Source organism: Lotus japonicus, chromosome 4 (genome assembly GCF_012489685.1).
Source record: "Lotus japonicus ecotype B-129 chromosome 4, LjGifu_v1.2".
Classification (NCBI taxonomy): Eukaryota; Viridiplantae; Streptophyta; class Magnoliopsida; order Fabales; family Fabaceae; genus Lotus; species Lotus japonicus.
In genome coordinates, this window is record NC_080044.1 from 33956523 (window position 1) to 34085185 (window position 128663).

The 128663-nt window shown below is 39.8% G+C and overlaps 3 protein-coding genes, 1 long non-coding RNA gene, 1 other non-coding gene and 2 pseudogenes across 10 annotated transcripts; 3 read left to right on the forward strand and 4 right to left on the reverse strand.

Annotated features, from left to right (window-relative positions):
* The first annotated feature begins 18397 nt into the window (after window positions 1–18397).
* On the forward strand, window positions 18398–19942 carry LOC130714685 (uncharacterized protein At5g65660-like). Its single transcript, XM_057564608.1, has 2 exons — window positions 18398–18762; window positions 19334–19942. Exons 1-2 carry the CDS (start codon window positions 18541–18543, stop codon window positions 19508–19510), a joined length of 399 nt encoding a protein of 132 aa, XP_057420591.1. The 5' UTR covers window positions 18398–18540; the 3' UTR covers window positions 19511–19942.
* A 3822-nt stretch (window positions 19943–23764) lies between these two features.
* LOC130716443 (small nucleolar RNA R71) lies at window positions 23765–23871 on the reverse strand. The gene has a single exon (XR_009012055.1). It is a non-coding gene; the product is annotated as a small nucleolar RNA R71 (small nucleolar RNA).
* A 28329-nt stretch (window positions 23872–52200) lies between these two features.
* On the forward strand, window positions 52201–58907 carry LOC130714118 (uncharacterized). 3 transcript variants are annotated; one of them, XR_009011162.1, is made up of 5 exons: window positions 52206–52598; window positions 52934–52980; window positions 53117–53238; window positions 53349–53432; window positions 58419–58907. XR_009011162.1 is itself a non-coding variant. In XM_057564005.1 (3 exons), exons 1-3 carry the CDS (start codon window positions 53221–53223, stop codon window positions 58692–58694), a joined length of 378 nt encoding a protein of 125 aa, XP_057419988.1. In that variant the 5' UTR covers window positions 53072–53220; the 3' UTR covers window positions 58695–58907. The 3 variants fall into 3 exon arrangements, 1 of the variants encoding a protein (XP_057419988.1); XR_009011163.1 differs by lacking the exon at window positions 52934–52980 and having other exon boundaries at window positions 52201–52598; XM_057564005.1 differs by lacking the exons at window positions 52206–52598; window positions 52934–52980 and having other exon boundaries at window positions 53072–53238.
* Window positions 58908–78461: 19554 nt separating this feature from the next.
* LOC130712655 (polygalacturonase non-catalytic subunit AroGP2-like) lies at window positions 78462–84890 on the reverse strand (annotated as a pseudogene).
* Window positions 84891–87773: 2883 nt separating this feature from the next.
* LOC130712656 (uncharacterized) lies at window positions 87774–92305 on the reverse strand (annotated as a pseudogene).
* Window positions 92306–93583: 1278 nt separating this feature from the next.
* On the reverse strand, window positions 93584–99073 carry LOC130712657 (uncharacterized). The gene is made up of 2 exons (XM_057562476.1): window positions 97998–99073; window positions 93584–97682 (listed from the first exon to the last, which is right to left on the reverse strand). Exons 1-2 carry the CDS (start codon window positions 99071–99073, stop codon window positions 93584–93586), a joined length of 5175 nt encoding a protein of 1724 aa, XP_057418459.1.
* Window positions 99074–103932: 4859 nt separating this feature from the next.
* On the forward strand, window positions 103933–108970 carry LOC130716070 (uncharacterized). Of its 4 annotated transcripts, XR_009011855.1 has the most exons (7): window positions 103933–104480; window positions 104547–104601; window positions 105091–105212; window positions 107078–107186; window positions 107270–107459; window positions 107574–108666; window positions 108860–108970. It is a non-coding gene; the product is annotated as an uncharacterized LOC130716070 (long non-coding RNA). The 4 variants fall into 4 exon arrangements; XR_009011856.1 differs by lacking the exon at window positions 108860–108970 and having other exon boundaries at window positions 103966–104480; window positions 105091–105202; window positions 107574–107820; XR_009011853.1 differs by lacking the exon at window positions 108860–108970 and having other exon boundaries at window positions 103973–104480; window positions 107571–107820.
* The last annotated feature ends 19693 nt before the right edge of the window (window positions 108971–128663 follow it).

Below are 128663 nucleotides of genomic sequence, written 5' to 3' on the forward strand. Positions count from 1 at the left end.
CGAATCGTCGTTTCTGTCCATTTCTCCTACGACTTTCTGAGTTCAAAATTTTGAGGTTTTTGAAAAACTATTCAAATACGCTGATTTCAGTGTCTAAACTTCTTCCCTGCATGCTCCTGAGCGTGTTCTGTGGATTAGATTTTGACGAATGTCGACGAAATGCCGCCGGGATCAATTTCTACCTTAAATACCCATTTTTCGGCAAAGTCGCAACCTTTACGCTCTAATCTATCGACTTGGCTTAGTGCTAGTAGGATTTGTCGTCATAAACGTCGTTGTGGACGTCCCCATCCAATTTGTTTTTCAAAAATCCAATTTTGAAATTTTGAGCTAAAAATAATGACCAAACTACCCCTATATCAGTTTTCGATCCGAAAATTTTTCCGAGCCTAGAACCGTCTTTGTTACGGCTTATGTTAACCTAGGAACCAAGTTTGATCGAAGAAAAATCGACCCTCCCAATTAAAGGAAGTGGCCGAGAGCTATATCAAGGGGGGGGAGAATCCGATTTTTCGAAAACTTGTCTTAACGCGTTAGATTGTCGTACCACGGAGGTAGTAGTGTACCGTGTAACCCTAGGACTCTTTGATTGCTGAGTTTCTGACTCTTGGTGTTGATTTCTGTGATTTTTGCTTAAGGTTCGTTTGAGGAGATTCCCAGAGATCAAGGAGAAGAGCTTGAAGAACATTTTGAGGAAGAAGCTGGAAGACCCACCGGTGAGGGCTACTCTCTGAATTACTAGATAATGCTTTAGGTGTCGACAAGTTCGACTTGATTTATGTGTTATGCACTTAATTGCTAAATGTCTGAATTGTTCTCTGAGGCTTCGGCCGACCTTGTTGAGTAATTGATGCCATGATATTGTGTGCTAAATGATTCACATGCTATGTGCTACATGGTTAACTTAGGATGTGTTGGAATATGCTGTTTATGCTTTTGACTGAGCTTTTTTATTTATGCTATTCCACTTGTACCTGAGATTCTGAAGAGTGAGGTTTACGGGCAGGCCATGCCAAATTTTTATGAGATTTTGAGAGAGTTTTAAAAGGACGAACGGAGTTCGGACCTTGTCATGCTCCAATGGATCGAGACCTTCTCAGGGAATTACTTGGGATTATGGGAACTTTGAAACTCATAGGGAATACGATAAGACTAAAAAGGAGCTATTTTTACAAAGAAAATTCATAAGATATTAAACAACCTCTAAACCTTTAAATAAAGATAACAATCTCGGATGCAAGCTTTGGATTGAAGTTTAGTTTTGGAGAACGAGAAGTGTCGTCGGATCCAAGTGTTGAGAAGATTGCGAGTTCTGGGTATGTTGATACTCATTCGCTCTGGGAGCAGTTTGTTTAGCCATCCAAGGGATGAGCCGAGAAGCTTCACGGAGGTGTGAGACCTTGTGAATGCGTGATACTCCACTGAGGCGTGAGACCTTGTGGAAAGCATGGATCTTCACTGAGGCGTGAGACCTCGTGAACAGCATGAAACTTCATTGAAGCGTGAGACTTCGTGCAAGTGTGTAAATTCACTGAGGCGTGAGACCTTGTGAAAGCATAAAACTTCACTGAAGCGTGAGACTTTGTGAATGTGTGAGACTCCACAGAAGCGTGAGACTTCGTGAGAGCATTGATGACTCGAAGAGTTGTCGTGAGTGGTTGCACTCTTTTGTTTATGATTAATTGTATTTTGTCGCAGAATCGACATTTACCTTAGGGTATTCTTTTAGAGACTTTAAGTTATCTAGAACACGTGGCGACGTGTCGGGTGAGGTCGGAGACGTTGTTTGGCTAATCACTTGCATTCATGCACTCATTTTGAGGTTAATACACGGCGTGATACCGGACCTCGGTGGATTCCAAAATGGTCATAAGACCCGGATTTCCATATTTAGGACACTACGGTGGTCCTCAGTAGCAGACGGAATGGCAGACCTACGGGTTCACTGCTGATCTGACTACTTTTGTGTGGTGTAAGAGACGCCCGAGCGGAATGGTCCCACTTTGGCCGGTGTTAGGGCTGACTCGATGGTGTCCATCCTTCTTCCGGAATGCATTTTGTTACCCAGCATTGCATTTCATGCAACATACATGCTGACTTAGTTGCTGAGTGTGATTGGTAACTGTTTATCCTATTTTTGAGGCATGCTACTTGTTTTTATGGTTCTCTATATGCATTGTGATACATGCAACCCTAGGAAGCTATTCCAAAACTTATAAGCCTGAGAGGCAAGTATTTATTATCCTATAATTATATCTGGTTTTATTAATTATATAATTCTTTGGAGTTGACCCTCGCGTCTGCTGTGTGTGTTTGGGCGGACTACGCCATTTGTCAGATGAGTATGGGGGATTGGTTTACCATGGTCAGCCCCTCGGGGGGGGACCAGGTACGAGATGCTTGATCAAGACGACCCAGGTGCATGGGTGGTCGATCCCGAGGGCCACCGTGCGACCTACACCGGTCGGGTCATGGAGGACCGTGTCGACCGATTCGGACGCTTGACGGAGGGGGTGATGAGGAGGCACATAGTGAGCTTCAACCTGCCTCCAGGTGTACACTGTGGACCCGGCTTGGGAGGACCTCCACCGCCACCATCCCCTTCGGATGATGAGGACCCCTCTGAGGAGGTGCCAGTAGGTGGGGCTTCGACGGAGTCTAGTCCGTCTACTGCTGCTACTGTCGTCGCGGATCTCGTTCCGGGCCCCGAGCCCGAGAGGCCAGTGCAGGAGCGCATTAGGGTGGACAGAGAGGGCAGTGTTGAGTATGTCGACTTAGTCGTCCTGGATGCAGATTCGGATGACGACCGCGCTAGCATGTAGGATCGAGTGCTAGTGTGGGCTCCTCGGGTAGGGATTAGTGTAGGAGTAGTGTCGATGCTCTGACCGTCATGCTTCAGTTTTGGGGACAGGGTAGTTTCCTACCGGTAGCTTTTTGTGTGGTTTCCTATGGAGATCACAGAGAGCTGGTTGGATTTAGGGTGTCTTTTCTTAGGCCGCTGGGCCAACTTGTTCTCAGATTTTGAGGTTTAGTGTTGCGGACACAGTATTTTTACCTTGGACTGTACATATTGCCTTCGGGCGTTACTCTCTTTCTGTCACCCGTCACTGGAGGTTACTCGTGACGTGGTTGTTTTTAGCGAGGCATGTATATATAGTTGTATAGTAGTTTCTTTTATCTTTGTTGGGAAGTTTATTGCTTTCTGTCTTTAGTTATATTGTCGAAAAAAAAAATAATTCACGTTTTTCCGCTTAAGTATTTCTTTTGGTTACTAAAGTGACGCCACCGAAATCGGGGTGTTACAGAAACAGCCCCCGAAACACCATAAGAGACCAGGAGTAGCCTGGATGCAGCAAACCAGTATTGAAAGAGTTCAATCACATCTCAGAAACCTTAACCACATCTCCTTTGATGAGACTACATGATTCTTTGAAGAGATTGAGATTGAATTCTTTAAAAAAGTGGTCAATAATACAAACAGTACTCAATAAGATGAGAAAATATCCCCCAATACACCATAGGAAACCCTAAAAACCCAATTTTTTAAGTGCATCTAAGATAAAACTATGAAATTGCAGCACTTAAGAACTACCTCCCCTTCACAGATTGCAGGACAAACCCTAGATTACATCAACAAGGGCTCAAACCCGGATCAAGCAATGAAAGACCAACATGGGGCATCTGCCGAGGACTGAAACCCAAATAAAAGCATAGCCCAACATAAGCATTGGGGGATGCTTTTCAGCGTCAAAAATCAACCACAAAGGGAAAGCAAAACAACCTGCCCAAAATATTGGACGCGAGAAGACCTCCCGCGCGCTCTGATTCGGCTGGACCAATGTACCGAACAACGAGCACAGCGAAGCCTAAGCCACCCAATCCCAAAAACACAGATCCGCCAGAGAAAACCCCAAACTGCACACCACTAGCTTGTATCTGCTATCATTGACCCGAACAACAATCCATAAGCACCGGCAACACCGCACCTTTAGTCAGAGCTCCACCAGCAACACCTCGCACAGAGCCGGAACAAGACAGATCTGCCGCCAACAACAAAGTTGCAAGAGGGTGGAGGAGAATAATCATAGAAATCACCCTGAAGACGCCAAAACCAAATCTGAACAGAGCAGATCAAGAGCCCCTGCTACTCCAAACTGAAACCGCCAAGAGTCCTACAGCAGAGCACGACTAGCACATAAATAAGCCAAGCCAAAACCTTTGGAGGCTTGAAAGGTACAATAGAAGCAGCCACAAGCTTCCAATCCTTCGAAATCAAGTCCTCATAAGGAAAACGATCCGAGCGTACCTCTTCGATTGTTGGGTTGCAGGTCCTGTCAAAACCCAAGGTTGAGACCAATGTAATTCTGGTTCTCGCACAGGACAAATGTTCTACGCGATGTTGGCACAACCGGTTCGACAACTGACTAACAGTAACAAAACCAGCAAAATAATAAAGAAGAACACAGAGGATTGGTAACCCAGTTCGGTGAAACTTCACCTACGTCTGGAGGGTTTGCACCCAAAGAAAGGAAATCCACTATCTCAAGATTCAGGAATTACAGACACTCATGAACACCACAATTCATAGTTCACTTCCTAATCTACCCAGAGTATTTCTACTTAGTATCTCAACCTAAGTATGAGAGCCACTCTCACTTTTTCTCAATCACTGCCACAGTGATTGGTAACAAACAATCAACAATCAGAGTTTTTAGAATCAAAGAACACAGAACAAAACTTTGCTTTATAGAATCAGGGAGCAAAGTTTGTTCACAAGTAACAAGGACAAAGAACAATGAACAACCCTAAAACACTTGGTCTCTCTCTCTCTATTAGCTTCAGTGGTCTTCATGTTTTAGGTCTTCATCCTTTTATATACTTCAGCAGCAGCAGCATAGACACTAGGGTTAGCATGGGCTGAAGTAACAGATTGCAACAACCATCAAATCAAAACTGAATCTCCAAAGATCTTGTTGCGTTTTTCCCAAGTAAAGATAGAAACAAATCTTTTATCAAAGATTGTTTCAACAAATAACAACCCACAATTAAAACCCTTCTGGTACAGCTACTTGAACCTCAAGTAACTTATAAAAACATATCTTCATAAGATCTTCAAGGGCCCACAATCACGTTCCAAGCAAAGGACTGATGTCCTAGCTTCACGAAATCAGATGTCAAGGCATCTGCTTCGACATCAAGTTGTTTTTGACAGAATTCAAAACAACAATGTAACAACAACCAATAATCGATCTCAACGCCAGAAAAACTCATCTTAACTCAACATTACAGTAAAAAAGACCTAAACTACGAGTTAAGTAGAATATTGTTCGACCATGAAAGCCTTAACTTAACACCACGTTAAAGCAAAGAGACCTAAACTATGAGTTGCGAAGAAGACTTATCGGCCAATAAATTTAAGCCTTAACTCTGAGTTAAGCAAACCCAAAATCTTAATTTGGTTAGTCGATCACACTAACAAGCACAAAAATAAATCATAGAAGTAAGATAATCGACTAAGACTACACTAATCGTCGAAGAAGGAACTAAAATGAGTCGATCATGCAAGTTCTAAGACTCGACGGAAAAAAATCTCAAATCTTGGGACTGTGTTACTATCCTTGACTTTCACCATGTTAGTCGATTGTTCCGCAATAAATAGCCATTGAAAAACTCTCCTAAAATTGTGTCGGGTTTGTTTTCGCCATTAAAACCCGCTCCAAATAAAGAACAACTACTTAACATCTTGACTAAGCTGGTTGAACAACTACTTCACCATGACCGAAGAAGTAGGGGTGAGACATAGCAAATCCTATGTCTTTTTCCTACCTAAAAAGATGTAAAACTCAAAGAATGACACACTAATGTTTTGTTTGGTAGGATAGAGAGAAATAGAGAAGAGAGAGTAGAGAAGAGAGAAGTTGAGTAGTGAGAAATAGAGTAGATTTATTGGCTTGTTTGGTAGGGTAGAGATAAAGAAGAGAGAGGTCAAACTAACCAACCTAGTTTTAGATATTTTATGTGAACAAGTGAAACCGGCTTGCAAGCCGCCGCTGATTCACTTTTAATGTTTCAAAACTTTGGCTTGCAATCGCAGCACAACAATTTCAGCCGCATCCCCTGAATTTACTTGCCGTTCTTTAATCTTAACCTCAACTTGCGTCACATAGAATCTTATCCCATTGACAATCATCAGCAACTTGCGATGCAATAGGCTTATCATTGATTGACCACGGCAACCAGCAACACTACTGACGAATGACGCTCTATCAGCAACAATGCGCAGCAGCTCAACAAACCCAAACTTTTTCTTTCAATTTCTGCACTTTTTATGCCATTTTCTTTTTAAAGTCAGGTAATCTAACTAACCCTTAATTTTTTTTATATTTAAATAACAAATTTAGTTACAATTAAGAACTTGTATTTTTAATAACATTGTATTTAAAGATGGGTCAATGGTCGAGTCCCGCATTAATACCAATTCTGACAGCATGCACTAAGATATTAACTTAGCAACATGGCGGGCATGTGACAGAAAATTTGGGAAAGGACAGACATATTGAAGGATAAAAGGTGGCCCAAACCACGTAGCTTTTCATGCCTTCCAATAGCCGTATTTGTTTACATTTTCATTTTCCCTTCACCGTTCCTGTTCCCACTTTTGTATCTTGCCTGCCACTCTGCTTAATTCATCATTTTTTCTTTTTCTTCTTATTTTCCATTTTCATACTCCATCCCCTAATAAATACGCTTGTTTCTTTATGAACTTATGTACTCATCCATCCGACTCCACATTCTAAATCCTGCACATTATGTCTCGTTGGAGCAAGGATGACTACCACTTTGTTTGGTTGATGAGTGAAAGAAAAAGAGAGAAAAAAGAAAAGGAAGAAGTTAAATAGAGAAAATAGATGTGAAATAGAGTAAATTTTATAATTTGATTGGAAATATGATAAAAAGAGAAGAAATAAAAATGAAAATTTTCATTCGTTTGGTTGAATACAAAATTGAAATAAAAAAATTAAATATCATAGGATGCTATTTTTTTGATAAAATAAAAGGATTGAGAAGAAGGATATTTTTTTTTTAATACATCGGAAAGATAAATTGCACCCGCCATGAATCGATCCCTGGACCTCCCCCTACCCAACCCATAACAACCAATTTTTTTAAAATGGTAAAACACGGAAAAAATCATTACTTTTTGAAAAAGAAACCATCTACTCGTAGATTCAATCTGCTCTTAATTAGCTTCCAACTCGTTTCGAAATTGAGTTAATAAAGAATGTTAAGTTAAAATAAGTTGAAAATCCAACCCAACCCTACCCAGTTTAGGCCGGTTGACTTGACAAGTCAAACTTATTTTACCACCTTTATTATTTCAAATAATTGATTTTTTATTTTATATATTATCATAAATATATAAATATTTATAAATAAATATGTTCCGGTATAGAACTAAAGAAGCAGGGCTAAGCAAATCAGAAAGCCAAGAGAGAAAGAGAGAAAGTCAGAAATTGTGTAAAGAGTTGGATCCCCCACCGCTTGGGTGGTGTCTCATATTTATAACATGATTTTGACCCGCTTGGGATCATGGGTCGCCCGGCCCAATAACTGTACAAATAATGAGAAGCCCAATACATCATAAAGCTGATACGCCCGTATCAGTACACAAGCCCACAAGACACCAAGTCTTAAAAGCTTTAAGACGAAGTGTGTCTTCTTTTCGAGCCCACAAGCAATCAACTCACCCAACATTAGACAAAGACTAACAAGTAATTGACACGCCAAAAATGTGCAAAGGAAATAATGGGCACACAGGCTCCAAAACCAAAATTTAAAAGACATAAAAGCTAAGTAGTCATTCCTTTGTCATTTCAACTTTTGCTGTTACTTCTTGATCTTTGTGTAGCGTGTGCAAGTTGACCCAAATCGCCTCTTCACATCAATCACAGCCTCACTTTATCATTATCATGATTAATTTTCTCTTCCCCTAAACCATGATCATAACCTGCTCTCATAATACCACAAGTAATAATGCACAATACTTTGAAACTTGAACAAAATAAAAGTTGAAGACTTAAATGTAAATCAATAACATGGAACACACGATATTGTTTAATATCGCCCAAAGGACGATATTGTTTAATATCGCCCAACTAAAGAGTTCAAATATGACTATCATAAACCAATTAACACACTATTTCACGAAATCATCAAAATTGAAAAATATAGCCTCAGATATCAAAGCTCAAAAATATAACTTAATGAAATTTTCATTTACTAACCTTTCTTCAGAACCATTTCATCTTTCTTTACTGTATATAGTAAAATAACTGTGAAGCAAATCTCATAGATTTTGTAGAGTTTTATCTCAATCAACTACTTTGGAATCATAAGGTCTTTGTGTATATAACTTAGTCAAAATTTCTCATTTCTTGACTTAGTTATTCATGGAAATCAAAGTCACAATATTTGATTTCATTATATGCTCGCGTGGAGACTTGTGCTTAGTTACCTCTTTAAATATTTATTCTCCGAAAAGTCATGACGCTCTCCCTTTAAGAGTTCTATCATATGTGAAGTCTTTAACATTATATCCTCCGGAACAAAGTAAGGCATGACTTTATTTTTTTTATCCCGTACCTAAATTCAAGGCACAGCGCCTACCCTGCAGATGAAAGACTTTATCCTTAGAGGCGGCTTCTTATTGAGTTAAAGAATTCCTACTGTCTTACTCAAAAATAAATTGCGTATAGCAAGAAGAATAATTCTATCAGACTAGTCTCTATCATAAAGCGTGAAAAGCCAGCGCCCAAAGGTGCTATTACGAAAGCCGGTCAACGTCTAGCAGAGTAGATGTAACACCCCGATTTCGGTGGCGTCACTTTAGTAACCAAAAGAAACTTAAAGCGGAAAAACATGAATTATTTGTTTTTCGTCGATAATACCATCGAAGCCTTAAAGCTCTACAACAAAAGCTAACAGAACTAATGTACATAATATAAACACAGCCCCCGCTGTAAGTAGTAAACCACGTCACGAGTAAACCTCCAGTGACGGGAAGTAAGAAAAGGTAACGCCCGTAGGCAAAAGTACAAACCAAAAGAAAGGTCAAGTGTCCGCAACACTATCCCTCAAAAATGAGAATAAGGCAGCCCAGATGGCCTAAAACAAGACCTCCTAGCCCAACCAACTCTCTGTAATTCCAGTAGAGGAACCACACAAAAAGCTATAGGCGGGAAACTACCCTGTTCCCAAAAGAAAACATAACGGTCAGAGCTAAGACTCTACTCCTACACTAATCCTATCTCGAGGAGCTCACACTAACACTCAATCCTACATGCTAGCGTGATCGTCGTCCGAATCTGAATCCAGAACGACCAAGTCTATGTACACCATCCGTCCTCCTCTCGCAACCACGATACGCTCCTGTTCCAGCATCTCAAACCTGGTTTCCCCCGAAGGGTGAACCGTCGTGAACCAGCCCGCCAAAGACATCTGACAAAGGGCGTAGTCCGCCAAAGCACACACAGAAGACGCGAGGGTTAACTCCAAAGAATTATGTAAATAATAGCACCGATAGATATAGATAAGAGAATAGCCACTTAGGCTTATAGCTAGGGATAACATCCTAGGGTTGTACAATTCACAATGAATATAAAAGATGATAATAGCAAATAGCATGCATCAAATAGATTTAACAAGTATCAAACACACTCAACAACTAAGTCAATATGAATGTTGCATGAAATGCAAATGACAGTTAACCCAGTTAACCAATGCATTCCGGAAACGGATGGACATCAACGGATCAATCCTAGCACCAGCAACGGTGGGACCATTTCCGCCCGCGTGCCTCTTACACCACACAAAGGTAGCCAGATCTGCTACTAAGAGTCGTCTACAAACGCTCTATCGCGGAAATCCGGGTCTTATGACCATTTTGGAATCCACCGAGGTCCGGTATCACGCCGTGTATTAACCTCCTATGTGTGCATGAATGCAATGTGATTAGCCAAACAACGTCTCCGACCTCACTCGACACGTCGCCACGTGTTCTAGCTAACTTAATGTCTCTATAAAGAATACCCTAAGGTAAAAGTCGATTCTGCGACAAAATACAATAATCATAAAATGAGTGCAAACACTCACGATAACTCTTCGAGTCATCAATGCTCACACGAAGTCTCACGCTTCAGTGGAGTCTCACACATTCACAAAGTCTCACGCTTCAGTGAAGTTTTATGCTTTCACGGGGTTTCACGCCCCAGTGAATTTACACACTTGCACGAAGTCTCACGCTTCAGTGAAGTTCCATGCTATTCACGAGGTCTCACGCCTCAGTGAAGATCCATGCTTTCCACAAGGTCTCACGCCTCAGTGAAGCTTCATGCTATTCACGAGGTCTCACGCCTCAGTGAAGATCCATGCTTTCCACAAGGTCTCACGCCTCAGTGGAGTATCCCGCATTCACAAGGTCTCACGCCTCAGTGAAGCTTCTCGGCTCATCCCTCGGATAGCCCAACGACACAACTGCTTCCACAGCACAAGAGTATCAACATACTCAAAACTTCTTAATATACTCAACACTTGGATCCGACGACACTTCTCGCTTTCCACAACTAAGATTCAATCCTCAACTTGCATTCGAGATTGTTATCATTATTTAAAGGTTTAGAGGTTGTTTAATGTCTTATGAATTTTCCTTTTAAAATAATATCCTTTTAGTCTTATCGCAAATCTTATGAGTCTTCAACATCCACCAAATATCCCAATTAATTCCCCGAGAATGTCTCGATCCATCATAACCATAATAAGGCCCGAACTCCGTTCGTCCCGTCAAACTTTCTCAAACTCTCAAAATAAAATCGGCATGACTTGCCCGTTATTCTCACTCCTCAGAACCACAGATATATGTGAAATAATATAGTTAAATAAGCGCAATCCAATAAGCATAAACAGCATATTCCAACACATCCTAAATTAACCATTTAGCACATAACATGTGAATCATTTAGCACACAATATCAAGGCATCATGAAATCAACAAGCTCGGCCGAAGCCTCAGAAATCATTTCAGACATTTAGCAATTAAGTGCATAACACATAAATCAAGTCGAATTCGTCGACACCTAAAACATTATCTAGTAATTCAGAGAGTAGCCCTCACCTGTAGATTCTCCAGCTTGCTCCTCAATCTTTCCTTCACAATCTCCCTCCTCGAATCCACAAAGTTCCTTGTTCTTCGGGAAATTCCTCAACGAACCTTTAGAGTAAAACCACATAATTCTATCAAAATCTATCGAAAACTAAGCTATCAATACTCACTAAGGTTACATGAAGTAGTATGTACTCCGAGGTACGATAATCTAGCGCGAAAGGACAAGTTTTTGAAAAAGGAATTTTCCTCCTCCCCCTTTAGGGTGCTCGGCCACTTTAGGTAATTAGGTGGTTCGATTTTTCTTCGATCAAACTTGGTTCCTAGGTTATTATTAGTCGTAACTAAGGGTATTCTAAACTCGGAAAAATTATCGGATCGAAAACTGTCGCAGGGGTATTTTGGTCAATATTTTTAGCTCAGAATTTCAAAACTGAAATCTCAAAATGCAAATTGGATGGGGACGTCACCAACGACGTTTAAGACAAATAATCCTACTAGCACTAAGTTAAGGCGATAGTTTTCAGCCCAAAGGTTGAGACTTTGCTTAAAAATGGGTATTTTAAGCAGAAATTGATTCCGGCGGAAATCCGGCGACATAACGGAAAAACTAATCCGACAGAAGTGCTCTTGGGCACGTAAGGAAGATGTTTAGAATCAAAAATGAAGTATTCAGGATAGTTTTGCAAAAACCTCAAAACTATGAGCACAGAAAGACATAGAGAAAAGCTATGGAAAAAGCGATCAGAGGTAAGGATTAGCGACTATACCTCGAAACCTTGAAGTAGCAACTGTTGGATCAACGATCAAGCAAGAAATGAACAAAATCTCTTCTCCTCCTCCTCCTAGCAAACTCGCGGCTTCAAGAGAGAAAATGGGTGAGTTTTTGTGTTTGTGAGGTTTTTGTTTCAAGCTTCACATATTTATAGGGAATGAAATGGAAGATATTTATCAAGGATCGGATAAGTATGAATAGATATTTATCAAAGATTGGATAAGTATGAACAGATATTTATCAAAGATTGGATATGGATGAATAGATATTTTGTAAACCGGTACAGATTTGTTTAGATATCGGAGGATTTAGCGCATAGAGTTACGATAAAAATATGAGAGTGATTTCCGATTCTTCCTACTGATTCCAATGTATTCTAGACACGATATTCTCCCCGCTGAATCTTCTAATTCTTCAAAGAAATATCGGTATGATTTTTGGTTTTCGAGGCTTGTTTTTAATGCTATATATAGAGGTTGGAAAAACGCGGGAAAATGAAAGTTTCGCGAATCTGATTTTTCCGGCTTCATTCTCCGTGAATTCTAAGATAGGTTTTGGCGACATAAATCCAAAACTCAACAGAGGTTTCCTTGTATTTTAAGTGACTAATGCAAAGTCGGTGTAAAACTATTTTACCCGTAAGTTACTTTTTGCATCGATTGTCGGAATAGAAAACTTCCTTCTGAAGAAAGATTGAAATCATCAAGAGAAATGGGTGTATGCGTGTAGAATCTTCATCTGAAGCTCTGAATAGAAAAATTCTTCATCGTCGGTTGATTTTAGGGTTTTGAAATACCAGGGTTTCGGTTTCGGCAAACTTCCGAGGATTGGAATCGGACGTTCGTAGATTCTAGAGTTTCGCCTTGAAACGATTGTTATATATGGAAAAAGAGAAGTTCTAACATTTCTCTGAAGATTTTTGGAATTAATTTCCATTGTGACTTTAAGTGAAAACTAGCTATATACTAGGGTTTCTGACCTAGGTTTAAGCGTATAACGATCGTGCTATACCTTTTATCGATTTTGGTACAATCCTTAGACTTTTCCTGAACTTTCTCCTTCATAAATTTATTTCATTTGGTAAACTCTAGTTCAGGTTTCCCTTCACGATACATCAACCTAATCGCGAATAAGAATTTTATTCACTTGGCATAAGCTTAAAAACTTGGGTCTTACAGACAAGCTTAAATCCAATTTAAGGTTGTGCTTATGAATTCGTGGTCAAATGCTCTTGTTTTAAGAGACTTACTCTTTCTCAATTGTCTGACGTCGCCCAATTGATAGACCTTAGTTGATATGTTTCCGCCATGGGAACAAATAAAATGTTACGCCCTTGAACATTTTTTAAAAGGTTATGCCTCATTAAAAACTCTCCCGCCTGGGGTAGAGAAAAGAGTGCATACCTGTTGCTCCTTTCTTTTTCTGTACATAATGTTTTATACTTTGACTGTTTTTAGTCAACTCATCACCTTGTTAGCATAAGATATGATATTATATAACACATTGACAATATCAAAGCTAGTTGTTCCCATTCATGACAACTTTCAATTTAATTGATGATTCTTTCTTACAACTGGCCAAATTGTAAAAAGAAAGAACAATTAAATTGAAGGGTAACTTTGCACATTACGTTAGCAAGTTTGCAAGCATTAATCTGCCATCTCTCTTATTCACTGAAGTTTCTCACTTCCCACTACTTGAGTAGTAATACGGTTTGAAGAACAAAATAATCACCTCTATTTAAAACTGTAGCTTATCAGTAATCCATCTTCACATATAAATAACACACAGTGGGTGGACTAAATTAATTTCATAAAATAGTTACTCTAATCACTTTAAAATGGATATAGAAAATTAGTAATGCACCTTACCAATAAACTGACTGTATACCCTAAATGTTTTAAATGCCACGCCCACTTTGAAAAATTTAACCACTGCTCCACCCAATGTTTTAATTTTCACGCCCAAGTAAGAAAAACTAACCTCCATCTCCTTTTATTGAAATTAAAAATTTCAATAACAAAACATAATCCTAACACTTGCACTCACTTGAAAAGTATACACTTGCACTATTTCAAAGAAGAATTTCGACACAGGAGCAGTTCAAGCATATATATACAGACATCATGTATGTCACAAACTCATCATATAAATGTATCTCGAGAAAGAAAACATGTTTTAAGCGCAGATCTTTCAAAAACAGTATTGGAATAAAGATTCTTCAATCAACCAAGAATTAACATTAAAAGAAATGGAGTCAAAGAACCTGATTTACGGACAGCAATGAAGCAAATCAACTCTGCCATGAAGGGGCTGATAGGCGAATCAAACTATGGTTTACAGCGACCAAATCGCGCAACCATGAAATTCTCTCCGTGAATGACACTTTTGAAATTCACCGACACAGATGTCATATCTTTGCGCCTTTGAGACTTTGGAAGGGCGGTCCAATTTGCGTCTAACTTCACTTTCCGCAGGTGCTATTGTAAGGTTCATAATCAAATGTAGCTCGCCCTTGACATTATGAACATTAATAGAGAAGTACTTAGCACAATTAAGTAAAAGAATTAACTAATGACTAATTATCAAAGCATTAAGTTCAAAATGTAACCAGTGTCCTTAAGACATTCACTTTTCCTGCATCAAAGACCATTTTTACAGCCTAATCTGCCACTTTTTTTCATTTGGCCAAACTCATGGCAAATCATGCTTCAAAGTATAAATAGCAGAAACGAGCAAATCATGCTTTGAAACACAAAGCCATGTGCACATGCCTTTCCTGAACTTTAAACTTTATACAACAGAAGGTGTAAAAGGCATTTTGATGAAATGAGAAAATATATATATATACCAAGAATGAGCATGTATATCAAAATGTGCATCCCTAAAGTTGAGTCTCACACGAGACCGCCTACTGTAGCTTTACACATGTTCAGCTAAGGAATTGCATGTGCATTACAAATTCAAGTAATTATGCAGAGATTTGAATATGATCATGAAGACAGTTAACTGACCAAGGTATCCAAGTATACATAATTGAACTGATGAAAGTGGTGAGAATTAAGAGCAGATTGCAAGGCTTAGTCAGAATAAACTAGAGACTTATGATAACATGAAAGAAGACTCAAACCAGAATTATTACGTAAAAAGGATAAACAGAAGGTATCCATGTCCCTACCCTTGGTTTGAATACTAAATATCAGTTTTATAAAATGATTTACAAAGCACAGTGGGGCAACACACATTTACTCTTTTAAAAGAACAGTTTCGTGTCATTATTTGTAATGCAGGTGTGTCCCCTTTGTTCTAACATACGGATTTATACAAACAAGTAGTTCATCACCAAATCAACATATTCTTTGGGGGAAATGAACATAAAAACGATGCAGGCAAGATGAGCTAAATAAATTAATTAGTTGCAGTAAACTAACTTCCAGAGTTGTATGACACATTTCAAATCTCAACACCTTATCCTTCATAATAACCAAATCACATGAGAAAAAGAATAGTTATACAATCAAACACCTTTAATTAGGAAGTTAACTGCCGAGTTTCATGTTCAGATGCAAATAAGTGCAGGTTCAAATTTAAACTAATCAAATGGGGAGGGATAAACCAGATTGCGGGAAAGACAAGGAGTTACGAACGTTAAACAATCACCATAAAACTCAAGAGTGTTTAAATTCCCATGTAGTCAAAGGATTTAAACAAGTTAAAATCGAGAAAATCATATCCCAGATCAGAACTCTCAGGTGATGTATTGAAGGTAAAATGAATGTCAGTTAAGCACTTCATCAACCAGAATGCAGGCATGCTTATGAACAAAGAACCACATGATAAGAAAGTACGAGGCAAAATTAAAAAATCAACTAGTAGAATGGAAATTGTACTGCCCTCTCACTCCAGCCCTTAAGACTTGCTCCTATGCACCAAATTGCATAGTTCATCCTCACCAATGAAACAACATCTCATTGTGGCATTTGATCAAACACTTTGTGTGCAATGTTGAAATCTGCAATTTGCACAAAACAAATGACAATAGAAGGTGAAAATTTGATAGCCATAAGAGAGCATCGACTCAATGGAAATGTACAAAGAAACTTTTAAAAGGAGAAAGAGTCAGAGATAGGGATCAGAGAAATCGAATGGCTTGAAGAGTCATCGTTCAGGATCGATTTCGGTAGGGCGAGCATGGACGATTTCGATTCAGAGATGGCGGTTGAGACAGCAAAAGCGGTTGCAACTCTGAAGTAGCAGTTAAGACAAAATGGCCGTTTAAATTCCGGTCGTGGCGGTTGAAATTGAGTGGGCGGTTTCAACCCGTGGCTTCATCTCTATAAGTGGCGGTTGTGCAGTTCCAAAATCGAATGAATTGGGATCTGTTGACGGTTTGAATCAGGTCCGGCCCCAAAACGCATCGCCCCGGGCACCAAGGAGTTCCTCCGCCTTCGTTCACGTCCTCTCCGTCGTCGATGCGGACATGTTATCCTCTGTCGCCGTTTTCTCTTCTCTGCTCTCCTTCACGTTTCCTCGATATGTTCATTTCTCTGGTTTTGTGATTTATGGGTGGTTTGGTGGCAGATCGCTGATGGTGGCTCAGAGGATGGTGAAGAGGAAAATGGTGGTCGGCGATTGCAAATTCAGAGAAGAGGATTAATATTTGTTGTACGCTGCTGTGAAACTTAGATGCTTACTTGTGACAAATGATGAAATGCAAGATCACCTATTTGAACTCCTAGGAAGCAACTTTTTTAATCAGTGGAAAGAAAGACATCAAGTTCACTATCCTTTTTTTAAGAGGAAGAACTTGAAACTTAAGAACCAGATGTTGATTGGCGGTTGAAAAGGATGAAATGGTGGTTGTAGAAAAGATTATGATGATCCGGTGACGGATGGGATTTGTGGAAGTGGGGAAGTTTTACCTTGTCCCACGGTGGGCGTCAATGTTCCGGTATAGAACCAAAGAAGCAGGGCTAAGCAAATCAGAAAGCCAAGAGAGAAAGAGAGAAAGTCAGAAATTGTGTAAAGAGTTGGATCCCCCACCGCTTGGGTGGTGTCTCATATTTATAACATGATTTTGACCCGCTTGGGATCATGGGTCGCCCGGCCCAATAACTGTACAAATAATGAGAAGCCCAATACATCATAAAGCTGATACGCCCGTATCAGTACAAAATATGATAATGATGAAAAGAGAAATGAGAAAATTATTAAATTTGATACACTCTAATTTTATTTTCAATTCAAAAAACCCCTAAAATGGTCACAGTCCCACAATATCTCTCTCAAAATTAATAGCATATATGAAAGATAATATTGGTTTAAATAAAAACAAAAAAACTACAAGGGACATAATAATGTTGGCTCAATAGAAAAGATGATTTGCCCAATTAAAAAAGATGATTTAAACTACGAGATCACCAATTTAGGCTAAAAAGTAATCAGTAAGTGAGTTAAACATATCTTTTACCAAAAATCTTAAGACCAAATGGATAAGTTCTATCACTTATAAAGGTTTAAAATTCTAATTATCTTCTAAAATAAATTCACTCACACTTAGGGTATGTTTGGTTGTTGAAGGAAAAGTAAGAGGAAAGAAAGTGAAAGGAAGGAAGAGAAAGGAAAGAAAGAGAGTAGAAAGAGAGATGATTTTTTAAGTTGTTTGGTTTGAGAGATTGAGGAAGAAAAAGTGGAAGGAAAGAAAAGTGTATGTTTGTAAAATTACATAAATATCCCCAATTAAAAATAAATGATAGAACTCATGTTACTTTGATATTTGTATAATTGCATTATTATTATTATTATTATTATTATTATTATTATTATTTTAAATATCTGTAAGGTACTTTTATAAATTGGATCCGGATTTAATTATTTTATTGCTATGGAAATATAATAAATAATTACTATAACACATACCAACGTAATGGGAGAGTGGGTTATAAAATTAGAAAGTTGTAATAATAAAGAGAAGGAGATATTTGCCATTTTAAATTAAACTATCACCATTGTCAGTTTTCCGTCCAGATTTGGAGAGAAAGATTTCTCGCGTGGGTCCCACCGATTTTGATCTTTCCATCCACAGTAACATTATAACCAAACAGGAAAGGCACACTTTTTAATAATCTTTTCCCTCTCACCACATTCTTTCCTCTGTCTTTCTTGCGTTCAAAACACACCGTTAATATCAGAATGCAGTGATGGGTGGCGGCAATGCATCACTTCAACACCTAATTTTTATTTTGTCAACACTCCCAAGTTCTAACTCCACCAACATCACCGAAACCAAAATGAAAAGCCAACACAAAGTGGACCCTACTCTCCTTCCGTACTATGGGCAGGACTTCACATGACATAAGTTAACAGCTGAAAACTTGCATTCTTTCTTTCTTTACACGTATCCACCCACTCACATTTCTATCTACAATATTCCACACTCTAGCTCTATATAAGCACCTTAGCATATACACAATTATCACATCACATTCTTAATTTCAAATTCCCCTTTTCTTGTCTTTCACCTTCAAATTCCCCTCTTCCTCTGTTCCTCACACATACATGAGTGTAGGGGAGACAATTGCAACAACAACAACAACATCAAGACACGATGGAGAGCCAAGATCTTTCGCCACCCCACCACGTGGATGCATCTCGGCCGTCCCTTGGCTTCCCCTTGGGCACTGCACTCCTCTTGATCATCATCTTCAGCTTGAGTGGCATCCTCTCTTGCTGCTACCACTGGGATAAGCTCCGATCCCTCCGTCAATCATACCCAAACGCCGACCCTGAAATCCCTTCATCACCCACCAAATCTAAACTTCACACCACGGTAAAAATTCTAACTTAATTTCAAAAACCCTCTTTTAATTAACTTTCAATGTTTGAAAGCTCGATTAAAAATCACTGTAAAATTAAAATCATGTTAGTCAGAAGTAAAGATTTAAAAAAGTTACTTCTAACCACCGTGATTTTTTCATCCGGGTAGTTTTCATAGTTTTGAAATACATAGTGACACAATTATCTCCACAGCTAGAGAAGAGATGTCTAAAATGAACCAAAAAATTCTAGGTGAATAAATGTAACTTTTTTATTTATTTATCTTAAATATTATTAATACATTTAGCCTGAATAATGTTGTTTTTACACCCTCTTTTAGGTGGAAAGAGTTGAAAAGATTAGAGATAAGAAAAGAAAAAAAGTAAAAGAAAAAAAAGTATGATATCTGCAAGTTGTAGATGATCAGAGGAGAAAGAAATAAATATAAATGAGTAAAAATGAATTGTATAAAAATGAGTCAAACTTAATCATTTAAACAACCCACAAAATTTTGTTAAAAAAATGGAGACACACTGGCTGGTGCTAAAATCCTGATTTGTGTATGTTTTGTGTTTGTGAATCAGGAATTGAGTAAAAACAGGGGACAAAGCGTGCCGGTGATGATGCCAGGAGATGAGGTGCCGAAGTTCATAGCGATGCCGTGTCCGTGTGAGCCTTCGCGACCAGAAAGCATTGTTGTGACGGTGGAGAAGCCACCGCCCAAGCCACGACGGCAACTACCAATCCCTTTATATTTGTGAACATCGCAGATGCTATCGCCGTCACAGTTGAGTCGCAATCTTAAGAATTTAAAAAATTAGAGTCAGATACAGTGGATGCAGCTATGGAGATTTATAAAATCTTAATTTTGCGGCTGCTATTATGGGCATGTTTTGTAAATAGCAAGTTGTGCAGAAACTATCGTCACATGTTGTCACCATAGTGTTGAATGACTGTACATTGATTATTCTCCCAATGTGCAAGAAAATGCAAATGGTAGCAACTTGTGATGAATAGGAAAAAGTGTGAGAGAAAATTGGTAAAAAGAAGGGATAGGTGAGGCAGCAGGTTGGTTCTAAGATTTTGATGATTATTCAATTTGATTCGTGTTCTGTTCTACTGTAACTATTTAGAGTCTAAGTGGTTTGTCTATTGATTGAATGCACTCAATGCAGACATCCAATTTCGCTTTCTTTCCCTTTTTTTATTTGGCCTAAAAAACAGAATAGATTATGAAGCCATTTTTTGTCCTATCTTTTCATGCTCTGATATTTTTCTTCTGATTAATATTATAGTTTGCTTATAAGATAACCACATATCAACTAACAACCATTGTTTAATCAGTATTTTATATTCTAGAGCGTTTGGATGAAACCACGTTGTCCATTCACTTTGCTATGCACATTCACTTTGTTATTGCAAAACAAGATTTTATACCAGGGCATTTTATTTTTCTTCCTTCTGTCAAAACTTTGAGCCATTTTGATATGGATGAAAAAATACTTACTAGAACTTCTTTATTAAAAAATTGTACTAGATAAGGGCTCTTTCATCCACACCCAAACACGCTCTATATATATATATAATCTCATATTTATCTTGTGAAATTGTGTTTGTACGATTTCTATTAACAGAAAGAAAAAAGAGAAAGAAGCCAGAAGGAGAAAAAAAAGTTGTGATGAAGATAAATTAACTAAAAACAAAGGCCCCGTTTGGCATGGTTTTAATTTTATGATTCATTTTAAAAAAAAATGAAAACTAGTTTTAAGTCTATAAATTCAATTTTAGTACTTCTGATTTTTGGTTTTAAAAGGTTGTTGTAAATTTTTATTAAATTCACGGTTGTCACAACTGTTGTTAAACATCATCTACTAACATTACATTTGTTTGGTTAGTATGTGTGCAGTGGTGGATCGTATATAGTGGTCATGGTAGAGTGTGTCAATGGCCGTGTTCGAGGAGGGTGTTGAGTGATTGTGGTATAGGATTTTGAGTAGCATTGGTGATTGTAGTGGATATTACCTGTTGGGAGTGGTGGCTCTGGTTGTGGCCGGGGGTAGGGTGGATGTTAAGGTGATATTCACAAAATATCACCTTTTTTTCGGATTTGGTTCGGGCCGATTCACCATGGGACAACCCTATCAAGCATAACTTGATCGTGTGTACGTAAGCCAACATTTTGAGGACAAGGAATTTCCGAAGGAGCGACATTGATTTAGGTAGTCATTTATCATGCTATATAGTCCCTAGGATTAGCTAGCTATTTTCAATTCCAGCGCTATAAATAGATTAATGTAACTCTGGAATAGGGATCAAAATTGAAATAATAACACAATAGATGCCTACACGTCGATCATACAGACAAGAAGCAACACAAGTTAATTTATAAGAGTGCCTTCCACCTTTTATTCCTTTCATTTTATGCATTTTAATTCAATTTTCTTTGCTTCAATGAGCTATGGCTTTCCTTTTATTTTATCTCTTTTACAACTTTATTTACATGTTTTCCATAACTTTTCTCGCATCTTTTGCTTTTATTTATTTGTTTTAATTAGCACTTTAACTTGCTCTGCAACGCACCCTTTTTTAATTTGAAATCTTGGTTATTCGGAACCTCGATTGAACAAGTAATCACTGGATAACTTTCATGTTTTTAATAGTCACTACTTCAAAACAAGAGTCTGAGTTCACCGGAACTCTAATTCACCAAATTTTCTGATGACCATGGATATTAAGGCCTTTTTTGTTTGTTTTATTTTCCTTTATTTTATTTCTTTTAATTTTTTTTGAGTCTTATTTAGTGTTTTTAGTCTTAGTTGTGTCTTTTTATGTTTTAGCATCATCATTCGCATTTTAGTCCTCTATATTGTCTTCATTGCACTTTTAGTCCTTAGGTTTGTGTCTTTTTATTTTTTAGTCCTCGGTCCAACATGTTAGAGGAATTAGGGGCAAGATTGGAATTGTGGTAATGAATATGTGTTGAATATCATCTGAACTTTCACGGCTTGAATTGCATTATGTGATGTTTGTTGTTACACGAATAAGCTGGATTGTTCATTTAGTGTGCAGCCTGATGACCCTAGTTTAGTAGTATTTTCAGGGTCATTTCTTAGTTTGTTTTAAGTCTTTTTGTTGAGTCTCATGTAGTGTTTCATGCATTCTCATTGCATTTTTATCTTTCTTTGAGTCATTACTTTGTTTTGGTGATTTTGTAGTTTTATAGGGACTTTTCTTGCATTTTAAGTAAGTTTAGGACTTGCATGATTTTCTTATGTTATTTGAGGGTTCTCTTTGCTAATAAGCTCTTTGAGCTTCTGGATATTTCCTTGGCTTGTTGGTTAAGTTTTCAAGTCTGAAACTGAAGGAGAAGGAAGGCCAAGAAGCATGGAATTGAAGGAGAGCTTAAAGAGGCTTGAAGAGGAGTTATGAAGAAGCTAAAAAGTCTTTCCAGCGAGCTTTGAGTGCCTAGGCGCCAGTTACATTTTCTGAGCTTTCTGGAATTGGCGCCCAGGCACTGGGAATTGGCGCCTAGGCGCCAATTACCTTTCAGAGAGCTTGTTTTGAGCTGGAATTGGCGCTCTGAATTGGCGCCTGAGCGCCCAGACTCGCCTGTTTTGCATATAAATTGGTTTTTAGACATTTCTGTTCGAACCTTTGGTCATTTTATCATATTTTCATAAGTTAGAAGAGAGGGTTTTTGAGTTCTGGAGCTTGAGGAGCTTTCTCTAAGCCTTATGTTCCAGGTTTCATCTTTACTTTCTTGTATGGATTTCATAGCCATGATTGGCTAAACCCCTTTGCTTTGGGTTCTTTGTAAGACTTATGATGTTTTAATCTTAATTCCTATTTCTATTCATGAATCCTCTGAGTAAACCCTTTAATCCCACATCCATGCTTTATGTTTTAAGCTTGATCGCGAACTAGCTTTATGCTTTTCTATAATAGAACGGAAGTTTGTTATAGATTAGGGACTTGTTGTGGGATTACTCCTTCTATGCTTGCTACTAGGAATAGAGGAAGGGTTGGGGTTTGTTGGCCTTAATTGCATGCTTAATGCCTTTAGCAAATGTTTAGGTTATCAAGGAATTGTGCTTATCTTTTGGCTTGAGAGGATTGTCTATGCGAGGCATCGATAGATGATTGTTTAGGCTAGATCATCAAGGAGAGACTCAGAGTTTTGTGGATAGAATATGTTGACTAAAACTGAATTAGTTAAGCAAGAACCCAAGGCATGTTCACCATTGTTCTTCACAATCAATCCTTAAAACTGAATTTTATTTGCTTTCCTACCATGAAGTCGAGGCTTAAACTGAATTGCCACACCAATTCCCTGTGGTTCGATAAATTTAAAACGGGATGAATTCCGTACACTTGCGGATTGACCAACAAGTTTTTGGCGCCGTTGCCGGGGAATTGTTTATGGTTTTTGGTTTAAGTTTTTAGTTTGTACTTTTATTTTTGTTTTGATCTTTGTCTAGAATTGGTGCTACTAATCTTTCTCTGTTTTAGTGTCACACTTTCAGGTTAGTCTCACAAGAGACATCACCATGGGTGGCCGAATGACGGAGGAGGAGATGCAAGCCCATATTGAGGCCAGAATCCAGGAGGGGATCACCCTCCGATTATGTGAACAAGAAGTTGAGAATGCCAACCGGTCTCTTCGGGAACTCACTTCGGCTACCATGAGTTATGACTATTCCGGGAGGATTGTCTTTCCCGAGGGAGTGGGAAACTTTAAGTTGAGACCGGCATTCATCAACTTGGTGAGCCAAAACCAATATAGTGGAGGTACTTTGGAAGATCCACATGCTCACATGGAGAGGTTCATCCGGAATTGCAACACTTACCGGGTGAACAATGTTCCGGCGGATGCAATTCGGTTGAGCTTGTTTCCATTTTCTTTGAAGGACACCGCTGAGGAAAGGCTGAATTCTCAACCTCAAGGGAGCTTCACTACTTGGGAAGACTTAGCGGAAAAGTTCACAACAAGGTTCTTCCCAAGAGCCCTTTTGAGGAAATTGAAAAAAGACATCATGAATTTTGTGCAACCCACTGATGAAAATCTCTATGAAGCTTGGGAGCGCTTCAAGAAGCTCTTGAGGAAATGTCCTCAACACAATCTCACCCAAGCTGAATTGGTTGCAACATTTTATGATGGTCTACAATACTCTTGGAGGTTTGGCCTAGATGCGGCTTCAAATGGCGAGTTCGATGCTCTTCCCCCACAAGCGGGGTATGACTTAATAGAAAAGATGGCAGCGAGAGCCATGAACTCTGAAAATGATCGCCAAACCCGAAGGAGCAAGCTTGAAGTGGAAGCTTACGACAAGCTCTTGGCCTCCAACAAGCAACTCTCCGAACGAATTGCAGAGATTCAAAATCACATAAAGGCGACCAATTTGGTCGGTGCTACAGCAGCCAAAGTGGAGTGTGTGGCTATTGGAGGGCCCAATGTTAGTGAATTTTTGCACCATTACTAGTCAGGGTTTCCGAGGTCAAAGCTCTGGACTTTCTCAACAAGTCCAAGAGCAAGTTGGTGAAAATGATGGTGGCAAGAAGAGCTTAGAGGAGCTATTGGAGAGTTGCATCAACCGCATGAACAACAACCACAAGAACCAAGAGGCGGCTATCAAGAACTTGGAGAACCAACTTGGCCAGCTAGCCAAGCAAATTGCCAAAAGGACTCAAGGTAAATTTCCTTCCGATACTATCCCCAATCCCGAAAAAAAAAATTCTGCTGTTGTTACCACTAGGAGTGGGAGAGTGTTACATGAGTTAAAATAGAAAATTGAGGGAAAAAGTGAGAAGATAGTTGAGAAGGAAATGAGTGTTCCTATTAAAACTAGATTGATGAATGATCCTATTCCTGAGCTTAGCAAAGTTCCATTTCCTAAAGCATTGGCTAAAAAGAATTTGGATAAAAAGTTTTCAAAATTTATGGATGTTTTTAAGAAACTCCATATTAATATCCCTTTTTCTGATGCTTTGGAACAAATGCCTATCTATGCTAAGTTCATGAAGGACATTTTAAATAAGAGAAGGAAGTTGAGTGAGGTTGATGAAACTATCATGATGACCGAGGAGTGTAGTGCCATTTTGCAAAGAAAAATGCCTAAGAAGAGAAGGGATCCTGGGAGTTTTACTATCCGAGTGGAGATTGAGGGGTTGACTGTTGTTGAAGTCTTGTGTGATTTGGGAGCGAGCATCAACTTGATGCCGCTTAGCATGTTTAGAAGGCTGAACTTAGGAGAGGTCACCCCGACCATGCTCTCCTTACAAATGGCGGACCGATCCCTAGAAACACCTTATGGGATCATTGAAGATGTGATGGTTAAGGTTGATAAGTATGTGTTCCCAGTTGATTTTGTGGTGCTGGACATGGAGGAGGATGCAAAGATTCCTCTCATTCTAGGTCGACCCTTCTTAGCCACTGGTAGGGCTAAGTTTGATGTTGATAAGGGTCAGCTCATTCTCCGGGTTGGTAAGGACAAGGTAAGATTTTCGGTTTTCAATTCTAATTTGCAAACTAACCTTAATGGTGATTTTGTTTGTGATATGATCAAAGGCTTGTCCAGGTCTTCAAGAGAGACCCCCAAGGTAAGTGAAAAAGATGTTGAGCTTAGCCAAGCTCTCATCAAGCTTGTTAGTGAAAACAAGTATGGGGGGTCTAAAGATGAGAATTTCCAAGACCACATGGCCCGATTCATTCAAGCTAGTCACCTTGTAAAGATGGAAGGAGTGACTATTAATGAGCTCAAGATTAAGCTCTTCCCTCACTCCTTGAAGGGCGGAGCAAGGATTTGGTACGATGGTTTAGATGATACCCCCTATTGGGAGGAGTTTTTCCAAAATTTTTGTGCAAGGTTCCTACCTTGCTCATGTGGTAAGAAGTGTGATGGTAAGGAATTTCCTTCCTAACATCAAAGGAAGGAGAGTCCACCTAGGACTATAACTTAGGGCTTCTTGGGAGACAACCCAAGTCTTGTTTATTTTGCTTGTTTGTTTGTTGCATTTTGCAGGGAATGAGAGCCTGAATTCTGGAGAATGAGGTGTATCTAAGGCCCCATGGTAATTGGTAAAGGAGGTCGACTCTTTCCCTTAGTTTAGCTCATGTATTTTTGCATATTTTTTTTTTGTAGCTTTTATTTTTCTTTTAATCATGCATTATTTTGTTAGAGTCATTTTTGGGTCGTTACTTCCCTATACTCACATGTTTTTGCCCATAGTTATGCTCTCTAACATGTTGCTAGTTTTGAAAATGTTTTTGTGAATACTTGTGTTTTCTTTTGGGGATGAGTGATTGCGTGTTTTGGGGAAGAAAGGAGGAGACTTCGGTCCTCCGAGTGTTTCTTAAGGATAGAGTTGGTGTGAGTCCATAAGGGTCCATCTTTGACCCTTCACCATAAAATTTCCCTGAAGGATCCTGACTCACTCGTACTTCTTGGTTCTGTATTGATTTCACTCTTTGCATGCTTAGTGATACTTGCACAATTCTTGAGACCTGTAGGTTTTTGAGCTTCAGAGTTTGTTGGGTTGAACATTTGTCCCTAGTTGTCCCTTTTGAGCCTATTGAAGATTTCTTTGTTAGCTATATGATTGGGATGGATGATAGGTTAGATGTTGGGGAGTTTTGGTCCTTGCATTGTGTTGGAGCTAGTAATTAAAGTTGGGAATGTCTCTTGCCCCAAATGTAAAAAAAGAAGAAAAAGAAAAAGAAAAAAAAAGACTCCTAATCAAGTTGGAGTTGAAAAAAGGAAAAAATAGAAGAAAAGAAAGTTGAAAAAGGGGTCAAGAGACTTGTGCTTAAAAAGTTTGTTGTTAAAGCTCCGGGGTTACTAATAGGACCACACTCAAGATGCTTGAAGCTCTAGCCTTCCTTAGGGACCAACCACCTTGTACTTCACCAAGCCAACATTTCAACCCTTTGAAGTCTCATTGAATTTGTGCATGTTTGATCTTGGTTGCTCTTGAGTGAATGATATCCAGAACCTATGAACTGCTTGTGTGCTGAGTGCACTAAATATTTCTCTGATCCTAGGATTTTAGATCTATATGCTTCTCATGATGGACTCTACACTCTCCTTTGTCTAAAAGTTGCATGAAGTGGATTGTTGTGTCTTTCTTTTGGAACCAGTTGTAGTTGCTAAATCCCCTACTTTTGTGTGAAGTATTCCTTGTTGGGCACTTGTTTTGGGAGCATTTCTTGCGCTTGAGGGCAAGCGAGTGTTGTTTACGCTCGAGGGCGAGCTGTCGTTGAGTATAGTGGTGTGATGACCCTAGTTTAGTAGTGTTTTCAGGGTCATTTCTTAGTTTATTTTAAGTCTTTTTATTGAGTCTCATGTAGTGTTTCATGCATTCTCATTGCATTTTTATCTTTCTTTGAGTCTTTACTTTGTTTTGGTGATTTTGTAGTTTTATAGGGACTTTTCTTGCATTTTAAGTAAGTTTAGGACTTGCATGATTTTCTTATGTTATTTGAGGGTCCTCTTTGCTAATAAGCTCTTTGAGCTTCTGGATATTTCCTTGGCTTGTTGGTTAAGTTTTCAGGTCTGAAACTGAAGGAGAAGGAAGGCCAAGAAGCATGGAATTGAAGGAGGGCTTAAAGAGGCTTGAAGAGGAGTTATGAAGAAGCTAAAAAGTCTTTCCAGCAAGCTTTGAGTGCCTAGGCGCCAGTTACATTTTCTGAGCTTTCTGGAATTGGCGCCCAGGAACTGGAAATTGGCGCCTAGGCGCCAGTTACATTTTCTGAGCTTTCTGGAATTGGCACCCAGGCCCTGGGAATTCGCGCCAATTACCTTTCAGAGAGCTTGTTTTGAGCTTGAATTGGCGCTCAGGCGCTCTGAATTGGCGCCTGAGCGCCCAGACTCGCCTGTTTTGCCTTTAAATTGGTTTTTAGACATTTCTCTTCGAACCTTTGGTCATTTTATCATATTTTCATAAGTTAGAAGAGAGGGTTTTTGAGTTTTGGAGCTTGAGGAGCTTTCTCTAAGCCTTATGTTCCAGGTTTCATCTTTACTTTCTTGTATGGATTTCATAGCCATGATTGGCTAAACCCCTTTGCTTTGGGTTCTTTGTAAGACTTATGATGTTTTAATCTTAATTCCTATTTCTATTCATGAATCCTCTGAGTAAACCCTTTAATCCCACATCCATGCTTTATGTTTTAAGCTTGATCGCGAGCTAGCTTTATGCTTTTCTATAATAGAACGAAAGTTTGTTATTGTAAGGCCCAAGTTTTAACGCTTTGGATAAGTGAATAAAATAAAAGAGTTTATTTGATTAAGATAAATTTGTGAAGGATAAAGGTTCAGGAAAAGTCCAAGAATTATCGAAAAACCAATAAGAGTTATAGCACGACTAACATACGCTTAATCCTAGGTCAAAGGTATTAGTGAATAGTTAATTTACGCTTTAGGACACGATGGAAACTAATTACAAAAATCCTCAGAGAAATGTTAGAACTTCTCTTTTCCGTCCTTAAACAATTATTTCGATGCGAAATCCTGGAAAGTACGAACGTCAAATTCCAATTCTCGGAAGTTTGCCGAAACGGAATCCCTGATAGTTCGAGAAACCTAAGATCGACAGACGATGAAGACTTTTTCTATTCGGAGCTGCAAAAGAAGATTCCACCCGCGTACTCCTATTTCTCTCGTCATTCCTAATCTTTCTTCAGAAGGAAGTTTTCTCATCCGACGATCACTGCAAAAAGTAGTTTTTCGGGATAAACCGACTTACACCGACTTATGCCGATTTTGGATCTTTTGGTTTAATTCCAAGAATCCTGTTTTGAGTTCTGGAATTCTGTCGCCAGAACCTATCTTAGAATGCGCAGAGGAACGCGCAGGAAAAATCGGAATCGCAAAAAAATCATTTTTCCGTTTTTTCCAAAACTATAAATAGCTTGAAAATTTGATTTTTTGCAAAAAAATACCCATTTCCCCTCCCCAAACCCGCGAGCATCAAGAGAGAGAGAGAGATCCGGATCTTCGTCGTTTCTTGCCCGTTTGCTTCACCGATCGTCGCTAATCGAAGACCTCGAGGTAGGTAAACTATACTCTCCTTCGAATCGTCGTTTCCGTCCACTTCTCCTACGTCTTTCTGAGTTCAAAATTTTGAGGTTTTTGAAAAACTGTTCAAATACGCTGATTTCAGTGTCTAAACTTCTTCCCTGCATGCTCCTGAGCGTGTTCTGCGGACTAGATTTTGTCAAATGTCGACGAAATGCCGCCGGGATCAATTTCTACCTTAAATACCCATTTTTCGGCAAAGTCGCAACCTTTGGGCTGAAATCTATCGACCTGGCTTAGTGCTAGTAGGATTTGTCGTCATAAACGTCGTTGTGGACGTCCTCATCCAATTTGTTTTTCGAAAATCCAATTTTGAAATTTTGAGCTAAAAATAATGACCAAACTACCCCTATATCAGTTTTCGATCCGAAAATTTTTCCGAGCTTAGAACCGTCTTAGTTACGGCTTATGTTAACCTAGGAACCAAGTTTGATCGAAGAAAAATCGACCCTCCCAATTAAAGGAAGTGGCCGAGAGCTATATCAAGGGGGGGGGGGGGGGAAGAATCCGATTTTTCGAAAACTTGTCTTAACGCGTTAGATTGTCGTACCACGGAGGTTGTAGTGAACCGTGTGACCCTAGGACTCTTTGATTGCTGAGTTTCTGACTCTTGGTGTTGATTTCTGTGATTTTTGCTTAAGGTTCTTTTGAGGAGATTCCTGGAGAACAAGGAGAAGAGCGTGAAGGACACTTGGAGGAGGAAGCTGGAAGACCCACCGGTGAGGGCTACTCTCTGAATTACTAGATAATGCTTTAGGGGTCGACAAATTCGACTTGATTTATGTGTTATGCACTAAATTGCTAAATGTCTGAATTGTTCTCTGAGGCTTCGGCCGACCTTGCTGAGTATTTGATGCCATGATATTGTGTGCTAAATGATTCACATGCTACGTGCTACATGGTTAACTTAGGATGTGTTGGAATATGCTGTTTATGCTTTTGACTGAGCTGTTTTATTTATGCTATTCCACTTGTACCTGAGATTCTGAGGAGTGAGGATTACGGGCAGGTCATGCCAAATTTTTATGAGATTTTGAGAGAGTTTTAAAGGACGAACGGAGTTCGGACCTTGTTATGTTTTAATGGATCGAGACCTTCTCAGGGAATTATTTGAGATTATGGGATCTCTGAAAACTCTTAGGAAGTATTATAAGATTAAAATGATAACTATTTTATCACGGAAAACTCATAGGACATTAATCAATTTCTAAATCCTTTGAACAATAATAATACCCTTAGATAAGAGCTTAGAGCCTGAATATTAGTTTGGGAAATATGAGGAGTGTCGTCGAGTCCACGTTTTGAGGAAATATACAAGTCTTCGAGTATGTTGAAAACTCTTTTGCTCGATGAGCAGTTTAATGTTTGGCTATCTAAAGTTTAGCCAGAGACTATAAGTTTCCAAGTACTTCGGTACCTTTTCGCTCGATGAGCAGTTTATTGATTGGCTATCTAAAGTTTAGCCGGGAACCATGAGTTCCAAAGTATCTTCTTCTTCTTTTGATTAATTCATTTTGTCGCAGAATCGACATTTGCCTTAGGGTATTTTTTTTAGAGACCTTAAGTTATTTAGAACACGTGGCGACGTGTCGGGTGAGGTCGGAGACGTTGTTTGGCTAATCACTTGCATTCATGCACTCATTTTGAGGTTAATACACGGCGTGATACCGGACCTCGGTGGATTCCAAAATGGTCATAAGACCCGGATTTCCATATTTAGGACACTACGGTGGTCCTCAGTAGCAGACGGAATGGCAGACCTACGGGTTCACTGCTGATCTGACTACTTTTGTGTGGTGTAATAGACACGCGAGCAGGAAGGTACCCACCGTGGCTGGTGTTAGGGCCGCCTCGTTGATGTCCATCCTTCTTCCGGAATGCATTTTGTTACCCAGCATTGCATTTCATGCAACATACATGCTGACTTAGTTGCTGAGTGTGATTGGTACCTGTTTATCATATTTGAGGCATGCTATTTGTTTTATGATTTCTTATATTCATTATGATACTTGCAACCCTAGGAAGTCATCCCTAAAATTATAAGCCTGAGAGGCAAATATTTATTATCCTATATTATATCTGGTTTTATTATTTATATAATTCTTTGGAGTTGACCCTCGCGTCTGCTGTGTGTGTTTGGGCGGACTACGCCATTTGTCAGATGAGTATGGCGGATTGGTTTACGATGGTCAGCCCCTCGGGGGGGACCAGGTACGAGATGCTTGATCAGGACGACCCAGGTGCATGGGTGGTCGACTCCATAGGCCACCGTGCGACCTACACCGGTCGGGTTATGGAGGACCGTGTTGACCGATTCGGACGCTTGACGGAGGGGGTGATGTGGAGACACATAGTGAGCTTCAACTTGCCGCCTGGTGTGCATTGTGGACCCGGCTTGGGAGGACCACCACCACCACCATCTTCGGATGAGGAGGACCCCTCTGAGGAGGTGCCAGTGGGTGAGGTTTCGACGGAGTCTAGTCCGTCTACTGTTGCTGCTGTCATCGCGGATCTCGTTCCGGGCCCCGAGCCCGAGAGGCCAGTGCAGGAGCGCATCAGGGTGGACAGAGAGGGCAGCGTTGTGTATGTCGACCTAGTCGTCCTGGATGTAGATTCGGACGACGACCGCGCTAGCATGTAGGATCGAGTGCTAGGGTGGGCTCCTCGAGTAGGGATTAGTGTAGGAGTTGTGTCGATGCTCTGACCGTCATGTTTTCAGTTTTGGGACAGGGTAGTTTCCTGCCGGTAGCTTTTTGTGTGGTTTTCTTATGAAGATCACAGAGAGCTGGTTGGACTAGGGAGGTCTTTTCTTTAGGCCACTGGGCCAATTTGTTCTCAGTTTTTGAGGTAGGGTGTTGCGGACACAGGTTTTACCTTGGGTTGTACATATTGCCTTCGGGCGTTACCTTTTTCTGTCACCCGTCGCTTGAGATTACTCGCGATGTGGCTGGTACTAGTGTGGGCATGTATATATTTATGTAGATGTATATTAGTTTTCTTTTACCTTTTGTCGAGAAGTTTATTTTCTTTCAGTCTTTCATTTTATTATCAAAAAAAATAATTCACGTTTTTCCGCTTAAGTTATTTCTTTGGTTACTAAAGTGACGCCACCGAAATCGGGGTGTTACAGTTATAGATTAGGGCCTTGTTGTAGGATTACTCCTTCTATGCTTGCTACTAGGAATAGAGGAAGGGTTGGAGTTTGTTGGCCTGAATTGCATGCTTAATGCCTTTAGCAAATGTTTAGGTTATCAAGGAATTGTGCTTATCTTTTGGCTTGAGAGGATTGTCTATGCGAGGCATCGATAGATGATTGTTTAGGCTAGATCATCAAGGAGAGACTCAGAGTTTTGTGGATAGAATTGGTTGACTAAAACTGAATTAGTTAAGCAAGAACCCAAGGCATGCTCACCATTGTTCTTCACACACTTATCTTTGTTAGCTTTATAATTAATCAACTCAACAATCAATCCTTAAAACTGAATTTTATTTGCTTTCCAACCTTGAACTTGATTCTTAAACCGGATTCGCATTCCAATTCCCTGTGGTTCGATAAATTAAAACCAGGTAGATTCTGTACACTTGCAGATTGACCAACACAACCCCACATTTTTGCTCATGAAAAGTTGTCCAGGAATTTTTTGAAAAAGGAATGGAAAAGGTTGGTGAAGGCAAAGGATGAGGGGAGGTTTCAAAAGCTAGCATTGAAGGGAATGAAGGTCTATGAAGGCCATTGAATGCATTGAAGGCTAGGAGTTGAGCTGAAGAAGTTGAAGAAGTGCATAATCTGATGTTGGCACCCATGAACGTGCAATATGCCATGCTCATGCTTGGCTTGTTCTTAGGGGACGAGTGCTAGAGTGCACACATGGGCGCTCAATATGCCACGCTCATGCCTAGAAAGCCTTAGTGGCGGGGCAACTTTGGAGCTCAGAAACGCATGAGCGTGAGGTTATTATTTTTTTTTTGATAAGCAATGGGCATGAGGGTGAAGTACAAGCTCATGCTTGGCCTGCCAGACAAATTTGACTATAAATACCAGACTTGGATTACTTCATTTGTATCTTGTTTTACACTACTTTTCTTAGGTTTAAAGTATTTATACTCTGAGTTTAGTTTTGGAGCATTTCCTTCAAGCTTTCTCTGGCCTTGTTTCAGGTTTGATTATGACTTTCTTAGCCATCCTTGGCTAATTTCTTTATAGTACTTTGCATGTGAATCATTTTCTTGGTTATCTTTGAGTTATGAGTTTATGTATGAACATAGTTTTTAGTCTATGAATCTTTTCTCTGTTATTATTTAGCTTGAGTCGACGCAAGTTCTCTGTCATTCAGCCCCTTGTTCTGATCCAAAGCCACCTCTCTCTGACGCTGATGTTGCTCACGTGTATCCTCAGCAGCACGCCTCTGGACGCTATCATTCGCTTGTGCATTCACTGCTTGGGCCATAGTGGCCATCATCTCAGCCAGTTGATTAATGTTCACCATTCTCTGTTTTGTCAAGCAAACAGTTAGGACCAATCATAAGATAGCATTAGACATAACTATACAATATGATTAGGCATTAACGCAACAATTAAAGCGAAAATCACTTTGCAGACAATCAAGGTTTTACTCTTTGCAGAGTCACACAACTTAGCATAGAATACATATTTCCCAAAGACTCACGAAAGACTCGACAAGCTATAATACCACAATGTAACATCCCGACTTTCGGGTGTCACTTAGTAAACTAAAAAGAATAAAACAGAAAAAAGCATATTTTTTTTTCGTTTTCTTTCAAAGACAAAAGACTCGACACATGCTGCTCACACAATAAACTAATGTACAATATATATACATCCCCGCAGTAACCATAAGTAGCAAAAGTGACAGAAGTTTGCCCTGAAGGGGATATGCACAAGTCAGGTGATCAAGTAGTAAAGTCATAAATACAAACCATCAACAGTGGGAGAGTCAGCCCAAAATGGCCTCCCCCAAACCTCCAACGTTTGACTACTCCCTGTGATTCCCATGACAGAGAACCACACAAAAACTAATATATCGGGGACCTACCCTGCCCCAAAATACAAGCATGACTCATTAGAGTTACAACTAACGACATCTACCAAGTCACATCAGAAAGCGGGTCTCCCAACCCTCTTCCTCCTCCTTTCTAGTGAGATCACCCTCAACATCGGAATCCTCCACCGTGATCATTTCCGTGTCCAAGTCCACTACCTCACGCCTCACAGTCCTGAGCTGAACCCCAGTCTCGCCCGACTCGACATGAACCACCACTGACCGTACATCCTCCTCCATCACGCGTACCAAGGTATCCACACGGTAACCGCGTGAAGAAGAAGACGCATCGAAGCGGGTGGAAGGTGAAGTGACTGGCTTTCTCTTTGGCTCTACGAGCCTAGAGGTAGACGCAATGTCCGTAGGGTCAACCACAGCAGGCAGGATCGGTCTGTGGGGTGCTCCCATAGCAGTGTCGAACTCTGGCGGATCCTCCTCCTCATATGAAAGGGGTGGCGTAGGTCCCCGCTGTAACACCCCGATTTCCAGGTGTCACTTTAGTAACCAAAAATAGACTTTACGCTGAAAACAGGTAATTTTTTTTCGTTTGATACCTTTTAAATCAAGCAATAGAAAATAAAGACCAAACCCAACCACTAAACTAACCAACACACAAATATATACACATGTACAGCCTCAGCTGCACTCCCATGTCACGCGCACTCGCAGTGACTCCAAAGTAGTGTGCCCGTAGGCAAATAGTTACAGATCCAGAAGTGTGAGTGCAAAGGTTATAATTACAATCCACTGGGAGAAAGTCGGCCTCAAAATGGCCTAAGCAAAGACCCCTATAGTCCGACTGACTCACTGTGATCCCTCAATAAGAGAACCACACAAAAGCCATGCGTCGGGAACCTACCCCGTCCCAAAAGCAAAACGAATCAGAGCTCTACACAAATATGACGCCTGCCTAACTCTACCAACCCATAACTGCTCACACATCCGAGTCCTCGGCGAACTGAAGACGGCAAGTTGAAGCTCAGCTCCATGCGTCGTAGAACTCCTTTCGTCAGATGTTCACACTCGTCAGTCCGGTCCTCCATGACCCTTCCCCGGTACGTCGCTCGATGACCCACAACATCGATCACCCAAGCGGTGGGGGCATCCCGATCCACAAGCTCATATCTGATCCCCCCCGAGGGAGAGACCATCGAACACCAGTCGGCCATCGACATCTGGCAGCAGGCCGACCGCCCAAACACAAACATACAAACAAAGCCAAGGCTCTAGGGTCAACTCACAACAATAAGTAGATATACACTCAACATGTGATATGGGGTATAGATATATGTTGATATATATACATATAAACAATCCTAGCATGTTATGGCTCTAACATTGCTTCAATAAACAAACAGCACACAATCTCAGTCAGCATTAATGTATGCGTGAAATGCACAATATGTATCCGGATTTGTGACGCGTTCCCGTTCGCCACAAGTGAAGCATTTTCACTATGGATGGACCATTCCCGTTATCCATCCTGGATGAAATCCATCCTGGATGAACCATTCCCGTTATTCATCCTTGGTGAACCATTCCCGTTATTCACCGAATGATGAACCATTCCCGTTATTCATCATTAATGCAAGGTGAACCATTCCCGTTATTCACCATGATATGCACAGGTGAACCATTCCAGTTATTCACCCGATTGATGCAATATGGTTAGCCAAACATCGAATCGTCCTCACCACATAAGTGTTTAGCTCAAACCCAAACTCGAAACAACCCAAGAGTTAGTGTCGGTCAATACAACACAACTCGGAGTAAGTGTCGGTCAATACAACACAACTCCACCAACAAGAATACACAAGGGTCTAGTGTCGGTCAATACAACACAGCCCAAACAACAAGAGCACTAAGTGTCGGTCAATACAACACAACGCCAACAACAAAACCCAAAATCAAAGCCAGAGTCAGTGTCGGTCAATACAACACGACTCGGAGTTAGTGTCGGTCAATACAACACAACTCCCACCACAAAACCCACAAACAAAGCCCAGAGTCTGTGCCGGTCAATACAACACGACTCGAACAACACTACCAGGAGTACTAGAGTACTCGGTGACTTTCAATCATCACCATAGCTCACCTTAGTGGCTTCCCCCAATTCCGATAACTCTCCAAACCCACAACAAAGTCGACTTTTCCCCGTCTTTCGTAAATATTTTCCCCTTCAGTTCTCCTATGCTTAAACGTTAATAAAAATTGTTTCAATTCGAATTAGTCAAGTTATGAGTTTATTTCTCAAAGTCTAAGTTTCCCAAGTCTTTAGTTTTTCAAAGCTCTATCATTCTAAGTTTTCAAAAATCAACCACCCAAAATACATTTCCCGGGGAAAGTCTAAGAATTCCAACATATGGCTAAGTCTCAAACCCCACATTTGGACTTGCCTAGGGTTGTTCATCCAACCCGAAGTATCAAAGATCACCAGATCAATGAATCTCCACTCCGAAATTGCGTCAAAACGCTCAATCCAACAAAAGCACAACATCACAAGTATGGAAAAACATCATAACATCAACTCATCATCAAAAACAACACTAGATAAAACATAAGTCGAATTTATCGACGCCTATCATGCAGTCATAGCTAGTATATAGTAAGTTGCCCTAACCTCGAGCTGTTCCAGCTTCGCAAACAAAGTTCTCCTCAAACAATTGCTCTGAGTCTTCCAAAGTTCCCTCAACTGAACCTCGGAGAAAAACAAAGCAGAATCCAAACAAAATCGATTAGTTCGATCGCAAAACAATACATAAACGATAGACAAAGCATTAAAGCTTCAGAATAGGACAATCAGGTACGAAAAGACAAGTTTTCGAAAACGAAAAACTCCCCCCCCCCCTTAGGAAATAGCCCACGGCCATAAGGAGAAAAGAGCTTCGGCTCTTTTTCTTCGATCAAATCAGTTTACAAGGTAGTTTCAGGGTAAAACTAAGGCAAAGAAACTGTCAGAACAATTTTCGGACAATCGGGTCGAAATACGACTACGCAGGGGCATTTTGGTCCAAAATAAAGGCTCAAAACTTCAAAGTTATCAGTTCTGAAAACAGATTTGACAGTAACGATCCTCATGACATCCGTGACAACAAATCCTAAAGGCACGAAGTCAGATTATAGCTTTACGACAATAAAGTTTCGAAATGTGAGACAAAAAGAGTTTTGAGTCAATTTTTCAGATCCTGGACAAATGAATCGCAATCAGAGTTTACTGACAGAGGTTTTAGACTCAGGGGAACGTAAGGAACATAACCCAACCAAGAAATCAGAGAAATCGGACAATTTTAGAAAAAGCTCAAAACTTAGAGCACAGAAACGACTTCAGAAACGCAACAGAAACAACAATCAGAGGTAGGAATCGTGTTAGTTACCTTGATACCTAGAAGTAGGGACGAACTGCACGAAGATTGGTCAAGGTTTCGCGAAAATCTCTCCTCTCCCTCTCTCTCTACAAACCGCGGCCTTGATGGGTGAAAATGAAGAGGATTTTGCTTTTTCGCCTATTTATAGGCAGGCGAAATCGCGGGAAAATGAAAATTTCGCGATTCCGATTTTTGCAGCACGATCACCGTGGAATTCTAAGAGAGATTCTGGCGTCAGAATTCCAGAACTCAAAACAAATATCTAGGATTTGGGAAAAACGATATCGAAAAACTCAAAAGCGGTGTCGGTTAATCTGCCCCGAAAAACTACTTTTTGCTGTGATACTCAAATGACAAAACTTCCAACTGAAGAAAGATTGGAAACGTCGAAACAAGTCTGGCAACGCGGACGGAATCTTCGTTAGAAGTCCCGAATACAAAAAGTCTTCATCCATTGCTCGAAAATAGGGTTTCGAAGCAAAGAAATTAGCGTCGGCGGACATCCGAAAAGTGAAACCTATCGTGTGTACAGTCCAGAGTTCCGAAATGAAACGCTGGTCGATGGAAAAATAAAGAGAATCTTTAAATTTTCCGAGAGTTCGAAATCTCACTCAAAACGTTGCTTTAAGAGCGAAATAGTCTATTCTGGACACGCTCGCCCGAAGGCAAGTGTGCAGACGACTCGCACTAACTCCGAAAACAACTACGCAACATTCCTCAAGCAATTCCTGAACTTTCTTCTTCATTAATCTTTCTCAAATGTCAAACTCCTGTCACGCTTACACTGATTCTACGCGTGAGTCGGAAACTAGCTTGTTCTGAAAATCCAGGTCTTACAATACTCCCCTCCAAAAAGAAAGTTTCGTCCTCGAAACTCAGAGTTCTGCAAAAAGTTCGGAATACAGTTCCTTGATCTTATCTTCCAATTCCCATGTAGCATTGCCCGTGTCATTGTTCCTCATAACCTTTACTTAAGCCAGTTGTTTTCCCCTTAACTGTTTCACTCTTCTATCCCCACTGCTAACTGTCGGTGTCTCAAAAGACAAACCATCATTCAACTTCATGTCGTCTGGCTCGATCACTTGCGTCGGATCTCTGCTTGAAATGATACCGGTTGGCATTCCGTGCAGTCGCACAATCTTAGCCACTTACTTCTTTACTTTCGGTCGTCCGAAATTCTTCTTAAACTCGGTGCCTCTCTGTCATCTTAAGGTAAATACTCAACTCGTCCTCGTGATCTTCATCTACAGTCCAAAACTCCACTTGTCCGTTCGATAACTCCTAGATGAAATATTGCGTTGGAATCTAATAGTCCATTAACGTCACATCCAACTTCGTAACTATCATCACTCGCACAATGAAATTAATCTCCTACTTAGTCACCATTCGAATTAAAAATCGACTTATGTCCTTATTTCTTGTCCTTCACTAATCTTATCCCCTTCAACATCAAGTTATCAACAACTTATAAGATAATCCTCTTCTTAATATCTAACAATCCATTATTATCGTCTTCTTCCTTAGAACTTCCCTCACTCAAACCTATTTACACTTACTGAAATCCCTAACACTTCGCACAAATCGAGACTTATCCTCTAGAAGATTAAATCATAACTATACCTCAAGGGACTTAACTAGCCATTTTATCATCCGATCCTTCAACATTCTGAGATTTAACTGTTATCGTAGCCGCTAACACCACTAAACCTCTTATGTGTACATGAATCTCAGCTCACTAGGTCAACCTTAGCCCTAGGATTCTCATTCAACTTAGTAAAATTCACTTGTTAACCATAATATGCATCATCAAAATCCATAACAAAGTTTCATCCACTCTTAAGCTCTAAGAAACTTGTCCAAACATAACAACTTCAAGTATTCATCTTAATACTAACACTTTCCTTTTTGTCACTCAATCACCATCTTGTCAATCAACCTCTTAATTTCTCAATCAAATTCTGACAAACTTCAAGTCCTACACACCTTAGACAGACATTCATAGATTTAAAACCTAAACCTTCACCAAGTTTGGTCCTCTAACGACCTTTAATCCTTCAATACTTCTTAAATGAATATCCGTTCCTTAAAACTATAACTCCTTCACTTACCCAAACGACCTGATAAGTGTCGTCATGCTTCCACACTCACCACTTGATCCTGCTATCCATAATCATAACTTATTATGCTAACATCATTCAAATCTTATCACATGGTCATTATGTCCGCAACCTCATAATCAACATCAATCGATCACCAACCTTAACACTCCACACAACCCAGAATTCCCTTACTTCAAGATCTCTCTTATACTACACCTCAATGGTCTTAACCCGAAACTCACCTTCAGGTCTTCAATCTTCTAAGATTCAACTCCTATTGTCACACCTACAACCATAAGATCTCCTACTCGTACGTGATTCTCGGCTCTCAAGATTCAATCTTAACCCTAAGATTTCAATCCAACTTAGTATATCTCACTTAGTAATCTCAGCATATTTCTTTGGAATCCATATCAACAACCTCAAGTATTCAACTTATGCTAAAACTTTCTTTCTCCAACTTAATCATTAATTCAACACTTTTCAAGCGAAAATTCATCTCTTAAGACTATAATGTCTCCACATATTAATCAAACGCTTAGCAAAACTTATTCCTCGAACTCGACTATAACAATCTAGTTCAGAGTTAATTCTTCTCAATCTTGCTACCATCAAGCTATCATCTAAAACCTGATTAAATCCAACTTATTTAGTCTCTAACAATTCCACTCAGCAATCACATAACCTATAACTTCATAACTTCCGAGAAACTACTTAATACTTTTCCAGCACTAAATCTCTTGACTTGGTCTACCTCTACTTGGAGTAATCACACGAACTAACCAATCAATGTCTATACGACACTCATCGACTTCCACAGATTCAAATCTTAATCTTTTACAATCAAATGCTTAACACGAACTTTCCTCCCAAATCCGACTAATCCTCAATCAATTCAAATTCATCTTACACATCCTTCTATCAAAGTCCATAACCAGCTGTGATTCCGAATATCACCCCCTCAATATTAGGTTGATCAGGCCTAATACATCGAAGGTGGAAATTTAGAAAAACCCACTGGAACAGACAATGAGTTCCTAACATCCAGTAACCACAATTATCCTGATATCAAGTTCCTAACGATTCCGCTACGGAACCACACACCCTCAATCCATGTAAAAGATTAATCCTTCCTCGTCAATTGAGTCAAAGGTCCAACAATCTTGGCAAATCCCTCAATGAAGCGTCTATAATATCCAGCTAAATCCACAAAACTTCTGATCTCTGTCACCATCTTCGGTTGCTCCCAAGCCAAAACAGTCTCCACTTTCGCCGGATCCACAGCTATGCCCTCCTTCGAGATAGCATGGCCTAAGAAATTGACTTCCTCCAGCCAGAATTCACACTTGGAAGGGTTCGCATACAGCTTTTTCTCTCTCAACAATTGTAAAACTTGGCGCAAATGTCCTTCATGTTTATTCGCGTCCTTCGAATAGATCAATATGTCCTCAATAAACACCACCACACGCCGATCTAAGAACTCCTGAAAGATGCGGTTCATGTAATCCATGAAAACAGCAGGTACATTCGTCACTCCAAACGGCATCACTAGGTACTCGTAGTGTCCTTAACGTGTCCTGAAAGCAGTCTTCGGTATATCCTCAATCTTCACTCTGATCCGACGATAGCCTGACCTCAAATCTATCTTGGAAAATACGGTAGCCCCTCGTAGTTGGTCCATCAAATCATCTATCCTCGGCAACGGGTATCTGTTCTTGATCGTCGCCTTGTTCAATTGTCGATAATCCACCCACGATCTCGACCTTCCGTCCTTCTTCTTGACTAAAAGCACTGGCGCTCCCCATGGTGAAACACTCGGTCGAATGAATCCCTTTTGCCGAAAGATCCTCTAACGACTCCGCTTCAAAACTAAACGCCCTAAAATCCTACGATTCGTACCCATAAGGAATTTCCCTGAGATCCTAGCTTCCTTATCAACGCCTCGGTAAAACAACTCCCTAGCTCCGCGTGCTATTCTAGATCTCGTGTAACCTCTATAGTTAAATCACGAGCAACTTCGAATAAGGTCCTACTAGGGATAATAATCATAGGATCATAGTCTAAGTAGTAAATACAAGTTAGGCGCGTCACACTCGCTTGAATATAAAAGAGTAAGTTATTCTAGAATACGAGAACAGTTAAAATATTACCATCGTTCCCACGTTCTTCCTCGTTCTACTCCTCAACTCTTGCTCCTCCCTTGATATGAATCCTTTCCTCTGTAGCAAGTTGTTTTCCTTTCCCAACATTCCCTGATGATTCGCCCCTGAGTGCCTTGCAATCTTGGGAGAAATGTCCCGGTTGGTTGCAATTGAAGCATAGACTTTCTTTGGTCTTGCACTTACTAGCATAGGGCCCTACTTCCCTGCACCTGTAACACGTCACTGCTCTTCCCGAAGTCTTGTTTCCTGTCCCTTCGGTAGCATCATTTCCTTTCATCTTACCGTCCGACGTTTCCTCCTGGGGTGTCTTGCAGTTCACAGCTAGATGCCCCTCTCGGTTACACTTGAAGCATCTCCATCCAGTCACTGAGCACTTGTTAGCAAAATGCCCAAACTTTCCACAACGAGTACATGTCACACCTTTGTCACCAACTGGCTCCCCTCCAGTATCAGCAGTCGTTGGTTTGTAGACTCTTGAGATAAGATCTCTTCCCTTGAAACGCTGATACGGTCCCCACTGATGGTAGCTCTCCCTTCTGTTGTAGCCTTGAGATCCTGACCTTATTGGTCCCCCAGCTCCTGTTCGGTTCATTCCTCTTTGTTGATACATCGCCGTCGCCATCAGTCGTTGGTGATGCTCACGTGCAGCCTCTTCAGCGCGCATATAAGCGTCTTCCGCAGCCTGGTTCATCATTGCCTCGATCAGTGTAGCTATTGCCCCCGCCATCCGGTTAAGGTCCACCATCCTATATCTCATCAAACGTCCGATTAGTACTAGCCATACGGTAGCACTAGACAAACCACTCAATCCGATTAAGTAGTAACGCAAACACTTAGAGCGAAAATCGCTCTGCAGACAATCAATTTTCACTCTTTGCAGAGTCACACAACCTAGCACAGAAGACCTATTCCCCAAAGGCTCCCAAAAGACTCGACTAAGCTCTGATACCACAATGTAACACCCCGATTTCCAGGTGTCACTTTAGTAACCAAAAATAGACTTTACGCTGAAAACAGGTAATTTTTTTTCGTTTGATACCTTTTAAATCAAGCAATAGAAAATAAAGACAAAACCCAACCACTAAACTAACCAACACACAAATATATACACATGTACAGCCTCAGCTGCACTCCCATGTCACGCGCACTCGCAGTGACTCCAAAGTAGTGTGCCCGTAGGCAAATACCCCTAAGCAAAGACCCCTATAGTCCGACTGACTCACTGTGATCCCTCAATAAGAGAACCACACAAAAGCCATGCGTCGGGAACCTACCCCGTCCCAAAAGCAAAACGAATCAGAGCTCTACACAAATATGACGCCTGCCTAACTCTACCAACCCATAACTGCTCACACATCCGAGTCCTCGGCGAACTGAAGACGGCAAGTTGAAGCTCAGCTCCATGCGTCGTAGAACTCCTTTCGTCAGATGTTCACACTCGTCAGTCCGGTCCTCCATGACCCTTCCCCGGTACGTCGCTCGATGACCCACAACATCGATCACCCAAGCGGTGGGGGCATCCCGATCCACATGCTCATATCTGATCCCCCCCGAGGGAGAGACCATCGAGCACCAGTCGGCCATCGACATCTGGCAGCAGGCCGACCGCCCAAACACAAACATACAAACAAAGCCAAGGCGCTAGGGTCAACTCACAGCAATAAGTAGATATACACTCAACATGTGATATGGGGTATAGATATATGTTGATATATATACATATAAACAATCCTAGCATGTTATGGCTCTAACATTGCTTCAATAAACAAACAGCACACAATCTCAGTCAGCATGAATGTATGCGTGAAATGCACAATATGTATCCGGATTTGTGACGCGTTCCCGTTCGCCACAAGTGAAGCATTTTCACTATGGATGGACCATTCCCGTTATCCATCCTGGATGAAATCCATCCTGGATGAACCATTCCCGTTATTCATCCTTGGTGAACCATTCCCGTTATTCACCGAATGATGAACCATTCCCGTTATTCATCATTAATGCAAGGTGAACCATTCCCGTTATTCACCATGATATGCACAGGTGAACCATTCCCGTTATTCACCCGATTGATGCAATATGGTTAGCCAAACATCGAATCGTCCTCACCACATAAGTGTTTAGCTCAAACCCAAACTCGAAACAACCCAAGAGTTAGTGTCGGTCAATACAACACAACTCGGAGTAAGTGTCGGTCAATACAACACAACTCCACCAACAAGAATACACAAGGGTCTAGTGTCGGTCAATACAACACAGCCCAAACAACAAGAGCACTAAGTGTCGGTCAATACAACACAACCCCAACAACAAAACCCAAAATCAAAGCCAGAGTCAGTGTCGGTCAATACAACACGACTCGGAGTTAGTGTCGGTCAATACAACACAACTCCCACCACAAAACCCACAAACAAAGCCCAGAGTATGTGCCGGTCAATACAACACGACTCGAACAACACTACCAGGAGTACTAGAGTACTCGGTGACTTTCAATCATCACCATAGCTCACCTTAGTGGCTTCCCCCAATTCCGATAACTCTCCAAACCCACAACAAAGTCGACTTTTCCCCGTCTTTCGTAAATATTTTCCCCTTCAGTTCTCCTATGCTTAAACGTTAATAAAAATTGTTTCAATTCGAATTAGTCAAGTTATGAGTTTATTTCTCAAAGTCTAAGTTTCCCAAGTCTTTAGTTTTTCAAAGCTCTATCATTCTAAGTTTTAAAAAATCAACCACCCAAAATACATTTCCCGGGGAAAGTCTAAGAATTCCAACATATGGCTAAGTCTCAAACCCCACATTTGGACTTGCCTAGGGTTGTTCATCCAACCCGAAGTATCAAAGATCACCAGATCAATGAATCTCCACTCCGAAATTGCGTCAAAACGCTCAATCCAACAAAAGCACAACATCACAAGTATGGAAAAACATCATAACATCAACTCATCATCAAAAACAACATCAGATAAAACATAAGTCGAATTTATCGACGCCTATCATGCAGTCATAGCTAGTATATAGTAAGTTGCCCTAACCTCGAGCTGTTCCAGCTTCGCAAACAAAGTTCTCCTCAAACAATTGCTCTGAGTCTTCCAAAGTTCCCTCAACTGAACCTCGGAGAAAAACAAAGCAGAATCCAAACAAAATCGATTATTTCGATCGCAAAACAATACATAAACGATAGACAAAGCATTAAAGCTTCAGAATAGGACAATCAGGTACGAAAAGACAAGTTTTCGAAAACGAAAAACTCCCCCCCCCCCCTTAGGAAATAGCCCACGGCCATAAGGAGAAAAGAGCTTCGGCTCTTTTTCTTCGATCAAATCAGTTTACAAGGTAGTTTTAGGGTAAAACTAAGACAAAGATACTGTCAGAACAATTTTCGGACAATCGGGTCGAAATACGACTACGCAGGGGCATTTTGGTCCAAAATAAAGGCTCAAAACTTCAAAGTTATCAGTTCTGAAAACAGATTTGACAGTAACGATCCTCATGACATCCGTGACAACAAATCCTAAAGGCACGAAGTCAGATTATAGCTTTACGACAATAAAGTTCCGAAATGTGAGACAAAAAGAGTTTTGAGTCAATTTTTCAGATCCTTGACAAATGAATCGCAATCAGAGTTTACTGACAGAGGTTTTAGACTCAGGGGAACGTAAGGAACATAACCCAACCAAGAAATCAGAGAAATCGGACAATTTTAGAAAAAGCTCAAAACTTAGAGCACAGAAACGACTTCAGAAACGCAACAGAAACAACAATCAGAGGTAGGAATCGTGTTAGTTACCTTGATACCTAGAAGTAGGGACGAACTGCACGAAGATTGGTCAAGGTTTCGCGAAAATCTCTCCTCTCCCTCTCTCTCTACAAACCGCGGCCTTGATGGGTGAAAATGAAGAGGATTTTGCTTTTTCGCCTATTTATAGGCAGGCGAAATCGCGGGAAAATGAAAATTTCGCGATTCCGATTTTTGCAGCACGATCACCGTGGAATTCTAAGAGAGATTCTGGCGTCAGAATTCCAGAACTCAAAACAAATATCTAGGATTTGGGAAAAACGATATCGAAAAACTCAAAAGCGGTGTCGGTTAATCTGCCCCGAAAAACTACTTTTTGCTGTGATGCTCAAACGACAAAACTTCCAACTGAAGAAAGATTGGAAACGTTGAAACAAGTCTGGCAGCGCGAACGGAATCTTCGTTATAAGTCCCGAATACAAAAAGTCTTCATCCATTGCTCGAAAATAGGGTTTCGAAGCAAAGAAATTAGCGTCGGCGGACATCCGAAAAGTGAAACCTATCGTGTGTACAGTCCAGAGTTCCGAAATGAAACGCTGGTCGATGGAAAAATAAAGAGAATCTTTAAATTTTCCGAGAGTTCGAAATCTCACTCAAAACGTTGCTTTAAGAGCGAAATAGTCTATTCTGGACACGCTCGCCCGAAGGCAAGTGTGCAGACGACTCGCACTAACTCCGAAAACAACTACGCAACATTCCTCAAGCAATTCCTGAACTTTCTTCTTCATTAATCTTTCTCAAATGTCAAACTCCTGTCACGCTTACACTGATTCTACGCGTGAGTCGGAAACTAGCTTGTTCTGAAAATCCAGGTCTTACACCCGCAGCTGAGTACCGGGTCTACACCGCACCGTAGGTGGAAGGAGGAAACTCAGTGTCAATCGTCGCATAACTCCCTTAGTCAGCAGTCCCTGCTCGTCCTCTTTGTCCTCAATGATCCTCCCGACATACTTTGCTCGGTGGCCGGCGAGGTAAACCGTCCAAGCAGTCGGGTCCTCCCGATCAAGCATCTCGTACCTGATCCGCCCCGTATGGCGGACCGTCGCAAACCCATCGTCTAGAATCATCTGGCAGTTTGCCGACCGCCCAAACACAAACATACAAACAAGGCAGGTGCGAGGGTCAACTCACAGAAATACATACATAGTACAAACAACAGGTCAAGAGTAAAGAGTATAGATACTTAGGTTTGATAAGGCTTCTCATGGCATATAAGTATATCGTTCTTATGTCACAGATAAACATGTACATCCTCATCAGCTCATCAATATAGTCATATGCATGGTATGTCGTGCAATATTATGCTAAGAGATGCTCCGGACAAATAGGCTGGCCACCATCGAGTCGGTCCTAACATCGGCCCAGTGTTTAACCATTTCCACTTGGGTGTCGCTTACAATCCTTGACATAGTCGGATCAGTCTTAACCCCTCCAGGTTTATCCATTTCCGCATGCTATGCTGAAGAAACACTTTTGGTGTTCTTCATTGAAGGCCCGATCTTTCAACCGTCTCAACCTTCGTGAAGCCCGATCTTTCGACCGTCTCCACTTCATCGAGGCCTGATCTTTCGACCGTCTGAACCCCGAATGAATGCATGATGCAATATGGTTAGCCAAACATCGTATCTTCCTCACAAAGAAAGTGTCTAGCTAAGAATATTGTCTCTACAACACCCTAAGGTAAAGGTCGACTTATCGACTAAAGTTCCAACAAAACGGTGCCAATGCACTTAGTGACTACTCGAGTCACTTGACTCATCCTTTAGATGTTCGAAAACAGCTCAGAGAGTAAAATGATACAAATTGTACTTGGGAACTTTATTAGTCTCCCAGGCTCATCTCTAGGATAGCCAACATCAAACTGCTCATCGAGAAAAAGGTGCCGAAGCACACAAGGTAATTCCCCAAAACTAGGATCGCCGACCCTTCCCATTTCCAAATTCATTTCCAATCCCTAAGTCTTTTTCAAGAGGTTATCATCATTATTTACAAGCGTTCTAGTTTTGATTGGTGTATTATGAATTTCATTTGTAAATCAATTTTAGATTCCGTTTGTTTCAAAATCCTATAAGTCAAAAGATCCCATTAGAACCCAAATAATTCCCCGTGAAGGTCTCGATCCCTTAAACAACAAAGACTCAGACCTTAGTTCGGCTTGCCAAACATTCTCTCAAAACCCCGTCTCTAGCATGACATAACTTCACGTTTCTCGACACTGCGACGTTCCACAAATATATATGCATAATTCAGTTAGCACAGTCCAACAAGTATATGCACAAATATCAAGAACTTAACATGAATAATGACATGTGATTCAACTTAACATAAATCATAACGACGGTCGAAGCCTCAACAGCAAGCAATGGTCGAAGCCCTAGAAAACTGAGACACAAGTCTCAAGGTTTAACAATGGCTGAAGCCTTAGAAAACGTTTTGCATCCAACTCAGTAACAATCAGCATAAGCAATAAACAAGTCAAAGTTATTGACGCCTAAAGCATTATCTAGCAAGTAAGTTTCCCTCACCTGTATGTCGTCCTGCTTTGTAGTGGGAATCTTGTTCCCTTTCAAACTCAAGCGCTTCCAAGTTTCCAAAGTCTAAACAGAGATTAGTCACTACAAGTTGATTCGATCCAAACAGAGCTAACTAACGTTAGAAAAAGCTTCAAAAGCTTCAGAGTACGACATCTAGGCACGAATGAAGGAGTTTTCACGAAAAAGGAATTTTCTCCCCTCCCCCAAGGGTGCTTTCGGCCACTCCTCCCATTTTAACGTTCTGACGCATTTTCTTCGATCTAATTTAATTTCTAGGTAATCTTAGGTCATATATAGGGTAAATATTAGAAATTGGGAGGCCTATACTCAACCACAAAAGCTAGCTCAAGAGTTGAGGTTTGCACAACCTTTATAAAGGCTATCTATGCTCTATCTCTAGCCAATGTGGGACTTCTAACACACCCCTCACGTCCAGGACTGAACAACCTGGAACGTGGGATCAACAACAACGGGTGGCCCAATTATGGGAGGTCTCCACAACAAACAACCAATGGATCTAGGATAGACTCTGATACCATATTAGAAATTGGGAGGCCTATACTCAACCACAAAAGCTAGCTCAAGAGTTGAGGTTTGCACTACCCTTATAAAGGTTATCTATGCTCTATCTCTAGCCAATGTGGGACTTCTAACAGTAAACAAACGCTCGGAAAAATTATCGGACTTGAAATGCAAATAGTGGCAGTTTGATCAAGATTTATGGCTCAAAAACTCAAAGTTGAAATTTTGAAAAAGTAAACCAATAGAGTTTTAAACAATGCATTTTATAGCAACTAAATCTAAGGGCACTAAGTTAGATCAAAACTTTTTGATTCAAAAGTAAACTTGAGGTAGAAATGGGGTTTGAGTCAAAGTTTCAGATCTATGGTGCCACAGTGAAAATCTAAGTGCACCGATGGTGATTATGAAACGTATAAGATGTGTAGATGATGTTTGAAAAAAGAAATCAAATAAAAATTACATTTCTACAAAAAGCTGAAAACTATGAGCACAAAAGGACATGGAAAAAGACATCAGAAAGAAGGAAAGGTCTCAAGGATAGTGATCATTAAGGTGAGAAGTGAGTGGATTTTTGTGTTTTTCTCCTTTTCTAGGAGAAAGGAAAAGAAGAAAAAGAAAGATTTCGCGGGTCCGGTTGTTTTGGTACCTTCATCTGTTGATTAAAATTGAGTATTCGGTGACAGAATGTTGAAACTCATTTCGAGGCTCTTTTAATTTGAGGAAACGATTCAAACGCAATACAGATAAAAAAACACCGCAAAACTACTTTTTGCGATCGACGTCGGATGAAGAAACTTCTGTCTGGAAGAAGATCACAAACGTCGAAAGAAATGAGGTAACGCGGATGAAAACTTTTTTAGAAGCTCCGAATAGAAAAACTCTTTATCCAGGGTCTTATTAAAAGTCCCCGAGAATATAAAGTCTAGCTTTATCGAACTTCCGAAAAGCAGAACCTATCGAGTTTACAGTCGAAAGTTCCGTAAGAGAACACAGGTCGGGGGAAAAAATACCCTGAAGGTCTTATTCTCTGTCACTGTCAAACTAAGCCTTAAACGGTGTTCTAGTAGCGGAAATAGTCTTTTTCAGACACTCTCGACCTTAGCCGGGTGTGGAAACGGCTCGTGCTATAACATAAACTGACTACAGTACCATTCTTAGTCATTTCCTGAACTTTCTTCTTCATTAAGTTATCCAAATCATCAAACACTTGTTCAGGTTCTCCTCACGCTTACACCAAAACCTAGGCGTGAGTTGGAAATTTATTTATTTACTCTAGGTATAAAACCTGAGGCTTACACCATCAATGATTCTGATTCTCAAAACATGTTCGAACAATATCTTTCCACCATTCAGATAGCTTTCCATCCCTTTCCACTTGATCGCCATGAATTGGGATTTTATATTTAGCTCTCAAAACCGCAACCCATAGACTATTTTGTCCTCCCACAAAGCATTACATTGACGTTGATCAAAAGAAACAAGTTTAGTTTCACTACCATCTCAACTAATCATTCTCCATTTTACTTTGTTCCTCAGTCCCCTCACATTATAGCTGATTATAATCATTGAGAACCTACATCGCCCTTCTCAGTTTCTTGAGCCCTGTCATTTCCAGCAGTCACTTTCTTTTGATCCCTTTCCTCCATTTGAACTAGCCTCAGAATTGCACTATCTTCCTCCCCATTCAAAGTTACACCCAACTCTTTTCCCAATTCCAGAATTGAGCGTGCCTCCCGTTCATGATTCTTGACCCAGAAACGCCTATTGCAACAACCAATATTTTTATGAATATTAATTAAATTATATTGATTCAATATTTAAATTTGAATAAAAATTTAGGTGAAAAAAATGTAAATATATACGATTTAAAAAAAAATGTAAATATATATTGATTTGTCCGAACAAATAAAAGATAAGAAACACTATTGTAGTAAAACTTGTATGAATGGTAAGATTAGAGCCGCATGAATGATTTTATATTATTCACGTAAGAACTCATTTGAGCTTTGCTTTTTTTGGGTTTGAAGCGTGGATAATACACTAGCCCAATTATTATGTGCTTTAAACCATTTTTAATAGAAGAATTGAGACAACAACGATCAAACTCTTATCATTTAGTTTAGAGCCGAGACTCTAATAATTATTTTTTGGTAAGAGATTGATCCCTGGACCTCCTTCACTTAACTCATATGCTTCATAGCTTTTACCGGCCACTTGAGCTAATTATCCCAAACTGTTAAACTATTAAATTAATGTTATATGAATGATTTTATATTATGATTATTATCCTCTATTATATTTGCCAAAAATATTTTGTCAATTCATATGAAGTGGGCGGACCTGTGTAAAAGGAAAATGTGGCCAATTCCTCCAATCTAAAGAGCACAAATTTGCAACTCCGAATTCAGACCCACTAAATTTTCTCATTATGAAGATTAGATTTCGTATCCTCCAGTGCAAGGATTGATCTCTGGTAAGTTTGATTCCAATTCAATAAGGAATATGAATGTGCACTTACAACGACATATACAATTTGGATGTACCATACATTTCCCAGTCCCAACGAGAACGTGCCACCGCTTGTGTATTATATATAGAGAATATAGTTTGAAGGTTACAAGTACCAAACCAACACACGCAATGAGACTTCAACGGTTCGATCCATAATCTGTCCACTTAAATAATAATCAATATATACAACACACAGCACGCATTAAATTCACTGGTAGATCTGAAGAAGCAAGAAAGGAGGCATGAAACGTGGAATCCGTTTTCTTTTTTTTTTTGTTTGTTGCAAAGAGCGGGGCTAAAGCCCAAACAGAGAAGACTAAGACCTAAGATACAGGTATTACAAAAATCGAACATAAAGGGGACAATGCAGAAAGGAGGCAGAGCCTCAAAGATCCTAAAGTCATTAGTCATGTAGATCCCGTTCTTCGCAAAACTATCCGCTACTGAATAAGATTCCCTGAAAACATGTTTCCAGTGGAATCCGTTTTCTATTGTCATGTTTGAAAACTTGTTAAATTTTAACGATAATGATTCATGAACATATAGTGCTGGCATATAAAAATACCTCTGCTCCTACGGATTTACCTTCAGAATTACCTTTGGATTTTGCTTCAAAAATATATTAGTTGATTCGGATTCAATTCCCTACAAATTATATGTTGTGTTTAACTTAAATGCTTAGTAAAATGAATCTTGCTTCAATAATGCTCTTATCACTTATGTGCTCAGCCCGAACATAATCACGGTAATAATTAAAAATTGTTGTTTAAACTTTATTAAAGGTTAAATTCTTAAAAACTGCATTGTTGGATAGATTAGGACTTTCATAATACAATCGGATTGGAATTGTGAGAATAATTATTTAATTAAAAAATTCATGAGTACAGTAGTTAAAATAGTATAATATATATCTGACACAAGTGGGGAATGAATGTTAGCCACCTTCAAGTTCTAAAATTTTCAAGATAGGAAAGAGAGAGCAGTAGTTGGAAAACATGATGATGATTAATGACCCACAAAGAATCATCTTGCAATAGGGCTCCAAATGGCTTATCATGACCTAATTTTACTGTAGCAGTGTGGTTTCAGAGAGAATCAACTTTGAGTTTTGTTGGTGCGTACCATTGTGTATAAAAATGTGTACCTTTCCGTGATTGTTGCCAGTACATGGCACTTTTTCTGTTTCTCTCATACACAAGTAGGGTAGACAGACAGTGTGTCCCACGATCCATCATCAAATGCCTTTCAATAGGTGGATGTTATGGTGGGTTAGTGACTTAGGTGGTATTGGTGCACCAGCTAATAAGGACCACAAGAAATTAGCAAAAAAGTAATCTAAATCCCATAAATAATGAGTGGCCGTAAATAAGTTAGGGTAAGTTACCATTTTCTCCCTTCCCCATATTACCATTATATCCCTTTGTATTTTTAATCTTTTGCATCATTACCATTACACCCCTCGACCTCACCCCTTGTTCAACCCATTTCTTCCTCTTCCATCAAACCCCACAACCAGTGCAACAAAAATGGATCTTTGGCCTAGCTAGCATCTCTCCTCTCGAAATGGATCGATTTCTCTGGAGGCATGATACAAGACCTCAACGAAGCTGATCCGCTCGGAGAAACGGTGTCTCGTTATGTTTCTGTTCATAGCGTTCGAACGAAGATGATGAACGCTCCTCCGTAACCGTTTTTCTTCTTCTTCAGCTTCAGCTTCTGGTTTGCAAGTGAGATTCGCGTGTTTTTCATGCTTTCTCTTCGATTTCTCTGCTACTCTTAACTCTTCGGAACGTTTTGAAACCCTAGAAATTTCGTTCTTGACGCTCGGCGAACTCGGCGATATGCTTGATATTTGGGGAAACTTTTTGATGTGGTTGCAGAGGCCTCAAAATCTATGATATCATGATGCTTACTGAATTATTAGGCTTTGTTAGGGCATAAGAAATCAGAAGATTCGAGTGTGTTTCTTTGTTTAGAGCTTTTGCTTGTAGATGGTTTTTAATGCTTGTTTGTTGCCTTGAAATCTCAGTTTAATCTTTTTTCCTTTCTGTTTATTCTCCAGGGTTTCAGTTTCTGTTGCAAATTGAGTTGGCTTTGGAATTTTCTATTGTAATTTTCTACACAATCAATTCATTAGTGATCACCTTTTTTGTCAAACTTATTTTTCCTTAATGCTTTTCAACTCCACTAGTAAGATTTTTCTTGTTGATTAATTGAACTATGGATTTTGTCATTGTGTGATTAGGTGAGGAAAGTGGATATGCTTGATGGAGTTTCCATTGTGCGATCTGAGAAGGTGAAGGATGAGTTAGTTTTCGATGGAAATGACATTGAGCTTGTTTCTAGGTCATGTGCCCTATCAATCAGGTACAGTTTTTTCTCATTCTATGGATACATGCTAATGCCTGACTTTGTTGTTGTCTAATTTTTGTCTTGCTTAGATTTTAATTCTGGTTATTTTGTTGTTTTTGTTACAGAAATGCCATGTTAAGAACAAGGATATCAGGAAGTTTCTTGATGGTATTTATGTTAGTGAGAAGGGGACAGCATTAATAAAGAAGGTACTTTTCTATCACCCTTGAAGTCCATTGATGATTTCCGTAAAGATTGTAATATATGATAGATAGTAATATTCATTTTCAGTGATCTCAATTTCAAATTTGCTTGTTTGTTTAACTGCTCATTTTGAATTCCTTGCTTTTTTCCTAGCTAGTTAACTGACTAAGCTGTTATGGAAATAGGTTTTTTTGTTTTCTTGGAAAAGGTTTTTTAAAGAATGATTTTTTGAAGAGAGATAAAAGTGGTGGTTATTTGAAGAGAGTTGTGTGTGAGAGTTATTTCTAGAATTGTTAAGATATCTTGACACCTAAGCTTTACTTGGAGTTCCTTTACTTGTGTAGAAAAGGAATGATCTAATTCTCTCTCGTAGATTTAGATTCACTGATGTCGGTGTTGAATGAAAATCATTGAAAGTGCAAAACTGATTGCAACTTGGGTTGGGTAATAATTTTTTATTTGGTATATAAATTTTGCGGACCTCAATATGATTTAAAAAAAAAGGATTTAATTAAGATTAATTTACACAAGATGAAATTAAATAATTAGTCTAAAGTATAAACTAAGTAAATTTATAGCTGAATTATATAAATATTCTAACAAAAATAAATTATGGAATATGTAAATATAGAAATAAGAAAAAGAAAACATATCCCCTCGAGTGATCACAAAAAGTACTTCCTTTTTAAAATAGAGTTATTATAGAAAGGTTGTAAATTCGCTGCCACTTCTCCGGCGTAAAGATGACGGACAAAGGTTGATCTCCTTTGCTTTAAGATTGTTCCTCGTTGACAGGAATATCTTCTTCCATGGGGCCCTCGTTCACATCTCCTGATCTCCACCACCTCTAGGTACCGTGTCGTGGACCACGCCCCAGTTCCTACCCCTCCCCGACCTCCGTATTAAGTCTCCATGAATTACAAATTAAAGTAAAAAAACCACAATATCTTGAAATAGCTTTACCAGATCCCCATAGACAACGTTAATTGTTCATGTTTAGTAACAATAGAAGCATGTTAAGCCAAAACCCCTAGCAGACATGATTCCGTAATAACCTAGCCGCTTTTGGTATAGAAATAATCAACCTCTATTTTTTTTTTTGAAAGGAAAATAATAGTATATGTAAAGAATGGCATAAGGGGTACCATACCCTTATAAGAAACAGAAAAGAGGAAAGAAAAGAACAATTTGCAGAGACAGAACAGTGCAGGTCCATTCATGGCCAAGAGACTATAAAGGGGCACCGCTAAATTGGTTGGGGAAAATTCCTTCCTAAGCACAGACTTGGAATTGCATCCCACTCAACAAAAGAGCAATTAAACTCTTTACTTCTGCACTTTAGCCACTTCTAGGATCAGAACCTTAGCAATCTCACAACCTTTTCAGCACAAATTGATGTTGATTTAAAAATGTAAGACCCAGATTTCAGAACTGGATTAAATACTATTTTTCCGACTCACGCGTAGGATCGGTGTAAGCGTGACAGGAGTTTGCTATTTGGGAAAGTTTAATGAAGAAGAAAGTTCAGGAATTGGTTGATGATAGTACCATAGACGTTTTAGGAGTTAGCACGAGTCGTCTGCACAACCGCCGTATGACGAGAGTGTCCAGAATAGGCTAATTCCGTTCTTAAAGCACTGTTTAAGCGAAATTCTAAATCCTTGGAAAAATAAGAAGTTCTCTTTATTTTTCCCTCGACCAGCGTTTCATTTCGGAACTCTAGACTGTACGCACGATAGGTTTCACTTCTCGGAAGTCTGACGACGCTAAATTCTTTTCTCTAAAAACTCTAAATTCAAACGCTGAATGAAGACTTTTTCTATTCTGTAAGACCTGGATTTTCAGAACAAGTTAAGTTTCCGACTCACACGTAGAATCAGTGTAAGCGTGACAGGAGTTTGACATTTGAGAAAGATTAATGAAGAAGAAAGTTCAGGAATTGCTTGAGGAATGTTGTGTAGTTGTTTTCGGAGTTAGTGCGAGTCGTCTGCACACCTGCCTTATGGCGAGCGTGTCCAGAATAGGCTATTTCGCTCTTAAAGCAACGTTTTGAGTGAGATTTCGAACTCTCGGAAAATTTAAAGATTCTCTTTATTTTTCCATCGACCAGCGTTTCATTTCGGAACTCTGGACTGTACGCACGATAGGTTTCACTTTTCGGATGTCCGCCGACGCTAATTTCTTTGCTTCGAAACCCTATTTTCGAGCAATGGATGAAGACTTTTTCTATTCGGGACTTCTAACGAAGATTCCATCCACGTTGCCAGATTTGTTTCGACGTTTCCAATCTTTCTTCAGAAGGAAGTTTTGTCGTCCGGCGATCACAGCAAAAAGTAGTTTTTCGGGACAGATTTAACTTACACCGCTTTTGAGATTTTCGAAATCGTTTTTCCCATATCATAGATATTTGTTTTGAGTTCTGGATTTCTGACGCCAGAATCTCTCTTAGAATTCCTTGGTGAACGTGCTGCAAAAATCGGAATCGCGAAATTTTCATTTTCCCGGGATTTCGCCCGCCTATAAATAGGCGAAAAAGCAAAATATCTTTCATTTTCCTCCATTAGTGGCCCAAATTCGTGGAGAGCAAGGGGGGAGGAGATTTTCGCGAAAACTTGACCAATCTTCGTGCAGTTCGTCCCTGCTTCTAGGTATCGAGGTAACTAACACGATTCCTACCTCTGATTGTTGTTTCTGTTGCGTTTCTGAAGTCGTTTCTGTGCTCACAGTTTTGAGCTTTTTCTAAAATTGTCCGTTTTCTTCGATTTCTTGCTTGGGTTATGTTCTCAAGGTTCCCATGAGCCTAAAACCTCTGTCAGTAAACGCTGATTGTGATCCAGTTGTCCAGGATCTGAAAAACTGTTTCAAAACCCTTTTTGTCTCACATTTCGAAACTTTATTGTCAAAAAGACTTAATCTGACTTCGTGCCTTTAGGATTTGTTGTCACGGATGTCATGAGGATCATTGCTGTCAAATTTGTTTTCAGAACTGATAACTTTGAAGTTTTGAGCCTTTATTTTGGACCAAAATGCCCCTGGATAGTCATATTTCGACCCGATTGTCCGAAAATTGTTCCGACAGTTTCTTTGCCTTAGTTTTATCCTAAAACTACCTTGTGAATTGATTTGATCAAAGAAAAAGAGCCGAAGCCCTTTTTCCTTTGTGGCCGTGACCTTGTAGTGTTGGGGAGGGAGTTTTCGTTTTCGAAAACTTGTCTTTTCGTACCTGATTGTCCTATTCTGAAGCTTTAGTGCTTTGTCTATCGTTTATGTATTGTTTTGCGATCGAACTAATCGATTTTGTTTGGGTTCTGCTTTGTTTTTCTCTGAGGTTCAGTTGAAGGAACTTTGGAAGGTTCGGAGCACTTGAGTGAAGGAGCTTGTGATTTCGAAGCTGGATCAGCTCGAGGTTAGGGCAACTTGCTATATTTAGCTATGATTGCATGATAGGCGTCGATAAACTCGACCTATGCTTTATCTGATGTTGTATATGATGATGATTTCTTGTTATGATTGTTTCATAACTTATGATATTGATGATGTGTTGAATTGAGCGTTTTGACGCAACTTCGGAGTGGAGGTTCATTGATCCGGTGATCTTTGACATTTCGGGTTGGATGAACAAACCTAGGCAAGTCCAAATGTGGGGTTTGAGACTTAGCCATTTGTTGGGATTCGTTGGAATTCCTAGACTTTCCCCGGGAAATGTATTTTGGGTGGTTGATTTTTGGAAACTTAGAATGATAGAGCTTTCGAAAAATAAAGACTTGGGAAACTTAGACTTTGAGAAATAAACTCATAATTTGACTAATTTGAATTGAAATCATTTTTATTAACGTTTAAGCATAGGAGAACTGAAGGGGAAAAATATTTACGAAAGGCGGGGGAAAAGTCGACCTTTGTTGTGGGTTTGGAGAGTTATCGGAATTGGGAAAGCCACTAAGGTGAGCTATGGTGATGATTGAAAGTCACCGAGTACGTTAGTACTCTTGGGGAAGTGTTATGGAGCCGTGTTGTATTGACCGACACCTAGTGCTCTTGTTGTTTGGGCTGTGTTGTATTGACCGACACTAGACCCTCGTGTAATCTTGTTGGTGGAGTTGTGTTGTATTGACCGACACTAACTCTTGGGTTGTTTTGAGTTTGGGTCGGAGCAGTTTGTTGTTTGGCTATCTAAAGGATAAGCCGGGGGAACTATAAGTTTCCAAGTACATTGGTACTCCTTCGCTCGTTGAGCAGTTTATTTAGCCATCCAAAGGATGAGCCGGGAAGCTTCACTGAGGCGTGAGACTTCGTGAAAGCATGGAACTTCACTGAAGCGTGAGACTTCGTGAAAGTGAGTAAGCTTCACTGAGGCGTGAGACTTCGTGAAAGCAGAAACTTCACTGAGGCGGGAGACCTCGTGGAGACGGGAACCTTCGCTGAAACGGGAGACTTTGCGGAGGCGTACACCTTTGCTGAAGCGGGAGACTTTGCGGAGGCGTGCAACTTCACTGAAGCGTGAGACTTCGTGAAGGCGCGAAACTTCACTGAAGCGTGAGACTTCGTGAATGTGTGAGATTTCACTGAAGCGTGAGACTTCGTGAAAGCGTAAGACCCCATTGAAGCGTGAGACTTCATGGAAGCGTGAGATTTCATCGTCGTTTACCCTAGGGCAACGACAGGGAACATTGGTTTAGTTGGATACGTGTGTGTTGGGAGGACGATACATTGTTTGACTAACCTTATCACCTAACTTCATATGTTGAGATTATGATGATTTGATGTTGATGAACATCGTTAGGTATTAATGATTGAACTGTGTAGGAGATTCGAGAACATGCTATGTATATACCTTAGAGTAGGCAATACATAACTTATATGTATATATATACAACATATGTATATATCCCCTTTATCACAAGTTGATTGTATATCTATTGTATTCTGTAAGTTGACCCTAGCGCCTTGGCTTTGTTTGTATGTTTGTGTTTGGGCGGTCGGCCTGCTGCCAGGCGTCTGTCAGCCGGTTCGTGATGATTCGTTGTGCGGGAAAGACCCGGAGCGGAACGACTATTACTGAAGCTTTCGACGAGGACCCGGACTTCATGCCTGATCGAGGGAGGGTCGATGATAGTAGTGTGGGGTATGGGTGGTTAGAGTCTTTTGGAGTTGGTTGTTACTGTAATAGCTCTGATTCGTTTTGCTTTTGGGACAGGGTAGGTTCCCGATGCATGGCTTTTTGTGTGGTTCTCTTACGGAGGGATCACAGTGAGTCAGTCGGACCATAGGGGTCTTTGCTTAGGCCATTTTGAGGCCGACTTTCTCCTAGTGGTTTGTAATTATACTTTTTCTCACTCACACTTCTGGATCTGTAAATATTTGCCTACGGGCACACTACTTTGGAGTCACTGCGAGTGTGTGTGACGTGGAAGTGCAGCTGAGGCTGTACATGTTTATATTTGATGTATATTGGTTAGTTTAGTAGTTGAGTTTTGTCTTTACTTCTTTATCGTTTTGATTTAAAGGAAAGAAAACGAAAAAATATTACCTGTTTTCCGCGTAAAGATTATTTTTGGTTACTAAAGTGACACCTGGAAATCGAGGTGTTACATATTCGGAGCTTCTAACGAAGTTTCCATCCGCGTTGCCAGTTTTCTTTCGACGTTTCCAATCTTTCTTCAGAACGATGTTTTTTCATCCGACTTTCACAACAAAAAGTAGTTTTTCGGGGCAATTTAACTCACACCGCTTTTGGATCGTTATCTTCAAATTCAAGAGACTTGTTTTGAGTTCTGGAATTCTGTCGCCAGAATCTCGCTTAGAATTCATAGATGAACGTACTGCAAAAATCGGAATCGCGAAATATTCATTTTCCCACGATTTCACTCTCCTATAAATAGAAAAAAAATCACAAAACTCCCCATTGAGGCCGCGAGTGAGAAGAGGAGAGGGAGAGGAGAGATTTTCTTTGTTTCTTGACGGATCTTCGAGCTGTTTGTCTCTACTTCACGGCATAGAGGTAATCTACTCACTTCTTACCTCTGATCATTCTTTTTATCGCGTTTCTTTATCTCTTTCTGAGCTCAAAGTTTCGAGCTTTTCGTAAAATTGTTCGATTTTCCCAATTTTTCTTGAAATACCTTCTATAGTTGCCCAACAAGCTAAATCATTCGCCGATGCGCGCCGATTTCGATCGAGTCGCCAAAGATCTGAAAAACTGTATAAAAACCCATTTACTCACATATTGAAACTTTATCTTCGAAAAGCCACAATCCGACTTAGTGCCCTTAGGATTAGTTGCTATAAATGTCGTTGTGAACGACCCCATCAAATTTGTTTTCCGAAGTTTCAACTTTGAGTTTTTGAGCTTTAATTTTGGACCAAAGTGCCCCTAACTAGTCGTAATTCGACCCGGTCGTTCTAAAATTTTTTTCGACAATTTCTTTGTCCTAGTTTTACCCTAAAACTACCCAGGAATTAAATTAGATTGAAGAAAAAGCGCCGGAACCCTTTTTCCCTTGAGTGGCCGAGAGCATGTTCTTGAGGGGGGGAGAAATTCGTTTTTCGCGATAACTCGTCCTCTCGTGCTCGATTGTTGTACTCTGAAGCTTCGTAAGCTTTGTCTATCGTTAATTAACTTTGTTGTGATCGAGCTAATCGATTTTGGATTGATTTTCGCTTTGTTTTCTCCAAGGTTCAGTTGAGGGAACTTTGGGTATTACTGAGCTAGATTGTGAGGAAAACCTACACCGCGAGGCTGGAGCAACTCGAGGTTAGGGAAACTTACTTATTAGCTATTTGTATTGTAGGCGTCGATAAATTCGACTTGAAAATTGTTTGATATTGAATATTGCTTGGGTATTGTTTATCGCTTTGAACTGGAAAATGTTTTCTAGAGGCTTCGGCCGAGTAAACTTATATGAGACGTGTGTCTCCGTTTTCTGAGAGGCTTCGGCCATTTACTGGTTTCCGTCTTATGATTTCCGCACTGAATTATTGTTATATTGATATTGTTATTGAACTGTGCGCTTTGTCGCGACTATGGAGTGTGGAATCATGGAACGTCATACTTGTATTATTTCGGGTTGAATGAACAACCCTAGGCGAGTCCAAACCCGAGGTTTGAGATTAAGCCTATTGGAACACTTAGACTTTCCTCGGGGGATTACATTTGGAGGGATTTTGGCAAACTTGGAATGATTAGAATTTGGAACTAGAGATCTTAGGGAACTTAGTTTTCAAGAAATGAAACTCATAACTTGACTAATTCAACTTTAAATATTTTTATTAAACGAATAAAACCATAGGGAACTTAAGTTTTGGAGCTGCTGAGATTTGATGGTCGTCATGAGGATGAACCATAGTGACCAGAGATACGTCACTGAGTACGATGCTACTTACAGCCTAGTCGTAGAGTCGACTTTGACCTTCGGGTATTATTGAATTAAGAGTCGTAGCTAAACATTATATGGTGAGGACGATACCATGTTTGGCTAACCATATTGCATCATGCATACATTCGGGGCTTGAGACGACCGGAGGATCGGGCTTCGGTGAAGTTGAGACGGCTTCGGTCGGCTTCACGAAGGTTTGAGACAGTCGAAAGATTGGCCTTCATTGAAGAACACCAAGAGTGTATCTTCGGCATAGCGGGCAAAATGGTTCAACCTGGAGGGGTTAGAATTGATCCGACTATGCATGGGTTTGTAAGTGGCACCCGAGCGGAAATGGTTAAACACTAGGCCGGTGTTAGGACTGACTCGATGGTGCCCATCCCAATTGAATTATCCGGATCATTTGAAACACATTGCTAGCATACATGCACCCTGACTGGAATTGTGTGCTATTGTCTATTGAATTATTGTTAGAGCCGATAACATGCTAGGAATATATATAAACATATATATATATATATATATATATATATATCTATACCCCAAATCACATGTTATTTGTATATTTACTCTATTCCGTGAGTTGACCCTAGCGCCTTGGCTTTGGTTTCATATTTGTGTTTGGGCGGTCAGCCTGCTGCCAGATGTCGATGGCGGATTGGTTTTCGATGGTCTCTCCCTCGAGGGGGATTAGGTTTGAGCTGGTTGACCGACAAACCCCCACCGCTTGGGTGATCGATCCTGTGGATCATCGGGCGACGTATCGGGGAAGGGTCATGGAGGACCGGACTGATGAGCGTGGACGTCTGACGAGAGGAGTTCTACGACGCATGGAGCTGATCTTCAACTTACCACCTTCGGTGCGCTGTGGACTGGGCACTGGCCGGAGACCACCTTCACCACCTTCATCTTCATCCGATGACGAGGATCCATCTGAGATCGAGGCTGATACTGAGGCACCTGTCGCGCCACTTCCTGCTTTTGCTGTCGATCCTACCGACGTTGCGTCGTCCTCGAGGCTCGTGGAGCCGAAGAGGGAGCCTGTTGTTCCGTCTGCCTCTCTTAGTTTTATGTTTACTCCATCACGCGACTACCGCGTGGAACCCCTGGTTCGTGTGATGGAGGAGGATGTCCTTTCTGAGGAGGTAGATGTTGAGATGGGTTCGACTAGGGTTGTACGCAGGTCAGTCAGTCAGGAGGTCGTGGACTTGGACACTGAGATGATCACGGTGGACTCTGATTCTGACACTGATGTCGACTACTACGACGGGAGCGACGAGGAGGAGGAGGAGGAGGAGCTTTGAGCGGTACTGGAGGGTAGGTTTAGGCAGGACTCATATTTTGTGTAGAGCTTTGATTCGTTTTGTTTTGAGACAGGGTAGGTTCCCGATGCATAGCTTTTTGTGTGGTTCTCTTGCTGAGGGATCACAGAGAGTTAGTCGGACTGTAGGGGTCTTTGCTTAGGCTATTTTGAGGGCCGACTTTCTTCTGGAGGATTATAACTTTGTCACTCACGTTTCTGGATCTGTAAATATTTGCCTGTGGGCACACTACTTTGGAGTCACTGTGAGAGCGCATGACGTTGGAGTGCAGCTGCGGCTGTACCTGTTTATATGATGTACATCGGTTAGGTTTAAATTGCGGGTTTATGTCTTTATCTTTATAACGTTTTCATTTCAACAAAAGAAACAAACGGAAAAAAAAATACCTGTTTTCCGCTTAAAGTTTATTTTTAAGTTACTTAAGTGACACCTGGAAATCGAGGTGTTACAAAAAACAACTTCATTCATGTGTTCCCATAGGGGCCAAACAGACCACCACCCAAGTTTTCCAACAGGGAATAAATTTTGGCCATGCTGCAAAAAGTGCAGTTGGGCATCCTCGTGGAGCATTGTCTCAACTACGAGCCAATTATAGCAGCTTGCCCACACACTCCAAGAGAGTTTGCACGAGAAGAAGAGGTAATTTGTGGTTTCTTCTTTTTCGTTGCATAAAACGCAAACAGAAGAGGGACCCAATTGTAAAATATTTCTCTGTTTAAGATTATTTTTTGTCTGCAGTCAGTTCCACATCAAGATAACCTTTTTCTTTTTATAGTGGATAAATGTAAAAAAACGATCTAATCGCTAATTGGACTCTTGGGTTGCGTAATTATCCAGCACAAGAGCCATTACAAGCTATGTCTTAGATCTTATCTCACCCCAAATGGAGCACATCTCCTAGATAGAGTCCTAATTGCCACGCATATGAGTGTCTGCCACGTGAATAAGTTCTACGGGGCGCTCCCCTGGTCTCATGTACAGCTCGCCAGCTAGGCCTTAGTTATTGATGCCTCGCCCTTGAGTTTACCTTCGCAAAAGTATCTACTTGCCATGAATCATTGAGAGAGATATCATCCCGCTTAAGCTTTACCAATGCCATCCTATGACCTGGGTGACCGTCACCTAGTCCAAATATAGACAATATAGTTTTATCAGCTTGCCTCTAGTATGGATTTACAAGTAATTTGTACCAAAGCTGGAGCTATGGTGCATGTCAAGCATCCAAAAGAACCTCTACAAAATAAATTTTTCCTATGGACATAAGCCAACCCAAAGAAAATTTATTCAAAGTAATATTTTTAAAGATAACCATATCAAAACGCTCTGGTAGAATCAAACGTACCCTGGTGGAAAGGATGGAGAAACTATCTTTGGAAGATGAGAGATCGATACGAGATCGCGGTGAAGAAGAGAAATCGAAGACGGTGGTGAGATGAGGAATTTCAAGATGAAGAAGATAGATCGGGATTCTGGAAGAAGAGGCACGCAAGAAGAAGAACATCTGCTCGAGATTGAGATTGAGATCGAGATGAGAACGTGGTGAGGATTGAAATTCGTACGTGTACGAAGGTCGGAAAAAAACCCTAGTGGAAAAAATAAAAGTTAAAAATTATATTATGTTGGTTGAAACCGCTACTATTTACAAAAAAGTGACGTATTGTTGAAGAAGATTATGGCAGCTTCTCTAGCTGACGTAGTTAAAATGTGGAGATGGATTACTGATAGCGAATTACTGATATACTAAAAATATGTAAGTGATGGAGATGTAAAATAAATGAATAGGGGTAAATATGTTTTTGTCCCCTAAAATAATAATTTATTGATTTTAATCCACATTCAATTTTCATTGATTTTGGCCCATTAAAGTAGCGAATTATTGATTTTGGCACCTCCTCCATTCTTATAGAGGCTCAAACCGCCACTACCATATTTTATGGTGGTTTTTAAGTCGTCTTTAATGCACAAAATCACCACAAAATATGTTAACGATGGTTTAAACCGCCACAAATATGGATGGAAGAATTGACAATTCATTATTATTTTTTTAAAGCCAAATATATATAATATATATGGAATGTTGAGAAACAACCCCTCTCAACATAGGTACAATACTTAGCGAGCAAAAAGAAAGCCTGACAAAACCCAGCCACTATAGCAGAAAAACCTCGTAAAGGACCTCTAAAAGCCTCACACTCACAGGAGTGTGCTACAATACCTAGCAAAACCTTAAAGCCTAACCCCTTAAGAAAGATCTCAACTACAATCGAAAAATGGATTCAAGTTCAACCAACAACGGGACATGTCTAACCGCTCGATACCTGTAAGCAGAGACCCAACTGATAAGAACATACCAAAACCCCATCAGATAAACCGCCACTGCTATAGAGCTGGGACAATCAATTACCAACAACGACATCAACCAGCACCGCAAACAACACCCCCAAAGTTGCCTCGATGACATCTCTAGGCCCACAACCGTACCAATCAAAGATCTCCAGGAAAAGAAAACCAACCAACACAGCCAGAAAATCCTCTCTATTTATAGAGGGTAGGCCAATCGCAATGCTACACAGGAAGAGGAACCTTGGAGGCAAACAAAAACCTTTTGAGAATAAGAATCGACTGCGCGAGCAAAAAGACCGGAGAGGAGGGAAGCAAGGCACCACCAAACGAACCTGAGAGACTCGCCAGCACCGGGATAGGATGAGGAACTGCAAGTGGGAGCAAACAATATACCGCCATCTTCACTGACAGTATTTCCTAACTGAACCAAAGTAAAATTTGGCTTTTAAGATAAATATGTTATTTTTATCTCAATTATACATAGCAAAAATTAACAGCAAGGCTATCTATTCATCCATCCGCATAAGAAATTGTTGTTATTGTCCACAGAGTTCAACTTCTTTAGGTTTTAAGCGTAAAACGCTTTCACCAGCAGCACCAGCAACATCAACAACAAAACACTAATCTTGCGCCAGAGGAAATGAGTCCATCTGTATCGGTTCTGAGAGAATTCTTGAAATTGTTTGCTTGGAGAAAAGGATTATCCCAGACACAAGTTGGAGAAGTCGTTTCAACTCAAAAACCATGATATGATCTGTGTCTTGAAAATCATGTTGGGTTGAGTGAGGATCAGAACTCAAAGAGCTCATATCCCGCATGTCAATGTTGTTGGTGGCGCTGCTTGTTTGCCAAACTGAAAGTTTCGTCCAGCATTGGCACGACCCATCACAACCTTGCTTTTGGGAATGCATATCTGCAACCATTCCTTGGCTCTTTGGACCCAAATCCTTCTCCCCCACTTTCTTTAGAACCTTCTTCAACATCTCTTTCCCTCTGAACGCAAATCCCAGAAACACTGAACACGAGCGCCACCACCACCATGTTAGTCGCCACACCACCAAGCTTGCAAGAAAAACCCCTCAAACAAAGTCTCGAGCACAGATTTGGAACTCTGATCTATGGAACCCTAACGACGGACGAGAACGGCACAAAGCGCAGAGAAAAGACACCGACGGAGGAATGAGCGGAGCGACAGGAATGGAGCATGACCCAGATCGGTCGATCCAAAGCTTCGCCGCGGTGACAAAAAGGGAGATCGGCAAGGGCAGCCCGCAACTTTATTGAAAGCAAAAGAGGTCTCAAAAAGGACAAAAGGAGACGAAAGATAAGAGGACGACGGAGGTTGCCACCGTGCACAGTGGCGGCACAACGGTTACCCATGTGGGCTAGGTTAAGCGTGAAATAGAGGAGAGAGGGCATAGTAGTTTTTTAGAGAGGGACAAAACATATTTAACCTTAAATCAATACATGATCGATACTCCCTATTATAGTTCAATACTGAGGTAATAAAAATGCTTCCAACAAAGATTATAGTTCTGTCGAACTCCCAATGATAATGAATGCTTTTATATGTGCTTTGTCTTTACCAATCATTCCTACTTCGTTCATACACAATATGGAAATATATAAGAAAGAGACGCTCAAGTGAAAAAGTTTGATTTGGAGTGTACTGGTGATGAGTCAGAACTGCATCCTATTTCCATGTCAAAAATCAAATATGGCAACGAATGCCGAATGCGTTTCATTAACATTTCTTTATATATAGTTAGTGGGATCTTAGTGCTGTTCTTATCTCAGAAATGATGATGAGGTAACAGCTTTTTCTTTTCTTTTCTTTACATTTTCATCTTTTCTAATTCGTTTTTTTATAGGTTAGTGCCAAAGAATAATGTGTTGTCCCATAATACTCACTTTGTCTCATATTATAAGTCATATTTTCTCAAACTTTTTTATCTCAAAATATAATTCTTTTCCAATTTTATGGAACATTAATTAATTTTTTTCCATATTCACCTACATATTTAATATGAAAGAGATAAAATAATTTTAAAAATCTTTTAATTTAGCTAGATTATCTAGGAAAACCAATATTCTTTTAAATTTATTGTTAGTAACTACTTCCTTAATCTTGATAAATGTGACTTATAAATGGAGACAGATGAATAGTATATGCCCATTTGTCTGTGCTCTAACGTGGAATGATAGTTATTGAAAAAATAAAAGACATTAATAATGGTAAATAATTCTTTTTTTAATAAAAAATAAATAATCTTGTTCGACTTGTGTTGAATATGTCTTTTTAAAAATGCAGCTACCCTAGTTTACATCTTTTGATGCTTGCGCGTTTCTATATATAGTTTTAATATCCGTACGAAAGCTGAGAATCTTATGTTTTCTTCTTGAGTGATATAGAATATTAGAATGACTCAAGCCATCCTCATTATTTATTTTAATTTCAAAAAAAATCCCATTATTTATTGGATTATTAAATTAATAGTCGTTGTGAACTAATCAAGTACGTTTTTGGAGTTCTTATATTTCCGATGTAACAAAAAAAATTTAAATTAATAGTCGTTGTGAACTAATCAAGTACGTTTTTGGAGTTCTTATACTTTTTTTTATATATAGAAATTCTTATATATACTTGTTGGCATGTAATGTGTATTTAGTAGAATCATATTTTGGAAATTTTAGACTTTCAATCATTTATTAAAAATTATAATGTATTATATGCGCTCTTAATGTGGTGTTAGTTAAAAAAAAAAACTATATTGGACCTATTCCTTTTATCGAGTACACAATCCTAATCCTCATTCACACCAACCATCATAACATTTTAACCTCCATTTTAAACTGGAGGAAGGAGGCTGCAGCAGCCGCCATTGCTCCTCCCTTGCAGCCCTCCCCACACCCATAGCCATTTTCGACAACATTTCCACCTTCATTTGGTATCGAGGAAGGAGGCAGCCAGTACCACCATCACTCCAACCTCGCAACCCTCACCCACACCATCCCATTTCCAGAAACATTGGCACTATAGAGATAGAGCTCCGCTGCTCAACAATAATTTTGTGACAAACATAGATATTCTAGAAACGATTTGAAGTAGGGGATGTGGGAGTTCATGATGTAAAAGACATAAAGGCGGTGATGGAGCTTGCGTTGCTTTTGGCTAAGACAGCAAGGAAAGAAGGGGCATGTTGAGTCTCCCAACTCTCTCACCGCTCATATCTACCCATGACAAAGGTGAAGAGAAGTGAAAATCGATCAATGATGACACAATGTTGATGGTTACGACGAATGAGCCAACTTTACCCTTCCTTTCCTCCACTAAAATTAGATACACACTCCTTTACCTCCATTTCTGGTGTCGACATAGGAAGTAGCCGCCTCCAGCCCCATAACACCTCACCCACGACTACTACCTCACCTCCCTCGCAACCTTTTTCCCAAAATGTCGCTCAACACCCTGCATCAAAACTCTGGCCCAAAAACCTTCATTACCGCTACTAGAAGCTCTAGGGCTTACGAAGCATGAAGGATTGATAGAGATTTGGTGGAGGATAAGGGGAAGGAAGGGGCTATAGGAAATGTTTCAGGTTATTTTTGGAAAACATGGTGCAACCTACTGTAATAGGTCAAACTCATGATCTAAATTTGGATCTCTTTTTAGGGGTCTATATTAGGTAAAGCCCTATTATAGTTGCGAGCTCATATACTTTGTACTATAACAATTTTAACTAAAAAGACATCGACACACCGAGTTAGGAGGCTCCTATTCCGGTCGGATACTAGGCCCAAAATTTCAAAAGGCATGCTATTAAGTAGGTGCCATGAAAGGGGATTGTTCCACCTGGTAAAGGAAAGTTGTCCCCAATTAGTGTCCAAGGGCTATGCACTAGCCGAGATGCAATGAATAAATCACGATGGCACGAATCCAACGATGCGCTCTGAACCTTTCTCTTTAGAACTTCCTATATACTTGTAGAGAAATTTAGCACAGGTTCAAACTCTATAAATAAAGGTCCATCCCATTTACGTAACTTGTTATTCATTCTTTGCATTTAACCTTGATTTTTTCTAGAGCTCATGGATTCTCTCATCACTCAAACACGGACTTGAGTGTCGGAATGTCTGCTGCAGGTACCGTCGACACCTACAACCGGAACCACCGCATTCTTACCCCAGCCCTTTGCCATCCTCTGTTGTTGGAACCAAAGAGTTGATCCAGGTTTATATTCAAGAAAAACAAAAGCTATAAACCAAGTTCATACCATATATTACTTCGTGACTTCACAATGTGTTTCTTAGCTTCTCATTACAAACATGAAGAATAGTAAAACCTTATTTATTGCTAGTAGCACGAAAATAACGGAAGATGACGAACCGGTCTTGTGTAGTCTCAACCAAAGAACCTCTTGATCTTTAACTAAGGAACCCATAATAGGATTTCTTCTTGTCTTCAAGCTTCTTCCTATGTTGTCTCGCGGAACTCACATTCTTAAATGTGTCAAGTCTCCATTTGTAGTTTCTGTCTTAGGTTTTTCAAATAAGTCGGTTGAAAATGTTAGCACGCCCATGGATAACAAGCACCACGATCGTGCTTTGTGACAACTTAAGTGGTTGTGCTTCTTCCAAGTAATGTGCATGCTCATTTTAGAAAATATCCAAGCCGTTCCAGAATCCTTGATGACCGGGACTTTGTCCTAGTTTTAAGGGTATTTTCGTTTAGCATGTGTTTAGGGACCTCTTTCATATTTAGCCACTGCATTTACATATGTTTAGCAATTTTGTGGTTCTTTAGGGACCTTTTTCATATTTTAGCATAGTTTTGTGTCTTTTAGCATTTGTCTTTGGTCTAGGGTCTCTTGGGTCAATAAACCTTTGCTATTCTTGATATTTTCCTTGAGCTTTGATGAGAATAAACAGGTGAAAACTAAACAAGAAGGAAAGTCAAGAGGTTTGGAGGTTTGAAGTTTGCATTGAAGTGGAGTTAAGTTGGACTTTTGAAGGTTTTTGGGCGAGCAATTGGCGCTCGAGCGCCCAGCACTCAGATGCAAGAATGTTGAAAAATCAAGCAAATGGCGCTCGAGCGCCCAGCACTAGCGCTCGAGCGCCTAACACAAAGATACTTTTCAATGAATTGGCGCTCGAACGCCCAGACAAGCCAGAAAAGCTCTAGGGTAGTCTACCTAAGACTATAATTTGGGGCTGCTTGGGAGACAACCAATATCCTTTTCTATTTTACGTTTTCCTATGTGTAGTTTGTTTTTCTGGAAATAAAAACAGATGCAGTGGCGCTCGAGCGGTGGCAGTTAGCGCCAAAGGACCGCCTGAGCACCACTGCATCTATTTTTATTTCCTGAAAAAAAAATACACAGAAGAAAACGTAAAATAGAAAAGGACATGGATTGTCTCCTAAGCAGCCCTAGGTTATAGTCTTAGGTAGACTATCCAAAACAAAGAAAAAGATAACCTTCAAACTTACAACTCAAACCGAAAATCACAAACAAGCCCCGACAACGGCGCCAAAAACTTGTTGGTCAATCTGCAAGTGCACAGAATCTACCCGGTTTTAATATATCGAACCACAGAGATTGTGAGTGAATAAATTCAGCTTAAGCCTTGAGTTTGAAAGTTGGAAAGCAAGTAAAAAATTAGATTGAGGGTTTGTTTCGTTGTGACAAAGATATGTCAAAGTAGTAATAAAGGAAAATGAAAATACAATTTAGAAATGAAAGATGCTTTGAGTTCTTGCTCAACTAGTGAATTTAAGTACATCATCCTATGCACATGAACTCATGAGTTCCTCCTTGATGCTACAGCCTAAGCAACTACCTATCGATGTCTCGCACAAATAATTCATTCAAACCAAAAGATAAGCCCAATTCCTTGTGTACTTAAACATTTGTTTGAAGCTTAAAGCTCACAATGTTCCGGCCAAGAAACCCCAACCTTTCCTCTATTCCTAGTAGTAAGCATAGAAGAGGTAATCCCAAATCAGTTCCCTAGCACAACTTGCTACGTGACTAACACACCTAAGAACTAGCAACAACTAAAACACACAATTCTTAGTCTTCTCAAGGATTCTGACCTAACTTGGTCCCTTAAGGAATTACAAATACTTTGAACAAAGTTTGGGTTTACAGAGTAGTGCTTCTAAACAAGCAAGGTGTAAACAGATTTAGAATAATGAAGAAATGATTGCTAAGGTATTCGCTTGAGTATATTTTGATTGCAATGAGTTTTTTAGCCATTCCTTCATTTCTTCAGCCTTTATGTACTCCAAGGTCTAAGTGATGTTTCCGTTAAAAGAATTTATCTGTTGGAGGAAAATTCTGGAAATTCCAAAACCTGCTATGGTTGAACCTCATAAGGTAAGCGGTCAGAATAGTACACTGCGCTTGTACTTTTGATAGTGACCCTTTCCTTTTGCTTTTGACTTCTGATCATCAGAGGCGCTTCTCATTGGAACTTGTGAAGCTTCTAATCAGAGTCACGAGGTTGCTTGGATTTTAGAACTTCAAGTGTTCAGCATCTGGACCGTTCACTCAGACCTTCTGGTCTTCAGAGTAGAAACACTTGGTCTTCAGAACTAGCTTTCTTTGGGTCTTCAAAATCTTCAAGTCTTCAGAGTCTTTGGCCATTCTCTCAGAACTTCTGGTCTTCAGATTCTTCAGCAATTGATCTTCAGAACCCAATATTAGAGCTTCATCTTTAGAACTTCTAAAGGAATAATCTACCGTTCATCAGAACGTAGTGAGTGCAAAAGCGGATTATTGGTCAATGTTGAATCTTTGACTTCTGATGAATTCAACTCTAAATCAGAATAAAAACCTGTTTGTCAAACACATAAACGACAAACGTTAGGGTACCAAAATTGTTCATCACCAAATATATACTTGTTATCATCAAAACATAGAGATGAACAATAGAACCAAATCATGGTCTTACAGATGCTCCTCTCCCTCTGAATTTTACAAAGTATGGAAATATTACCAAAGATACAAAACAAAACCACTAAACATCTATTTATAGAGCTTTTCTGACGTGTTTGGGCGCTCGAGCGCTATTGCTGGGCGCTCGAGCGCTAATTGCTCGCCCAAAAACCTTCAGAATTCCAAATTAACTCCACTTCGATCAATGTAAACTTCAAACCTACAAACCTCTTGACTTTCCTTCTTCAGTTTTCACCTGCTTATTCTCATCAAAGCTCAAGGAAAATATCAAGAATAGCAAAGGTTTATTGACACAAGAGACCCTAGACCAAAGAAAAATGCTAAAAGACACAAAACTATGCTAAAATATGGAAAAGGTCCCTAAAGCACCACAAAATTACTAAACACATGCAAATGCAAAAGAAAATTTAAAAATGCATGAAAAAGGATGAAACAGTACATGAGACAAGGAAAAAGACTAAAAAGAAGCAAAGAAAATACCCTAAAAACTAGGAAAAAAATCCTGGTCATCCCCCCACTATACTAAACGATAGCTCACCCTCGAGCATCACTAAGATTAGCTTGCCCTCTAGCACAAAGAATTGCTCTCAACACACATGCCAAAAGAGGGATACACTTTCAGAAAACCGGGGGATCATGTAAATGCAGTTAGTTCCAAGAGAAAGATTCAATAATCAACTTCATGCAACTCTCAGACAAAGAAGAATTAGAGTCCACTATGAGAAGCATTTAGAACTAACATCCTAGCATGAGACAATCATTTAGTGCACTGAGCACACAAGCCGTTCATAGGTTCTGGGAATCATTCACTCAAGAGCAACTAAAGTTGACAATGCATTATTCAATGAGCCTTCAAAATTGTTGTAATATTGGCTAGGTAAAGCATAAGGTAGGTGGTCCCTAAAGAAGAATAAGGTTGCTGCACAAAATTGAGTGTGGTCCTTCATGAATACCAGAGCTTAAAGATTCAACAAAATTGAGTTAGTTCCAAGAGAAAGATTCCACAATCAACTTCAAGCAAATCTCAGACAAAGAAGAATTAGAGTCCACTATGAGAAGCATTTAGAACTAACATCCTAGCATGTGACAATCATTTAATGCACTGAGCACACAAGCAATTCATAGGTTCTGGGAATCATTCACTCAAGAGCAACTAAAGTTGACAATGCATTATTCAATGAGACTTCAAAAGGGTTGTAATATTGGCTAGGTAAAGCACAAGGTAGGTGGTCCCTAAATAAGACTAAGGCCGCTGCACAAAATTGAGTGTGGTCCTTCATGAATACCAGAGCTTAAAGGAATTAGCACTTAGCAAATTAAGTCTCTCAACCCCACTTTTTATTCCAGAATTTTTCTTTTTTTTGGAACTCCAACTTGACAAGGAGTTCATTTTTTTCCCTTTTTCCTTCTTCAATTCTTTTTCTCTTTTTCACAACACACTTGGGGATCAAGAGACAATTGCAATTCTATTTATCTTGCTCCATTAAGAATTAAGGACCACAACTCACCAATGAATCTAACCAATCAACCAGCCCATACAAGCAAAGGTACCACATAATTATCCATAAGGGCTCAAAAGGGTCAACTAGGGACAAATATGTAACAAAACTCTGAAGTCCAGGAAAACCTACTAGTCCCATAAGCTGTCTTCCTAAGCATGCAAAGAGTGAAATCAATATAGAACCAAGAAGTGCAAGTGAGTTAGGATCCTCCAGGAAAATTTATAGTAAAGGGTCAAAGATTGACCCTTGTGGACTCATATCAACTTTATCCTCAACACAACACTTAGAAAACCGAAGTCTCCTCCTCTCTTTCCCAAACATACAAACACTCCCCCCAAAACAGCACAAAGTATCCACAAAAACATTTTCAAAATGGGCAACATGGGAGAGAACAAAACTAGGGAACAAATCTATCAAGTATAGAAAGTAATGACCAATACATAAAAGACTCTATCTACAACAATGCATGATCAAGAAGATAAACAAAATCTGTAAAAGAAAAATATGCAAAAATACGTGGACTAAACTTAGAGTCAGAGAATAACCTCCTTCCAAGTGATTTAAGTGCATCCAAGTGTTCTCCACTGGTCTTTCACCTGCGGGGAAACACGGCGCTCGAGCGCTAATTGCCACCTCTTGAGCACCACTGCATATGATTTTATTTCCTGAAAAAAAAACTACACAAAAGAAAACGTAAAATAATAAAGGACATGAGTTGTCTCCCAAGCAGTCCTAAGTTATAGTCTTAGGTAGGCTATCCAGAACAAAGAAAAAGATAAACTTCAAACTCGCAACTCAAACAAAAAATTACAAACAATTCCCGGCAACGGTAAAAACTTGTTGGTCAATTTGCAAGTGCACAAAATCTACCCAGTTTTAATATATCGAACCACAAGGATTGTGAGTGAATAAATTCAGCTTAAGCCTTGAGTTTGAAAGTTGGAAAGCAAGTAAAAATAAGATTGAGGGTATTTTTTATTGTGACAAAGATATGTCGAAGCAATAATAAAGGAAAATGAAAATACAATTTAGAAATGAAAGATGTTTTGGGTTCTTGCTCAACTAGTCAATTTAAGTACATCATCCTATGCACATGAACTCATGAGTTCCTCCTTGATGCTATAGCCTAAGAAACTACCTATCGATGCCTCGTATAGATAATTCATTCAAACTAAAAGAATCTAAGCAACTACTTAAACATGTGTTTGAAGCTTAAAGCTTACAATGTTCCGGCCAACAAACTCCAACCATTCCTCTATTCCTAGTAGTAAGCATAGAAGGAGTAATCCCAAATCAGTTCCATAATCTATAACAAACTTTCGTTATGATTATATAAAAGCATAAAGCAAGCATGCATTCAAGCTTCGATTGAAATTCAGAAAATAGGATTAAAGGATAGAAGAAGAACATGTGAAATAGAACTTAAGATTATAACTTAAATATGAAAAGTCTTACAAAGAAAACCAAAGCAATAGAAGAGATTAGCCAAGCTTGGGTAAGAACCTGGATTACAAGCTTGGAAGCCCTCTCACACTCTCCTAGATGCTCCTCACCCTCTGAATTTTACAAAGTATGGAAAGATTACCAAAGATGCCAAAGATACAAAACAAAACCACTATACATCTATTTATAGAGCATTCATGACGTGTCTGGGCGCTCAAGCGCTAGTTCCGGGCGCTCGAGCGCCAATTCATTGACAAGTATTTGTGTGTTGGGCGCTCGAACGCTAGTGTTGGGCGCTCGAGTGCCAATGGCTTGATTTTTCAGCATTCTTGCATCTGAGTGCTGGGCGCTCGAGCGCTAGTACTGGGCGCTCTAGCGCTAATTGCTCGCCCAAAAACTTTCAGAATTCTAACTTAACTTCACTTCAATGCAAACTTCAAACCTCCAAACCTCTTGACTTTCCTTCTTCTTCAGTTTTCACCTGCTTATTCTCATAAAACTCAAGAAAAATATCAAGAATAGAAAAGGTTTATTGACACAAGAGACCCTAGACCAAAGACAAATGCTTAAAGACACAAAACTATTCTAAAATATGAAAAAGGTCCCTAAAGAACCACAAAATTACTAAACACATGCAAATGCAAAAGAAAATGTAAAAATGCATGAAAAGGGATGAAACACTACATGAGATAAGAAAAAAGACTAAAAAGAAGCAAAGATAATACCCTAAAAACTTGGACAAAATCCCGGTCATCAATCCTCCACAGTGGTGCTCCTTTCAATAGATCACCATGGTTGTTCTCTTGCTCTTCTTTCTGCACTTGCTTTTATTTGTGGTTTTTTAATGGTAGATGTTGAGTGGGTAGATTGTATGTTTCCAATACCAAGAGGGTTCAAATTCACTTACTTTACTACTTTCTCATGAGAAAATTACAAATCCACGATAAAACACGTAGGTTGATTCACGACCCAATGTGGAGAAGCTAACTAGAAGGAATTATATAAACTATAATTGTTCCATTGTCCTGAACAACCTTAAACTGTTGTTCATTACTTCCACCCAATTTACTTCAAAATGAGGCTTACATGGAAAGAATTTTTCAAGATCACTTCAATAGACAGTATCCTAGCATTTTTGTTGCTGATTTAATGTCTATCAAACAAAAGGATGATTAATTGGTTATAAATAATGTTGAAAAATTTAGGAGGCTAAGAAGCTGAATTCAGGTGTAATTCCTAAAGGATAAATACGCCAATGCATGGTAGTTGAATCATGAATCGTATCGTGAATCAGAAGACATCTCTTTTGACTCGTGAATCGTGTCGTCTTATGTATCGTACGTTACAAGCACACACAAAAGCAAGTCCTAAATGAAAAGTATATACTTCATATCCTTCATTATCCTTCATATCCTTAATCAAAAAATGTCAAAGTGCAAGTGTTCATCTCCTTCATAATCATCAATAACATGACAATTGCAAAGTTCTGCAATACTTACTAAACTTAGCTTCGATCTTACAACTTAAGAAATTTCAGAGTTCAAAATAACCAGGGGAGCAATCGTGATTCAGCAATTCATGATATGATACAAGCGAGATTCATGATGCGATACAAACGATTCAAGTATGATTCAGGGGAGAAATTGATTCACACATGCGATTAGTATTGCCACACCTCAAAAACGTATCGTATCGGTGTATCGTGCGATACTTACTACCATGCACCTATGTAACGGCAAAGAACAAGAACTCGAACCTGATTAACAAGCTAATTGAATAAGAGGGGTATAGGCTGGGAAAAGGCTGACACCTCATCTCCATTATTGATGATGAAAAGATGGAATCAGCTGAAGATCACTTCATTAAGATCATGACCACTAAGATGATGACTACTTGGATCCTTGTTATAGTGGGACGTTGGATCTTTGGACAATCCAAACTATGAGCTTTGACTTCTAGGATTGGAGGGATCAAACGTTCAATGTAGAGATGATGCAAGGACTTAGCACGTGTTGAATTTTTCTTGTGTGCTTTAGTTGATCAGACCATTAATGCATAGACGATGCCAAAAGATCATAATACAAGTTATATTTGTTTTTTGATTTTAATGATGTATCATTTTATAACTGGTTGGGCCTAAGAGAGACATGTTGGGTATGTGCCCATACAAGAAATACTCTTTGGATGTGGATATCCGAAATTTGGAACCGATTTATAAAAATTGGATGTCCAATATAAAATTCAAAATGTGAAACGGATCTCTGTATAACCAGTTTTTGCAGTTTGGCTTTTTAAATTTTGGTTTGAGCTTGATTATGGATTTGATCTATAAATCCGGATATTTTGAAGAGGCCTAACTGGTATTTTACATATTATATAATGTAATCATCTTTTCTTAATTTCGAAAAAAAAAACATCATCTTTCTTAATATTTAACCTTTGATGGATTGCAGTTCAAGAAAAACGAAAACCTTTGATGTATTGCATGTGGAAGCAGAGGCCCAATTCACGTGACATGTCTTTTTGCTAAGTAGAGGCCCAATTCACTTGACATGTCTTTGATTTGGTTATGGTATTTGCATATCTTCACTCTAGGACTTTTCTACCTATATGGTGCAATTTGGAGGTTTATTATGGAACAATTTTTTTTTTACAAGTTTAGTGCATATCGCTTTTCTGATTTATTTTTCTCCAAAATCTCTGCTTCCATTGGCGATACTCATTTTTTTTCATAATTTTTTTTTCTTGAAATTTTTGCTAAAGAAACTTAATCTACCAAAAAATCTTAGTGGATAATCGAAAAAAGTAGCGAAGGAATGTGAAGAAAGAAGATTTCCGTCGAAAAGTAGTTAGCGACAATATTTATTGCGACGGAAATTCGTTGTCACAAAATCCTGGTTAAAAAAATAATATTTAGCGACGAAATATTGAGAGAAATTGTCGTCAAATAATTAGTGACAGAGTACAGTTTACAACATAAGATTTATTTCTCCACATTCTATCGCTATTTCATTTTCTTTTATTCACTAGGATTTTGTGATGGATTAAATTTTCGTCGCAAAATGTCAGGAAAAAAAAAATAAAAAATTGAGTATCCATTGGCGATTGTGGAGAAAATGAAAATAAAAAAAGGTGATATGACCAATGTCATTGGCGATTTACACTGTAAGTAAAAAAAAATAGCTCCACTTTGGGAATAAACATTCCAAATTAAAAAAAAGTCTCACTTTAGTTTCACAATGTAACCATAAAGGTTTGTTCACGTACCATTTACACTCCATTTTTATCAAATATGAAGGAAAAAATAATAATATAAACATGGTGTGATAAGAAATGTAAGGAGATAAAAAAAATTTATCTTTCCGGTGTAAAAAAAATGTAAGAAAATAACAAGAAAAATGAGAAAAAATTAGAATGGTAGATAAAGTGGTCCCCTTACACCATTCTTACATTTATGTGTTTGTTTTTTACCTTCCATTATAATAGGAAGTGTAAAGTTTGTAAAATCCTTTGTAATAAAGTCAAGGTTCTTCTATTTTTTATAGGCAAATGATAGTTGATAGTAATGTTAGTAAAATAGACTTTTTCAGGATTCGAACCTTGAACCCTCCACCCTTCATCCCACCCAACCGTTAGTCCCTCCTCAAGGTTCTCTTTTTTTGATACATCGGAATAGTGTCAAGGTTCTTCTTAACTTAACTTGTTAAAATTAATTTTATTCTTTATTAATTGAAATTTTCGGCATGTGTTTATGCACAAATTTTTTTCCCTTCAATTTATCTCTTTCTAGTTTATTTTACCACCATGAATCGCAAAACCAAATAAAATTTATATAAACGGACATTTGATTTATTTGGCTACTGTTTTATTTATCAGGACGTTGTACAAAGCACACTTACATATATAAGAGATGCTCATAATTTGACTAACTGAGGGAGAATTGCAAAAATACAGCATATCCTATCGGTAAAACAAGTACATGTTTAGACCTCATTTCATATTTATTCAGAATCCAAACTCCAGTAACATGGAGACAATTGATTTTCCAAACAAGTACACCAAAAAGGACGATGACCAAGTGAAATCCGTTTCTTAACTTGAATCAGCAATAGTCCAGGTCATGTCATTCTCAAAAATCCAATGGCACACTTGACACTTCAATCTGACCCGGACCTGACCCAAGAGCCACAAATGCACTGTGGGTAGGGCTCCAAGCAGTTGTGTCTAATTGACAGATGGCGACCTCGTGGTTAATTTTTGCCTCCGTATTCGGGTCAAGAAGATCCACTTCGTAGACTCTAACCTTAGGAACTGAGTGGCAGTAGTAAAGAAAATAGGGGAACAAGCTCTAGTGACATGATACAGATTGCGTGACCTTCCCACCGTTCACCCCTTTAACATGACCCACCATGACGCTCTTCTTAGAACCGTTCACGTTCTCCGTGGTTTGAACCATCACGTCACGACCTAGAACAGAGGTTGCAAAGTCAATCATGTCCTTGACAGAGCCCACACAACACTTGATCTCACCCACGCTCGGTGCCCTTTCACAATCTCCTAAGGAGTCCGTTATCATCTTGTCCATCAGGGAGTCATCCGAGACCCTAAACACACGTTTCAGTTCGGACGACTGGAAGGGCATTTTATCAGTTACATCAGGCATGGACAAAATAGTCCCCAACTTCCACATTCTCTCACGAAAGAATTTTCCTTGTTCAACCCATTTATTCACCAAAGTCTCACTAACACTCTGTTTTGAAGATGAAGAGGAGGAAGAATTGGTGTAACCGGTGAAGGTAATGTCGTCTTTTGAATATTCCTTGAAGGTGTTGTTGACGCCGTAACTCTTGAATACAATCTTGTGCTCACTATTCTTCGCTGCATTTTTGACATACATTTTGAAAGTCTCGCTTCCTTGATTAAATGATTTGTCATAGTTGTGAAACTCGATGCGTGTCTCGCCATCGGTGTCATCGGCGTAAGACTGGAAATTTTCTGCGCCATTGTTGCCTTGATCGCGGTAGTTCGTGAACTTCTCGGTGGCGCCTACGCTTTTCCTCGCGTAGCCCTTAAAATTCGCGGCTGGATTGTTCATTTTCTCACCGTAGTTCGTGAACGTGTCCTTTTGGTCGGATCCTCCCTCGGCGTAGTTGGAGAAGTCGGATTGGACAGTGTTAGAGTTCGTGTCGTAGCTCGTGAAGTTGTTGACGGGGCCGGCGGATGTTTTGCCATAGCTTGTAAAGCTTTTGCTCACCTGGGTTTGCGCCTTCACTGTAGTGAGAGAACATTTGTTCCCTCCCGGCAGTGGAGTTGGAGTACGTAGAGAACCGGAGATTCACGACGTTGGATTCTCTCGCATACTCTTTGAATTCTCCAGAGCCGCTGGTGGAGTTTGTGCCGTAAGTGTGAAAGCTCACATCGAGGTTGAATTGGAACCCGTAGGTAGTGAAGCTGTCATTGTTGCCTCCAGAGTTGTGGGTGTAGCGGTTGAACTCATTGTTGCTTCCGAAGTTGGAGTAGTTCTTGAAGGAGTTGAAGCACTAGATTAACTAACTCATAACTTATTAACAAACTTCTTAACAAACTATCAGAACCACTAACTGCTAACAGTTGGTGAGGTTTTGGCCATCGTCGTAGTACTCGAACGGGCCGTCATTAGGGACGTGGGAGAGGCTGGGTAGCACGTCCTTGAAGAAGAGGAGGTTCGCGGCGGAGCAGAACTCCGGGAGCTTGGTGGAGAGTTTGTTGGCGGCGGCGAGGTTTGTTGGGAGCAATAATAGAAAAGAGAGATGAGAGAAAGAAATATCACACAGGAGTTTTTAACGTGGTTCAGAACACAGTGTGTGTACCTACGTCCACGACTACACTAGGTAGTAATATTTCATTTGGTTTATATAATGCTTACAATGAGGTGCCTATATATAGTAGGAGTAAGTCAACCTCCTCCTAGTTCTAAGCGATGTGGGACTTACAAATAGACCACATAAGCGATGTAGGACTACAAATAGACTACATAACATAACAATTCTCCCACTTGGAGTCTAATTGTAGTACTTCTTGTAAGCAATAAGCTAATCTGCTCTCCACCTAGTGTAGCGCCTTCGTCTTCAATTATCCTCGAAGGCCAGCTGAGGCAATGCAAAGCCTCAGCTTATCAGCTGTAATAGTCTTGGTCAACATATCAGCTAGATTCTCTGATCCTAAGATCTTCAACAGAGATAATTCTTCATCATTGATAAGTTCTCTGATGAAGTGATACTTCATTTGTATGTGCTTGCATCTGGAGTGAAAGACAGGATTTTTTGCAAGGCAAATAGCACTTTGACTGTCACTAAACAATGGAGGAACATCTTGTTCTTTTCCCAATTCTTTGAGAAAATTCTTCAGCCATATCATCTCCTTGGCTGCTTCTGAAATGGCAACATATTCTGATTCAGTGGTTGAGAGAGCAACTCTATTTTGAAGTTTAGACTTCTAACTCACAGCAGTTCCTCCTAAGGTGAAAATATAGCATGTGGTGCTTTTTCCACCATTTGAGTCTCCTCCTAGATCTGCATCAGAAAACCCCTGTAAAGTGAGATCATTTCTTCTAAAGCATAAACACATTCTTGAAGAACCCTTCAGATATCTCAGTATCCACTTTACACCTTCTCAATGCTCCTTCCCAGGGTTTGACATGAATCTGCTAACAACTCCCACTGCATGTGCTATATCCGGTCTGGTACAAACCATAGCATACATCAAGCTCCCTACTGTAGATGCATATGGAACTGTTGACATGTGACTTTCTTCTTCATCTGTTTGTGGGGACTGCTTCTCTGAAAACTTTAAGTGATTTCCCAAAGGGGTGCTTCTGGTATTGACATCTCCAACATTGAATCTGTCAAGTAATTTTTAACATATTTCTCTTGGGACAACTTCAGAATACCTTCTGATCTATTTCTAGAAATCCTCATACCAAGGATTTGTTTGGCTGGACCAAGATCCTTCATCTTAAAGTTTTCTGACATCTGTTGCTTATACCTGTTAATTTCAGTCATATTTGATCCTGCTATCAACATGTCATCAACATACAAAGCAAGAATGATCCATGTCACATCTATTAAAACCTGAGTTGCTCATAAACTCATTAAACTTCTTGTACCACTGTCTCGGTGCCTGTTTCAGACCATACAAGCTTTTGTGAAGCTTGCATACAAGATTCTTCATGCCTGGAACTTCAAAATCTTCAGGTTGCATCATATAAATCTCTTCTTCCAAATCCCCATGTAGGAATGCAGTTTTAAAATCTAACTGCTCCAAGTGTAGATTCTCTGCAGCTACAATACTCAGGATAACTTTTTAATGGTCATTTTGACAACTGGAGAAAAAATCTCTGTGAAGTCAATTCCTTGCTTTTGTTGAAACCCTTTCACTACAAGCCTTGCCTTGTACCTTCTACTGTCATCAGATTCTTCCTTCAGTCTATAGACCCATCTGTTCTGTAGAGCTTTCTTTCCTTCTGGTAACTTGGTCAGAGACTATGTTCCATTCTTCTGAAGGGACGTCATCTCGTCTTTCATTGCTAACTCCCACTTGATAGAGTCATTCCCCTGCATGGCTTCACCAAAATATTCTAGCTCTCCAGCATCAGTTAACAACAAATAATTCAACGAAGGAGAATACCTTTGTGGTACTTTCGGCGTTCTTGTAGATCTTCTCACTTGAGTTATAGGAGTTTCAATTACTATTGTTGGCTCTTGTTCTAGCTCAACTTCTACCCCATCATCCTCGTTCTCGGGATTAATCTGGTTTCCTTTGGCTACATCACTTTCTGAAATTTCTTCCAATGCCACTCTTTCCGAAAGTTCCAATTGTTTACTTGAACTCATAGATTAATTCTGCAGAAGACCTGTCTTTATAAAGCACACTTTCATTAAAAGTGACATTTCTGCTTCTAATGATTTTCCTGTTTTGTTCATCCCAAAACCTGTAGCCATACATATCAGACCCATAACCAATAAAGAAACATTTTATGGCCTTGGGGTCCAATTTGTCTCTCCTATCGGAGTCTATGAGAACATAAGAGACACAACCGAAGACTTTCAAATGTGAAAGACTTACCTCCTTTCCAGACCATACCTCTTCAGGCAACTGATAATCCAAAGGAACATATGGTCCCCGATTTATCAGGTAAGCTGTTGTATTAATGGCATCTGCCCAAAACATTTTTGGCAACCCGGACTGGATTCGCATACATATTTAGCCCTTTCGTTCAAGGTCCTGTTCATTCTTTCCGCAACACCATTTTGCTCAGGTGTACCTGGTATTGTTTTGATCATTCTGATCCCATTTTCTGAACAAAATTTTTTGAACTCCTGGCTGTCATACTCCCCGCCATTATCAGATTTCAGACTCTTAATCTTCAAGCCTGTCTGATTTTCAACTTCTGTTTTCCACCTTTTAAACACATAAAACACATCAGATTTATTTTTGAGAAAATAAACTCATACCTTTCTTGTTGAGTCGTCTATGAAGGTGACATAATAGCGTGAGCCTCCAAGAGATTTCACTGGGGCTGGACCCCACACATCTGTATGCACCAGTTCGAGCTTTTCTGATTTTGATTTCCTGCTTGCTTTTGAGAAGCTAACCTTTCTCTGTTTTCCCGAAATGCAATGCTCACAAACACCAAGATCAACATGCTTCAAATTTGACATCTTACCCTTTGATGCCATGATCTTCATTCCTTTTTCACACATGTGTCCAAGTCTTTGATGTCATATAGATGAGCTATTGACAGCTTCAGTTACTACTATCATGTCCTCCTCTGCAACCATATAAAGGGAGTCTCGTTTCTTTCCACGAGCTACAACCAGATTGCCTTTCGTCACCTTCCAAGCTCCACCCCCAAAAGTGGTGTGGTAACCCTCATCATCCAATTGGCCTATGGAGATCAAATTTCTCTTTATTCCAGGGACATGTTTGATTTTATGCAATGTCCAGAGAGTTCCATTAGAGGATCTGATATCAATATCACCTCTTCCCACAATATCAAGTGGTTTTCCATCTGCAAGATAAACCTTTCCAAACTTTTCAAAGATATAGTTAGATAATAATTCTTTTGTAGGAATAGTATGAAAAGATGCACCTGAATCTATAACCCATGAATCAACAGGACTATCCAAGCTGCAAATTAATGCGTCTTCTACTTCCTCAGTTGCTGCATTAGCAGATTCATCATCATCTTGCCTCTTTTGGTAATTCTTCTTCTTTCTTGGGGCTTTGCATTGATTGGTGAAGTGACTTTCTTGTCACAATTCCAGCAAGTGATGGCATTCCTGACTCTTGTATGGCCTCTTCGTCTTGATTTTGATCCGTCTCGGCCTTGGGCTTGATTGTGACTCTTCTAGCTACCTCTTCCTCTACTTTCAGGATTCAATGCTGAACCGGAAGCGTTTGAAGACTCTCCTGAATCTTTCTTGCGAATATCCTCGCTTAAGATCAGGTCTCTGATGTCATCAAATTTTAGCTTGTTATCCCTTGCAGAGTTACTGACCGCAGTGACAGTTGCAGCCCAACTATCCGGTAAGAATTGTAACAGACTCAAGGCCATCAATTCGTCGTCAAAGGTAATCTTCACTGACGATAGCTGCGAAATAATTGTATTAAAGCTATTAATGTGTTCAGTTACAGAGTTACCTTCTCCCATTCTGAGATTGAATAGTCGTCGTATCAGATGTACTTTATTGGCGGCAGATGGCTTCTCGTACATATTTGATAATGCCTTCATCAGATCTGCAGTAGTCTTCTCATTCACTATGTTGAACGCAACATTTTTGGATAGCATCAATCTGATCACACCAAGGGCCTGTCGATCTAACAGTTCACAGTCTTCCTGCTTCATGTCGTCTGGCTTATTCCCTGTCAAGGGTTGATACAACTTCTTTTGGTACAAATAGTCCTCCATCTGCATCTTCCAAAACCCGAAGTCTCTGCCATCAAACCTCTCAATCTTCACCTTCCCTTCTTCCAGCGGCATTGCTCCCACTTCTTCCTCTAAACTGAGGATCTATCCCACGAACCCGAAGCTCTGATACCAGTTGTTGGGAGCAATAATAGAAAAGAGAGAAGAGAGAAAGAAATATTACATAGGAGTTTTTAACGTGGTTCAGAACACAGTTTGTGTACCTACGTCCACGACTACACTAGGTAGTAATATTTCATTTGGTGTATATAATGCTTACAATGAGGTGCCTATATATAGTATGAGTAAGTCAACCTCCTCCTTGTTCTAAGCGATGTGAGACTTACAAATAGACTACATAAGCGATGTGAGACTACAAATAGACTACATAACATAACAAGGTTGGCAGGGGTGGCGGCATTGGTGGCGCTCAGTGGGGAGGACTTGGAGAGGAGGAAGGATGGCTTTGGCAAGTTGTTGAGGATCTTTCTGTCCCAATAACGTATCACGAAAGCCTTTGGAGTGAACGGGTGGGTTTTGGCTTCTGCATCATCCACTGCGGAACCAACCTGCATTATTAAAACGTGATTCGGAAAGCTGAGTTTTAAGGTTTGGAGGCAAAGTGAAAGTAAATAGGAGTGACTTAGAGGTGAAGTGATTATGAGAATTCAAATTTAATAATTTTTTGGAAGGCCAAAGAAACTGGAATTAAAGTAGCAACCGAAGTACGAATACACAAACAGAATGAAGAAAAAGAGAAAGAAGTAGTGCAACCCAAACAAGGAAACAAATAAAACAGCCAAAACAGAGCAAGACAACATAATGCAAAAACATAGAAGAAATTCTCCAATACCCCCAAAAGCAAGCTCTTCAACCTTTCAATTCAAATTAATTTACTTGAAGTGATTGAGTAAACTGGTTTTATAAGTTGAAAGGTTGCAATTTTTATTATGACTATTATAGCATTAGCGCTGCTCGTTTATTGCCTCTCAAAATGAACGGAATCATAGTCCCTTAACCAGAAACTGCTTCAAAATAAGTCAAGAGGAGTATTTCAATTAGAAAAAATACTTCTCCTTGCTTATAATTATTATAAATAAATGGGTTTAATGTAAAGAAGAAATAGTTTTGCTCTTGATATTTCATGACATCACATTCCGTACTAAAATAATTTTGTACATTGCTATATAGTTTCTACATCCTAGTAATTTTTTTTTCAAGTCTAAGGGTACTAAAATCCTCATTTTTTAAAAGGTATCATAGTAATTTGCTTGCGCTTAATTTGGTAAAGAAGAGGGAGATAGAGAAGAGAGAAGCAGAATAGAGAGAAAGAGGTGAAAACTAAAGTAGATTTAGAAATTGCTTAGTATGATAAAAAGAGAAGATAGATAGAGAGGAGAGAATGTTACCTTTTGTGTTTAAAAATAACTATTTTTAATATAAACACTTTATGGCGGTTATAAGGTAATTACGATTTACCCCAAACCGCCAACAAAGTGAAATTTGGGATTTGTAATAGTAAACACATTCTAGTGGTTTGATATGATTATTGGAGTCTCAGACTGCCAGTGAAAGTGAAGTACAAAAATCAGAAGAAAATTAGAAAATAAGGATAAACTTATATTTCTCCAATTTGGAGAGACTTAAAAAGTAGTGGGTTGTACCATTTTTTCACCTCTTTATCATCCTCCTCTTTTCACTCACCATATATACATGTTTCCTCCTTCCTTTCCTAAGGGTATGTTTGGATTGATAAAACATAATAGAGCATAACAGAGTGAACTATATATATATATATATATATATATATATATATATATAGGATGTATCTTATGAGAAAGGTAATCTTATGTGAGAAAATGAGAATAAATCACGACCGTTAGATCTAACCATCAACGGTCAAGATTAAAACATTAAGTCATGTGACTTTTTTAAGTGATCATGTGACAATCACATGACCATTAAGTTCTTTTAATCTTAACCGTTGATTGTTAGATCTAACGGTCGTGATTTATTCTCGTTTTCTCACATAAGATTATCTTTCTCATAAGATACATCCCCATATATATAATGGAAAATAATGGAATGGGATGGAACAGAATTAAAAACTCTTTCCATTATTTAAATACTTTATGTTGAAATGAAACAAATTTACCACTCTGCTGTTTGGATAATGGACGAAATGGAATAAACTTTACTTTTTTTCATTCATATATTACCCTTATTGTAAAATAATTAATATACCTATGTTGCACGGGTACGCCAAAATTGGCAGAGAACCGTTATCGGGTACAGGTACGCAGGGGGTACGCCGTGGGTACGTACCCAAATGCATCGCCAAACAAAAAAAGATGGGTACATTTTGGGTACGCTGTGGATACATTTTGGCTACACAATGGGTACACCGGATAAGTTTTTTCAAAAAAAAAAAAATGAAAAATGTTCAAAACTATGTCGTTTTGTAGTTTTTTATTTAATTTTAAAAATTAAAAAATTTATTCTCAATTTATTCAAAAGACCAAAACCTATTTTACCTTTCACTCTTTCTAACATACGGCTACTATGAAGAATGAAGAGAGAGGGCCGCTCACGTTCTTCTTCCTCCCATCACGTTGATATGAGTATTGGCCAAAACATACGAGTATTTTATGTTTAATTAATAATATTGTGGTAGAAAACATTTTATTTTAAATAAATATATATATCTATAATAACTGGCTTACCCGTACCCTGTTTTTTCAAAAAATGGCGTACTCCATACGTCATGTATCTGTACCCGGTACCGATATTGTACCCATATCCGTGCAACATATTAATTCACACATTTTTTCTCAACCAACCACAGACCTGAACACACAACCAAGATGAATCTATAAGATCAAAATTATCCAAGAAGAAATGTTTGTGATGACAGGAATTCACCGGCCATGTCCAAACAAAGATGGATAATTATGTATGGCTTTGCTCCAAACTTTCAAATGCACTTTGCTATATTTCTTGCGACACCTTCTCGGAAATAATTGCCCACACAATTCCTCAGTATAAGATATATAGGAGCATGATAGAAAAATGATTCATTATATTGATTGATGATTCCAATATCAATGAGCACAGAACAAGGTGAAATGAAAGCAATTGAAGAGAACAAACAAAAGTTGGGTGCGACTACCTTGGGTAGAAAGGCAGCAGGTTGACAGTAATATAAGGGTGAAGAGGTAATAATATAATTTTAATGGTTCAGCATTCATTTGCTTCATTCCATTCCCTTCAAATTTGGAGGGAGCAAAAGTGAGAGAACATAACGGTATCTGATACAATGTATATCAGTACTGAATGTCATTCCATTCCATTATATCAGAACAGAATACCTTGTCTCTATTTCATTGATCTAATCTGAATATATACAAGAAGAGTAATAAATTGCATCCTATGATTGCTCCTACATATTCCTAAAATAGCTACCTACAGTAAATCATACAGATATACCAAATATGTCTATTATTATGACAGATATGATGATAGAAATCATGTCAAATATTTCCCTAATTGGCTTAATACCCCCCCCAAGTTGGAGCATGAGGATTCTCAATGCCCAACTTGCCCAGAAAATAGTTGAACTGCGATCTACCCAATGCCTTTGTGAATATATCTGCCATTTGCGTATGAGTAGGAACATAGGTTGGTTGAATGCTGCCTTTCAATATCTCATCTCGAATGAAGTGGCAATCCACTTCAATGTGTTCGGTTTGTTCACGGAAAACAGGATTCTTGGCTATATGCAATGCAGCCTGACTGTCACAATAGAGGCGCATGGGTGTGGGGAGTGTCACCCCAAGATCTAACAAGATTCCTTTCAACCACTTTAACTCACAAGTGGTGGTTGCCATGGACCTATACTCTGCTTCTGCTGCTGATCGAGACATTGTATGCTGTTTTTTAGTCTTCCAAGAAATTGGAGAATTTCTAAAGAGCACAAACCACCCAGTGAGAGACCTCCTGGTCAAAGGACAACTGGCCCAATGTGAATCACACCAGCCATATAATTGTAAATCAGACTCACTGTGCAACATAATGCCTTGTTCTAGGTTACCTTTCAAATAACGGACCACCCGCAACGCAGCTTCCTAATGTTCTTCCTTCGATTGTTGCATAAACTGTGCAAGAATATGAACATAGTAGGACAACTCTGGCCGGGTGAAGCAAAGATATATTTGACGACCTATCAAGCGCCGATATCTTTCTGGATCAGTAAGTAGACTACCATCAGCCAACTCTAATTGATGATTTTGCTCCAAGGGAATGGTTGCTGGTTTAGCCCCCAGTAGCCCAACTTCATATATAATATCCAACGCATATTTACGTTGGCAAAGAAAAATTCCAGTGGGATTCCGAGCAACCTCCACACCCAAAAAATACTTCAATACACCCAAATCTTTCATGTGAAAGCAATCGCTCAAATATGTCTTGAATTGTTGTATAGCAGCATGATTGTTTCCATAAATCAGCAAATCATCGACATAGACAAGCACAACAAGTTGCATATCTATGTGTTGTAAGGTGAACAAAGAGTGGTCTAGACAAGATTGTTTAAAACCATATGCCTTCAATGCAGCAGATGGTTTTGCAAACCAACATCTTGGAGCCTGTCTTAACCCGTAGAGCGATTTACGAAGCTTGCACACCATCCCTGGTTGTTGCACCTTAAAACCTGGAGGCATTTTCATGTACACCTCGTCTTGAAGATCGCCATGAAGAAAAGTGTTGTGCACATCCATTTGATGTAACTCCCAATCCTTTGCTGCTGCAACAGCTAGGTCCATGCGCACTATAACCATCTTAGCAACTGGTGCAAATTTTACTGTATAATCAACACCTTCTACTTGGTGATTGCCGAAAATTACCAGCCTTGCCTTAAACCGCTCCACAGTTCCATCCGAGTGATATTTTATTTTATACACCCATTTACAACCAAGAGCCTTTTTTCCCGGGGGTAAGAGTTCCACCACCCATGTCCCGTTGTTTTCAAGTGCCTGAATCTCATGTTGCATAGCTTCTCTCCATCTTGCATCCTTTACAGCCTCATGAAAAAATGTGGGCTCTCGATCTGCTGTAATAGCTGCAAGAAAATTTCGATGTCACTGAGAAAATTTATCACAATTCACATAATGTGCTATAGGGTATAAGCGCACTTGGATTATGCACTGGAACAGATGAAGGGCTCAATTTCCGGATTGTATTTGTGACATAGTCACGCAAGCGAGTTGATGGATGTTTGACTCTGGGCCCTCGTCCTAGTAGATCATCACCATGTTGTTCCCTATGATTTTCCACATCTCGAACAAGTTCTTCACCGTTTCCATGGTCTATGTTTTCTTCCTCTCCTTGTTCACCAATTTCACAGATGCCCCCACTTACGTCAGCACCTGCCTCATCTTCCTCCCAAGCTTTTTCATGACTACCTTCATCAGGAAGATTCGTGATAGATCTGTCCTCGGCTGTAGGGATTCCTTGAGCAAAAGGAAAAACTGTTTCAACAAACTCAACATCTCGTGAAACAAAGATCATATAATTTCCATCCCTTCTTACCATAAGGATACCCAACAAAGATACACTTACGGCTCCTACTTGCAAATTTATCTCCTTTATGACGTTGGTTGTGTGCATGACATAGTGATCCAAAGACTTTCAAGTTCTCATAAGAGGGTTCTTTCCCATGCAAGATTTCATATGGGGTTTTCCCTTTCAAAACTGAGCTTGGAGTACGATTAATCAAGTATCCAGCAATCAACACACATTCCCCCCAAAAATCAATAGGAAGATTTCCTTGAAACCGCAATGCTCTTGCAACATTCAAAATATGCCTATGTTTCCTCTCCACTCTTCCATTTTGTTGTGGTGTCCCCACACATGAAGTCTGAAAAACAATCCCATGTTCAAGAAAGTAATTTTTCATGCATGTAAATTTTGTTCCATTATCACTACGCACCATTTTAACTTGCTTATTATATTGTCTTTCAACCATAGCAAAGAAATTCATCAATGTGCGTGATACTTCTTTCTTATCAATCAGTAAAAATATTCATACATCACGAGAACAATCATCTACTACTGTAAGAAAATATGAAACACCAAAAGAAGATGGAGTTCTATATGCTCCCCATAAATCACAATGTATTAATTCAAAAACATCAGAAGCTTTGTGGTCACTCAAAGGAAATTTATTTCTAGTCTGTTTCGCTCGTTGACATACCTCACATGCTTTATTTAACAACGCATTACTTTTATCAAAACTAACAGTGAGAATTAATTGGGTAGTTTTCCAAGAAGGGTGCCCTAAACGCATGTACCATAGATCAAGCTGGTTCACTCCATTAGTCTTGAAAACTTTCACACTTGAGATCCCTCGGAAATAATAGAGCCCATCCCTTCGTTCTCCCGCTCCAATCACCATCCTCGAAGTGCGGTCCTGTATAACACAAAGAGTTTTAGTGAATTGGACAAGGCAATCTAACTCATCTATCAATTGCGACACAGAGATTAAATTGCAGGCTAAGCTGGGAACAAAAAGGACATTTTTGAGCTTTAAATTCCCATCAATGACAATTGTTCCCTCCTTAGTTGCAGGAACATGTTTCCCATCTGGCAGTCCAGCAGGGCACCCGGGTACATTTCGTAATTCACATAACCTCTTTAAGTTTCCTGTCATATGGTTTGATGCCCCTGTGTCAATGATCCATAAAATATATGTTTGCTTACCAGTCATCCTTTCACTAGTGCTTTGCTTACAAGTTTTCAGCATCTCAATCAGAGTTCGCCATTGTTCATCATCAAGGCCTGCCAAACCAGATTTTTCAGCATTTGCACATGCAGCACCTATGACACCCGCTCCAGAACCTATGACTTGTGCAGCATTGGCACGCATTGAAACGCCTCGCCCACGTCCCATGCTTGCTCCGGTGCGTTGTTGTCCTCTACCCCGTCCACCGGTTTTTCCTTCATTTAGAGGACGATCAGCCCACCACTCAGGATATCCAATAAGCTGAAAGCAGTTCCCTGCGTCGTGGCCTGCTTTATTGCAATGTGAACAAACAGCTGCTTTGTCCTTTGTGTCTCCACGTTCCCTTGTTCTAGCACCGGTCTGAACGGCGAGCCCCACAATATCTCCTCGTTCTTCCTTAGCACGAGTGATAGTCTTCATCCTTTCTTCTTGTATCAAGGTCGCATATACCCTGTTTAAAGAGGGCAAAGGATCTGTTGCAAGCAAATTTGAGCGCACTGTTCCTTAAATTACGTCATCCAATCCCATTAAAAATTGATGGACATTTTCTTCTTCCCGTCGTTTTTCTAGTTTGGATGCGATATCACACTTGCAACCTAGACATGTGCAGATTGGAATCTGCTCATAATTGGCCAGTTCATCCCACAAAGTTTTCATCTTTCCATAGTATGTGACCATGGACATACCACCTTGTTTGCAACCTGCCAATTCTGATTTCAGTTGTTGAATTATGGGCCCATTGACAACTGAAAATCTCTCCTTGATGTATTCCCATAGGTCTTTCACATTCTCCATGTACGACATCGTCGCGCGCAAGCTAGGCTCAAGCGTGTTCAAACTCCATGAAATCAACAGGGACTAAACAGTCCACCAGTCCTCCATCGTAGAGGATTCTTCCATTGGTTTTTCGATCATGCCCTTGATGAAGCCCCACTTTCTTCGAGCTTGTAGAGAAGTTCGCATGGCTCGAGCCCATTCATCGTAGTTTTCGCCTCGCAGCTGCACTTGGGCAATCACACACCCTGGATTGTCATTCGAATTCAGATCATAGGGGGATGAGGTTTTCCTAGCAGGTTCAAATTTTGGTTGTTCGACCTGCTTTGGCTGCTCTGTTTCTTTTTCCATTGCAGCCGTTAAGGAAGGTCTGAATCTAGGGTTTTAAGGTATAGCTCTGGTACCATATCAGAATAGAATACCTTGTCTCTGTTTCATTGATCTAATCTGAATATATACAAGAAGAGTAATAAATTGCATCCTATGATTGCTCCTACATATTTCAAAAATAGCTACCTACAGTAAATTATACAGATATACCAAATATGTTTATTATTATGACAGATATGATGACAGAAATCATGTCATATATTTCCCTAATTGGCTTAATACATTAATTTTTAAATAATCCAAATGATGGACCTCTTTTCATTCCCTTCCGCTCCACTTCATCTCCCTCGATCAATCCAAACGAAGCCTGACTCTCTTTTTCCCATCTCTTACCAAATCTCACTCTACCAAACAAAGCCTTGAACTATGGGATAACTAAAAATGCGATCTGTTTATGTAAATCGATATTACTGGCTGGATTAATTCATGTCCTAATGCATCCAATTCTCGCTCCTATTGATTAAGGGCGTAAGGCATATTAAATAAAATATATAGCACCCGAAAAATCAAAGAAAATAAAAATAAAATTGAAAAAATCTAGTTTCCTTGAAAAAAAATATTAAACCAAAGGGTGCATAATTACAGCTTTGTTCTCAGAGCTAATTATCTATCGGGAATTGTTATTCAGACCCCCCACATCTATTTGTACCAAAAATAATTTCAGAAATCCAAAAATACCCCGTCGAACGCACTTTGAAAGTGCGACCCCTATCACACCTGTCGCACTTTGAAAGTGAGACAACTGTCGCAAAGTACGACAATTGTCTCACTTTCAAAGTAAGACAATGAGACAGGTGTCTCACTTTAAAAGTGAGACAGTTGACGCTCACTTTCAAAGTGCGGTAGGTTGCAGGAAAAAAAAACAATTCTAAAAACGAACTGTAACAACATAAAAGAAAGAGAGAGAGAGAGAGAGAGAGAGAAGATGAAGGTTTTTGTTGTGGTAGTGATGGTGACAGTGGTGGTGACGGTGGTGGTGACGGTTGTGGTGGTGGCAACGGTGGTGGTGGTGGTGGTGGTGGAGGAGGAAAGACGTAAGAGGAGAGAGAATGTGTGGAGGGGGTGAGGAATTTTTATAATTTTTTTCATTAAGGACATTTTAGTATTTTTGCACTTTAAGAGAGATTGAAATAGATGTGGGAGGGGTCTGAATAACAATTCCCTTATCTTTATCTAGCAGGAAAGATAGTCTTTAAAATAAACAAAACCACCATAACATTATACGAAAGCCCAAAACCAACTCAAGACTAAACACGGCTAAAATCAATCCGAAAATTAAAAGGCTAAACTTTTTTTTTGGTTATTGGGAGGGACTAAGCCCAGAAACTACGAGCGAAACTGCCGCGGGTAAGCAACACCCATTACATCAAAGAACAACAAATCCCTACAACGAGGATGGGGGGCATCATAGACATGGTGGCCTAGAGCCAAGGAGTGAGCCATATTGGCTAAACAGTCAGCGACCTGGTTCGCCTCACGCAGAGTGTGCCTACAAATAACTTCCCAGTCCTTCTGCATCAACTCCCGGATTTGTAAAACTAGCGACGCATATGGGTGAGTTCTCTCGCAGCCACCATTGACTAGAGTAATTGCAGCGAGAGAGTCACTCTCAACAATCACCTTCCCAAGACCACGAGCCAAAGACATATGAAGAGCAGTGAAAATCCCCCATAATTCACTCCAAAACACATTTGAAAGCCCCAAATTCCTGCTGAAACCGAAGACCCACTGGCCATTCGAGTCTCTACAGACTCCTCCACACCCCGCTGCACTAGTAGCTTGACAAACAGAACCATCTACGTTAAACTTAAACCAAAGCTCAGAAGGAGGGTGCCAAGTCACAGTAGCTGCCGGCGATGGACGGGACGTTGCGGATTGGCGAAGAAGCTGCTCAACATCACTCTCGCTGGCCGTAAGCTCAACCTGAAAGCGCGCCGCTGATTCCACAATCTGACGAAGGTTGAAGCCCGCGCCATTGAAGACTACATCAGCCCTAGCTTTCCAAATAGCCCAGAGAAGGAACCCAAAGTCCAGAGTCCCGGAAGCACCCGGGGTACAAAAGGAGGCGTCGAGATAGCCATGGATCCACTCGGGGAGATTCAGGTGAAAAAACCTGGGAAAGCAAGCATGATCAGCCACCTGCAACCAGAGGGGTTTAACATGAAGGCAGCCCCTGAAGAGATGAATCCCAGTTTCATCACAATCCCCACACAGAGGACAAGATGCGCTTCCTGTCATCCTCGATTGCCAACGCTTATGGTTAACCCATAACCCATCATTCGCAAGCCGCCAGAGGAAGTGGGTGATCTTGTAGGGTCCTTTCCATCTCCAAAGTTTCCTCCAATCAAGCTGCTGGTGATGCACCCTAGCCGCACCAGAGGCCTCATAAGCTGAACGGGAGGAAAACAGCCCATCACTCGTGAGACCCCAACAAACCTGGTCAGACCCAATAGAAAGAGATGGAGGAGGCATAGCTATGACTTCCGCGAGCACGACTCCAGGGAGAAGAAAGGAGAGATCAGAAATTTTCCATCTCCCTTGCATGTGATCATAGTAATCTGCAACAGTTCTCACGGCCTCAGCTGCTGGGATGTCAACCAAAGCATGATTGATTAACACGGTGCCAGAAAACACCCATTTATCATACCAAAACCGTACTGTGTTACCATCACCTATTCTCCAGCGGAGATTACCTTCCAAATCTGGCCAAGTGCTCCTAATTGCACGCCACACGTGAGATTCACTACTCTTCCGTTGGACAGTAGGAATTGCATCGCTTCCGCAAGAGTACTTATCACGCAACACTCGAGCCCAGAGCGCATCCGGATTGGACACTAAACCCCAGCCCAACTTCATGACAAGGGACTTATTAAAATCATACATACGACGGAGCCCTAGGCCACCGTCTTGCTTAGAGCAGCAAAGCTTGGGCCAAGCAATAGAGTGAGCTCCATGAGTCATGTCACCAGTACCCCAAATAAAGTCTCTCTGAATCTTCTCAAGCTTCCCACAAACCTCTTTAGGAAGGAGACTTGTTTGCATACTGTACGTGGGGAGGGCAGGAATGACTGACTTAGCAAGGGTTACTCGCCCAGCAAAATTCAACATCTGAGATCGCCAAGAGGAAAGACGCTTCTGGGTTCTATCTAGAATGTATTGATAGCTAGAAGCCTTTACCCGCTGATGAGCTAGCGGAACACCAAGATAACGACCTAAGTCAGAGGTCAATCCAATGGCGGAGATGTCAGAGAGCTCTTTAGTCACCACCGCCCCAACATTCTTGGACACCATCAAGCGAGTTTTAGGGATACTAACTTTCATCCCTGAAGCTGAACAGAAGCCATTCAGGCAGCCCATAACACACTCCATCTGAGCCACTGTAGCTTCACCAAAGAGAAGGAGATCATCAGCAAAAAAGAGGTGAGAGATGGGCGGTCCATTGCGAGAAAGCTTGATAGGTTTCCAGGCTCCCGAGCTCACTGCATCCCCAATACTATGGGCCAATCTTTCCATGCAAAGCACAAACAGATAGGGTGACAGAGGATCCCCTTGCCTCAAGCCTCGTTGAGGGCTAAAAGAAGAAGATCTCCCACCATTAAACAATACCTGGAATCTGTAAGAAGAAACACAACTCATAATAACAGTGCATAGATGGTCATTCAGGCCAATGAGTTGAAGAGTCTCCAACAGAAAGGACCACTTAAGCCTATCATAGGCCTTTTCCAAGTCAACCTTGATAGCTAGCCACCCAAGTCTCCGCTTCAGAAAGCGCATGGAGTGAAACACTTCCTGAGCAATAACAATGTTATCAGAACTATGTCTCCCTGGTACAAAGCTACACTGATTAGGTGCCACAAGCTCACCCATGATCCTTCTCAATCTATTAGTGATGATCTTAGTGACTGTTTTATAAATCACATTACACAAAGATATAGGTCTAAACTGAGAGATCCGATCAGGGGCATCAACTTTAGGGATCAGGACTAGAAGAGTATCATTAACTTTGCTGACAAGTGATGGATCCTCAAAGCATTTCAGAACGAAACTAGTCACAGAATCCCCCACTTGAGCCCATTGGGACTGGAAAAAGGCCGCCTGGAGACCATCAGGGCCCGGGGCCTTCAACGGACCCATACTAAAAATGGCATCTTTAACCTCAGCCGCAAGAATAGTCGATTGAACTAAAGCCAACTTGCCTGCTGCCATGGAAGGAAACGTGGAAGATGTGGCCAGGGATGAGCCGCCACCATCATCCATATAGCTCCGTCTGAAGAAGTTAACAGTAAAGACCTGCAAATCATCAAAATCGGTTAGTAAATTACCATCATCGTCTATGAGGGCTTCAATTTTGTTTCTTTTCCGGCGAATTAATGTGGCGGTGTGGAAAAACTTAGAATTCCTATCGCCAAATTTGAACCAAAGGAATCTCGACTTCTGGGCACAAAACAATTCCTCCTGAAGGAGAACCGTATTATATTCCTGCCAAAGAGTTTTTTGCAATTTTTCCAGACCCCGATCAAAGGTCATACTCAACCGATTGTTTATTCCTTCCAAGCGCTTCATGAGGCGACGCTTCCTGTGAAAAATCTGGCCAAAAACATCATCATTCCAAGTAGTAGTTGCATCCCTGAAATTCGAAGCATTCTCTAACCAACCACCAGCTGGATCCCAGGAAGTGTTCATTAACCTAGGAAAGTCATCATGAGTAAGCCATCCCGCCTGGAAGCGGAAAGGACGAGAGAAGGCCCGATGCTCAACAATGCCTGAAACAGCGAGAAGAAGAGGCTTGTGATCGGACTTTAACTGAGGGAGGTGGAGAACAACCGATTCAGGGAAAGTGTGCACCCATTGAGGATTACAAACGCCACGATCAATCCGCTCTTTCACGCCCCTACCTTCCCAAGTAAACGGTGGGCCTTTAAAGCCCATATCAGAGAGGCCACAAGAAAGCAAGCAAGAGTTAAATCGCTGCATAGAATGAAGGTTCAAACCTGCCCCTCCAAATTTGTCAGAAGCCTCTTGGTAAGCATTGAAGTCACCAATGACTATCCAAGGAATATCCTGAGCAGAGACAATAGAAACCAAGCTCTCCCAAAGATAATCACGCATAGAAGGTTGAGGACTCCCATAAACAAAGGTTGCTAGAGCCTGTTGATGGTCCTCTAGGAAGGACACCTTGGTATGGACAAATTGACGATGGGAAGAGAGAACATCAATAGTCAATACGTTAGTGTCCCACCGCAGCCAAATACCACCAGAAAAACCCACTGCTTCCTCAACATGCACACCCTGAAAATCAAGTTTCCTAATAATACTCCTAGCTCTAACACCACTCACTCTTGTTTCAAACAAAGCAATACAAGAGATAGAATGTCTTCTTATCAAATCCTTTAACAGCAAGGGAAAACCCTTAGCTCCAGCTCCTCTTACATTCCAACATAAGAAATTTATCATCATAAACAAAATGGATTGAGAGGAACAGACACCAACAACCATTAGGCTGAACGTTTTGTGGAGCCTGGGGACAAGCTCCTCTCCCTCTCACGAGGAAACACATCATCAGAGCCTGAAGAATTACAGCTCGAAGGCTTTTTCCCAGCCGTGTCTTTGTGAAGGATGCCCTGAAGAGTAACTTGACCCCCCCCCCCCTCCTGAGGAAGTACCATTCTTGTCGTTACTAGTTGATGACCCATTAGATGAACCCTTGGCACGTGCTTTTCTTTTTTGAGAACCTACTGACCTAGCAGCAGCATGATGGATGGGTCGTGTGTTATTATGGTTTACCCCAGCCGCCACCTTACTACTATCCCCACGTGCCTCAGCAGTTAGGTTTGGATTAACAACAACCTGGTCCACGTTTGAAGGAATAGCAGCATTAACCTCCGGGCCCGCAGCTGAGGGAATATTCCCCTTATTTTGAGATGACCGCTCATTATTGGCAATGATTGGCATAGTTTTTTCAAAAAATAGCCCATGATATGCCTTAGGATCCGCTCCCTTTATGGCATCATCATTAATGGCTATAATTTCCACATTTTCCTCCAAAGATCCCGCCCCTGCTTCATTACTAGTCTCCCCGTGATTATGCAAGGCATTAAACCTGGACCCACCTTTTTTATTATAATTGGTATTCAAATAAGGAACCGCTTGAGCATTAACTCCACCTCCCTTAGATTTCGCCATGACACCTCCTTTCCGTTTCTCTCTCTTGACAATCATCCAATCTCCAAAGGATTGTGAATCCTCCGCCGCCGCCGCCGGGGCTTGAGATTGGGCCACCGGCCTCTCCCCCTGAGCAGCCTCCACTCCTTGGGGCAAAGTAGAGAGAGGGAAAATTTCGTGACGATGACCAAACCTGCCGCAATGGAAACATATGAGATTTAAGCCTTCGTATTCAACCTTATACACTTGATCATTCATGTTGAACTTCGCTACCAGAGCCTTTCGCAGGTCAACCTCGACACAGATCCTGGCAAACTTGCACCTCTCATTACCCACTGTAGATTGGCCACCATCCTTAGCAATTTTCAATGTGTGTTCGTCAATGCGTATCATTTGTCCAAGGTGGTTACCGATGCGCCACAGGAAGCGCTTGCCATACATCTCCACCGGGAATTTTGGGATGCGAACCCACACCGCTACCTTCCCCGGGACGCCCTCTTCAGGAAAGAAACCTGGTTGCCATTGTTGAATGATCAAATAGTGGCCCATGATAACCCATGGCCCCCCATTGAAAATATGAGCATAGTCAGCCATGTTGCTAAATTGAATGATATAGAAGTCATGATCCAACTCAATGACCTCCATCTCTCCCATAGGTTGCCACAGCCGCTCCAGACGTACCCTGAGGAGACTGAGCCCTAGTTTCTTCCCAAGCAACTTGACAATGATGGCCTTTCTCCAAGGTTTGCAGGCGTCTTTCAGTTCCTGTTTGGTAACTTTGATCACCGGACAGAGTGGGTCTTGATGCACAGCAACATCCATAGCCTCCTCCTCGTCTCATCCACCTCCTCATCATCCGCATCAGTTCCTGAGTTGTCGATGCAGTCATCCTCCTGCTCTTCCTCATGATCCTTTCCATTGATACCAGCACAAATATCCTTATAGGATATCAATTTTCGTGGTAGGTCAGAAGGACTGCTTTTCGCCTTGAACGTACTCCGCCGGAGGTTATCAAGTTCCTCCGGTGAAGTCCCTTTGTTGTTCGCACCCTCGCTCGCACCCTCACTCACGTGATAACAGCAATAAAGGAAAAAGCTCTCCGCTCTAAGAGCAACTTCAACCCCAAAATTCTTATTTGGTTTCTTAACACACTATTCAGCATTATTCCTGTGGACCCGTACTGCCACATCAGACTTAAGAAACTCCTAAGAAACTGAAGCAGATTTTGCTCCAACCCATGATTTCTTAAATTACTATTTGAATGGTCTCACCCGTGTCCCACCATACAACATAAATTAATAATATTTATTTTCACCCAATTTAGATTTAACATTTTTTTGATACATCGGAAAACAGATTTAACATTTAATACTAAATCAATACTCCAACTTAAAAATAATTTAATTAAAATTAATACGAATTTAATTTAAATTTAATTTTACTTAATATTTAAAACAATTAAATTTAAATATCGGCATGTTAACTTGAAAGTAAAATAAAAAAGTACATTGTGTTTTTTATAGCAAAAACAATTTTATTGAATGATAGAAATAAAGGCTAAAGAAAATACATGACAATGAAAAATAAACAACAATACATTTGAAATGAAATACATAATAACACTTGAAGGTTAATTTTCATTATTCTCGTTTTCGGGAAGCTGCCAAATATGCTCCACCAAGTCTGCTTGAAGTTGGTGATGAATTGACCTATCAATTTGATGTGCTCTTCTTTCCAAGATATTTCTAAAAGCGGGAATAGGACCGCTTACTACTTCAGCATCCAATATGTCATTATTGACCTGATCATAAACAAAATTACCTCGGTACGTGTTGCGCTCATCTTCAACAATCATGTTGTGCAATATGATGCAAGCATACATTATTGACTTCATCTTATTCGGATGCCAAAAGCGTGATGGACCACGAACTATTGCAAACCGAGATTGGAGAACGCCGAATGCACGTTCAACGTCCTTTCTTGCTGCTTCTTGTCTTTTCGCAAATTTTTGCCTTTTTCTCCTTGTGGCATTGGGATGGTCTTCACAAATGTAGCCCACGGGGGATAGATACCGTCTGCTAGATAGTATCCCATGTTATACATTGTTCCATTCACGCTAAAGTTCACCATGGGAGCATTTCCACTCAAAACCTCATTAAAAACAGGAGATTGATTTAGCACATTAATGTCATTGTTAGAGCCTGCAATCCCAAAAAATGCATGCCAAATCCACAAGTCTTGTGATGCCACTGCTTCAAGCATGATTGTGGGCTTTCCATGATCACCTCGGGTGAATTTACCTTTCCACGCAACTGGACAATTCTTCCATTCCCAATGCATACAATCAATAGAACCCAACATACCTGGAAATCCACGAGACTCGCCCCATTGAAGTAAGCGGGTAATGTCTTCCTGGTTCGGGCGCCTCAAGTATGTTTCACCAAATACTGCACACACACCTTCCACAAAATTCTTTAAGCACTCAATTGCAATACTTTCTCCAATTCGAACGTACTCGTCAACACTGTCAGCAGGTGATCCGTACGCCAACATACGCATAGCAGCGGTGCACTTTTGTAATGGTGACATGCCTTGTCTTCCAACTGCATCGACAGACATTAAAAAGTACGGGTCATGAGACCCAAGGGCCCCTACAATTCTGAGGAACACATGCTTTCGCATTCGAAACCTTCGTCGGAAAAGTTCTTCCATGTACACAGGATTTTCGGAGAAGTAGTCATTCCACAACCGCTCGTTCCCAGCTTCACGATCTCTCTTTATCACCTTTCTTGTTCGCTTGGGCCTAACGGTGTTGGCACGTCATTGATAAAACTCCATCTCCTCCTGCATCATATCTTCTATAGTCGTGTCATTCATAATATCGTCAATAATTACGTCGTAAATGTCCAAGTCGGCCATATTGTTTGGATCCATTCTATGACACAATGAGAAACTATCAGTGTAATTTGATAGGAGGAAGACAATATGAGAGGACAAAAGAACTCTTGAATGTTGAGATGAATGAAATATGACATGTATAAATAAGAGAAACAACAACGGCTATATTCTCCAACGACTATAGTCCCCAACGACTATATTCTCCAACGGCTATATTCTCCAACGGCTATATTCCACAACGGCTATATTCTCCAACGGATAACCATGTCCTCGAAGGAGAGGTATCGTCGCGGTACTCCTCATATTGGGCTCGGATCTTATTCCAAAACAAATCTGACTTTTGCTCATTTCCCACGACCCGATCGGTAGAAACGTTGAGCCATGATTGAAGAAGAAGTATATTATCTTTACCACTCCATTTGGTGCGTTTCTTTCCGGATTCTTCAAGATCAATATCATCTAGACCCCGTTGAGTAGAAAATTCAGGCTCATCGGGCATAGCCTCACATTGTGTACTTGAGACTTTTGAACTGCTGCTACCAGTAGGAGGTGCTTGGTATTATGGTGGATACATGCAATATTGTGGATTGTTTGGATAAGGCATTGTTGGTGGATATGGTCCCATTTGACCCTGAGGTTGGTTTTGATGGTAGAACGATTGTGGAAACATTTGATACGAAGGATTTTGAACATTGCCACCGATGTGAGGAGGTTGGTTTTGAGGGTGACACATCTGCGGAGGTTGGCTTTGTGGTTGATACATCTGCGGATGTGGGTTTTGTTGTTGGAACATCAGCATAGGTTGGCTTTGCGGGCGAATCATCTGCGAATGTTGGTTTTGTTGTTGGAACACCATCATAGGTTGGCTTTGCGGGTGAATCATCTGCGGAGGTTGGTTTTGTGGCGGAAACATAGGCGAAGGTTGCAAACCTTCACTTGTAGGAGGTGTTTCATTGTCGAGCAGTGGATAGTATTGCTCATAAGGATTAGACATTTTGAGAAATTTGAGAATTTTTGGACAAGAGAGAAATTGTGGGAGTAAATGATGGTGTTTCAAATGGTCTACTGCACTATATATAAGGTAAAGAAGCTGGGAATTGAAAAACGGTCAGAAAACCGGTCAAACCGGTCAATTTAAAAAAATTCAAAAAAAAAAGCCCAAACGGGCAGAAAACTGGCTCCAGCCGGTCTAAACCGGTCTGGACCGGTCCATAACGGTGGGATGACCGGCTCAGCCGGTCACCCACTATAAATCCATCTTTTCCTCCCATTCTTCACAAACCTTAACCCTAGCCGCACCTTACCTTCTCCTTCCTCCTAACCCTCAAGCTCTCTCCTTCACCTTCTTCTTCCTCAAGCTCTCTCCCTTCCACGCCTCCAACCCTAGCCGCAGCCCCCCTTCCACGCCTCCAAAGCCCCTCCAAACAACCTCCACCGCCAACAAACACCCACCACCGCAACAATCATCCTCCACCGCCAACAAACACCCACCACCGCCAACAAACAACCTCCGCCGCCAACAAACACCCACCACCGGCCACGATGCAACATCCACCGCCACCAAAACCCACCTCACAGCCATCGAAAACCACCTCACCACCACCAAACACCCACCACCGCAACTAAAACCTACCCCAGCCGCCACCAAAGCTTCAACCAAGACCCATATCGCCCCTCAAGCATCTGGATCAGACATGCAAGGTGCTTGATCGGTGGTCCAAGCTTTAATTTTTGCTGCTCACTTTGCTCCCTCTCCTTTTTTTTTCATGTAAATATCAGGAGATTGAGTGTAAAGTTTTAATTTTTATTGTAAAGTAATAAATTTTATTTTAAATTTTGAATTTTGTTCTAATCAAATTGTTGTTTTGGTGTTCTGTTGTTCATCTTCTTCGATCTTCCTTCATTCTGTTTCTTTCCCTCTGAAATCTGAAGCAATCTGTTGAAGCAAGTGAGATAAAATATCATTTTTTAATCTAAGAAACCAAAAAGCAGAATTCCTCACTGTTGCTAAGATATCAAAAGTGCCAACTAGGCATGCTCCAATGCTGCAAAAAATAAGATACGGTTTCTTAGCATCTCCTCCTGGTCTAAGAAACCAGCGTTGGAGATGCTCTAATAAAAAAACATCAAGCTATCAACCACCACCCATAATGCCTTGTACTTATAGGATTTATAGACAACTAGAAAAAAAATATTAAAATATATAAAAATCTATATATTAAGTAAATTTAATAAATGTAATTTCTTTCTTTTCAGTACACACTTTGGCCATATTAATATATACCGAAAACATAATAGTAGGTGAGACTCATTTTTAGATGTTTCATACCATATAAATTAAGTTGGGGGTTGGGATGGATAATTCGTTTCGTGAGTTAAGAAAAACGAAAGGTGAAGGTCAGGATTTGGTGAAGAAACGAATTTACTAACAATTAACAACTATTAAAATAACATTGCATTAGTAGAAAAGAAAGGTAACTCAGTGCTCCCAAAACACATTAGTAAGTATAACTGCCCCATACAGTGAGAGTTAATAAAATAAAAGTATAAAACTATATAGACTGTACTTACACTGAGTGCCGAGAGAAGGATAAGGAGAAAGAGGCTGCTCCTGCGAATGAGTTGATTGTGCATCTTATTCATGTAAATACTTCCTCTTTATTTATATTTTTCTTGCTCCTTAAGCTTGTTCATGTGGAGATTGAGAGAAGAGGCAAAATGAAGGTAGAGGGTTGAGAAATGAACACGTGTTTGTGGGTTTCTTGTGTTTCATATTATTTTTTTATAGAAGCCCAGAGATGATGCGAGAGTGCGAGACAGATCAACCGATCGAGTAAGCGATGATGTGAACGTGCCACAGCATAATGAGGACACTGACGTCTGACAGTCACACTACTTTAATGAAGACGCTTGTTTTTAAAGTTACCGCTCTATCTCTTCTTAATTTCCCTCTCTTCATTGATTTTAAAATTTAAAATGATAAAGGCTGCCAAGGTCTGTACCAATTGGAAAGAGAAAATTATATCTCTTCCAAATTTCAGATTTTCGATCGTACTGCTCACTCATGCTCAATCCCTATCTTTTCTTATTTTCCTATCTCTCCTTTTCACTTCATCACTTCTCTGCGTGAAGAACAGTCTTCTTCATCTTCTGCACCCATTCGGTTAGTTCCATCTCCTCCCTTCTTCTGCTGTGTTCAAGTTTTAATTTTTACTTCTCTGTTTGTTAGGAAAACGAAAATCAATCGGTTGTTCTTCTTCCTCGGTCGTCTACAACGAATCAAGGTTTGATTTTTATTATTTTTCTACTATTTCATTCCCTCTTTTGTTCTTCTTCCCCATTCTTTTTTCCTATATTGAGTCTTTTGGTAGCATATTTTGGAATACTGTTGTGTGTAACTTCTTTAATAATGGTGTTGTTTGGTTCTTTAATAATGGTGTTGTTTGGTAGCATTCTTTGTGAAAGCTGAATAAAATGAGAACCCACTCGTCCTCTTTCTTTTTTTTTTATTATTTTTTCCTCTTTCTCCTCTTTTCTCAATTTACCGCTCCCGAGTCTTGACTGTTAATCGTCCTCTTTCATTATCTTCTTCTCTTTTTTCCGGTAGTCGTCACTGAAATACATGAGACCATCGCTTCTGTTCTGTTCTCTTTTGACTATGTTATATTCTTTTTTTAACTAATTTGTATTAGTTGAGCTTCTTCAAAAACCTGTGTCATTTGTTGGTTTATTTGGTTTGATTAATCTTCTTCACCTCTGATTCAACTTTTCAGGTTCTTATTCTTGAAGTATGAGAAGCTCTCTTATTTGGTACTGGGGTGAACATGGGTCGGGTAGATCTAATGAATCCATCCGACCCAATCCGATCAAATAGAAAAAATGCAGGTTAGATCAGGTAATCGGGTTAATCGGATGGATTTTACTACAACCCAACCAAGTTCGGATCGGATTTCGGGTTTAGTTCAAATCCATCAAACCCAACCCAGAATCCATATATACATATAATAATAATTTTTTTTATAATTTTACTCATACTTTGAGTGCTAGTGTTGGAGTGATGACTTTTTGAAACTTTGAGACTTAAATATTTGTAGTTATTTGTCATATTTGAACTTAAAGTATTTATTTGTAGTTATTTGTTACATGTCTATATATATTATTTGGAATGTTGGAGATATCTAAGTTCTAAGTGTCATGACATTACATTTAGTGTTGCTTTTCACTTTTTAGGTATTATTTATGTTAGATTGTTTCATGTCATTTGGTAATGCAGTTTTATGTTTTCATGATATTTGGTTATATGTCATTTATGTGATATTATTTCATGCTATTTCATATAACTTTTTGTGTCATTTTCATGCTATTTAGTATTATAACATATTTAGTATTTTTTATAACTTTTTCTGAATTTATAATAATATTTGTAAGATTTTTTAATATTTCAGATATATTATTATTTTAATATAGTGACCCAATCAATCCATCCAACCCAATCCGAACTTCGTCGGGTTGGTTCGGATCGGGTCTGAAGAAGAAATTTGTGAAATCCAACCCAACCCAACCCAGACAATTTTGATCGGTTCGAATTTTATTTTGACAAAAATCCATCCAACTCAACCCATGTGCACCCCTATTTGGTACTGTAATTCGTTGTTTTTTTTTACTGATTCTCTTCCTTGCTTTTTTTTATTGCTTTTGAATGTGGAATCTGGAGCATATGTCCACCTTAAACAGTTTTTGTTATGATTAATTAATTATCATTATTGTTGTTGTTATCATGAAACACAACCGAATGACCAATAGAAGGCATAATCATTGTTATCATTGTGTGTCATTTTTATTTTCTGTTTAAATCAGAGAGGACATTTCTTAGGCTGTGTTTGGAACGGTGGAAAAAAACAAAGGAAAGAAAGGGGGGAAGGAAAAGGTAGAAAAAAGTTTTCTTTCCATTGTTTGGTTTCAATTTAAACATGAAAGGAAAGATCAAAAACTGTGGGACCCTTCTCAAAAACTTTTCTTCCCAAATCGGACGAAAAAGTGGCATGACACCCTATTTTAACTACTATGACTAAAATGCCTCTGTTTTTTCTTTATTTATTTCTATCAAAACCCAGCTCATCCTTTTTTTTATTACGGTAGCTTATCATTCTTTCTTTTCGATATTTTACTTCAGCTTTCTGTAATCGCTAACATATATGTAAGTTATAATAATAAATTTGTTGATATTATGTTATTATAATATATAATAGGATAACAGTAGTAATTTTTAATATAAAATTTATTGTGTATACTTTGAAAGATACCATAAAAAATTTTATTTTAGTTTTTTATTAAATTTGTAGATTAGTTTTCAGAATTTATTTATAAAACCCATTTAAATTGAAATATTCATTTAAAGTATGATAATTAAATTATTTATAAAGATGTATGTGTAAAGGATAAAATAGTAATTATTCATTACACTCCTTTTCTTTCCTCTTACTTTTCCTTCCACATTCACTCATACCAAACAACCCAAAAAATCATCTCCTTTTCCGTTCTCTCTCCTTCCTCTCTCTTTCTTTCCTTCCACTTTTCTTTCCTCTTACTTTCTTTCCCAACCAAACAAAGCCTTAGTTTATAATGTTGTTGGAATTGTTATTTGTTAAACTAGGATTGGGTTTGCAGAGAGGAATACGAGAATGTTGTTTTTTTAATGAAAATTGGTATGTTCTTAACTAATTATCTGATGTTTGATCCTATTGTTTTTCATAATTACAGAATATGGCGTAAAGCTGGAGAACAATGCTCAATTGGTTTCTGAAAAACCTATGTTTTTTTTTTGAAAAGCCTGTGTTGTTGATGACTGAGGAGAAGTTTTTCTTCCAATGTAAATCTATTCTTCTGGTTACTATGTAGTTACTGATGTTTACCCTGCTTCTTTTGCTTACTGTCGCTTTCCTTTACTTGCAGGAATGATTTCATTTACTTGAAGGGACAATTTCTTATAGGTATTTTGATTGTGAGCTCTTATGTTTGTTAATGGTTCTCTAAAATTTTCTAATTGGAACAAGTTTACCCATGACTGAACTAAGATCCTCATCTATCTTTCAATGGAGGCAGTGACTGTTCAATAAATGTTGAAGATTGTGATATATGGCAGGTACTTGCAAGACATGTTGCTGTATTTTAAAGATATATTTTTATTCTAAGTTTTGGTTTTAGTTTTGATTTGGTTCTAATAATTGTTGTTTTTCTTTTTCTTTTTTTGTAGCAGGTCTGATCTTGATGGTCAAAGATTTTATGATACCTTTCAGAAGTTCTTTATTGCAATTTATATTAATACTTAAATTGGTTTGGCTTAGTGGGTGGATTGTTAATTGCTCCCTCATTTGATATTTGCTTCCTTTTACTGTACAAATGGTGTACTCCTTGAGTGAATAAGTTGTAGATGTTTAGTTTTCATATTGGGATTTTGTATTGTCTGATTACTGATGTATGTAAGAAGATAGGTACATTGTCTATGCTTCTTAATTTAGTGATTTATTGATCCTGTCTTATACTTAGAACAATCACATATTCTTAGGACAATTTGATCTTGAAGTCAAGAGTCAGTCCACCACAAGTGACTATAACTTTAGTGTGTCTTTAACTAATCTCTCTAATGTACTCCCTCCGTTCCTAAATATAAGACATATTCTAAAAAATTACGCTTATTAAGAAAGCATTTAATGTGACTAATTATTGTATTGATTTTTTAAAAATGCATACATTCTTCCATATTTACCCTTTGTCATTTTCTCTCACTAATAATCATTGCATTTATATCAAAAGTCATAGTTAGTTGCATTAGTAGTAATTAATGGTAGGTGGTAACTTTGGAATTGAAAACATACAATTAATGTGAGGGGTAAATATGGAAGAATACAAAACCTTATGCTAGATTATTGTAAGAGGTCTTATATTTAGGAACATGAAAATTTTGAAACTAGGTCTTATAATTAGGAACGGAGGGAGTAGTATTTTCTTTTCAATTATTTGTGTTAAAATTTGGCAGCACAGATCTTAATTCAATAAACGAAGAGATGAAAAATATAATGTCCATTCATGTAGCTAATTCATTGGTTGAAAAACATTTAGTTGAACACAATCGCAATTAGTTATCTTTGTTCTTTGTTTCTATGTTTTTGTCTCTTGACTTTTTTACATTGTTTTTTTTCATTTGGAGTGATGCAATTCTGGATTTGTTTCTCTTGCTAAAGTATGATGAAAAATGAGGTTCCTTTTATTTCTAATTGCTATTTGCTTTCTTTATTGGCTCAGGTGACTTAAGGTTCTTTTTGGTAACAAACGGAAAAAAGGAACCTAAGGTTTGATTCTTTTTCCTAAGCCTATTAATTTGTATTTTTTAGCTGTTATTTATGATTATTGCTGGACCCGTTTAAGATTCAATGTGCTACTTGGGTCCAAAAGGAATATTTTTGTACTATCATGACACTCCTTATGTAGTTGCTAATGTTCTCTCTAATTAGATAAGTATGTCACTGACTGTTAATTTCTTAGTGATATATGCAGCTTATCAGGATGCTGTATTTTGGAGTCGCATGAGATAAGCTTATTTCTACCTACAAGTTGTTACTCTTAGTTTAGCTTCATTAGTTACGTCTAGCAACTTACTTTCACTTTGTTGTATTTAATTTTATCAATGGTTATTAAAATTACCATTATTACATATATCATACATGTGTCAATCGCAATATTTAAAAGTGATTGTTAAATGACTTAATACATCAGAAGGCCCCTGGAATTGTAAAGGGAATCAATTCCAGGGCCTGAAAATTTTTCGCATCAAATTGGGTCCCTAAGAACAGCACTACAAGGAAAGCCCCTGGTCTTCATCACATAAACCAAAATGATTACATGAAAAAATATTGATATATATTATTCTACGGGTTAAAAATATTTCAAGTAATAGTGAAAATTATGTCAAAAATAAATATATAATAATATGGACTAAATAATATGATTCTTAAATAAACTTAGTAAATATATAATTATTTGCTCAACTAATACAAAAAAAATTGAATTGTTTTTAGGGATAATTTTTAAAGTTATTATTCATAAATAAATTGGAGGAACTTACGAGAATTTTTTCTACTCAATAACATATAGGCAAGCCATAAATATCTCACAAACTAAATCAAAACTTAGCTAAAGTACTTATACTATAATATCAGCCTACTATTTATACTCTTAAAAGACACAGACACACACATATATATATATATATATATATATATATACACACTATATTTTAATTTCTTTATCTTTAAAATTTCAATTTATATTTAATTATAAATAATATTTTTTAATAGTGATATATGTAAACTAATTGTGATAGCGGCCCAGTCAAAGACACGGTCATGGATATAATGAAATTATTTTTTTAAGTTTAAATAAATATTTTATTTAATCAATGGGGAAAACATCTATGCTAACTAAAATTATTTTAAAATTCTTATACTATGAAATTTTATATTATATAGAGATTAGTTATATCTTTATTTCCAAATAATTTTATTAGAATTTAAATTATTTTTCTAAACTAATTTATTACTTTTTTAATTTTAACTAAGTGATTTCATTAATCAACGGGAATATGACTAAAATAACGAATTTTTGTATTATATAAAGATTAGTTTTAACTTCATTTATACAAAGTTATTTTTCGTTAAATTTATTCTAATTTTTTTTCAATGTTTAAATAAATAGTTTGATTAATCAATGGGGATATATATGTATTTTTTTTAAATGCTTACTTAATGTTATTATAAACTTAGTTTTACAATGTTTCAAAAAAAATTAGTAGTTTCACCCGCAAAAAAATACATAATTTCATTATTCAATAATTTATATTTTAAATGTTTTTAAATAAATAATTTCATTAATTAACGGGGAAAATATCTAGGCTAACAAAAATTATAATTTTGTTTAAATTATTATATTACGAGTTTTTATACTATGTAAGGATTAGTTATATCTTCATTTCTACAGAGTTAATTTATTTTTAAATTTTATTAAAAATTTATTTTTTCAATATTTAAGTAAATAATTTCATTATAATTTTTTTCGAAAGCACAAATTGTATTGATATAAATGAGAGGGGATAAACACGACAATATACACCATCCTCAAAGGGGATCAAAAAATTATAATTATTTTTATAATTTCATTATAAATTAAATTATTTTTCTTACCAAATAAATTATTTATAAATCATTATTTTTTAATATTTAAATAAATATTTAATTAATCAACGGGAAAAATATCTATGCTAACAAAAATTATATTTTTTTAAAAATTCTTACCTAATGAATTTTTATATTATATAGCAATAATTTCTCAAAAGAAACTCATAAAAGTCTCCGCACGTTATAATTTATCATAAACTTAATCAAACTTTTTCTATGTAGTTATACTATAAATTAAAGTAAAATATTATGTATGATTTTAAGACACATATTTTATAGTTGCTTTATCTTAAAAAAATTATTTAAATTTAGATTTTAAATACTTTTTAAATAAAAATTGTTAAGTAAAATCAAACGCGGTCGATCGACCGCGACCCGTGCGGATGCACGGGTATCTTACTAGTATGTAATATAAAATTAACAATTTTCGTTCTTTTGCGAGGAAGGATCATATTGATGTTTAATCAACATTGTTATTTTATCTTTACGGGAATGGACATTATAATTCCCTTCGTTTTTATATAACTGTCACTTTACCACAAATAAATGAAGGTTACAATTAAAAAAATATAATTAATATGTTCTTAAAATTGTAAAAAGGTTAATAAATAGGAACAAATAAAGGATCAAAATAGTCCTAAATTATATAGGAACAGAGGATGGAGTTCTTATTCTAATCATTGAACTCCTCTGATTAAAAACCACTCACACAATAAATCAGGTTACCATTTCCAAATATCTAAATAAATAACCTTTAATCTCAATAATGTATCTTTGATTTTAAATATCTCAATAAAAAAAATAACTTTAATATACATGGACAAAAAACTCTTTAATCAAAATTAAAAACTATGTAATTTACTCACCATTGTGAATAGAGAAAACCCATTGGCCAGCCCCCTACCGCTTAGTGCGCTGACCGCGGGGTAAGGGTTGGACTCACGGCTGTCGGCTGTGAAAATACCTTGGTCAAGACCAAAAAATCAATTCATTTAATCTCAATAAAAAACTCCATTTTAAAATATTTCAATAAAAAATTCTATAAATTCACTTAACACAAATCAATTGTTTTTTTAGCAACACACACAAATCAATTCTTAATCTCAATAAAAAACTTTGTTTATATCACAACAACAAAAAATTAATCTTCAGAAAAAAAAGCTCTTAAATTCTCTCACCACAAATTAATTCAATGTGTTTCTTTTTATCTTTTCAAATCAAATCAATTTTCAAATTTTATTATTCTTTCACTCCCTCGTAGAACTGGGTACGCGGGTTGGTCTGCCCTGCGTTGGCCCGCAGTTAGACGATCCTCTATTTTCCGGGCTATAGTCGTGCGCTAGTCCCCGGTCTCGCGGGCCGGTTTGCGGCCTTCAGCCTGCTTACCCAACTCTACTCCCTTGTATCTCGCTCCTAGTCAAACTCTTCAAAAATCTTAATCAATTCGTTAGTGTATCATTTTCTTCCTTCCTTTTGATCACTCCTTCAATTCCCTAACATATTACAAATATTTATTAATATTTTATAATTATTTAAAAAATATTGAGAATACTTTTAAATATACCCATGCATTTCACGGGCCTGAGACTAGTTCGAGCTAATGCTTATCCACATGTCTCTGTCAAACCTGCGCAATTGTTTAATTGAGTTAGATTCTCCTCAGTGTAACCCAGTGGGTTGTGTTCTATCCAAGAACATAGAGATGAGGTACGGTACCTAGAGTGAAAGGATCGTGATGTGAGGACTTAGATAGAGTAAGAGCGTAATCGCTTAGAGAGAAAGTAACTGAATTCTCAAATGAGCTAAGAGTCTCTTACAATTGGTAACCGTCCCCTATTTATAGATTTGGGGGTTGGGCTTGGCGCCCCTAACTTCTCTTAATGGACCAATTGGGCCTCCCGGGAGAAGGCCAAATTTCCTGGTTTGCACGTCGCCCCGGGCTGGCGCGCCTTGGCGAGGGACCCTAGGGTCTCGCCCAGTCCACAAGACACCGAGCTCGAAGCATGAGAGCTGAGTGTGTCTTTAAGAAGAAACCTGAGGCGACGATCATGAAAAAACTAACTAACGCTAAAGCCTAATGACTCAAAACAATCGTCAACATGGCTTGATAAGTAAAGCCTAAGACTGATTTTTTGATTTCCCTAGCAAGTTCCTTCGATCCCACGAGTCCACAAGTGCGCTCGTGGCGACAGCCGATGATGACGCTTGGCTTTCTCGCCCAGTTGCAGTCGCGCGTGTGTAATGAATCGTGGTAGCTTGACACGCATTGGGCCTATGCCACGTGGCAGCAGAGGTCTGCAGAATCCCAACTGCCTTCCTTGAAACGTCCTCTCAAAATCTCCATAAAGCCTGCCAGTTTGAATTTGAACCAATTAGCTTCAACTGTAGCAATTTCCATTTATTGCGCCACTCCCACTCCTCGAAATCCCGGAACTGCAATCATTTTCCCGTCTGTATGGTGCACGATTTTCCACCTTCCTTCCACGTTTCTCAACAACTGCCCACATCATCCCCTCACACGTTTCCCCTCGATCATCATCCCCTTCCTATAAAGACTTTGTTCCCCCACCCCTTACTCCTTTCACAACCCCAACTCTTGGCCACCCTTTTTCCGTGCGAAACCCCTTCAACAGACCATTGCCTCTGTTCTCACAGCGCCCCACGCGCCGCCCTTCCTTCCGGTGAGTCTTTACAACTTCAAAGTAATTTTTATTTCATGTGCCCTTTCCTTTAATGGATTCAAGACGCCGAACCCAGAACTCCAACCGCAATGTCACCGTTGCCACCCCCTTACGGTGCGTTCCTCCTGTCGACCCCCCCCCCGGGGGAGTTCCGCTCGATCAAAAAGACATTACCGCTTTCCGAGCTAGGTCTTCGGAATCCTTGCAAGTTCCTACGGTAAGGGGCCTCCCGGCCAGGACAATTCCTAACCAACCGTCCAGTTAGAGCAGTGGTCGTCCATTTGTGAAATTTCCTCAGAGTTTGGTGGGTTTTGTCATGAGAAACCTCTCGACAATATTTTGTTTTATGGCGGTTGCTCAGCCTCTGAGCGCCCCTGGCCCCGCCTCCCTGACCACCTCGTGAATGACCCCCACTTCTTCTACGTGTACGAGTACATGTTCACAAGTTTGGGAATCAGGTTTCCCTTCTCTCCCTTTGTTTGCTCTGTGCTGCGTAGTATCAACGTCGCTCCGTGTCAGCTTCACCCTAACAGCTGGGCCTTCATGCGATGCTTTGAAATCCTCTGCGACGCAATCCAGCAAGAGCCCGAGCCCTCTTACTTCTTTTACTTCTATGGGGTGTCCGCCCAGCCTTCGCCACCACGCAGGTGGGTCTCCCTGGAAGCTAGACCCAACCACCAACGCTTCAACCCCTTTTGGTCCACGATCACCAACGACCTCGCCCGAAGGTATTTCAAGATCGTGGTATCTCACGAATACCCCGAGATTTTTACCCTGAGGGATGGTACCGCCCGATTTCCCTTCTACTGGACCCAAGAAGTGTCCCCGGTAGTCGACCCACCTGAAGATTCTCTAACTTCTGAGGACAAAGTCGTTATCAGCTTCTTGGATAAACTCCCGGTCTTAGACTGTGCTCGCGTGATCGGTAAAGCCAAAATTTCATCAACCCCCGCTTACATAGGTTTTCTTGTCCCTTGTTTATTTTATACTTCATATCCCCTGCTGACCCTTCTTTGTTGCCTTTCATTCCAGGGATGATGAAATTCACCAGTACAGACCTTCTGGCCGCCTTTAAGAAGAAAAGGAACATCCCGTTCCCCCCCGCCCCCCCCCCCTCGGGTCAACCTGAAGGTCGACAAGACATCTTCTTCAATAGCCCTGGTGGAAGCTACACCTCTTGACTACTGCCTCTTCTTCCGGCGGGGAGAGCGTCCCTGCTACCTCCACAATGTCTCACGGACCCAAGGAGACTCCCAAGGCGACTCAGCCCAGCGGACCCCCCAAGGTGACTCCAGCTTCTTCACTTAACGCCCGGGGCGATCCTGATGGTAGATCGCCTCTTGAGGGGACGGTTGTCCCGCCACTCTCCGGACAAAGCTTGATGCCATCTGCCAGTTTACCGCCACCGCCGCCTTTGGGTCACAATACGCCCCCGCCCCCAGGTTCTGTAAACCGGGGATTGCCATTTTCCCTATCCTTGATGCCGGCGCAAGTCATGAGGATGGATGAAGTGGTTCAGCAACAGGGTTTGGACAGAGTGTCCGAGGGTGCTTTGGCGACAGTGCTCCATGCTTTCCATCGTTACAAGTGGTCCACCAAAGACGCCGAAGCGCTACGGTCGGAGGTGGTCCGCCTTCGCGCCCTCAATGCTGGATTCGTTGAGGAGCGCAAGGCGCTCCTTGCCAAGCTAGCTTCCCAAGAAGCCTCCTTTTCCAAAGGGCTGGCCGAGCAGATTAGCCGTTCTGAGGTTAGCTTGGAATTTCGGGACAAAAAGACTTCGGAACTGGAAGGGGCCCTTGCGAAACTCCAGCAGGAGGCGCGGTTGGAGTCCGACGCGAAAGAAGATTTGTTGGCCTCCAAGGATCAAGCCATTTCTTCAATGGGCGCGAAACTTGAAACTCTCAGTGCTGAACTAGCGAAGAAAAATGAGGCTCTGTCTGCAGCAAAGGCCCAGGCCCAGTCTGACGCGAAGGCCTTAGAAGAAAAAAATGAAGTCAGATGCTGTTGCTGCCGTTGTCTTCGAGCGCGGTCGCGGTTTCTTCCTTGCCAAAACCCAAGTTCAACGCCTCCACCTCCAAATTGATCTTGGCCAGATGGGAGCGTTCAAGAAGGTGACTCCCGCCGGATTGGTCGGTCCTAACGATCCTCCCGGCTTCGTCGCTGAGCGTTTCCTGAACGAAGAAGACGTAGAGCAAGACGAAAAATGTTAATAGTTTTTAAATCAACCATGTAACAACAATCTATTTTTCTGTTCTCTTGTAATGAAAATTCTAAGCTCCCTTTGTGTTTTTCTTCGTCGTGCTTTACTTTTTTCGCTCTACTTTTTTTTTCTTTTTTAACTACGTCAATCAGCCGCAGCAGAGTTCAGGTCTTCGCCCCCCCTCCCCCCGGCTGAAGCCATACCGATCATGAGTCTTGGTGATCTGGCTTGTGTAAGCCGTATGCTAAGGAAACTTTTGGACTGCGAACGTGCAGGTCAACCAATCTGCAAATTCCTAACCTTTATTCTCGAAACACCTCATCCCTCAATCCCAACAGAGGATCATCGTTTACCACCGGCCAAGTGAATTTAAGACATTCAAAGATGATCTTGGTAATAGTGTCTTGGAAGGTGTTTCAGTTATAAATGCAAGCAGACGTTTCACGAATATAAATAGGAGGTTCTCTGAGAAGAGAAAGCATACTTCGAGAAGAAACACTCATAGTAAGGATAATGGAGAGAATTCTGAGTGAATTGAGGGAGAGAGCGTTTGAGCAGAACCTGTATGGTGCATTATACTACCGGAGAACGACAGCAGAGAGCATAAGGCATCTGATCTGTCAGTTGCTGGCAATGGAGCTTGATGCAATTCTGGAGGCATCTCTCCGCATCTTCTTGGAGTACGTGGAAGAGTTGGGAGGTCTCTTCCGGGAGGAGGCTAAACTCACCATGATGATAAGTGGGTGGGAAATGGAATTGGAGCTCCGAGGAAACGACACGGAGGAACGACAAGAAGTGTAACACCCCGATTTCCAGGTCTCACTTAAGTAACTTAAAAATAAACTTTAAGCGGAAAACAAGTATTTTTTTTTTTCCGTTTGTTTCTTTTGTTGAAATGAAAACGTTATAAAGATAAAGACATAATCCCGCAATTTAAACCTAACCGATGTACATCATATAAACAGGTACATCCTCAGCTGCATTCCAACGTCACGCGCTCTCGCAGTGACTCCAAAGTAGTGTGCCCACAGGAAAATATTTACTGATCCAGAAACGTGAGTGACAAAGTTATAAATACAATCCTCCAGAAGAAAGTGGGCCCTCAAAATGGCCTGAGAAAAGACCCCTACAGTCTGACTAACTCTCTGTTATCCCTCAGCAAGAGAACCACCCAAAAAGCTATGCGTCGGGAACCTACCCTGTCCCGAAACAAAACAAATCAGAGATCTACACAAAATATGAATCCTGCCTAAACCTACCCTCCAGTACCGCTCAAAGCTCCTCCTCCTCCTCCTCCTCGTCGTTCCCGACGTAGTAGTCGACATCAGTGTCAGAATCAGAGTCCACCGTGATCATCTCAGTGTCCAAGTCCACGACCTCCCTCCTGACTGTCCTGCGTACAACCCTAGTCGAACCCATCTCAACATCTACCTCCTGAGAAAGGACATCCTCCTCCACCACACGAACAAGGGGTTCCACGCGGTAGCCGCGTGATGGAGTAAACGGAAAACGGCGAGAGGCAGACGGAACAACAGGCTCCCTCTGAAGGTATGAAAAACGGTAGAAAGGGGGGTTTGAATAACGTTTTCAGAATAAAACTTCCACCTTAAAGATTTTAGCAAATCTTTCGAGAACAAATAAAGTGCTTAAGATAAGAGATAGAAAAGCACACAAGGATTTTATCCTGGTTCACTTGATGAATCACTCAAGCTAGTCCAGTCCACCCGTTACGGTGATTTCTTCCTTCTTAGAATGAAGGCAATCCACTAATCAGGTAATTGTTACAACTGCACTTGAAACCTACAGGTGACTAACAATACACTGACTTAGCTCACACTAAGATTCACTCTCTTAGTCTTCTCTAGGATCCGATCAACCTTGATCTCCTAAAGGTAACCAAACAACTGTTTAAGAAAGAATGTTTACAAAGAGATTGCTTCTAAAAAGCTTATAGTAAACACAATGAATTCAAGATGAAAGAATGCTTAGATAGTTTGAATAAAGCTTGCGCTCTGATACCAATTGAAGGTATGAAAAACGGTAGAAAGGGGGGGTTTGAATAACGTTTTCAGTACAAAACTTCCACCTTAAAGATTTTGACAAATCTTTCGAGAACTTAAGTGCTAAAGATAAGAGATAGAAAAGCACACAAGGATTTTATCCTGGTTCACTTGATAAATCACTCAAGCTACTCCAGTCCACCCGTTAAGGTGATTTCTTCCTTCTTAGAATGAAGGCAATCCACTAATCAGGTAAGAGTTACAACTGCACTTGAAACCTACAAGTGACTAACAATTACACTGACTTAGCTCACACTAAGATTCACTCTCTTAGTCTTCTCTAGGATCCGATCAACCTTGATCTCCTAAAGGAACTAAACAAACTGTTTATCAAAGAATTGTTTACAAGAGATTTGCTTCTAAAAAGCTAATAGTAAACTCAATGAATTTCAGATGAAAGAAAGCTTAGAATATTTTGAATATGTCTTGCGCGTATGTATTGCTTCTTCTCTTTTTCGCAGCTTCTTTCAATCTTCAGCCTCTATATATACTCCAAGGATTAGGGTTGAGCGTTGCATGGGAAATGCTACCGTTGGAGGGCAGTTCTGGAAAATCCAGCTTCTGCTGTGGCTGAGAACGTTAGGTAGGTCGTCAGGAAGGTACACTTGCTTTTGTACTTGGATAGCGACTTGACCTTTTAACCTAGGAGACTTCTGATCAGGGGAATACTTCATATTGGAACTTGTGAAGCCGGTTGATCAGAGTCAGAGGGAAAGCACAGATCCTCTGACCATTGTATCTTCTGATTCTGAACTCAGAGGGAAGAACATGGCCTTCAGAGTTTCTTGCTTCTGGACTTCAGAGTTTCCACTATTCAGCTTCTGGATCTTCAGAGTCTTCTACACCATCAGAACATCTGAACCTTCAGTGTTTCTTGGTTATCAGAACTTCTGGATCTTCAGAGCTTCTAGCGACTGAGTCCACATCAGAGTTTGTATAGCTTCAGAACTTCTGAAGCTTTTCCACTGTTCATACTGAACATGGTGAATGCGAAAGCGTTGCTTGGGTCACCCTTTATACACAGTGCTTCTGATTTGTGTGAGATTGAGTTGAGGTCAGAGCCTGTAAATAGCACACTCAGAAAAACACGTTAGAGTACCACAATTGTTCATATCAAAAGGTTAACTTGTAATCATCAAAACATAGAGTTGTACTACTAGATCAAAACTTGATCTTACAAGATTCTTCCAACCGCATCTTTCAATCTTCAGCCTCTATTTATACTCCAAGGATTAGGGTTTGAACGCTGCATGGGATTGCTACCGTTGGAGGGCAGGTCTGGAATTTCCAGCTTCTGCTGTGGCTGAGAATGTTAGGTTAGGTCGTCAGGATAGTACATCTGCTTTTGTACTTTGGATAGTGACTTGACCTTAAACCTTGTTTGACTTCTGATCAGAGGATTGCTTCGTGTTGGAACTTGTGAAGCTTGTTTATCAGAGTCAGAGGGAAGCATAGATCCTCTGACCGTTGTACCTTCTGATTCTGAACTCAGAGGGAAGTACTTGGTCTTCAGAGCCATTTTGCTTCTGACGTGGTCTTCAGCAGAACATCTGAACCTTCAGAGTGTCTGGGTTGTCAGAACGTCTGGATCTTCAGAACTTCAAGTGAGTTAAGTCCACGTCAGAGCTTGTTTGACTTCAGATCTTCTGAAGCATTTCTACTGTTCAGATTGAACATAGATATTGCGAAAGCGTTGCTTGGGTCACTCTTTAAGCACAGTGCTTCTGTTTTGTGTGAGATAATATTGAGGTCAGAGCCTGTAAATAGCACACTCAGAAAAACACGTTAGAGTACCATAATTGTTCATACTAAAAAGTTAACTTGTAATCATCAAAACATAGAGTTGTACTACTCGATCAAAACTTGATCTTACACCCTCTTCGGCTCCACGAGCCTCGAGGACAACGCAACGTTGGTAGGATCGACAGTAGTAGCAGGAAGTGGCACGACAAGTGCCTCAATATCAGCCTCGATCTCAGATGGATCCTCGTCGTCGGATGAAGATGAAGGTGGTGAAGGTGGTCTCTGGCCAGTGCCCGGTCCACAGCGCACCGAAGGTGGTAAGTTGAAGCTCAGCTCCATGCGTCGTAGAACTCCTCTCGCCTGACGTCCACGCTCATCAGTTCGGTCCTCCAAGACCCTTCCCTGATACGTCACCCGATGATCCACAAGATCGATCACCCAAGCGGTGGGGGCATGTCGGTCAACCAGCTCAAACCTGATCCCCTCGAGGGAGAGACCATCGAAAACCAATCCGCCATCGACATCTGGCAGCAGGCCGACCTCCCAAACACAAACATGAAACCAAAGCCAAGGTGCTAGGGTCAACTCACGGAATAGAGTAAATATACAAACAACATGTGATTGGGGTATATATATATATATATATATATATATATATATATGTTTATATATATTCCTAGCATGTTAACGGCTCTAACAATAATTGAATAGACAATAGCACACAATTCCAGTCAGGGTGCATGTATGTTTGCAATGTGTTTCAAATGATCCGGACAATACAATTGGGATGGGCACCATCGAGTCAGTCCTAACACTGGCCTAGTGTTTAACCATTTTCGCTCGGGTGTCACTTACAAACCCATGCATAGTCGGATCAATTCTAACCCCTCCAGGTTGAACCATTTTGCCCGCTATGCCAAAGATACACTCTTGGTGTTCTTCGATGAAGGCCAATCTTTCAACTGTCTCAAACCTTCGTGAAGCCGACTGAAGCCGTCTTAACTTCACCGAAGCCTGATCCTCCGATCGTCTCAAGCCCCGAATGTATGCATGATGCAATATGGCTAGCCCAAGATGGTATCGTCCTCCCCATATAATGTTTAGCTACGACTCTTAATTCAATAATACCCGAAGGTCAAAGTCGACTCTACGACTAGGCTGTAAATAGCCGGAGTACGCATCGTACTCAGTGACATATCTCTGGTCACTATGGTTCATCCTCGTGACGACCATCAAATCTCAGCAGCTCCAAAACTTGTCGACATTTCCCCGTCTTTCGCAATCATTTCTCCACTTAAGTTCCCTATGGTTTTATTCGTTTAATAAAAATATTTAAAGTTGGATTAGTCAAGTTATGAGTTTCATTCTTGAAAACTAAGTTCCCTAAGATCTCTAGTTCCAAATTCTAATCATTCCAAGTTTGCCAAAATCCCCCCAAATGTAATCCCCCGGGGAAAACCTAAGTGTTCCAATGGGCTTAATCTCAAACCTCGGGTTTGGACTTGCCTAGGGTTGTTCATTCAACCCGAAATAATACAAGTAGGACGTTCCATGATTCCACACTCCGTAGTCGCGACAAAGCGCATAGTTCAATAACAATATCAATATAACAATAATTCAGTGCGGAAATCATAAGACGAAAACCAGTAAACGGCCGAAGTCTCTCAGAAAACGGAGACACACGTCTCATATAAGTTTACTCGGCCGAAGCCTCCAGAAAACATTTTCCAATTCAAAGCGATAAACAATATCCAAGAAATATTCAATATCAAACAATATTCAAGTCGAATTTATCGACGCCTACAATACAATAACTAGTTAGTAAGTTGCCCTAACCTCGAGTTGCTCCAGCCTCGCGGTGTAGGTTTTCCTCACAATCTAGCTCAGTAATACCCAAAGTTCCCTCAACTGAACCTTGGAGAAAACAAAGCGAAAATCAATACAAAATCGATTAGCTCGATCACAACAAAATTAATTAACGATAGACAAAGCGTTTGAAGCTTCGGAGTACAACAATCGAGCACGAGAGGACGAGTTATCGCGAAAAACGAATTTCTCCCCCCTCAAGAACATGCTCTCGGCCACACAAGGGAAAAAGGTTTCCGACGCTTTTTCTTCGATCTAATTTAATTCCTAGGTAGTTTTAGGGTAAAACTAGGGCAAAGAAATTGTCGGAAAAATTTTAGAACGACCGGGTCGAATTACGACTAGTTAGGGGCACTTTGGTCCAAAATTAAAGCTCAAAAACTCAAAGTTGAAACTTCGGAAAACAAATTTTGATGGGGTCGTTCACAACGACATTTATAGCAACTAATCCTAAGGGCACTAAGTCGGATTGTGACTTTTCGAAGATAAAGTTTCAATATGTGCGTAAATGGGTTTTTATACAGTTTTTCAAATCTTTGGCGACTCGATCGAAATCGGTGCGCATCGGCGAGTGATTTAGCTTGTTGGGCAACTATAGAAGGTAGTTCAAAAGAAAAATCGGAAAAATCGAACAATTTACGAAAAGCTCGAATTTTTGAGCTCGGAAAGAGATAAAGAAACGCGATAAAAAGAATGATCAGAGGTAAGAATAAGCAAGAGTACCTCGATGTCGCGAAGTAGCAACGAACAACTACGAAGTTCCCCTCTCCTTCTTCTCCTCCTTGCTCGCGGCCTCAAATGGTGGGAATGGGAGAGTTTTGTGATTTTTTTTTCTATTTATAGGAGAGTGAAATCGCGGGAAAATGAATATTTCGCGATTCTTATTTTTGCAGTACGTTCATCTGTGAATTCTAAGCGAGATTCTGGCGACAGAATTCCAAAACTCAAAACAAGTCTCTTGAATTTGAAGAAAACAATCCAAAAGCGGTGTGAGTTAAATTGCCCCGAAAAAGTACTTTTTGCTGTGAAAGTCGGATGACAAAACTTCGTTCTGAAGAAAGATTGGAAACGTCGAAAGAAAACTGGCAATGCGGATGGAAACTTCGATAGAAGCTCCGAATAGAAAAAGTCTTCATTCAGCGTTTGAATTTGGAGTTTTGAGAGAATGGAATTTAGCGTCGTCAGACTTCCGAGTAATGAAACCTATCGTGCGTACAGTCCAGAGTTCCGAAATGAAACGCTGGTCGAGGGAAAAATAAAGAGAACTTCTTATTTTTCCAAGGATTTAGAATTTCGCTTAAACTATGCTTTAAGAGCGGAATTAGCCTATTCTGGACACTCTCGCCATTAGGCGGGTGTGCAGACGACTCGTGCTAACTCCTAAAACGTCTATGGTACTATCCTCAACCAATTCCTGAACTTTCTTCTTCATTAAACTTTCCCAAACAGCAAACTCCTATCACGCTTACACCGATCCTACGCGTGAGTCGGAAAAATAATTATTTAATCCAGTTCTGAATTCTGGGTCTTACAATACTCCCATTCAAAAAGAAAGTTTCGTCCTCGAAACTTAGGGTTCCGTGAAAAGTCCGGGATACTGTTCCTTGATCTTGTTGTAACACCCCGATTTCCAGGTGTCACTTTAGTAACCAAAAATAATCTTTACGCGGAAAACAGGTAATTTTTTTTCGATTGATTCCTTTAAATCAAAACGATAAAGAAGTAAAGACAAAGCCCAACAACTAAACTAACCGATAAACAACATATACAAAGGTACAGCCTCTGCTGCACTATCCCGTCACGCGCACACGCAGTGACTCCAAGGTAGCGTGCTCGTAGGCGAATATATACAGACCAGAACTGTAAGTGAGAAAATTATAATTACAAACCACTAGGAGAAAGTCGGCCTCAAAATGGCCTAAGCAAAGACCCCTATTGTCCGACTGACTCACTGTGATCCCTCCGTAAGAGAACCACACAAAAAGCCATGCATCGGAAACCTACCCTGTCCCAAAAGCAAAACGAATCAGAGCTATTACAGTAACAACCAACTCCAAAAGACTCTAACCACCCATACCCCACACTACTATCATCGACCCTCCCTCGATCAAGCATGAAGTCCGGGTCCTCGTCGAAAGCTTCAGTAATAGTCGTTCCGCTCCGGGTCTTTCCCGCACAACGAATCATCACGAACCGGCTGACAGACGCCTGGCAGCAGGCCGACCGCCCAAACACAAACATACAAACAAAGCCAAGGCGCTAGGGTCAACTTACAGAATACAATAGATATACAATCAACTTGTGATAAAGGGAATATATACATATGTTGTATATATATACATATAAGTTATGTATTGCCTACTCTAGGGTATATACATAGCATGTTCTCGAATCTCCTACACAGTTCAATCATTAATACCTAACGATGTTCATCAACATCAAATCATCATAATCTCAACATATGAAGTTAGGTGATAAGGTTAGTCAAACAATGTATCGTCCTCCCAACACACACGTATCCAACTAAACCAATGTTCCCTGTCGTTGCCCTAGGGTAAATGACGATGAAATCTCACGCTTCCATGAAGTCTCACGCTTCAATGGGGTCTTACGCTTTCACGAAGTCTCACGCTTCAGTGAAATCTCACACATTCACGAAGTCTCACGCTTCAGTGAAGTTTCGCGCCTTCACGAAGTCTCACGCTTCAGTGAAGTTGCACGCCTCCGCAAAGTCTCCCGCTTCAGCAAAGGTTCCCGTCTCCACGAGGTCTCCCGCCTCAGTGAAGTTTCTGCTTTCACGAAGTCTCACGCCTCAGTGAAGCTTACTCACTTTCACGAAGTCTCACGCTTCAGTGAAGTTCCATGCTTTCACGAAGTCTCACGCCTCAGTGAAGCTCCGAAGGTATATACTGTACCCGAAGGTATATAGATATACTGTACCCGAAGGTATATAGATATACTGTACCCGAAGGTATATAGATATACTGTACCCGAAGGTATATGTCGATTCGGCGACAAAAGACAATTAATTATGAAAGGAGTGGGATCACCCTTGATGACTTCTTGAGTCATCTGACTCATCAAATCTCGATGGTCAAAAACTGCTCCGACCCAACCTCAAAACAACCCAAGAGTTAGTGTCGGTCAATACAACACAACTCCACCAACAAGAATACACGAGGGTCTAGTGTCGGTCAATACAACACAGCCCAAACAAAACCCAGAGTCTGTGCCGGTCAATACAGCACGACTCGAACAACACTCCCAAGAGTACTAGAGTACTCGGTGACTTTCAATCATCACCATAGCTCACCTTAGTGGCTTTCCCCAATTCCAAAACTCTCCAAACCCACAACAAAAGCCGACTTTTCCCCGTCTTTCGTAAATATTTTCCCCTTTAGTTCTCCTATGATTATTCGTTTAGTAAAAACGTTTCGAATTGAATTAGTCAAGTTATGAGTTTACTTCTCAAAGTCTAAGTCTCCCAGAGCCTCTAGTTTTCGAAATTCTAATCATTCTAAGTTTTCCAAAAACCCTCCAAAGGAAGTTTCCCGGGGAAAGTCTAAGTATTCAAACGAATCCCAACAAATGGCTAAGCCTCAAACCCCTCGTTTGGACTTGCCTAGGGTTGTTCATCCAACCCGAAATGTCAAAGATCACCAGATCAATGAATCTCCACTCCGAAGTCGCGTCAAAACGCTCAATCCAACACAACATCAACATCATAAGTTATGAAAACATTCATAACAATAAACCATCATCATAATCAATATCATAGCAAAGCATAAGTCGAATTTATCGACGCCTATTATGAAATCATAGCTAATATATATGTAAGTTGCCCTAACCTCGAGCTGTTCCAGCTTCGCAAACAAAGTTCTCCTCAAACAATTGCTCTGAGTCTTCGAAAGTTCCCTCAACTGAACCTCGGAGAAAAACAAAGCAGAATCCAAACAAAATCGATTAGTTCGATCGCAAAACAATACATAAACTATAGACAAAGCATTAAAGCTTCAGAATAGGACAATCAGGTACGAAAAGACAAGTTTTCGAAACCGAAAAACTCCCCCCTAAAGGAAATAGTCCACGGCCTCAAAGGAAAAAGGGCTTCGGCTCTTTTTCTTTGATCAAATCAATTCACAAGGTAGTTTTAGGGTAAAACTAAGGCAAAGAAACTGTCAGAACAATTTTCGGACAATCGGGCCGAAATACGACTACGCAGGGGCATTTTGGTCCAAAATAAAGGCTCAAAACTTCAAAGTTATCCGTTCTGAAAACAGATTTGACAGCAACGATCCTCATGACATCCGTGACAACAAATCCTAAAGGCACGAAGTCAGATTATAGCTTTACGACAATAAAGTTTCGAAATGTGAGACAAAAAGAGTTTTGAGTCAATTTTTCAGATCCTGGACAACTGAATCGCAATCAGAGTTTACTGACAGAGGTTTTAGACTCAGGGGAACATAAGGAACATAACCCAAGCGAGAAATCAGAGAAATCGGACAATTTTAGAAAAAGCTCAAAACTTAGAGCACAGAAACGACTTCAGAAACGCAACAGAAACAACAATCAGAGGTAGGAATCGTGTTAGTTACCTTGATACCTAGAAGTAGGGACGAACTGCACGAAGATTGGTCAAGTTTTCGCGAAAATCTCCTCCCCCTTGCTCTCCACGAATTTGGGCCTCCAATGGTGAAAATGAGAGGATTTTTGCTTTTTCGCGCTATTTATAGGCGGGTGAAATCGCGGGAAAATGAAAATTTCGCGATTCCGATTTTTGCAGCACGATCACCGAGAAATTCTAAGAGAGATTCTGGCGTCAGAAATCCAGAACTCAAAACAAATATCTATGATATGGGAAAACGATATCGAAAATCTCAAAAGCGGTGTAAGTTAAATCTGTCCCGAAAAACTACTTTTTGCTGTGATCGCCGGACGACAAAACTTCCTTCTGAAGAAAGATTGGAAACGTCGAAACAAATCTGGCAACGCAAACGGAATCTTCGTTAGAAGTCCCGAATAGAAAAAGTCTTCATCCATTGCTCGAAAATAGGGTTTCGAAGCAAAGAAATTAGCGTCGGCGGACATCCGAAAAGTGAAACCTATCGTGCGTACAGTCCAGAGTTCCGAAATGAAACGCTGGTCGATGGAAAAATAAAGAGAAACTTTAAATTTTCCGAGAGTTCGAAATCTCACTCAAAACGTTGCTTTAAGAGCGAAATAGCCTATTCTGGACACGCTCGCCATAAGGCAGGTGTGCAGACGACTCGCACTAGCTCCGAAAGAAACAACGCCACATTCCTCGAGCAATTCCTGAACTTTCTTTTCATTAATCTTTCTCAAATATCAAACTCCTGTCACACTTACACTGATTCCACGCGTGAGTCGGAAATTAACTTGTTCCGAAAATCCGGGTCTTACAATACTCCCCTCCAAAAAGGAAGTTTCGTCCTCGAAACTCAGAGTTCTGAGAAAATTCCGGAATACAGTTCCTTGATCTGGTCTTCCAATTCCCATGTAGCATTGCCCGTGTCATAGTTCCTTATAACCTTTACTTAAGCAAGCTGTTTTTCCCTTAACTGTTTCACTCTTCTATCCCCACTGCTAACTGTCGGTGTCTCAAAAGACAAACCATCATTCAACTTCATGTCGTCTGGCTCGATCACTTTGCGTCGGATCTCTGCTTGAAATGATACCGGTTGGCACTCCGTGCAGTCGCACAACCTAGCCACTTACATCTTTACTTTCGGTCGTCCGGAATCCTTCTTAAACTCGGTGCCTCTCTGTCATCTCAAAGTAGATACTCAACTTGTCCTCGTGATCTTCATCTACAGTCCAAAACTCCACTTGTTCGTTCGATAACTTCTAGACGAATCCTCCCCCTTGGAAACCGCTAGTCCATTAAAAACACCTCTAACTTCGTAACTATTTTTACACACACCAAGAAATCACACTTCTACTTAGTCACTATTCGAATTAAAGCTCGACTTATGTCCTTATTTCTTGTCCTTCACTAATCTTATCCCCTTCAACATCAAGTTATCAACAACTTATAAGATAATCCTCTTCTTAATATCTAACAATCCATTATTATCGTCTTCTTCCTTAGAACTTCCCTCACTCAAACCTATTTACACTTACTGAAATCCCTAACCCTTCGCACAAATCGAGACTTATCCTCTAGAAGATTACATCATAACTATACCTCAAGGACTTAACTAGCCATCTTATCATCCGATCCTTCAACATTCTGAGATTTAACTCTTACCGTAACCGCTAACACCACCAAATCTCTTATGTGTACAGGAATCTCAGCTCTCTAGGACAACCTTAGCCCTAGGATTCTTATTCAACTTTAGCAAAATTTACTTGTTACCCGTAATGCGCACCATCAAAATCCATAACAAAGTTTCATTCCCTCTTAGACTCTGAGGAACTTGTCCAAACATAACAACTTCAAGTATTCATCTTAATACTAACACTTTCCTTTTTGTCACTCCATCACCATCTCGTCACTCAACTTCTTAATCTCTCAATCAAATTCTGACAAACTTCGAGTCCTACACACCTTAGACAGACATTCATAGATTTAAAACCTAAACCTTCACCAAGTTTGGTCCTCTAGTGACCTTTAATCCTTCAATACTTCTTAAATGAATATCCGCTTCTTAAAAAACTATAACTCCTTCACTTACCCAAACGACCTGATAAATGTCGTCATGCTTCCACACTCACCACTTGATCCTGCTATCCATAATCATAACTTATTATGCTAACATCATTCAAATTTTATCACATGGTCATTATGTCCGCAACCTCATAATCAACATCAATCGATCACCAACCTTAACACTCCACACAACCCAGAATTCCCTTACTTCAAGATCTCTCTTATACTACACCTCAATGGTCTTAACCCGAAACTCACCTTCAGGTCTTCAATCTTCTAAGATTCAACTCCTATTGTCACACCTACAACCATAAGATCTCCTACTCGTACGTGATTCTCGGCTCTCAAGATTCAATCTTAACCCTAAGATTTCAATCCAACTTAGTATATCTCACTTAGTAATCTCAGCATATTTCTTTGGAATCCATATCAACAACCTCAAGTATTCAACTTATGCTAAAACTTTCTTTCTCCAACTTAATCATTAATTCAACACTTTTCAAGCGAAAATTCATCTCTTAAGACTATAATGTCTCCACATATTACTCCAACGCTTAGCAAAACTTATTCCTCGAACTCGACTATAACAATCTAGTTCAGAGTTAATTCTTCTCAATCTCGCTACCATCAAGCTATCATCTAAAACCTGATTACATTCAACTTATTTTAGTCTCTAACAATTCCACTCAGTAATCACATAACCTATGACTTCATAACTTCCGAGAAACTACTTAATACTTTTCCGGCAATTAAACCTCTTGACTTAGTCTACCTCTACTTGGAGTAATCACACGAACTAACCAATCAATGTCTATACGACACTCATCGACTTCCACAGATTCAAATCTTAATCTTTTACAATCAAATGCTTAACACGAACTTTCCTCCCAAAT

What these genes read in the sequence shown, in the direction of transcription:
- LOC130714685 (XM_057564608.1), top strand. Translation starts at nt 18,541, where the DNA reads ATGGAGAGCCAAGATCTTTCGCCACCCCACCACGTGGATGCATCTCGG. An exon ending in AATCTAAACTTCACACCACG is followed by an intron (nt 18,763 to 19,333) that starts GTAAAAATTCTA and finishes TTTGTGAATCAG; the next exon opens with GAATTGAGTAAAAACAGGGG.
- LOC130714118 (XM_057564005.1), top strand. An exon ending in GGACAGCATTAATAAAGAAG is followed by an intron (nt 53,433 to 58,418) that starts GTACTTTTCTAT and finishes GCCTGCTGCCAG; the next exon opens with GCGTCTGTCAGCCGGTTCGT.
- LOC130712657 (XM_057562476.1), bottom strand. Translation starts at nt 99,073, where the DNA reads ATGGGAGAGATGGAGGTCATTGAGTTGGATCATGACTTCTATATCATT. An exon ending in ATCCATCATGCTGCTGCTAG is followed by an intron (nt 97,683 to 97,997) that starts GTCAGTAGGTTC and finishes TTGGAATGTAAG; the next exon opens with AGGAGCTGGAGCTAAGGGTT.